Source organism: Trichosurus vulpecula, chromosome 8 (genome assembly GCF_011100635.1).
Source record: "Trichosurus vulpecula isolate mTriVul1 chromosome 8, mTriVul1.pri, whole genome shotgun sequence".
NCBI classification, from domain to species: Eukaryota; Metazoa; Chordata; class Mammalia; order Diprotodontia; family Phalangeridae; genus Trichosurus; species Trichosurus vulpecula.
Genome location: NC_050580.1, coordinates 248,575,651 through 248,719,829, shown reverse-complemented (window position 1 = coordinate 248,719,829; position 144,179 = coordinate 248,575,651). Strand labels below are relative to the sequence as shown.

At 39.1% G+C, this 144,179-nt stretch overlaps 2 protein-coding genes across 3 annotated transcripts; one reads left to right on the top strand and one right to left on the bottom strand.

The window, feature by feature from the left end:
- Window positions 1–23,374: 23,374 nt before the first annotated feature.
- Window positions 23,375–24,442, bottom strand: GPR65 (G protein-coupled receptor 65). The gene has a single exon (XM_036734283.1). It carries the CDS (start codon window positions 24,395–24,397, stop codon window positions 23,387–23,389), a length of 1,011 nt encoding a protein of 336 aa, XP_036590178.1. The 5' UTR covers window positions 24,398–24,442; the 3' UTR covers window positions 23,375–23,386.
- Window positions 24,443–54,790: 30,348 nt separating this feature from the next.
- Window positions 54,791–126,462, top strand: GALC (galactosylceramidase). Of its 2 annotated transcripts, XM_036736341.1 has the most exons (17): window positions 54,791–55,101; window positions 62,275–62,343; window positions 62,591–62,654; window positions 66,295–66,408; window positions 68,961–69,100; window positions 69,918–69,956; window positions 74,646–74,776; window positions 88,736–88,891; window positions 92,272–92,396; window positions 95,446–95,573; window positions 99,900–99,989; window positions 101,272–101,364; window positions 102,735–102,879; window positions 106,087–106,267; window positions 114,341–114,504; window positions 117,736–117,812; window positions 125,122–126,462. In XM_036736341.1, the coding sequence occupies exons 1-17, from the start codon at window positions 54,874–54,876 to the stop codon at window positions 125,266–125,268; spliced, it is 2,091 nt and encodes a 696-aa protein (XP_036592236.1). In that variant the 5' UTR covers window positions 54,791–54,873; the 3' UTR covers window positions 125,269–126,462. The 2 variants fall into 2 exon arrangements, with proteins under 2 accessions (XP_036592236.1, XP_036592238.1); XM_036736343.1 differs by lacking the exons at window positions 117,736–117,812; window positions 125,122–126,462 and having other exon boundaries at window positions 54,841–55,101; window positions 114,345–114,420.
- Window positions 126,463–144,179: the final 17,717 nt, after the last annotated feature.

Genomic DNA, 144,179 nt, shown 5'->3' with positions numbered 1-144,179 from the left:
CTGTGATAAAATCCAAGTTTCTTTGGTTTTTTTTTGTAAATCATGTATAGCCCAGGTGTAGATTGTGCTTGGTGAGTATTCCAAACAATATTTAAGGTATGCAATAGCAATAACAGAGCTCATCATCTCTCTTTTGCATTCTATAACCTATAGACAGAATGGCACTTTCCCAAACAGGAAGGGAGTATAGTTTGTATTTTGCCCACCAGAGGGCATTCTACCTCATCAGCCCAGTGGTCCTGTAAAGGTCTCTTTGACACTTGCATGAAGGATTCATTCTTTCTGCACATGTACAGTCAACCCAATACCAACAACTTATGGGTCACAGTGAACCAGGCAAATAGTAACCCTTACTGACCAATTTTGAATTTATAATGAAAGATGAAAAGGAAAATATTGCCCTAAAACAGGGGTGTTCAACCTTAGATTTTTATTGAAACAATAGACAATATATTTTCATTTGCATTTTAGTGAGAGCTCTGTGGTAGCTTGGCATTGGCTTCGTTTACTAGAGCATTTGTATAAATTTCTATGCTTGTAGGCAGGCCGCATAAATGTGGCCCACAGACCTCATTTTGGACAGCCCTGCCTTAAAATATTGACCATAGACTCTACAGCTCAGCATTTCCATATTCCACCTTCCCGAAACTGGAATCCTAGCTCAATTTCAACCACTTATACACAGGCAATCAATTTTATGTAGCCACATCTTTATATCAAAGATATTTAATCAGCAAATGTTGCAAAGCTTCCCTCACAGAGCACTTTGCACAACCATTTCTCCCCAAAAACAACTTCTGTAAACTTCTTCCATTGTTTCCCCTTCGCATGTCGAAGGGAAGATTTCAACGTACTCACCTTCCCTCCCCCAATCTTCACGAGAAAGAGCAAGGGAAAGGTTTATCCATCTAGAACCCACCAGGGTCATCTCTGCAAGCAAGGGAGAAACAATACCAAGGGGTAGGAGTGGTAATTTTTTTACAATCTTACAAAGATGTTTTAAGAAAGTGCCTTTGGAAAATTGGGGGGCCAAGATGGGAGCTGGAAAGCAGGACTAGCGTGAGCTCCCCGCGGAGCCCCTCCAAAAACCTATAAAAATGGCTCTGAACTAATTCTAGAACTGCAGAACCCACAAAATAGCAGAGGGAAGCAGGGCTTCAGCCCAGGACAGCCTGGATGGTCTCTGGGTGAGGTCTATCCTGCACGGAGCTGGGAGTGGAGCGGAGCAGAGCAGAGCCCAGAGTGGGCGGCACGGACCAACCAGACCAGGAGCCGGCGGAGCGGACCCTAGTGCCCTGAATCAGTGAGCTGCAGCAGTTACCAGACTTCTCAACCCACAAACACGAAAGACAACAGAGAAGGTTAGTGGGAAAAGCTGCTGGGGACAGAGTTTAAAAAGGAGTCTGCAGTTCAGCCACCTTACCGGGGGCAGCGGAGGTGGGTCAGCAACAGAACTACAGCTGCAGTTGCTTCCAGCCCCAGGCCCACCTGGTGGGAGGAATTAAGTGGCAGATCAGAGCAGGAGTGCAGAGCCTGCTAAAGATCTAAGTCCAGTCCGGGTTGGGGGTTCTTGGGGAAGGAGGAGTGCTGGTGTGTCAGAGCTGGCGCATCCCCCCAGGCTTGGAACATAGTTCTCTTAACTCTACAAGCAGTCATATCCAGCTGAAAAACTCAAGGGTCAAGTTATTTGGCTGGGAACATGGCCAGGCAGTGAAAACACACCCAGATTCAGTCTCAGACTCTAGAATCTTTCTTTGGTGACAAAGAAGATCAAAATATACAGCCAGAAGAAGTCAACAAAGTCAAAGAGCCTACAACAAAAGCCTCCAAGAAAAACATGAACTGGTCTCAGGCCATGGAAGAGCTCAAAAAAGGATTTGGAAAAGCAAGTTAGAGAAGTAGAGGAAAAATTGGGAAAAGAAATGAGAAGGATGCAAGAAAACCATGGAAAACAAGTCAATGACTTGCTAAAGGAGACCCAAGAAAATACTGAAAAATATACTGAAGAAAACAACACCTTAAAAAACAGACTAACTCAAATGGCAAAAGAGCTCCAAAAAGCCAATGAAGAGAAGAATGCCTTGAAAGGCAGAATTAGCCAAATGGAAGAGGAGGTCCAAAAGACCACTGAAGAAAATACTACCTTAAAAATGAGATTGGAGCAAGTGGAAGCTAGTGACTTTATGAGAAATCAAGATATTATAAAACAGAACCAAAGGAATGAAAAAATGGAAGACAATGTGAAATATCTCATTGGAAAAACCACTGACCTGGAAAAATGATCCAGGAGAGATAATTAAAAAATTATTGGACTACCTGAAAGCCATGATCAAAAAAAGAGCCTAGATATCATCTTTCAAGAAATAATCAAGGAAAACTGCCCTGATATTCTAGAGCCACAGGGCAAAATAGAAATTGAAAGAATCCATCGATCGCCTCCTCAAATAGATCCCAAAAAGAAAACTCCTAGGAATATTGTCGCCAAATTTCAGAACTCCCAGATCAAGGAGAAAATACTGCAAGCAGCCAGAAAGAAACAATTTGAGTATTGTGGAAACCCAATCAGAATAACCCAAGATCTGGCAGCCTCTACATTAAGAGATCGAAGGGCTTGGAATACGATATTCTGGAGGTCAATGGAGCTAGGATTAAAACCAAGAATCACCTACCCAGCAAAACTGAGTATCATGCTCCAAGGCAAAATATGGACTTTTAATTGTGCTGATACAAATTTGAATGTCTTCTGCTGGTATTTACATCATTGTGGTCATTGTGTACATTTTGTTCTTAGTTCTACTTAGTTTGCTCTGTATCAATACATGTTTCAAATTATCTCATTTCCCCAAATTCATTTTTTCTTAGACTATAATACTATAATATTCTACAGCATTCATATTCAACAGTTTCTTCATTTATTCCCTAATCACCCAATATGCATTAAGTGTGTACTGTAAACTAGTCACTGTGCTAAGTTGTTGCTGTTGTTCATCTATTTCAATCATGTCTGACTCTTCATGACCCCATTTGGGGTTTTCTTAGCAAAGATACTGGAGTGATTTGCCATTTCCTTCTCCAGCTCATTTTACAGATGGGGAAACTGAGGCAAACAGGGTTAAGTAATTTGACCATGTCACACAATTATTAAAGTGTCTGAGGCTGGATTTGAACTCAGGTCTTCCTGACTCCAGGCCCGAAGACTTATCCACTGGGCCACATATCTGCCACTGGGGATACAAAGACAAAAATAACATATTCCTTGCCTTCAAGGAACTTAAAGTGTACTGAGAAGATACAATACATCTGTATACAAGCATGTAGAAAATTTAATTTTTTTGCTTAGAAAAGACTTAGAAAAGATAATAAAATTAATTTGGAAAAACAAAAAGTCAAGAATATCAGAGGAGATAATTTAAAAAAAATGTAAAGGAAGGCAGTTTGGCTGTACCAGATCTTACACTATATTATAAGGCTGTAACTATCAAAACTATCTGGTACTGGCTAAGAAATAGGTCAATGGAATAGAGTAGATATACAATTTACAGCAGCAAATAAACATAATAACCTTATATTTGACGAGTGTAAAGATTTAAGATTTTGGGATAAGAATTCATTATTTGGCAAAAATAAAATAAAGTAAAATTGTTGGGAAAACTGGAAAGCAGTATGGCATAAACTAGACATAGATGAATATCTTACACCATTTACCAAGATGAGGTTAAAATGGATACAGGACATAGATATAAAGAGAGATTTTACAAGAAAATTAGAACACAGAATATATTACTTATCAGACTTATGGATAAGTAAATAATTTATGAATAAACAAGAGACAGCAAAGTTTGGCGTAAAATGAATAATTTGGATTACATTAAATTTAAAAGGTTTTGTACAAATAAAATAAATGTAACCGAGATCAGCGGGAAAGCAGAAAATTGGGGGAAAATTTTATAGACAGTGAATGAGATAAAGGCCTCATATCTAAAATATATAAAGAACTTTATCGCATCAAAGGATATGAACAGGCAGTTTTCCAATGAAGAAATCAAAACAATTTATAGTCATATGAAAAAAATGCTCTAAATCATTATTTATTAGAAAAATGCAAATTAAAATAACCTTGAGATATCATTTTTACACCTACCAGACTGGCTAAGATGATAGAAGGGGAAAGTTACAACTTTTGGAGGGAATATGGAAAAATTGGGACACTAATTCATTGTTGATGGAATTGTGAACTGATCCAACCATTCTGGAGAGTAATCTGGAATTATGTCCAAAGAGTCATTAGACTACTTATGCCCTTTGACCCAGCAATAATACTCCTTGGTCTATTTCCAAAGATAATTAGGGAAAGAGGAAAAAAAAACCTATGTGTTCTAAAATGTTTATAGTAGCTCTCTTTGTGGTGGCAAATAACCTGAAATTGCAAGGATGCCCATTAACTGGAGAACGGCTGAACAAGTTGCGGTGTATGATTGTGGTGGAATGCTACTGTGCTATAAGAAATGATGAGACTTGCACAAAATAATGAAGAGCGAAATGAGCAGAACCAAGAGAACACTGTATACAGTAACAGCAATGTTGTTTTAAGAACCACTTTGAACAAGCAAGTTATTTTGACTATTATAAATACCCAAATTAAATACTCCAATAAAAGACATATGAAGAAAAATGCTGTCTGCATTTAGAGAAAGAACTGATAAAGAGAAGTTTGTACAGAATAATTTTACACATATATACCTATTTGTGTCTAATGGTAGCTATCTCTAGGATGCTGCGGGGGGGGGGGGAAGAGGGAAGAAAAAAAGAAAATTTACATGATAATTTTGTTGTATATTTAAAAGTAATAAGTTGTGCATAGTAGATTTTCAGTTTCATGTGGAATTTTTTTATTGACTATGTTATAGAAATGCTTTCTTCCACAAATTAAAAATAAAACTTAGTAAAAAAAATTAAATAAAAGGTGATTTTGAGCAAGAAGGGGCTGGCAGCCAGGTGGGAGGGGGAAGAAGATCGGGAAAGGCTTCACTTAGAAGATGGCTCTTCAACTGAGCTTCAAAGCAAAGTAGACATTCTAAAAAAAAAAACCTACTGGATGTTCACTCTACTCCGAGTATCTTCCTTGAAATTCTTCTATCTTTCTGGACAATTGTTTTAAAAAAGTTTAGTAAACTTAAATATTTATTAAAGGTGTGGCTCAGAAGCCCTCTTCCCGCCCCCCCCCCAACCACATTTGTGCTAAAAAAACCAAACAGACAAATTGCGTTTGCGAAACCTCAATAATTTAAATCTCCTTCCTGTCCTTTCTTCATCAGTAACAAAAATAGGTCCTTCTAAAACACACTTGTACGCGTCTCCTCACTCACTTTTCAAAGAATTCTTTTTATAAGGTTTCTTTACAGCATGTCACTTATGACAAATAAATAACATTTTTCTTGATACTTCTAACACTTCAACAATTTGTTAGATCCCCTGGTGAAGGTTGTTACCCACTTACGCCTTGCCTCATCTTCCTGCTCCTGTGCCGCCCCCCCCCCCCCCACCTTTTGGACCCCCTACTCTAATAAGTGTCCCTACCTGGGACGATAATTTAAGGAACTGACTTGGCCACCTGGACTCATTTCTCACCCAAATCCACTCCTGACTCTCCAAATTTTTCCACCCCGCCCTGTACAGAAGGGGCAGGGGGAGCGGGGCTGGTCCCACTTTTGCAGCTCCTTTTTATGTGATGCTTTCCTCCATTAATACGGAAGCTCCCTGAGGACAGGGATCGTCTTTTTATTCATTGTATTTGCATTTCCAGCACTTAACACTGAGGGCCTGGTACATAGAAAGCACTAAATAAATGCTTCATTTATCCGTCTGTTTATTATTCATGATTTTCTTTAAATCTTCCTTTATGAGTTGCTTCCCCCAATAATTATGAGTTCCTAGAGAACAGAGATAGTCTCACTTTTCTGTATCTGTATCTCATTTGTATCCGTAGCACATAGCACGGTGCTTGGCACATATTAGGCGCTTAATAAATATTTTCTGTTCTATCCCATTCCCCTCAGGCTGTCCATCTGTTATCTCTTCTTTTCTCTACATAATTAATTCACTTTGTTTTCTGGCCATACATATCCTCAGTGACGGTTTTATACAATTTGCTGTTCTCCAGTCATCATTGTTAATATCTACCACTTGCTTATATTTACTTTATGATAAATATCGAGAATGCCCCATGTACATTTGTGTTTCTAAATCCATATGCTAATGCCATGAAAGCAAAGTACAATTGGCACTGCTATACGAAGGTACATCTTGAGCGATAATGTTAAAGAAAATCATGTTAAATAAAATAATCATATTTAAAACCCATCATAGCTATTTCCCTTGCTAGAAATAAATGCAAAAACATAAACACCAAGGCCATAGACAATTTCTCATAACTGGACAGCTAGGTAGTACAGTGGATAGAGCGCTGGGTTTGGAATCAAGAAGACCTGTGTGACCCTGCTTCAGTATCTCTTCCAAGAAAACCCCAAATAGGGTCACAAAGAGTTGCACGTGACTGAAACGACTGAGTAACATTTTTTTTTCATAACTATGCCTCTTTAAATGATAAGATCTCTGAAAACAGCCCTTCTCTATCTAGAGTCTAACCTTACCGTTACGATAGGAGAGAGTGCTAATATTGTCTCCTCTGTTTCCTCAATCTTCCTTCTTTCACAGGAGATCTATCTTGTCGATTCTTCCTCCATAACATATCTAGCATCTCTTCTCTTATCTCCACTTCCATGACCACTATACTATACGAAGTCCTCATTAACTCTTACCTAAAATGTTGCTGTAGCCTACATTAGTAGGTGGGTTTCTAGCCTTTAGGTCAGCTCTATCTCCAAACCATCTTCCATAGAGTTGCCAAAATTGTATTCTTAAAGCACACGTCTCATCATATCATCCTTTTATGCAAGATCTTTCCATTTCTCTTTATCACTTCTGGAAAACAATTACAATCAACAAATACCAATAAACAATAACACCTCATCTTGGCATTTAAGTCCTTTCCCAATCTAGCTCTAGCCTACCTATTTCACAGCTAGGTGACCACAGTGGAGAGGGTACTTGGCCTGGAGTCAGGAAGATGAGTTCAAATCCAGCCTTAGACACTTATTGGCTGTGAGCCTCTGGGAAAGTCATTTAACCTCTGTCTATCTCAATTTTCTCAACTATAAAGAGAGGATAATTACAGCACCTACCTTCCATGGAGTGATCATGGTGATCAAATGAGATTATATTCCCAAAGTGTTTAGCACAATGCCTGGTACAGAGTAGGTGCTTAATAAATGCTTATTTTCCTCATTGGTCACCACACTCTCCATGTATCAGCCAAACCAGTCTATTTGCTATTCCTTGAACTTGATATTCCATTTTTGGGTCTGTGTCTTTGTATAGAATGTCCCACATCCCTAGAATTCACTTCTTTCTCACTTTTGTCTCTTAGAATCCTTGGTTCCCTTCAAAGCTCAGCTCATTTGCCATTTCCTCTTTTCTGAGCCCCCTGGATGTTAATGTTCTTTCTGTCCTCAAATAGTAATATGGATAATTATCTTATTATATCTTGTACCATTTGAATAAGTAAAACTCCTTGGGTACAGGGATTGTTGTTCATTTTTTCGTTGCATTCCCAGGACATTTCACAATGCATTGCACTTAGGAGACTCTGAACAAATGCTATAATTTGGATGTCAAAGTGGTGTATAGTTTCCTAATCATGTTGCAGAAGATAGCTAGATGGCTCAGTAGATAGAGCCCTGGGCCTAGAGTCAGGAAAACCTGAGTTCAAATCCAGCCTCAGACACTTACTAGCTGTGTAACCCTGGGCAAGTAAGTCACTTAACCCTGTTTGCCTCAGTTTCTTCATCTGTAAAATGAATTGGAGAAGGAAATGGCAAACTGCTTCAGTATCTTTGCCGAGAAAATCCCAAATGGGGTCAAGAAGCGGCAGACGTGACTGAGCAACAACTACTGGCTCAGATTCCAGGGCACTATCCCTTGCACTATCACCTCAGCTATGAATGAGGGGAAGGCTAGCCTCATTTCCCTTTGTTAGACTTTCTCTTTTTCTCTCTTCTACCTCTTCTCCCCCCACCTCTAGCCCCTGCCAACTCCACTACTACATGAAGAAGAGCCTCTTGTGGTCACTGAGCGCACACAGGAAACAACAAATACATCCTGTTCAACAGTGGTTTCTACAAGGAAAGACAGGAGCTGAGTGTGCTTATACATTCTGCTTGAATATTCTTGGAAGATTTCATTTTCCCCAGTTATGTTTGTACATCAAGTACATAGTGTAATTTTCAGGATGCCTTTCTTTTCTCATGAAACTAAATAAAATCAAATCATGTCTTTATTGATCTCCTAATCTATATGCTAAGCCTGAGGATCTAAGTATTTTCCTCATGGGTGTACTATTCATGGAAACTCTACTATATTCGTTTTCTCTAATGTCTAAAGGAGAATTAAATCAACCTTAAAATTACAAGTATGGAAAATATTTGCAGAAGGTATCATCACCATCATCATCTTCACCATTACCCATTATTCTTTGAACATTTTCTAGGTACATAGCCTTGTATCTGGGCTTTTCATAATATATTCTATTCTTCTATTATTTGTGAGAGGACATTTAATGAAAAAGCACGCTTCAATGTTACCTAAACAGATCATATCTTGATAGCCACTTGGGATGTGATTCTTACATCTAGCTTTAAGTTCTCAGAAATCTGGTTCATGGTGCCGTGTAATGGAGAGCTGGAAGAAACAGAAGTCATCTGGTACCACCTCCAGTTGTAAGATGAGTTTTTAATCTGGACAGCTCTCAATCTAATTCACCCCAACTTTGCCACCAGGCTATCAAAAAGAACATGAGGGTCATTAGACAGTCTAAAGCATTTATTAAGTGTCTTCTATGTGCCAAGCGCTGTATTCGGCTCAGGGGATACAAGGAGAGGCAAAAGGCGGTTTCTACTCTGAAGGAGTTTACATTCTGATGGGGGAAACAGCATACAAACAAGTATGTATAAACAAGATATGGAGGTAATCACAAAGGAAAGGCACTAAGATTAAGGAGGCCTGGGAGCGGATTCTTGCAGAAGGTGGGACTTTAGCTAAGGCTTGGAGGAAGTCTGGGAAGCTAGGAGGCCGAGATGAGGAGAGAAGGACAGTCGGTGAATGAGGAAGGTGACTATAGCTATGTAATGTTTTAGATAGAGAGATATACATGTATACACTTATATGCGTATATAATGTTTTATATATAACTATAATGTGAAAAAAATAATCTTTAATAATCATTATCTTGAAGATTCAGAGTTTCCCCCAGCCCTTCTTTCAAAGTCCTGACTTTAAGTTCAGTTTTTCTTCAGGACATTTCTAATAATGACATTACATTGACTCTCCTTATTCTGGTCAAACCTCAGTCCAAGCTCACAGATAATTGAATCTAAGGTACGGAAGTCCCACTGTGTTCTGCTCAGGCTTGGGTGGAGACAGAGTCTTCTGTCTAGATAGCTCAAATCCTGGGGGTAGTCTCATAGAAGAAGTATCTCCTCTGTCCAGAGATGAATTGATGATGAAATGATATCAGCTCCTTTTGGAAGAGTTTAAAAAATGTGCACCGTAAGTCCAAAGGGAGCGCTCAGTTCTGAACTGTTAGTTCCCATGCGTGCGTATCCAGCTTTGACAAAAATAAAATGATTGACACAACCTAATCATGTTTGCCTTTCTTAGGCCAAACTCTGAGGTTGACAACACATATATACATAAATCCACATATACATATATACATATATGCATATATGTGCGTATACACACACACACACACACACACGAAACACACACATACATACATGGAAGGAATAAACTTGTTTGCAACTGGCCTGAGAGAAGACTGTTCCTGAAACCTAACCTTTTGTTTAAAGGGGAAAATGGAAGGATAAACTTAAGTTCCCTACAAAACGAGACAAAGCCAGGATATGATTGATCCCTGGGTGTAGGGCACGGCTTGAATTGTGCCTCTCTTGTGATATCTAGGGGCATGAAAGGTTCCACTCGCATAGGGTTGATGCTCTTCCAAGTTGGTAGGTGCTAGAAAGCCATTTAAGTCACCACATCCTACCCTATGAACAGACACGTTTCCACAAGGAGATGAGAAACACCATGTCTGTTCAAAGGTAAGTTCGTTGCATAGCCTTACTATGTTATAGCTAAGCAAACCTCTTTTTGTTAACTGTTTAGTAACTTAAGAGTGCCTTATACCCAACATCAAGCCTGAACTAACAGGGTACCAATGTCCACCCCTCCATTTACACAGCTTCAAATAGTGCTTTCAAAATTAATAGAGGCCTTCACCCTGATGTCTGCAGGTTTCAATTTTAAGAGGTCTATTATAATTCAACTTTTTTGTTTGTTTGCTTTTTTTCTTTTTTGGCCTCATTTTAAATATTAATTGGAAAAAAAAACACCTTTGTTGGGTATATACTTTAATTTGAATGTATTTTGCTACACTGGCTAGGTTTTTAAGTGGCAGGGGTTTTGTTTGTTTTTTAAAGAATGACTTTGAAAGAAAGTTCTGTCATTCTGGTTTTAAAGTGACAGCATTCCCTCCCCCCACCTGCCTTGTTAAAGGTATTTGGCTCTTCATTTTATTTTCAGATAGCTTTACCATAAATGTAATTTGGCACAATGATTCCTGGAATTATTCTCCCAGTGATTATTCCAGGAAAGCTCTACTTATTTTCAATATTTTTCTTTTATAATTCTTTTTAAAATATACAGATTTAGTAGTATCTCAATCAAGTTACCAGAAAGATATTTTTTAGAGCTAGACAAAATAATAACAAAATTCATTGGGAGGAAAAAATGGTCTAGAATCTCTATGGAAATAATGACATATAAAACTTAGGAATGAAGACAGAACGGCATGTCTAGACCTCAAATTATAGTATAAAGTAGTGATCATCAAAGCCATTTAAAAAAAAAAAAGAAAAGTAGATGAATATAACAGACTAGATAAGGAAGAACCAGAAACAATTGAACTTATAACCCAGTATTTGATGAATTGGACAGCCAGTTTAGAGATAGTTTGAATGTTTGAAGAGTATTAACCATTTGAAGAACTATCCATTTTGATAAAAAGTTTTGGAAAAGTGGCAAAACAGTTACAAATTAAGTTTAGATCCAAAGATTATACCACACACCACAATAAGCTCAAAATTCAAAGAGGACCTGAATGTTAAAAGGTCAAACCACAAAAAAAATTAAAAGACAACAAGATGAGGTACCTTTAGCACCTATCGTTAGAGTTCTTAACCAAACATAGGTGAGAAATGATCACAAAAAACAAAATTATCATTTTTATTACAAAAAATGAAAAATCTTTTGGATGAATAGAATCAATGCAACCAGTGCTAGAAGGTGGGCTATTTGGGGGAAATCTTTGCATCATTTAATTCTGAAAAGGGCATGATATCCAACATATGTGAGGAATTAACAGAAACATATCAGATCAAGAATCATTTCATTAGAATGTAAGCTTCTTGAGCATAGGGATTACTTCATTCTTTGTAATTGTGTCCCCTCCATCTAGCACAGGGCCTGGCATACAGTTGATACATAATGCTTATTGACTGATTAAATTCTTTATAGCTAAGTGATCAAACACCAAATAGAAGTATTGTGAATATTAACAATAATGTTGCTCTGGATTGATATAATAAGAAAGGTACATATCAAAACAATTCTGAGGTTTCGCTTCATAACCAGTAAATGGGCATAGATGATAAAAGATATGGAATTTTTAATATTGCAGGACCTGTACAAAAACAGGCTATTGGTAGACCTGTAAATTAGTTCAACTATACTGGAAAACAATTTGGAATTATCCAAAAAAGTGACCAAAAAGTCTACACCATTTAACCCTGAGATCTCACTATTAGGCATATACCCCAAGGAGGCATGGGGAAATAAAAGTCCCATATACACAAAAATATTCATTGTAGCACTATTTTTAGTAGAATACGAACCCGGGGGAAAAAGTAAATGTCCATCGATTGAGAAATGGCTAAACAAATTGTGGAACATGAAGTTAATAAAATATTATTGTGCCATGTGCCACTGCATATGAAGAATTCAGAAAGGCATGGCAAGATTTATATGAACAGATGCATAACAAAGATCTCAGAAGCAATAAAAAAATATACACAATGACTACAAAATGTAAATTCATAGAACAAAAAATAGAAACAGAAGACCATGAAATTATTAGTGACCAAACTTGGCCCCAAAGATGAGATGTGAAAATCTTCCTAGGTGATGAGCTGAGTGATTTATGCTTCTGTATTTTTTCATGGGCTCTTGTGTGTCGTCATGCTTCTGTATGGTAAAATACAGCTGTTCCAAGTCCAATACCCATATTGCACATTGAAGGCCAGTGTACACTTTGGAGACACTGTTACACATTTCTTCATTTTATTTTCAGATAGCTTTGCTACAGATTTAATTTGGCACAATGACTCCTGGAATTATTCTCCCTCTGATTATTCTGGGAAAACTGCTTATTTTCAATATTTTTCTCTTATAATTCTTTTATTTCTAGAGATGTAAAATTTACAGACTTAGTAGTATCTTAATCAAGTTACCAGAGAGATATTTTTTAGAGTTAGACAAAATAATAACAAAATTCATTGGCGAAAAATGTGCTGGAATCTCTATGGAAATAATCTATACTTAAGCTTTATTTTAGATTTTTTCTAAATTATCTAAGTGGGACAAAGAGACAAAGAGAGAAACTAACCACCTGGCCATATGGAATTTATACAAATAATATGAACAAACATAAATAAGCATTATGTCAGTCAATAAACATTTAATCAGCTCCTTTCTCTTAAATAGAAAACTAAAATATATAGCCCCAGTTCATATGCATTTTTAATTCTTAAAAAAGCCAAAGTCAGTACTTATCATGTACTTTACTCAAGTTGCATGCCACCTATGTCTGTGTCACTTATCAAGTGGTGTTTGTTGTTTAATTCTTCTTTATTGCAATCTTTTAACTGGAGAACCTCCATCTGATAAAAAAGGAAACTCAGGACCAGAAAAGTTGAGTGACTTTTTTTGTCTGTGGATTTTTAGGAAAGTGATAACATATCAATAGCTTGGAACCGAAACTATGATTAACTGTCAAACTACTTATCTATTTGTATGTCTTTCATGACAATTTTGGGAAAGGACTATTTCAAAAGAATGTTTGTAAACTATGATTTAGTATAATATAACAATATTACTAAACTTGTCAGTTACTGTCAATAACTCAGAGTATCTGTCATGTTACTGACAAGTCAAATCATTGCAGAAAAACCTTTTCTCTAACATACCAACATCTCACACTGCTTACCAAGATACGGTCAAAATTGATATTGATATAAAATACAATAATAAGGCACATGATTTACAGGAAAAGGGTGATATCATAAACAAATTAGGAGGGCATGGAATAGTTTGCTTGTCAGATTTATGGATAAGGGAAGAATTCAAGCCCAAATAAGACATAGAGAGCATTACAAAATGTAAAATAGATCATTTTGACTATGTAAAATTAAAAAGAGTTTTCACACACACAACCAATGCAACCAAAATTAGAAGGAAAGCAAAAAACTAGGAAAAAAAATTTTATAGCAAGTATCTTGAAAAAACCCTCATTTCTTAAATATATAGGGAACTGAGTCAAATTTATAACAGTACAAGTCATTTCTCAATTGATAAATGGTCAAAGGATATGAACAGGCAGTTTTCAGATGAAGAAATCAAAGCTATGTATAGTCATGTGAAAAAATGCTCTAATTCACTATTAATTAGAGAAATGTAAGTTAAAACAACTCTGAAGTGCCACCTCACACCAGTCAGATTGGCTAATATGACAAAAAAGAAAAATGATAAATGTTGGAGGGGACATGGGAAAAGTGGGATACTAATACATTGTTGGTAGGGTTGTGAAATGATCCAACCATTCTGGAGAGCAATTTGAAACTATGCCCAAAGGTCTATAAAACTATGCATATCTTTTGATCCAACAATACCCCTACTAGGTCTGTATCTCAACAACATTTTTAAAAAATAGGGAAAAGAACTTCCTTGTACAAAAATATATATCATATTTCCCCATGTATAAGACGCACCTTAATTTTGGGGCCCAAAGTATGAAAAAAAATGTATTACATAAAGTTATTGAAGTCAAGTTTTATTCATTTGCTCATAGCTTTCAGGCATCTTTTGGGCAAGTGTGGTGCCTGTACACATGCTTAGTCCATTCCATTTCATGAACCTGAAGCACCAATTGTGTCCTCCTTTGAAATCAGTAACTTCTTTTTCATCAGCAAAAACAAGTGCGAAAAAGCGGGAAATTCAAGTAAAAAAAAATCTACAACCACTGTATAAGACGCACACACTTTTTAGACCCCAAATTTATTGAAAAGGGGTATGTCCTATACATGGGGAAATATAATATAGCATCTCTTTTTGTGGTGGCTAAGAATTGGACATTGAGGGGATGCCCATCAACTGGGGAATGGCTGAACAAGTTGTGGTATAAGATTGTAATGGAATATTATTGTGCTATAAGAAATGACCAACAGGATGCTTTCAGAAAAACCTAGTAAGACTTACATAAACTGATATAAAGCAAAGTAAGCAGAATGAGGAGAACATTGTACACAGTAACAGCAATATTATACAATGATAAATTGTGAATGATTTAGCTATTCTTGGCAATACAATGATCCAAGAGAATGCCAAAGGACTTATTTTGAAAAAATGCTATCTACATCAAGAGAAAGAACTGATGTTGTGTGGATACAGACTGAACCATGCTATTTTTCTTTTTCTGTCTTCATTCCTTCCTTCCTTCCTTCCTTCCTTCCTTCCTTCCTTCCTTTCTTCCTTCCTTCCTTCCTTCCTTCCTTCCTTCCTTCCTTCCTTCCTTCCTTCCTTCCTTCTTTCTTTTCAAGTCTTCTTGAACAAAATGACTAATATGGAAATGTTTTACAGATTGCATATGTATAACCTATATCAGATTGCTTACCATCTCAAAGAGGGAGAGGAGGACTGAAGGAGGTATAGAATTTGGAATTTAAAATAAAAAATATGTCAAAATTGTTTTTACATATAAGTGAGGGAAAATAAAATATTATTCAAAACTATAGCAGAAGGAAAATCAAATGTGGTCCATTATATTAGCTTCAATGATATGTAAATATTATTACATTATAACATAACTGCATTATTGTGATGGGGGAGGAAATAGTTGGAAATGAACAGAGGCAAATGTTTTAAAAGGGCTAAAATTTGAGAACAATTAAATAGAGAATAAACATTAGAAATAAATTGGAGAACATCTGGATTTTAATGGGTGAGTTTTACAACACTAGACAATAAGCATGACCATTTAGCTTAAGTATTAGATTGAATTTATTCATTCGGCAAATATTTATGGATCACTCATATGCAGAGGAGATAGCAAGATGCACGTTGTGCGGGAAGCATTGGGTCATGTAGATTGCTGGACACAGAGTCCAAAAGAAATGGATTCAAATCTTTCTAATTTGAACTTGCTCTCCAACAGGGATGAATCATTTAATCTTTCTGAGCCTCAGGCTGCTACCTAATACTAAAATATAGACTGGCTGCATCTAGGTAGAAGTAGTTTCCACACTGATGAAACCACAGGTCTTGAACATACCAACATACTTGAGAGATATACTTGGGATATTGCTGTGTAATTCCTACTAAAAATTGCTGGAATATGACATCCAGAACTTTATATGAAATGTTTTCTACACTCACCTTCTTCACATTACGATAAGATATGGCTTAAGTCTCTCATCAATGTTCTTACAATTTTTGCTTCCAATGCTTTTTGTTATTTTCCAGGTAAATATTGCTCATAACTTCCATCATCATCCTCTGTAACACATGAATTTGTATTCTAGATCAGCATTTCTCTTGGCTACCATATGCTTCTGCTTGGTATGAAGATCATCCTCTTGGAGCAGGGATGTAGACAAGGACAGGCCAATCATGGGAAGAACTGCCCCCATTCTTCTTGGTATCTTGCCCCCCTCCCCGTTACTTCCATCTCTTATCTTGAGTCTTCCAGTTGAAATATCCAATAAATGATTTCTACTTAAGCCGTTTCCATTTACATACTTCTCTGTGGATTTAAGAAATGAGAAGGAAGTTGAACTTCCTTTAAAATTATCTACCAAATATATAGTCTACCAGAAGTTCTTTCTAATACATAAATCTGATAAATCTGAGTTAATGTTATACTTATAGAAAGGGACTGGGCAACTAGATGGTGCAATGGATAGAGCGCCGGCCCCAGAACTGAGTTCAAATCTGGCCTAGAGACTTATTAGCTTTGTGACCCTGGGAAAGTCACTTAACCCTCTTTGCCTCAGTTTCTTCATCTGTAAAATGAGCTGGAGAAGGAAATGCCAAACCATTTCAGTGTCCAGTAGAGTTGAGCTGGTTCACCAAGAGGTAAAAATGAGAAAAGGAGAGTGTGACTACTACAGAGGTGATGGTCTGGGAGAGAACAGAGGGGATAAGGGATTAGAAGTCATAGTGCAGATGAAGAGCAGAGTTTGGTATAGGAAATAAAGGGAAAAAATAAAATTTTAGAGCTTGACTATGCCGATGAATATAAAATTAAAAATTAATCTTTCTCAAAGAAGACTTTAGTATATAATCTCTATTATAATATTACTGTTCTTGAAATATTTCAGTACAATAATAGGATTATTCACCAAATGTTCCCCCATGCCCCTCTAACAAGCTTCTTGTGCCCTCTGGAGGCACTCATACCGCAGACTGGGAATCTAACGTAGGCGACCAGGAGCCTTAGAAACAACTGGAGCCTCAGCCCCTTGGACCAGTCAAGTATGGAACCTATTTCCTTGCCTTTGGGGGGGGGGGGAACCTAGCTTAACCTACACGGGAGCTGGGGAGCCTAGCACAAATGCGTAGGACTGGTAGATAGATTTTTGGAAGTGCTTAAACTAGCCACAGTTTAGTGTCCTGAGCCAGGCTGAGCTGTTTGCAGGCAGAAATTCAAACTCGAGTAATCCTTAGGTATTTCTAAATTTAGCATCCTTGAGAAGTACCTTTGGTGGGGGCCAGTTTTAGTGTCTCATAGTCTCCACTGCAGTACTTAGCATAGGGAAGGCTATGTAATATCAAATACATATCACAGATACTTAAAATTAAATGAATGGTCAAGAGCATTTTTGTTGGTGTTAAATAACTTTAAGTTTTTCAAGGCACATTATACCAATTTTCCCATTGGATATGAAATATATGCAAAGTGATTTATGGTTGGGGATACAGAGTACGAACTGAGGAAAGAGGCTCCATCTGGAACCTTTTGCAGGACGTAGAAAAACAAACGTACAAACCAATCTAATCTCTTTTGCCATACTTCACAGAGTGATGTATGCAGTATTTTTTGTTCTCTTGGGACAAAAACATGATCCCAAACATGTCTATTTAGTAACAAGAAACCAGCGCAGACTTGTAATTGCAAGAGAATTTGTCCTAAGGTAGGTGGAACAGTATCAGCACCTAGTGGCTATGGGAATTACATGTGCTTGCTAGCTACAAGTGACAGAGAAAGAAAGAAAACAACTCTGTTCAAAGGATTATATATTTTTTCCCTTGGGGAATGTGGCAGGTAGTAGGGAGTGGTTTTGGGGAATAAGTGAGGGATTTGTAAGAAAGGGAGGAGCTAATGAAAGTTGCAAAAATAAAAAGGAGAAAGGAAATCAAATGATTAGACATCTTTTAAAATATATGAAGGAAGTTAAAAGGGAAACAACAAATAGGACAGCTTTGAAAGTAATATGTTGAATTTATTATATAATAATATTGTAGCTAATCAATACAATGCAATAATATTGTTATAAATTCAACTTATGGAATTTACAACTTTTTAAAAAGCAGGGTTTATGTCCTAGAGATTCATGGTTTCATATATAAATTTCTGTTTTACTTTACATCTAGAAATGTGCTTTTTTGGAATGTTCCTTAACTCAGAGTTTTAAAAAACTTTGCAGGCTGGAGAAAAGAGAAATATGAAAATATTTGTAGTAGGGTTTAGAGCTTGCTTCCAATAGGCCTCTATCAGTCATCTCAGAGGACATGTGCTGGGGCTTCCCCAGAAAATTCTAGAAGCTCAGGGATGGCAGTATTTTAGCCAATACTGGTTGAGGACCCAAGGATGGATCTCTGGTCTCCTAGAATCAGGCAACAACCACAACAACAAAAAAACCCACAGCAGAAGAGGGCCAACCTCAAGCCCACCTAGCTGACCCATATGTCCTTTGTAGCACTTTTATTTTACCCCATATAAAGGTTAAAAAAAATCAATCACTATGCTAGGGGCCAGGGACAGCTTTTTTTAAAAAAAAATCTTTAGCACCTAGCATAATGCTTACATATAAGAGGTGTTTAGGAAAGTTATTTGGCAGGGGTGATAAAAGTTCACTGTCCCTTCCCCAGTGCCTCTTATGGTAGGCTGGGCTGATCTGCAGCTGAAGAGAAAAAAAATTAACTAACTAAGGCCTAGTCATTCTATTGTGAAGAACAGCTGAACGTCTGATACTTCATGCTCACTGGCCAATGAGTGGATTGCTTAGTCACATCAAAGTGGTGGCTGTTCAGGGCTGAGGCAAACGTGTCCCTAAACTGTCTACACATCTACATCTCATGGATGGCTCCCAGCAGGTTGATTCTCATGCATGCTTCAACACCCAAGACAAACTTGTAGTATTTCCTCTGAGCTAGACAAAATTTTATTATGGCCTTCTTGTAGAGAAAAAGGTCATTTGGCTCGTTTATGTGCTTTCATATTTTAAACTGAAATAACAAAGATTATGAAATGATAAAAGGGGAAATGAGCTATCTTAATTCCTTCAATTGAAATTGCATAAGGTATTTATACTAACCTAATTTTCCCCCCAAAATGCCTCTTATCAGTCTTCTTTTGAAATATTATTGATTTCCCTCTGAAGGTTTGACCTGTTTAGAAATATGTATCTATCAAGAAGAAATCAGAAAGTAAGCTTCTTGAGGGCAGGGGCCATTTTGTTTTTCTCTCTAACTCCAATGACTAGCAACACAATAGGTATTAATAAATATTTTGTCAAATATAATTGACTTGAAAGAAGGGGATTAAACAAAGATTTTTGATTGGAATTAGTTACATTCTGCCCAGGAATGACAGCCACCTGTTTCCCATAGCTTCCTTGGCATCCAGTTCATTGTCTGGGAGAAAAGAAATTAAAATTATACATCTTCCTGTAGATTTACAAAGATGTGAAAACATGCAGGTCTTTCAATTCTCATGGAGCTATTCTTCCCCTTCCATTGGTAATAGAGTTCCCAAAAGAGAAAACATTTTATAATTGTCAAATAGATGGCATATGGGATTTGCTAAAGGAACCCAGCTTCTTGGTGCATACATGAGTTAGTTGATGGCTAAGCACGTGTGTTTTGGTGTGCTTTCTGTTGGAAGAACAATCTTCTAATTCCATGCAAAAGTCAGATGTTGTACCTAGGCAAAAGATAATTCTATTATTACAGAGTCCTGCACAATGGAGTGTGTTACAATATCACTTGTGTTTCTATAGCAACCCCTGGACAGTTTTAGTGAAAGTAAAAATAAAAGCTAAATGCATGGAAAGCAGATTGGTGAAGATAACAGGGGGAGAAGGTACCCTGGCACATATGGTAAGATAAAAGCTCTATAAAGAACATATGGCTTATATATGATAACATATATTCTATTTTTAAAACCCAGACTGTATAATTTAAAATAAACACCAACAGGTGAGAGAAGAAAGAAAGGGTAGCTTGTTCCAAATTTGGTTTTTTATTGTTGTTTCTCTTGTTGAAAAATAAGAGCCTAATGGCATGGGGAAATTTTCTAGCTTTGAGGCCAGAGTTAAATTGAAAAAAGAAGGTAAGGAACAAAATAGGTCAATTACTGTTATGAGACTTTTAGGGAATCATTGCTCAAAGACAGAAGTTATCACCTCATATAGGAAGTCTTCCTAAACAAAATGGGTGAGAGGAGCTTCCTATACCCCACAACCCTTTCTCTAGCAAAAGATGTTCAATTTGTGCTTCTAAATCATAAATATCCTGGGGAAAAACCTTCAGGAACTATGAAATAAAAACTGAAAATGACATTTTAAACAGTGATATCCTTATATTAGTGATCAATTTGCAGATATGTGATTGGAGGACTGGAGGGTAGTATACTAAATTCCTCCCAAAGCCTTCCTTTATGGAAGGCAAAGATACTACTTTGGAGAGCAACACATGGTCAGTTGTAGCCTACACTTTTAATTCAGCAAAATGGTATAAAAAAGTATCACCATGAGCCAGAAGGATGTAAACACCTTGAGGTCAGGGACAATTTGTCCTTTTTTTTTGGATAAATCTTTAGCACCTAGCATAATGTTTTACACATAAGCAGTATCTAGTAAATGTTTGTCAATAAAATAGGATTATCAGTAGTTTCCTCCTCCACCCTCATAGAATGTGCTGGGCAACAAAATTTTATGTATGTATGTACATATATATGTATATATGTATACATACATACATACGTATACGCACATGCATATATAATACTTATAGAATTTATATTTGTGTGTATGTGTGTATATATACACACATATACAAAAGAAAGAGTGTCATAGGGCAACATGGAATTAAAACATATTTTTGTTATTACTTTGTCAAAGTTAATATGCATATTTATAACAAATGACAAAAAATTGAGTTTGTTTTTGCATACTTTTATTTTGTTTATTTGAGTGTGCTTGGCATTTACTAAGTTTATTTAAAAAAATAACAGAAAACAACAAAACACATGCTGGGCTCCATTTTTGGACTAGGATATTTATAGCATCTAGCCACTCCATATAGTTATAGATTTTTAGCTGGAAGGGACTCTAGAAATTTAGTCCAATCTTGTCAGCTTACCTATTAGAAAGTAAGCCCTTTAAAGTAGGGACTGTCTTGCTTTTTATATTTGTCTAGCTCTGTGCCTGGCACATGGTAAGTACATAGTAAATGCTTTTTCAATCATTCAAGTAAGTTCATGGCTCTCAAAGGGAGAGACATCTTGCTTTCGTTAATGATAATTTTGCAGAGTAGGATCGCATCTTGTAGAACTCAAGGAGATCTCAGAGGTCATCTAGTTAAACCCTCCCATTTTGACAATGAGACTCAGAAAATTTGAGTGACTTATCCAAAGTCACCCAGCTAGTAAATAATGGACTTGGGACCCCAAATAAGGCCCTCTGTAATTCAAGTCCACGAAGCCATGCTACAAGTAAGACTTGACGGGACAGGTGGAAGTATGTGTGTCTGTATATGTGTGTCTTAGTGGTGGTATGGCGGGGGCAGTTTGGGGAAGTTAACCACAGGGAGGTGAATATAGGAAGCTTGGGTAGAGGGGGCCAATATGAAGGGTGAAAGGAGAAACTACTTCAAAGTACTGGAATTTTAACTCAGCTGGGGATGGGCAGGGAAGAAGAGCATACACCAAACCTTCACTGGGTACACATGAAGGTAGGACAGTATGATAACAGTGACCTTCAGAGATTTCAAACTATTAAACAATTTCAAACAGAGTAATTGTTCTTTGATTTAAACTTGGCAGTACAAAAACATACATATAAGCATAGTAAACTTATCTAGAAGTTGGTTTTCTGGCAAATTTAGCATTCTAGGTTATGGTTGTGAACCTGAACTATAATTGGGACTCTGAAAGGCCAAAAGGTCCCCTGGATAGGTGAAGCTACTGTCCTAGAGTCCATGAGCTAAATTTCATTCACATTATTGTATGAAAGGGGCCTTGTTATTCTTATTTATTTCTATTTAAAGCACAAGAACAATACACTTAGTTGCTGGATTTCTAGCTCCATACATAGGGCAAGATTAGAGAGGTCCAGGGGGATGTGAAGGGGAGGCAACGAAAGCTAGAAGGGACACTTGACAATAGATAGCGAGAGAAGAGGGAGAAAACTTACAAAAAGCGGACACAAGAACTAAAAGTATAGTCTGAGTTTGTTCCCGGAGGGCAAACGACCCTACATTCTTTGCCTCATGTACTACAGCTAGATACAATAATTGTTGCTACTGATTACAGTAAGATCATCAAGAAAAAAAATATGGTTCCATTTAATTTATGTATATAAACACTCCCTTCAAAAATTATTTAAATATCAAATTTTAGTTAAATATTTTAAAAGTATTTGTATTTTAAAAAATATTAAATTAAAATTAAAATCTAGAAGACCAACAAAGCATGACCAAGTCTCTCAAACCATCCTAAGAGACTTCCAGTCCCATCTAGTGAGATATCTAGGTCTTACTCATACCTAGCTCCCACTTCTTGGTGATTAATTAAATTAGATGTATTATATTAAATAATTAATTCCTGACAATGCTAGTTAAATTCTGTGTTATTCTAACAGATTATTTAATCATCACAACTCCTATATTTACCTTGATGGCTTGAAAAACACTCTACATTGTTGTGAACTGGTCCAACTATTCTGGAGAACAATTTGGAACTAAGCACAAAGAGATGTAAAACTGTGCATTCCCTTTAACCCAGAAATACTACAACTAGGTCTATGTGCCAAAGAGAACAAAGGAAAAGGTAAAAAACAAAACAAACAAAAACCAAACCTATATGTACAAAAATACTTTCAGCAACTCCTTTTTTGTGGTAGCACAGAATGGGAAATTGAGGGGTTGCCTATCAAGTGAGGAATGGCTGAACAAGTTGTGTGATGGAATATTATTGTGAAACGACAAGCAAGATGGTTTCAGAAAAACCTGGGAAGACTTATATGAACTGATGCAAAGTGAAGTGAGCAGAAGCAGGAGAACATTATGCATAGTAACAATAATGTTGTAATGAATTTAGCTACTCTGATCAAGACAACAATCCAAGACAGTTTTGAAGGACTCATGGTGAAAAATGCTATCCATTTCCAGAGAGAGAATTGATGAAGTCTGAGTGCAGATTGAAATATAGTTTTTTTTTAACTTTCTTTTTCTTGCTTTTTTGCAACATGGCTAAGATGGAAATATGTTTTGCATGACTTCACATCTCTAACTTAATAACAATGCTTGCCTTCTCAATGGGTGGGGGAGGGACTGGAGTGAGGGAGAAAATTCAGAACTCAACATTTAAAAAAAATGTTAAAAAAATATAAAATTCTCCATGGAAAGGGGTGGGAAAGGGAAAGAAAAACATTCTGCTTTATTCTGCTATGTCTAACTCCACACTGTATTTTGTAGACACAGAGACCGTCATTTTTCTTTGAGACTTACTTGTCAGATGACAGAATTTGAACATGTCCCATATATCTGATCTTCCTGTCTCACTTACAAAACAGTACAAAATTGGATCTGCCACACAATTTAAACTCGTGAGGGCAACAGTGATTCTATAAAGTTTAAATATCTGCTTGCCGATGTTTGTGCTGGGTGTTCCAATACTTAGAATCAGCAACATAGTATGGAAAGGGGTAAAGCACAAGAAAAACGTGAGCGTGATACTTAAAAGCAACTTGATGATCCTCTTCTTTTCACGGTTCTCTGTGGCTTGATTATGCTTTACTGCTTGATAGACTTTTTGGTTGCAAAATACAATTATAACCAAGGGGATCACATAACCGGTGCATGTCCGAAAGATATTGAAGTTAACTTGCCATTTTTCCAGGGGGTATTTGTCAAAACACAAATGATAAGACTTGTTGGTGCCACAGCGTTCAACAGATATTTCATCTTTCCAGATAATGATGGCATTGAACAATATTTCTATGATCCAGATGGATAGGCTGATGGAAAAGGCGATCCTTCTTGTTCTTAGATAGGGAAATTTCAAAGGATAGACCACCGCCAAGAATCTATCGAGAGAGATGCAAGAGAGGAAGGCAGTGCTACTGTAGAAATTCACATACATCAGGAAAGCACTCACTTTGCACAGGGTGGCAGAGAATTTCCAGTCGTCTTCATTCCAAGTGTAATGTATCCAAAGGGGTAATGTTGATGAGTAAAGGAGATCAGAGAGCGATAGACCAAAGAGGTAAACTCCTAATTCATTTTTCTTCTTCACTTGCACACATGAGACACACAGAGACCCCACATTGGCAGGAATGCTGACGACCATTACAAAGATATAAATGATGGGGAACAAATAGTGATCTACATGGTGCTGTTCTTCAATACACTCAGTTTTATTCATGATTCGTTCTTGTTGCAATAGCATTAGTTCTGCTGGGTGGTGCTCCTGACCTGGAGTCAGGAAGGCCTAAGGTCAAATCTAGCCTCAGATCCTTACTGGCTGTGTGATCCTAGGCAAGTCACTGAATCTCTGTCTGACTCAGTTTTCTCATCTGTAAAATGAGGGGTAAGACTATGATCCAACTTCCAGGGCTGTCGTAAAAATAAAACGAGATAGTATTTGTAAAGCACTTCACAAACCTTGAAGTGTTATGTGAATGCTAACTATTATTGGTGTTCTCTGAAAGCCTTTGAAAAAGTGGAACTGTATTCATTATTAGCTTTTTCTTAGCAGTTCACACACAAAGATCTCAACAGTTAGTCTTATTTTACAATGTCATTGAATACTTGGGGCCTGAGATTTTTCCAGAGACTTTTCCACAAATGCCTGTGGATTGGTGTCTGGCCATTAACTGAGACTGGCAGCTGGACTGAAGAAACTTGATATTATGTAATCATAGTTCCAGAAAAATGACAAAAGAGATCAACCAGTTCATTACATGGCCTTGAGGTAGGACCACACATTGTTTGTCATTTCCATAAAACTCCAGTTAGCTTGGTCCCAATAGGAATAACCAGTATTTTGCCTTAGAAAAGGTTGAAGTTTCTTCTTAAATGCCTTTGATTCTGTAAGGAAAGAGAAAACAGTTACGACTTATTTTATACTCAGGCTCTAGATTAAAAAATATTCCTTGATTGTTTTGTGGTTTTGGAAATACCTTTTTCACTAAATCTCCTGCAGATCTTAAAAATGCCTTGATATATAATTCTGAAGTTTTTAAAAAGCAAATACTAAATCACGGATTTTAGAAGGCAAAGAAAATAACTAGGCAGTTGTGTCTATCATAGAGGAATATATAGAAAAGAAGTTAGGTTTGTAATAATCATTTTCCACAAGCAGGATACATTGCAGGACTTCTCCCACCTGAAGGTTTATAAAATTATTAGAAAAGTGCTTCTCCTGCATGTGTACACACACATACATACACACATAAACGCACACAGAGAAGCAGTAATAAAATCATGTCCATTTATTGCACTTGACAGGACAGGAGAAACTCCTAGACCTGTGTTCTTTTCTGTTTGCTCTTATATTGCCAAATAGGAACCTCCTGCCTTTTCAATCTGACCTAGGCAAATGACTCTAACGACAGGAATTTCAGGAGGGAGAGGAAAGGAATCCATAGTCACAGGTCATCAGAGGCCAGTGGAAGAAAGAAGAGAGGATGTTTAGGGAAGAAAATGCTTCTTACATCACATTCTTTAAGAGGCTTCTTATGTTGCTTATGTAGCTTTCTGGGCTGGGGGGCATCTTCAATTGTCCTGATCTCTATCTTGCCACTGGACCCAGATGGCTCCGGAGGAGAGAGTGAGGCTGGTGACTTTGAACAGCCCTCCCTCACTTTCATGTCATGGCATCACCTCCCTGATGTCATGGTCTTCCTCGAGAACGAAGGACAAACAACAATCAGGACAGGAGAGAACGTGGGGTCATAAGATTTCAAATGTGTAGTTTGTACAATATCCTAATCTATATATTGTCCAAGTAAAAACTGTCATCAGCACTGCTGAAAGGTCTGTAATCCAAAAAGCAAACCGACCCCAGGTGCTGTGTGACCCCGAGTTGGCCAATACCTTCCGTAAGATGAGAAGGGGCCTGCCTCAATGACCCCCTGCGATGGAGCGAGCCAGGCCTGGGGTGGGTCTGGAGCTGGAGCTGCAGCTGGTGCAGAATCTGGCTGGTCGGGCCCAGGCCTCGCCCCAACAGAGAGAGCAGAGAGGCAGGAGGGTGTGAGCAGCTGTGACTGGACCCTGGACCCTCCCCACCAATCTTTCTGCTGAACACACACCAGTGGAGGTCAAAGACAGAAGAAAGGCTTCATATATACAAAAAAAAATGTTAATAAGAGCACTTTTAGTGATAGTAAAGAATGGTACCCATCCGTTGGGGACTGACTGAACAAACTCTGGTTTATTAACATAAAGAAATATTACTGTGCAATGTGAAATGACAAACATATTCAGGGCACCATAGAAAGATTTATATGAACTCCTGCAGAAGGAAAAGTAGCAAGAGAACATACAGATTGATCCAACAATAGTCCAAGAGAACAGATTGAACCCGACAACGTAAATAGAAAACTAAAACACAGCTGAATTCTAAGTAGTTGTTTAAACAAATCTTGGTCTCTGAAAAGATAATGAAGCAGCAGAGAGGGAGCTGACCATGGATTCAGAGATTTGCAGACATTGCTAGACACTGTAACTGTGTTGTCCTATGTTTCTTAACTTCCTATATTTGTTTCAAAAAGAAGGCTTAATTCTCAGGTTGAAGGAAGCAGAGCAGAGGAATATCCAGAAGTAGCAGTTATATAAAAACCAAAAGGATAAATAAAACTTATTTTTTAAAAAATTCTTAGATATTCTACTTTTACCTGTGTATTTGCCACATTTCTCCCAATTTATTTTTATTTCTATTTTATTGTTTTTCTGTGTAGAGGTTTTTCATCTTTTAAGCAAACTAATATACGTACCTATAATTACTTCTATTTGTTTAATAACTAAATTTGTATCTCCTCTGTACAGTTTAGAGAAAATCATTATTCTGTCATTCCCTATGTATTATAATATTTTTTTCTGCCTATACTTCATCCTGAATTTAATATGGTGTCTATTGTGAGGTTTGGATCTAAATTTTAAATAAAAAAATACTTTATCCCTTTTTCAATTTTCCATAGGTATTTTACCAACTCTTTTATATGTATTTAGTTTCATGTCATGTTTCTCTTTGTTTTTTGTTTTGACCAGTACCAATTACTTTTGATTAAAACTTCTTTGTAATAATTAAAAAAAACCACCCCAACCAAAAATCTTAACAGTGTACTGAATGATTTCAATTATGTGAATTAAACACGTGATATGTCAGTCTCTTCAGCATAACATCAGTCTTCTTGTTTTGCTAGTAAAATCACCTTTTCATATACACATCACACATCACACATCACACACACACACACACACACACACACGGAAATAGCATTGATCAGAATACCACCACAAAAGCTGGGTTTGTTGTTAGCAGATAAACATAGTAAAGGCAGGATTGTATACCAGAAGTTTTACTGATGAAAGTATTGCCCTTTTCACTTAGTTTTTTCCTTGCCTATCCTTTGCATATCAATCAGCTTCGTGGGGGTAGCCCTCTCCAAGAGCTTCTGAAATAGGTTTTGGAGACACAGAATCCCAATCACAGATGTAGCTGAATTTAAAACAAGTTTCTTAACCCTAAGTCAGATAGTTATCTGGATCACTGACTTCAAATTGGCCCAGATATTGAAGACAAAAAACAAACAAACTAGAATTAATCTCAACCTGGGGCTGTCCTTTGTCAGTTCTTCCTGTCTGGCCACACATGTTGTTTCACAAAGAACCCTGATGCCCTATCTCTTGCTGAACATTTCTTCTGGCCTCTGAGTAACTGAGTTTATTCTCTGATACTATCTCTTGGCTTCAGCAATCTGCTCCTATCTACAGCCAGTTCTGCCAAAACTGGACAAACACAATCGTAAAAATCATCATGCAATGCAAAATTGTGCAATAAAAGTGACAAGGTTTGTGGGAAAAATGGAGTTTGGAACATGATGCTAAAAAAAATTCTGTCAGTGAAACATTTACAAAAAAAGTAGGAATTTAATAAAAATGAAAGCATATTTTTATACATATTAAATGGTTAGGAAATACATAAATGATACAATAAATAGCAGGACATCCATAGTCTGCAGTTGCTTTTCATCCTGCTTCCAGATTCCCATATGGCCTGGGCTGGCAAAATAGATGGCATAGAGGAAAGAGTTGCCTTAGTGGGTACAACCAGAGAAGTAGGGTAGAGAGGGGCCATGACCATGGTTGAAGGAGAGGATAGAGTGTGTGAATGTGGACCAGTACTCCTGTGTCCATAACTACTACTGCATTTCAGGAGGGAGAGGAAAGGAATCCATAATTACAGGTCATCAGAGGCCAGTGGAAGAAAGAAGAGAGGATGTTTAGGGAAGAAAATGCTTCTTACATCACATCTTCTGATGAAGATATATAGTGATTATGGCACTTTACTTTGAAGAAGACCTGGAAATGGATGTCAGAAGGGTAACAGCTTAGGAGTTATTATGAAATGGTGGTTTTCTTCATGCTTGCTGTTTCAGAAGAAATTAACCATTAGCAAACTCCAAATTTTTATTATGATCTAATTGTTCCCTAACATATCAATAGCTCAATATAGTTAGACTAAATTTGTGTCTTCAAAACAAGCATTACAGCAGAAACAATTTTACTACATTGTGGTGGCTATAAAATTTCTCCTTGACAGGGACAGGCTGACAACTCTTGCTAACTAGATGTCCTGGCTCAGAGGGTATTAGTTATCAAGATTAAAAAAAAAATTAGCTGTTCTAAAACGGAAAACAGGACATTGTTATTTATAAAAAGGATCTTTTGTTGTGTTGTTCTACTGTTTCATAGTATTAAAGAAAATATGCCTAATTTTTAACCTTGTTCAGTTGTTAAAGTCTGGGATGTATTTTACTAGTTCATTCTCTACGACAGCCTTAATAGCAAGTATATGAATATATACCCATATGATAACCTTAGTGGGAATTTCACTAGCTGTCCTCAAGTTTATGGAGAAAGGCATACAGCATATCCATATATACATACATACATATGTAGGATTTTTAAAGATAAGATGACAAAGAATACTTTTGGCAAGATTTATAAAGTTCTGGTGGTGACAGATCTCACTATTCTCTGGCATGGACTACAGGGAAACATAAGCTTGCTAAGAGAAAGTAGGATTTTGACCAAAGCTAGATAGAAATCTCCACTGATTTTTGGGGGGCCCACACAGTTGTGGTCCATGTACTCCTACTGCTTATATTCTTTAGTAGGGGGAGGGAATGTTTCAATGAGTCATCTCCCCACAGCCTGGAAAAAAACCTTAAGCAATAATAATGAGTGTAAATGCATAATAGAAGTTGGCTTCTTTCCTAGTAAACTATTAGAGACAATAGTTGTTATGAGAATGCTCTACAATATATACTTCTCATAATTTATGTATCTTTTCAGATAATTTCGGAGTACTTTTAACTGACTTTTGGGGAATTTTTTTTAAAAAAACAGTATTGAATTAACTTTTAAAAAATTTCTACTTTACTTCCTTTTTACTAAAGTTAAATGAGAATCTGAATCTGAATGAGAATCTGAAAAAATGATAATCTGAATGTGAGTTAATCTGAGAATCTGAAATATGGGTTAGAATCTGAAAATGATGAGAATCTGAAAGTGAGATAAAGAAATATGATTTTTTTCAAAGCAAAAAACACAAGAATCAGATCATAACCAATTTTAAAATGAATATGTGAAGGAACTGTATTTCCCCAGGGAGAGAATTCACACAGTGGGAATGACTTAGTAGATAAATTCTAGGTCCCTAAAGGTTAAATGATTTGCTCAGGGTTACACAGTTATTATGAACTTCTTAGTAAAGGAGACTTAGTTGACAATGTGATCAAAATACAGGATATTTTCACGAAACATCACAGTAGTACTTGGTTCAAGTTTCTTTTTTCTAAAGGATACTCCTCAACAGTTACACACCTTCTAATCTTCTAAATTCTTAGGCAAGGTGTATGAAAAAGAATCGTTACACCATTTTGTGGTTGAACAAAGAGTAAAAGTTGTTTTAAGAGCCAGAAATATCTCTAGATCGCTAATCTAGTATGCTTTCTTCTAGACCACATCTTAAACATGAACAATAATTTGCCAAAAAATTACTTTAAAAAGAAAGTAAATGCAATACATCAGGAAAAATACTTTTTTTTTGATCTGGAGATTTCTTTCCTCACTACTTCTAAGTTGGAATTTTGATATCTGCTCATCACTGCACAGGGTAGAGAAAACTCCTACTCTTCTTCATTTGTGCCTTGATGTAACAGTGACTTATTAGATTATGTGAGTATATAAACAACACTAAATTCTCTTTCTAAATGTTAGTCTCTTTTATACAGTCATATTAACAGAAACAGTTTTAATTATAATATATTATTAAAATTGTCTTCTCTCTACTTACCCAGATGTCTCAGGGGTAGTATCTCTTTCTGCTGAGATCCTTGATAAATCTGCTCACTTTAAAGAAGGGGGAAAAAAGCAGTACTGTCTACAGAGACAGGAAATTGCAGACATTTCACAACAAACCAATGAGGAAGCAGCATCTTGATATGAAAAAAATGATCATAACTTGTTTAGGGGACAAAATACTCTCCCAGATAGTTTATAGTCTGATTTTATTTATCATTCTGAAGTAAATTAAATTCTTTTCATTCTATCTCAAGAATTATTGCATGAAATAAAGTTAACTATGTTTTACTTCTATTGAGTACTTATAACAAGAAGACCCACAGCTTTGAGTTGATCAAAACTGGACCCTACAAAATTGAATTGGACCCTGATTTCATTAAGTATCATGATCTGAACAAATAAACCAACTGTTTCAGATGAAAACTAGAAAATACAGTGAGGCAGGAAAAAATGAATTTGAGAAAGACATTGACCATTAATATGATGGCAGTCCAAAGAGTCAGTCAATCAATAAACTGATTAATCACCTCATGTGCAAGGCATCGTGCTAAGTGTTATAGACACCAAGAAAGGCAAAAGACAAACCCTGACCTCAAGGCATTCACAATCTATGAAAACAACTTTGTACAAATTACACACACAAATCACACACACATGTGTGTATGTGTGTGTGTATATATATATATATGTGTATATATATATATGTATACATATATATATATATGATGAATTGAAAATAATCAACAGAGGAAGACAATAGACAAGGTTTCTTGTGGGATTTTAGCTGAGTCTTGAAGGAAGCCATGGAAGCCTGAAAGTAAAATAAGGAAGGAGAGAATTCTGGGCATCGGAGACTTTACAGAGAATTTTTACTGTTACAAAATTCTACAGCTGAGTGGAGATTAGAAAAGAGGTAAATCAGTTGTAAGAACTTTTGAAAAAAGATGTTTAAGTCAGTAAAGTTGCTTTCAATCTAATTTTTAACTCTCATATGTGGCTCCTATCTGAATTGATTCACCAGTAAGGAAGAAAACATAATTCATTTGAGGAATGGAATTCCCTTGGATGGTTTTTATTTCAAAGATTCAATTCAATTAGCATTTATTAAACAATTAGAAATAATCACAACAATCATTAAACAAGTTCAAGGTACTGTACAAGGTGCTAGGATGCAAAGATGAAAAAATAACAGTCTCATTTCTCCAGAAGTTCATGGCCTATCATGGGAGATAATAGATATGCAAAAATAAGTATTATACAAGGAAGAATGTGATAAGGACAACCCAAGGATTATAATAATTATGAACAAGCAGTACTGCTCAGAGAAGCTTGAGTTTCTCTTCTGTGAAAGGGCATTGAATATTTTTAAAACCAAATGAGGAAGTATTGGCCTTGCAATCTATCCAAGACTTTTCACCTTAATTGTGTTATTAGTAGGGAGATATCAGGCGAAGGGAAACTTTGCTAAATCGTGGGAGCTGACCTGTATTTTAACAACTATGGCATGTAGGATCATAGAACTAGAGCTACATCCATCTAGTGCAACGCTCATTTTCATAATTGTGGAAGAGAATCCCAGAGAGGTCAGATGACTTACCCCAGGTCACCAAGGTAGCATGTTTTGTAATTGAGGCATAAATCAGCACCTCTAACTCAAAATGGAGTGTTTTGTCCTTTGCACCGGAATGCCTTCCAAGAGTTTACCTCTTTAATAGCATAAATGGTTAGGCCTACACATTATTAACATACCCCATCCACCACAAAGTATCAGTAGGATGAAAGCAATCATTTACTTGCACATGATTCTCTTCTAAGAAATTTATTTTCACTGTTTGGACATCCTCTTTTTTCTCTGTGGTTTCAAACAAGGGTTTTTTCATGATGACAACTCACAATCTCTTACATTAATTAGACAGATTATACTTCTGCTTTTGAGGAGAAGAAAATTTTGCATTCACCTCAGATATTTACGCACTCTGTTCTAAAAAATAAGGATGTAGGTGGCATTCTGTCAAAACTCAAGAATCACACATTTCCTTTATTCAACAGGAGAAAAACAAAATGAAGATAACCTAGCTAAAAGCTTACCAGTTTTTTAGAACATATGACATATTAGTGTAATGTGGGACAAGTCAACTGGGGCCCAGTCCTTTGAGAATGTGGAATCTGCTTCACTTGGTGCCAACTAAGAAGGTGCTTCTTGGAAATTCATGAGGGATAGTGTAATGTTTATTTTTATTTGTTTTTTGAGACAATCTTGCTCACAGAAGCCTGGCTTGCCATGGAAGCTTGGCTCCCCTCTTTAGGCAGCCTTGTGGCCCCACAATCCCGTGGGCTCACTGCAGTGGTGCCTGACTTAGTGTGGATACCCAATTGACTTTTGGCATACTGTAGCTAAGAACTCTTGAACTCAAAGGATCCACAAGGCTCAGCCTCCCCTGGGAGCAGGACTCACAGGTGTTAGCTGCCATGTGCAGAATGATGGTGTGAAATGGTGGTCATGCCCTCCCCTTTGAAGTACGAAGAGGTATGCTGTTACTATCTCTTGCTTCTTTCCTATGGGGTGAGGAAAAGCTTTTTAATTGGCTTCTGAACTGGAAGTGAGAGTGCATAGAAAATTACAGTGGAGGAATTAGACCTTTGTCTTGCTGGAAAATACTGTGGGTCTCTGCAAGAGAGAGAGGAGTCTTCAACTCTCTCTTACCCGGTATCATGGAGCCATAAATGCATGCTACTATTGTTTTCCTGTCTCTGATGTGGTTCCTTGTTTTCTCTTAGAAGAATGGGTGTCAGAGAAGGGAAGCACTAGGTTCAAACATCAGCTTCAAAAGGTTGAAAGAGGCACAAGAGATCTGGAAATTGCAATCTATACCAGAGTTGGCTGGAAACCTAAGCTAGTGAGGAAAAATCTGCTTGATCCACTGCCCAGCAGTGGACTAACTTGGAAGCTGAGACACCACATCCTTGAGAGCAAGGGAGTGGCTTATCTTTCTACTCTGTCACACTCAGAAGTAAACTTGGTGAGAGCAAAGATTTGCATAGGTACAACTTCCATTTCGAGCCCATTCTCTCTAGGTATCAAGGTCTAGAGTGTAGAGTATATCAGTTTAGAGGTAAGAGGTATTTTGTACTTTGTCTCTTACAGTATCATTTGTGGTTAAAAAAAATCTTTTGAAAAAGCTAATTGATGTTAACTGGCTATCAGTGATTGAGGCCATGTTAATGGATAAATTGATATTTGGGGGGGATACACCTGATGGAGGTTTAAAAGTAAGATTATTAGAGAAAAAATACCCTGCCCCCTTGGAGTTACTGCTAGATCCACTAGGGGCATAGGAGCCTTTCTCTGGGTACCCCAACTGCTCGTGAGAGCTGTTATCATTGTTCCTTCCTTCTTGAAGAGGACCAGTGACGTCAGAGGGTGATATCTAGACTGGTTGCATGAATTGGATCCAAGTGAGGCAGAGCTGAGCAAAGTCTTCAGCCTCACTCTTTCCTCTAGAGTCATCAAAGTCCAGCGGCAAGACAGGGGTCAAGATGACTGGTGATGGCGTGGGTTGGAACAGCATTTCTCACAGCTCATAAGTGCTGGGTTAACTTTTAACAATGCTGCTTTCTTTTTCTTTATCTTGAATATACCACATGAATGCGGCAGCATGTTTTCACCAAGACAAACCACTACTAGCATTTTGAGCACTGTCTTTCCTCAGACTCTGATGGAAACAGCCCAAGACTATAAAGCTAAGGGGCCTTTGGGACATCGGTGATTCCATCTCATAGCCCACAGCCATCATCCTGGAAAGCAACTTCTGTGGTAACACAGTCTGGCAGCTTGTGCTGCAGGGGCTACAGCCACAGCTACAAAAGGTCCAGAAAACAACCTTATTGTCACCAAAGTACTTAGCGCTGGAAAATGGTTCAATATCAGAAACTGCTATGATTTTATCAGTGGAAATAATATCAAAGAGGAGGCTTTACCACTTGCTTTGTCAATACACCGTAAGGACCATGAGATCTTTTCTGTCTGACTTGAGGCTAAAACTTTTCACATGTGTTGTGTGTTCCTTGAGAAGAGGGACTGTCTTTTCTATTTGTATTCTCAGTGCTTAGAATAGTGTTTTATTCATTCACCGACGTGTTATTTCAGTGGTTTCTGGTGATATAAGAATATTAAACACACAAGACACTGAAATGATAGGAAATGGGGGAAAAGTCAAACCACAGGTGTCCTGTGTCAGCTCACCTGGCCAGAGGGCCGCACTAAGTGAACTTAGGTCTAAGGTCAAACTATCCTGCTAGGCCAGTTATTTACAATCATTTTCATGTCATAGACTGTACCATTCACACTAGAACTGTCCTATGAATAAATGTGCTTGGTCATAAAAGGGAAAAGGCAAAGGAGTAAGGGAATAAACCCATTATCTTTATTGTAAAAACAGCTTCAAATTGTAATTCTATTATTGGTAAATTAGTTTATAAGAGCTACCTGAACAGTAGAAGAGCGCCCCCTGTGTGTGTTGGTTAGCATTGGCTAGAGCACAGCACTAATAGGGTCCATCAGGGATTTGATCCCAGCTGTGTGAAGAGTACCAGGCAGGACCTCTGATTGAAAATAGCTCCCTCCTGTCACGATGCATGAAATTCCCTATTAGAAATTTATTCCTTTGAGTTGAGTAGGATTCTTGGCAAGGGTCATATCATTTACTATCTTAGGGGACATGAGTCAATAACCAGCTGTGAATAAGACCAGGATAGGGGATGGGGGTGGGGGTGGGAGAGGAAGAGGCCACCTCCACATATACATGGACACACCAATCAGGAAGCAGAAGAGGTTGTTGCAAACATGAACTTGGGCTGTTGGACATTTATGTCCAGAGGTGGCCCTAGCCAGTACTGTTACCTTTTTAATAGAAGAAAAGCACCAAAATTGTGGTGGCGTGGCGAGGCAGTCATGGTGAGGCGGTCATGGTGAGGTGGGCAGGTCGCTGCTGTGGTTTGCTGCTGTGGTTGCTGTTTGTCCTTCATTCTTGAAGAGGACCGTGACATCAGGGAGGTGATGCCATGACATGCAAGTGAATTGGATTTAAGTGAAGGAGGACTGTGGAAAGTCATCAGCCTCACCTCCTCCTTTGGAGCCATCTGGGTCCAGGGACCAGGTAGGATCAGGACAACTGGAGATGGTCCAGGGTGCAGTGGGGGACCTTGGCCTTTTCAAGCTAAGGTCTTTAATAGGTCTCGGTTTGACTGAGGCAATGCCTGTTCTGTGATTAAGGCTAGGTAAGAAATGAGGCAAAGAATGGCCTCTTTATAAAAAGAAAGAAAGAAAGAAAGAAAGAAAGAAAGGAAGAAAGAAAGAAAGAAAAATAAAATTAGATATGGGACAGGAAGACCCTCAGAGTTTCTGGCCCAAACAGAAACAATTGTTATTTATATTCATTCTGAGCTGATCGGGGCCCAAACAGTGATCAAGTAGGGTTTGGTCAGGGACCTGGGTGATTTGTGGTTAAGGCTGATCTTTATGGGAAAAGACCAAAACAAAAAATCTTCCAGAGATTAAAATTTACATTCCCTTTGGGCAGAGCACAGTCACGTAAGGGTGTGATATTCTATGTGGAGAAAGAAAAAAGAAAAGAAGGAAGGAAGGAAGGAAGGAAGGAAGGAAGGAAGGAAGGAAGGAAGGAAGGGGAATGAGTGAAGATCTCTCACAAAAAGGACAAATTAAATAAATAGGAATAAGCAAGACAGTAAGGCCTCTCATTAAATCTAAACTTCAGCTTTCTACTTAAATTTTTCTGTAAGACAAGTTAGTGACCATGGGAAGACAAGTTAGTAACTGTAGGATCCCCCCAGAATAAAAATAGGACACATCCTGTGTCTTTACCTAAGGGCAAGAGGCCCGAAGGAAAGAAGGGTAGAGGTGAATAAGTCAGCAACCATAAAATCCTCTGAGAATAAGGATAGGACACAGGATGCTCATCTCCTGTGTACTGACCCCAGGATATGGGACCCTTGGCTCAGAAGAAGGATGGATGAAAAGCCAGAAAGCCAGGTGCAGTGTAGACATGCAAGACCAGTTAAGTATAAGAATGATGGGAGACAAAATGTAAGGGTGCTGGGGGATATCTGTCACAGATGTAAGGGTGATGGGAGGCAGAAGCAAGGGTGGTAGGAAAGCCTAGTTTGCCACAGATGTGAAGATGAGGTAACCAAGAACTGGCTTCTGCTTGTCACAGATAACCAAACCATTTGTTCATTGTCATTGTCACTGAGGCAGATTTATCACTTAAGATGTAAGAATGGTGTGTCACCTGCTTGCCAAAAATAACCATACCATTTGTTCTTTGCCATTGTCACCGGGGTCCAGATTGTACCCTCAAGGCTTGCATCTTCAAGCCGAAAGGAAGGAGGTTGGGAGGGGGAACTGTGGTTAGGGATCTATATAAACACCCAAATTTTCTGTGTCTAGTGTGCTCTGACACTGAGAGGACCCTTTGCTCTTGGTGCCTGAGTTGCCCTTTCCCGCGGGATCATAATAAAATTTCCTTTCTACTTTCACCTTGAGATGCCTCTGCTTTAACTTTTTAATTTGTAAATCTGTGCCACACAAAAGGAAGGAAGGAAGGAAGGAAGGAAGGAAGGAAGGAAGGAAGGAAGGAAGGAAGGGGCAGAAAAAGAGAAAGAAACAAAGAAGAGAAAGAAAGCCATGTTGCCCAACTGGAAGTTTGGTCCCTAGTGGGTAGCTCCTCTACTCACAGAGGTTGCTTTTTGAAGGAGAAACAGCAACCTCTGTGAGTAGGTCAGGCAGCATTGTATAGTGGAAGATCTATTGAACTTGTAGTGAGGAGAAATTCTGCTTGATAGTTATTAGCTATGGAACTATGGACAAGCCATTTCACCTCTCTCTGAGCCTTACCTGTAAAATAAGGATAATAATATATAACATGAGCCTTTCCTGTTGTGAGGAGATGACAGCAGTAGTTGCTGGCTTTGTCTCTCCTCTGACTATAGAGTTTCTAGTACTTTTTCATGGTGTCTGAAAACCTTACAGTCAGTAGCATGATCTGGTGACTTTGTGGAGGTGAGTTGACAGCAGGGGTGACAGGAATGAGGAAAATGAATAGAGTGTATTTTTCCTAGATTAAAAAAAAACCCTAAAAGCAAAAACTCATTGGGTAATTGCTGATCTTGACAGTGTGACATATTGCTTAACTACAGAGTCTGGGAAAAGGTGAATAGAATTCAGTTAGCCTACAGTTAGAAAGGCAAGATATTAGTTGAGATAGGTAAGTTGAGTCATCTTCACAGCTACAAGAAGGACCTTTTTGTGTGTCTGCTTGGGCAGGGCCAGAAGCCTAATGAAAACAAAAAAGGTGGAAACATGTTAATCCCAGGTCATGTTGGTCCAGACTATCTTATTGCAAGGGCCGTAACAATTTCCTGAGGAAGGAGAAACAGATGGCAGCAGCAGTGATGGAAACTGGTGTTGGCAGGACAATAGAGTGATGGAGCCTCTAAGACTCAACAGAAGCAGGATAATGGGGGTAAGTACTGAGTCATACACTATCTGATAACAGAGTACAAACAAACACCACATGAACCTGGAGACAGTGGTGGCCAAAAGGCAGTGTTGAAAGTAATAGAAGGATTATCATGGCAGAAGAACCCAACCCATGAACTGGATGAAAGGTGAGAACTCTGAAGCATAGGTATGGAATCATGATGTGAAGGAGCAAACCTAGACCTAGACCCATGACCTTAACTGGTACTATCAGCAATGTAGACTCTCAGGTCCTAGAGAAAGAAGTGGGGGTTGCCTCTCTAGTAACAAGTGATTTTCTTGCTTCTTGTTGAGCCATTTCAGTTGTGTCTGACTCCTCATGACCCCATTTGGGGTTTTCTTGGTGAAGATACTGGAGTGGTTTGCCATTTCCTTCCCCAGCTCATTTTACAGATGAGGAAACTGAGGCAAACAGGGTGAAGCAACTTGCCCAGGGTTACACAGCCAGTAAGTGCCTGAGGCAGATTTGAACTCAGGAGGATGAGTCTTGCTGACTTCAGGTCCAGCACTGTATCCACTGGGCCATCTAGCTGCTCTTGCTTGAGATGGGCCTTAATCCCTGGGTGGAACTTTAGAGTAACTGTATAAATCCTTACATAAGATGGGTCTAATCAAAGAGATTTCTTGCTTGACCCCTTTGATTCTTTCCCCACTTATGATGGGGTGGGGAAGGCTCAGCCCTAGGTAGTGATAAAAGCTCGAGAGTGACCATTTAGATCCCTGGGCAAGGGGAGATTCACCAGAGAAGAAATTATTCTTGACCTTTGTTGGTCAGGCCTGAATTAAGCAAGTCCTATAGTTTAGGCTCAGGATTGGAATGAAATGAGTCTGGAGGATTAGAATCTTTTTTTTTGTAGGTGACTAGAAAGTAGTGTTAATGTTTTGAGCCCTAGTATCTTAAAGTAGTCCAATCTTAGGAACATCTTTGCTGACTTTTAAGGCAAAATCTAGTCTGGCCCATGGGGCAGGAACCCAACTGGATGTGACAAGGTCTGGGATTGCTGGGAACCCTGAAAATGTCAGGGTACAAGGCAGAGTTGCCTAGAATGAATTCACACACTCAAACCATCTTCCAGTCAAGTGGCAAAGTTTATTTAGGGAACCTGCAAACTAATGAGGATGAGGATGATGCTTATATACAAAAGGGACAAGAAAGGATCTGGGTGGGAAGTGGTAAGTGTGTAAGGAGTGGTGAGTAGTTTGGGGTGAAAGGAATGTCAAGTAAGCTAATTAGGTTATCTAGGTGGAATTAAAGAATGGTAGGTGTATATAAGTAGTCTGCGGTAGGCCAGATGCCTTGGGCAGGTCAGTGATCAGGACTGCTGGGATGTATTATATGTTACCATATGACTGTCTACGGGCTTGATTAAGGGTGCTTTATACTTTGTTATGTATAAGAAAGTTATTCTATGTTCTGCTCTAGTTTAATGCTTGCAAAAGAAGTGAAGATCCCTGGGGACAGCAAGAAAAACAAATTCCGATGTTTCCAGGAACTGCGTCCTAGATGGCAGCAAACACAAGTCATGTAGATGATTAAAATACTCCAAGGCGGAGCCTGCATTTTTGTGAACAAAACATTATATAAATTAGAGCTAATGTTAGAATACCATATTCTTACTCAGTGATTGCTTCCTATTCTGCCTGATTAAACCATTGTTCCCTGCTTCCTTTCCTATAATTTTTTTGTACCTAGCAATAATTTACTTGAGTTAATCTTACAATATTAAGAATCTCAATCTCCAAAGTTAATTAGAAAATGTCTAAGTTTGATGGGACAGAAAAATAGTGACTAGCTTATATCAAAACAACATCCAAGTCTTGATTCCTCCAAGATATTTTTTCAAAGAATCCCAAATATGTTTGCAAAACCCATGAACTACCTCAGAATGTTTTATAATAGACATTTTCTTAGCTAAATGATCCAAAGGTTTAAAAGGATGAAGTTGGGGCAGCTGGGTGGTGCAGTGAGTAGAGCACTGGCCCTGGAGTCAGGAGGACCTGAGTTCAAATCCAGCCTCAGACACTTGACACACTAGCTGCGTGACCTTGGGCAAGTCACTTAACCCCAATTGCCCTGCCTTCCCCCCTCCAAAAAACAACAACGACATAAAAAATAAAAGGCATGAAGTTGCTTAAAATCAGATACAGACCTATTTAATAATTACACTAAAATTTACTGTGGGGTAGGCCTGTGGCTACCTCATTTGGTTAGAGCACTGTGCCAAGATATTTTTGATGAGGTGAGGCAGACAGGGAGTGCTGGAGGCAGAGGGAACAAGCTGGGTGCAGTATTTGAGGTATGAGATAAATTGCAGAAAAGTGATCAAAGAAGACTATGCATTGAAGCTTCCCATCTTGGACTTACCTGTGTGCTTTCCCAAAGCACCCCCAATTACCTGACATTCCAGAACAACTCTCTTCCTCCCCCTTTACTGTTAACTTTGCTTATCTGTATGGATTACATGACATCCTGGAGCAGTCCTCCCCTTCCTCTTTCCTGTTCTCCTTGCTTATCTGTACCCCTCCAGAGTACCTGGCATTCCAGAGCAAGGCTCCTCCCTTCTCCTGCTCCCTTTCCTGGTATCCCATCTAGCTGTATATAGACCAGACCCCTAACCTAATCGCTCTGTCTCTCCCACGTGGAAGCAGGCCTGCTGGATGCATTACTCCAATAAATGTCTTTCTTTAACTTGGAGGCTGTCTGAGTGAATGTGAATTCTTTCAGGACAGTAGGACCCATTTGGCTATTCTTCATCAATTTCTATGTGGGCTTTGCTGTATTTGATATCTACATACTATAGTCTTATAATTATAATACTTATCCAGTATTCTGCAGTTTATAAAACACTGTCACATACATTATGTCATTAGATTGTTGAAAGGAAAATTCTTCATTTGGGCTTTCACCCTGATTAACAAGGCAAAACTTAGGACAAAGAGAAGTAAAATGATTTTATTACGAGTATGTCAAAAATAGCAATACTTTGACAGGCTTATCACTGCCAACCAAGATGAGCAATGGCTTCCAGGTGGGGACAGCTTTTATAGGTATTGTGGAACATTTAATACCATTTTATATCATTTTTTGCAATTTCAATAAGACCCAGAGCCTGAATTAATGATCATCTAGAAGAGCCTGAACCTGGGCTTCTTTGTTCTCTGAACTTTGCTCAGAGAATATCTTTCCTCTCTCAACAAGGCCAGATCCGGCTTCCTAAGAACATCCTTTCCCCTGTTAACCATGAAGGGATGAGACTCTAATGCTGTTATCTTACTGTATTTACAAACCTATTCCATTAAGGAAAATATTTGTCTTGTGGTTAAACATACACGGGGATCATAAAATTGAGTAACATGCTGAATTGTGATTGTTCTAAAAAATATAAAACCTGTTCATGTTTCTGTACAAGTCAGTCAGACTCTGTCTGGCTCAATCCATGATCATGTCTGTCCGTTATGCTTGAAGGAAATGAATGAATGAATAAATAACATGAATTTTTCTATCACCTAGCTCTGTTTGCCTCCTTTAACCAACTCTCAGGTTTAACAGTATCTTTAAGATAATCCAGATAGATCTGCCTTAGCAGAAGGGGTTGGGCCTTTGCATCTCAGTGTCTTCCCAAGCTAGCAAGGAGACAATTTGTGAGTAGGGGTATGTAACAAAGAACAGGTACCACAAAAAGCTATAAACTTAGTGTCTCCTTCCCCACCAGAACCTCTCCCAACACTGATTGATAAGCCAGGCTTGGAACCACTGGAAACTGAGCCACCCTAACTTTCAGTGAGATCCTCACTTCTAACTTAGAGTCCCTAGCTTCCTTTAAGGCTTAGTTTAAAGACCATTTCCTAAATAAGGAGTTTCCTGTTTCCCCTATTTGTTGGTGATTCTCTCCTGTCCCTCCAAATTACTTTTTATTTATTTCAAATAAAGCATTTTCCATTTACTTAAGTTTTGTTCATGCCCCTTTCCCTCCCTCAACCCCAACCTATAGAATGTAAACTTCTCGAGGGCAAGGATTATTTCCTTTTTGTCTTTGTGTTACAAGTACCTAGCTTAGTGCCTGATATATATTTGATATTTACGTGTGCTGTGGGAAGAGTTCCGTATTTGGAGTCAGAGAATCTGGGTTCAATTCCCATCTCTTTCACTTACTCGCTGTGACCCAGGCCAACTCAATTAACTTCTCTGGAAATCAATTTCTACAAAACGGAGGGGTTGGATTTGATGACTTCCAAGGTTATTTTAGCTATAAATTTATGCTCTTATGGATGAATGCTTATTTAGGGAATGAATGAATGTAAATCACTCCGCCTACTATGTTTTAAATGAAGCTACTCGACTTTACCTTAAAACCCAAATCACCCTGGCTTTCACTGAATGGTTTGTAATAGCTTTGACCGAAGCCTCCTCCATGGCTCACTGTTTAGGTTTTGAAGGCTTAGAAAGAGTGTAAAGAGTAATAGTTTTCTGTTTGGACCAGAAACTCTGAGGGACTTCCCCTCCTAGACTGTTATCTTTGTGATGATAAATTGAGCCACCTTTTTGCCTCAACTCTTACTCAAACTTAAATAATTGAATAGACACGGCCTCAGACAAATTAAGACCTCAGACAGACCTTAATTTAGAAAGGCCAAGGTCACCCACTGCATCCTGGGCCATAGCCAGTTATCTTGACCTTTTCTTGCCACTGGATTTCAATGACTCTGGAGGACAGAGTGAGGCTGGACTTTGTGTATATCCAATTCATGCACAAGTCAAGACATCACCCTAATAATGTCATTGGTCCTCTTCAAGAAGGAAGGACAAATAACAGCAACAGCTTGGTGAGGGGGATATGAAGATGAAAAACAGTCCTTGCTTTGAAGGACCTTCCATTCTACTCTCAGAAAGTGGGAGATAACTGAAGCAAGGGGAAAATGCCAATAACTAGGAAGAACGGGGAGATGGGAGGTGGCACCTGAGCTAACCCTTGAAGGAAGCAAATGATTCTAGAAATTGGGACGACCAGCATAGGCAGAACTGTTAAGAGTGTGAAGGGTGAAATTTTTCTTTAGGGCCATACATTTAATATGATTATCCCTTTGCTGATATCATATGATTACAAGTCATGGAACACTATTGCTTCCAAAGAACTGAAGTTAAGGATAACCCAAGGGCAGTGGAGAAGTACATTATGAGTGTGAATAAGTTGTACACACAAACAAGGAATTAGGAAGAGGTAGTGTAAAGAACATCATCAAACAAATATGTGGTCAAAAATTAAAATGGGTCAGTCAGATAGTGAGAATGAAGGATGAGTGATAGGCAACTCCATGTTCTCCCTTGGTATCATGGTGGTGTCATGAGAACATAAGAAAGGCCTCTACTACATTAGGTGGAACTCATTCGGTAAGCTGTGAGCACCAGAGTTCAGTCTAAAACAGATGAACAGAATCAGGTTGTCTGTGTGTCTCATTTCTCTCAGGCTGGCAGCATGCGTGTGGAGCTGTACTCGGAACTGAGCTCGCTTTGTGGGTTAGGCTGCACAGATTATAAAGAGAAAAAAAACTGCAAAGCACGGTGGGAATGGCCATGTCATGGCCCAATCAGGTATTGTCACCATGGGTTTGATTTTCCTTGCCATCTGTGGCCCAATCAGTGGCCATTGTCCCTTAGGTTCGGTTTCCCTTTCTCAGGAAGGGGCCATTTCACAGAGACCTTGAAATACCTACACAGAACAAGGAAGAGGGTCAAGCTGAAAAGTCCCCAGGCTCCTAGAACTAGGATGCTTGTATTAGTTCTGTCCAGTAGAGCTGGCATGAACCCACTGAAGTTAGTTCTGTGATTGCTAGCACAGCAGAGGGAGTTCTGGGTTCATCAAGGAACACTGCAGAGGATCTCTGGTATGTCAAGCTCAAGAAATGCTCAGTCTGCCTCCTGACTGGCTAATTCTGATTCCCAGGTCAGTCCAGCCTCCTCTGGATAGTAATGGAGCTCAAGCAAATCCAGGTGGTTAGTAAAGTCAGTGACCATTCCATTTCCACAAAACTGATAGGACAGCATAGATAAGAATTGTACTGGCATGGATGGACTGCTATCTGTGTGAACTGGGTAAAGGCAGGATCTCAGATGCCTTGCCTCAAACAAGGTTCTATTTCCTGTCATGGACTTATGGACCTGTTTGGTGGCTTCCATGGCATAAGACTAATTTCCTCCAAATTTATGATCCAGCGGAGTTCTACAATAGGACGCTGCTATCCCAGGAACTAACAAGGCAAGACTGCTCTTTGCTGAGGTAGACTGTATCCTCAGGGCTCACAAACTTGAAAGAAGGGATTGATCTAGGACTGTCCTGGTAAGTGTTTAACAAGGAGTATGAGCGGAGTGAGGGTGGGGATGTATACACACATACACACACACACACACACACTTTTAAATTTAATCTGTTTCATCAACAGGTTCTTAAATCTAGACAATTAAACCAATCAATCAAGTCCTGATTTGTAGTAATTGTGCATTTCTGAGGTGTAAATACACACACTGAAAATTTACTAATGGAGGTCTTAGAGCCCACTCTAGCAAACTCCTAGACGGATCACCTACAACTGCCATGGTACTATCCTTCTCGTGATCTAGCCCTGCCAAATAGAACTTCTGCATAAAAATTCGGAACAATTACAGTGCACTGAATGACCTCCATGAGCTTAGGAAACCAGGTCCACGGAAGGAATAATCAACAATGCTATAGATGCACATAATCCAAGGTTGACACCCCTCTCTCACATGGTGAGGTGGCCTTACTCCTTACCAAGGCTAACCCCTCCACTGGCTAAAGTGGTCCCATTCCTTCAGGTCTCCTCCAACAGACTGCCTCCTCTATCGTTCCCACTCTCACTTATTTTCAGTCTCTCTCTTGTCTGTTGGCTCATTTCCTACTACCTATAAACTTGCTTATCCACGTCTCTCCTGTCCTTAAAAAACCCTTATCTGAACCTTCTATCCCTGCTAACTATCCTGCTATATTTTTGCCCTTTGTAGCTAACCTCCTTAAAAAGATTGTATACAATAGGTGACTCTTCTTTATATTCTGGTTTTTGACCTTATTATTCCACTGAAACTGTTCTCTCTAAGGTTAACAGAGATCTCTTACCTGCCAGATGAAATGATCTTTTCTTAATCCTACTTCTCTTCGACCCCTCTGCAAGCGTTCACACTATTGATCATTCTCTCTTCCTTGATATTCTCTTCTCTCTAGATTTTCAACATAGCACTGTCTCCTAGTTCTCTTCCTACCTATCTGACCACTTTTCTATCTCTTTTGCTGGATCCTCCTTCAGATAACATCCTTTAACCATAAATGTCCCTCAGGGTTCTGTCCTGGGCTTTCTTCTCTCCTCCCTCTAAACTACTTCACTTAGTAATCTCATCAGCTTCCATGGATTTAATAACCATCTCTATGCTCATGATTCTCAGATCTACCTATCCTGCCCTGATTTCTCTGCTGACCTCCAATCTCATGTTTCCAACTGCCTCAAAGTCATCTCAAACTGGATTTCCAGCAGATATCTTAAATTTCTCATATCTAAAACTCATTGTCTTTCCCCCTAAACACTTCCTTGCCCCAATTTCCCCATTTTGTTGAGGGCAACATTATCTTCCCAGTCTTTGATGCTCACAACCTATAATGACAAGTTAAGTGGGACTTGTTATTGTCTTTTGTTTGCAGTGCTTCTCAGCATTAAGGCAATCAAGTGCCTTTGAGTCTTGCCTTTGTTTCAATCAAGAGTCTTTGATTGAATTGGGAACCTTTGATGACCTGCTTAAGGGTCAGGTCTGCTTAAGGCTCACAACATGGGAAGGCCCAGATCAAATGGGTTTGAGTCACATGGTTGTGATACCCTCTGACCCTGAAGAAGTGTGTGTGTATATATACATATATATATATGTATACACATACACACACACATATATATACATATATATACACACACATATGTATATGTATATATATATGTATACATATGTGTGTATATGTATATATATGTATGTATATATGTGTGTGTGTGTGTATGTGTGTGTATGTGTGTGTGTGTGTGTGTGTGTGTGTGTGTGTGTGTGTATACTCTGAGGTTAGCATTTTGTTTGGGGCTCACTTACTGGAAGAGTGTCATATGATCTGACCACACCAGACTGTGGGTAGCTGTTAAGGAGCCCCCTGGCTTTGAAAAACCCAGATGTTGGTGCTTTTCTCTCTGGTAACTATGTATATAATGTCTTGGGTAGATAGCTAGAAGCCTATCTGTTGATTTGTGTTATTTTGCTCTGTTCATATAATTTCTGCTTGTAATTTCTGTTTGTGTTTTCTCTGAAGTTCAGGGTGCTAACTTTTCCCCTTGAACTAAGTGAATGACATATGTATGTTTAGTTAAAGTGAGATTGTAAACCCCTTAAAGTTGCTTTCCTTAGGAAAGCAGATCAAAGAACTTGTGCTAGCAGCCCTCCTGTGTGCTGGTGTTATTGGCCTTACACAGCCACAGTGGTGGCAAGTAGCACTGTTGTTATACAACCTAGGAGTCATCCTGGATTATTCATTATATCTCACCATCCCCTCTCCTCCCCTCTGCACCTGCCTTCTCCCTCCCTGGTCCCCACCCATCCAAGCTCTTGTCAAGATCTGTTGATTTCACCTTGGCGACATTTCCAGAATATGCCCTCCTTTCTCCTCTGACACTGCCACCACTCTACTGCAGGCCCTTATCCCTTCATGCCTGGACTATTGCAATAGCCTGCTAGGGAGTCTGACTACTTCAAGCCTCTACTCATGTTGAAAGGAAAAAGCCTTCATTTGGGCTTTCAACCCTGATTAAAGGGAATTAAAAGGATTTAATTATAAGTATGTCAAGGTAGCAACACTGATGATCAGCATTGGCTTCAAGTTGGAGACAGCTTTTCTAGGTAACTCTAAGACAATTCACACAGGTCTACTTCAGCAAAAGGAGGCTGGGCCCTTGCATCTCAGTTCCTCCCCAAGGTAGCAAGAAAGAGACTACTTGCAGGTAGGGGTGTCTGACAAAGAGCAGGTGATACAGAAAGCTGCAGACTTGGTGCTCCTTTTCCCACCAGTGCCTCACCCAACACTGGCTGATAAGAAGGGCAGGGAATAATGAGTCAATATAACTTTAAACACTCACTCCAATCTGTCCTCCAAAGCACAGGTCTGACCTTGTCACGCCCTACTCAATAAACTCTGTCTCCTCCAGGATCAAATGCAAAATTCTCCTTTTAGTGTTCAAAGCCTTTATGACCTATCTCCCTCCTACCTTCCCAGTCTTTTTACACCTTATTCTCCAACATGTACTATTTGATCCAGTGACATGGACCTTGTTCCACAAACAAGTCACTGCCATCTTTCTGGGCTTTTTTTCTGGCTATCACCCATGCCTGGAATGCTCTGCTCCTCAACTCTACCTATTGATTCCCCAAGATTCTTTTAAGTCTTAACTAAAATTCCATCTTTTACAGGAAGCCTTTCCCAGGCCCTTTTAATTTTTGTGCATTCCTTCTGTTAATTATTTTCTATTTATTCTGTATATAGCATGCTTGTATATATTTGTTTACACGCTGTCTCCTCTATTAGATTGTGAGCTTGGGGACAGGAAGTGTCTTTTGCCTTTTTTTGCATCCCTAGTGCTTAGTACAGTGGCTGGCATGCAGTAGGCTCTTAATAAATGTTTACTGACTGACTAGTTCAACAAAAGTAAACAACAGGTTTAATATATGTTTACTGAATGATCGATTAAGTTGATGATGATGAGGGCTGCTAGTGGGAAATCAACTCCAATGATGGTGATAAAGGGCAACTAACAGGCCCACAGAGGAAGATTATACCTAGGTAGGGAAGTGCTATTGTCAAAACTGTGACCTGAAAGAATAACCAGAATGCTGTATTAGGGTCAAAACAGGAATCGCCTGGTGTCACCAGAGCCAGAGGAATAAGCAAGAATTGTGCAGTCAGTGTAGGGAAATAAACACTGGATTTAAATTGGAAAACCTAGGCTTTAATTCCAGTCATCTGTGACGGAGAAAATCAATTCACCTCCCAAGACCTCAGTTCTCACCTATAAAAAGAAGGCGTTGGACTAGGTCAGAGGTCAAACTCAAGTTCCCAGCTACATTCAGTTCTCAACACTCCCAAGGACATGCTGAGCCAGATTAAAATGGAATTGGGAAATACTTAACAAAATACAATAAAACACAGATAACGTTATCATATGGTTTCCCAAGTCAATATGTGGCCATTGGGGGATCTTTATGAGTAGTTTAGTGGTCCAGTTTCTATTTGTTTGACATCACTTGATTAGATGATCTCTTCAGTTCCCTTCACTACTATGTGTACTATGTTCTTATCACACTGGAAGAAGACAGCATATTTAAAATGAAGCTGGAAAGGGGAAGTGGGGTGGTAGGTGGCAGGAAGTAAAGGTAGAGAAAGCCAGGAGTACAACTAGAAAAGGACTAGAGATATGGTTGTCTTGGGCATCCTACACAAATGGAAAGGAATCAGGCAGAGTGCAGGGTCTAAAGTAGGGACCAAACATTATGGGTAAACGCTGTGGGGTAAAACAGCAAAAGGGTACTTTGTCATACTGTTTTATGGCAGTCATATAGTAATCATGGTCTGCCACACTTGAATCTTGCACCACAATGGGCTTAAGTATCAATAGTGTTAGGAGCTCTTGAGATAAAGGGAATTTAGAGGAACCTGGAAGATGAGGTCCAGTCATGCCTGGCCAGGTTTAAAAATTGTGGCAAACTGTAATTGTCATTGTCTAGCCCAACATCCTATCGCTTACTTGACGCTGAACCCTTGATTCATGAATCATGTATCTAGGTTCTCACTAATTCAGTGGGACTTTATGAGGCAGCTGAGGGGCTACGGTTGTTAGAGCACTGGATTTGGAGTCGAGAAGATCTGAATTCAAATCCTGCCTCAGATATTTATTGTCTACGTGATCTTGGATAAATATAACCCCTCTTGGCCTCAGAGCTTTGTTTCAGAGCTTATGCTTCACGGGTATAGTCTTTGAGACTCTAGTCTTTCTCACAATTCAGGAATCAATGGAGAATGTTGAAGCAGGTTTTGTCAGCAGGAGTTTCAAAACAAACATTATTCTTCTTTAGCTTTCCTGATTCCCTTTAAGACTTATCTGGAATCCCACATTCTACAGGAGGCTTTCCTTCCTTCTGAGAGGCAATTTACTCTGCATATAGCTTATATGTGCATGGCTGTTTGCATGTTGTTTGTCCTGTTATAAAGGGAGCTCAGTGAGGCCAGGAAACATATTTTTGCCTAACTTTTTCAATCCCAGAGCTCAGCACAGCACCTGGTACATAGTGAGTGTTTAAAAAATATTTGTTGAGTGACTGATAACTTGAGGATGTTTGTAATGCCAAAAAAATCGTTGGAATGAGAACATGCTTGACCTTAAGGAAAATTTCCCCTATTCTGACTCATTTTGATTTTGAGAACTGCAAAGCTCAACTCATCACTGAATCTTACTTTTTCTGTTAGAGACTGACATCTCCTGAAGCTGCAAAAGGAAGAATGATAGGCGATCAGAATATTTTTGTCTTTTATACATTTTCTCATTTGGGGGCAATGGGAATGCCTACTACCATTTTTGCCACTTTCTCAGCATTTCTTTGACTATCAGCACTTGACAGTAATCTCATCTGGTCTGGTGTTCTAAAATACTTTGAATGCTCAAGAAATGTTCAGAATATAGATTGAAAGTTTGTAATAATAATAGAACTATTTTTTTTGTCTTATCACATCTAAACAATTACCATTTAAATCAACTATGAAGGTATTAGTAGTAGCTTTAGGAAAGAATTTATCTTTTTTTGCCCAAGATGCCATGTTTGTTTAATCTTGCAATTTCAGCAACATGCTCCATTTTAAGCACGCTGATTGCTCCTTCATTCATTCATTCACCCAACAAAAATATACATTGAGTGTTTAATTATGTACATGAGTCAGATGAAGTGTCAGACGGTGACACACTGCTAAGAAGCTTTGGATATTTGGTTTCAACTTCCTTATTTCTTGTTTGTTGCGGAGTACTGTTCCTTTTCTCTTTATCGTCTTCCTTCATCACTCCAACCACATTATCTTATGATTTGTCATGTACTGTGTGAAGTTCTTGAAAATGATTTTTTATAAGAGAAATAGAAGATAATGAAAAGTTACTTAGACTGGGAAAGGGAATAAAGACCAGTAAACTCCATGTTTATATTATTTTGTTGTTGTTCAGTTATTTTCAGTCTTCATGACCCCATTTTGGGGTTTTCTTGACAGAGATCCTCGAGTGATTTGCCATTTCCTTCTCCAGCCCATCTGACAGATGAGGAAATTGAGGCAAAAAGGGTTAAGTAACTTCCCTAGGTTCACACAGCTAGTAAGTATCTGAGGCCAGATTTAAACTATAGAAGGTGAGTCTTCCTCACTATAGGCCCAGCATTGTATCCACTGTGCCACCTAGCTGAGCTAGGTTTATAACATAGGGGGAAATAAAACTAGGGAAGGAGACTAAGACCCCAGTAGATATTCTTAGAAAGTTGGAAATGGAAAGAAATTTAGGAATAGGATAAGTGCATAGATGTAGTTACTCTTACACTGATAAGGACTCATGGATTTCCTAGGGTGACCCAGAGTAAAGGCATGTCTGGGTTTACTCAGCTAGAGGTAGGTCCTCCTCAATTGGGAACCTAGAATCCAAGCTTATGGCATTAGGCAAATAATCAAAATAGGACACACAGAATCAAGAAAGATTCAAAATAGAATAGTATAGACAAATGATAATGTAAAGACAACGTAGTGATGATATCTGAACCTGTGGGAGCTAATGAAGTCAGCAAGTGGGAGAATATATAGAGAAAAGATAAGAAGGCTCAGGCAGCCTTGGGTTACACGTAGTTAGGGGATGTGCACTGGTAAAAATTCTGAAAAGAAGACTGGGAAGAAGCATTCAGATGGGCAGAAGGAAAACCAAGAGAGAGTACTGTCTCAAGAGCCCAGAGAAGAAAGAGTATCTAGGAGAAGAGAATGGTCAATAGTCTCAACGCTTCAGGAATGTCAAAGATTGAGAAAAAGTTGTTAGATTTGGCAATTAAAAGATAATTAGTAACTATGACAGTTTCAGTTGAATGATCTGGTCAGAAGATAAATTACTAAGAACATAAAATATTTTAAAACATCTTGCCAAATCCAAGATACTTTGGAACTTAAGTCAATGGGAGCCTTCTTCTAGAAGGGGAAGCACAAGATGACATCCTAAATTTAGAATAAGAAGGGACCTTACAGAGTAGATAGCCTTACCTCACATTTCTCAGACTAGGAAAGAGGCTCAAAGAGGCAAACTGACCCAAAGTTACACTTAAGGTCAAGCCAATAAGCAGAAGTGGATTCAAACCCATGTCACCTGACTTGTCCTGCTTGTTGTTTTTTGTTTTTCCTCACTACAATATTCTGACACTTCTTTTCTCTTCATTTCTCCTGATGGAGCCTAGACTCACTTCAAATGCTTCATTCTGGATACAGCTTCTTATTTCATCATCTCTATTCAAATCCACTGTATCTATTCAGCCTCATTCTGTCTCCTAAGCTCAGTTCCGTTTTATGAACTGCCTACTGGACATTTTGAACTATATATGCTGCAGACATCTCAGATTCAATATGTTTAAAACAAATCATTATCTCCCTTTTGAAATTCACTCTTATTTTGAATTTTCCCAGTTATGTTGAGGGTACTACCATCCGTCTAGTCGTCCAGGTTTATAATCTTGACCCCTTACTCTCCTATACCCCCACATATCCAGTTAGTTGTTAAATCTTGCTGTTTCTAACTCTACAACATCTTTTTCATCCATCCTCTTCTCTTTACTTGCACAGTTTCAACCTCAGTTTGGGTCTTCATCATATCTTACCTACCTATATTCTTGTAATAGTTTACTAACTGATCTTATAAAACTGCCAAAGTGATTTTTCCTAAAGCACAGGTCTGACCATATCATCTGCTTCCCCCAAAACCCACCCTTACACCCAACTCAAGAAACTCTAGTGGCTCTCTATCACCTCCAGGACCAAATATAAACTACTCTGCTTGGCATTTAAAGCTCTCTTCTCCTTTCTAGCCTTGTTATACATTACTCCCCTCTTGCCACACACTCTAAGGTCCAGCCATATTGACCTTGCTGTTCCTTAAACACAACATTCCATCTCTATCTTTATGCCTTTACATTGGCTGTCTCTCATTCCTAGAATGATCTCTTTCCTCATATCCTCCTCTTGGAATCCCTGACTTCCTTCTAGATTCAGTTCAAATGTCACCTTCTGTACAAGGTCTTACTTGGTTCTTAGCTGCTAGGGCTTTCCCCTCTAAGGTCACTTTGTATTTGCTTTGTATATACCCATGTGTGTCTATAACAAGGCATGAGCAGAACTGCCCTTCCTGTTTCTGAGCAACTACTTACTTGTGCTAGCTCAGCGCTTGGATTCTTTGGAGGTGACAAAGCCTCTGGCTGATTTTGGCTGTATAACTCAGTGCCAAACACTCTAGGGCTTTGGAAAGGCTGACAAGCAATCCCCATACCAGCCACCGAAAAGGAAGCCTCAATGACAGAGGATCCTCAAAAAGGGAGTGATACCACCCCTTCTTTCTTCAAAGCTCCAGGTGGCAAGGAGTGCTCCTATCAGGAATGGGGGGAATGACTGTCCTTCCTCTCAACCCAGCTGCATTGAAACTAATCTCATGAGGTAGTTAGAGCAGGGGTACAGTATATAAATTGAGTTTGGTGCTTGGGAACCTTGGCTGTTTTTTCTTCTTTGTTTTTCCTTTCCTGAGTATAGGTTACTAAACAACAACCGTAAGATGGATGTATCCAGTCACGGAAGTGTCAGGATCCCCATGCTAAGACCACTCCTCTCTCTCTCTTTTTTAAGGAGATATATTCTTTTTTAAATTATTAATTTATTTTGAACTTACTCTCTCTTTTTTTACTATTAGGAGACACCTCATTTTACAGAGCTATGCCCTGAACTTGGCATTAACAACAATCCTTTGCATTCACCCTCTGGATGAACTCTGCTGCAGCTAAAGCACAGAATTGGCTCAAATCAGGCCCAGGTGGTTCTTGAACTCTCAACAAGCACCTGCAGTAACCACATTCTGATCATGAAGCCCTGCTTTGAACAGACTTTTTGTCACTAGGCAAACTTGCCTCGTTGTTTCTTTTATCTCACTGCTGTGGTTATACTTCACTGCTTGATTCTTTGTCTAGCCACAACTATATGAATCAAGTCTTGCCCTCAATACCTTGGGTCTAGAGCATACCCTGGCACGTGTGTCTAATTTCCCTCTAACAGAATAAAAAAAAGCTTTTTCTTATAACCTCTGTGAGCTCTTTGGTATTTTATTTAATTTTATCTTTTCAGAGCTAACACTTATGTATAACCTCTGTGAGCTACTTAGTATTTTCAGTCCTAACAGTTGGTGTATAACCCCTGTGGCTCTTTGGTCATTTATTTTTCAGAGTTAATAGGAGAAACCTTAGACACTGTTAACACAGGAAAAAGCTCATCTTGGCTTGGCTTACCAGAAGACATAGACTTAGAGGGAACTGTTCGGACAGTATAGAGCTGAAGTGAGATATAATAGTACCTATTCAACAGTCCTGCAAACTGCTCCATGTTCTGATGCTTAAGTCCCAATCTCCTGTCATAACTGTAGTTACAACTTTCTGTCAGTGGGAGCTTGGGAGAACTTTTTGTGTTTATCATTTCTTTTGTGTGAATCAAATAAATTATGTGTTTTGTATCTGATTCCTGCTGAATATTGGGTAGTTTTCTACAGATCCCTTTGGGGACACTGAGCATGAGCCAAACCTAAGCTTTAAGTAACTTATTCCTGTGGCTGGAGTGGGAGTATAAAGGCCAAAGAATGTAGGAAAAAGGAGTCTGATTCTTCTTGGTGAGTAGGTTCCCTCATGACAAAAACCCAGTCTGGGACAGTGTGTTTGGATCCTCTCCTAGTGCAGAGGGAAAATGCCCCCTTGGGCCCAGCAACCCATAATCGTTAATGTTTGATTTCCTCCACATTTGAATGTAAGCTCCTCCAGGGCTGGGAGTTGTACTTTTGTCCTTGTAGCCCTAGTGCATAGCACAGAATCTGGCCCATAATAAACATTTGTTAATTAAGTTTTTAATTCCTGCTTCAATCCTGCAAGTGTCAAGTCAGTCGACTGACATTTATTAATCAACTACTCTGTGCCAGACACTGTACTAAGTCCTGGGGATCCAAAGAAAGGCAAAACAAAACAAAAAGTTAAAAAAAAGTGCCTCAAAAGTCCAGCTACCTCTGTCATAGCTTGTCCTCTCAGCTTTGCTGTACAATTGATTTAAAGCTCTGTCTGGATATCTATGTATCAGGATATCTATCTATCTATCAGGATATCTATCTATCCATCAGGATGTCTATCAGGATATCTATCAGGATATCCATCCATCTATGTCTATCCATCTCTTTCCATCCTTAAGGCGTAGGGCTGCGCATCTCCTGCCTCTTTCCATGACTGCCCTCTACCAAGATGGCGTCAGCGTCGTCAGGCGACTCCCTAGCTTCTAGTTTCTCTCTACCGCCTTCTTCTGGTCAGGTGATCGTGGAGGCGGAGTCATGTGACTAACATAATGGCCTGGATCTAACCTGCTCCGTTATTGCCGGCTTTATCCCGGAGAGAGATGGTGGCGTGCAAGGTTTGGACCGGCCTCGGAGGGGCGGAGGGGCGGTTGCTTCTGCTGCTGCTGGGGCTGCTTCCGCAGCCCCAGAGCCTCGCGTGGGCGTCCGGCTTCCGAGTCCTTCACCAACGCGTGCAGCGCCGGGACCCCAGCGCTTCTCACTACGTCCTGGATGACGTCCCTGGGCTCGGCCGGGTGTTTGACGGCATCGGCGGGCTGAGCGGCGGCGGGGTAAGCGCCCCCGGGGACTGCCGAGGCAAAGCTGAGCTCCCTCGCCGCGGGCTCGTCCAGCAGCAGTGGGAGGAGGAGTCCGCGCGGGGGTGAGGGGGGCGGGGGGCGACGCGCGATTGTCTTTCCCCGTGCCCCCCGCCTCTCTCCGGTCTCGGTCGACGTCGAGGTCTCTCTGCAGGGCGGCTGCCGGGGATGGAGGCGGGCACATCCTTCGCCGCTGTCCCAGGGGAGAGGAGGACTCGGGTCCCAAACCGATCTGCCTCCCCGCGGTGCACGCGGGACGATTAGACTTGGGAACCTCCCTGACCTTGCATTCCCTCAATCTGTAAATTAGGGTAATCATAGCCCCCGCCACCCAGGGAGGTGCTGTGTGAGGAGACGAGGTAGCAGGTGTAAAGCACTTTTGCATACTTTAAAAGCAGTATAAATTTGACCTCAGATAAGCCTTTATTCGTCCCTATGTGCGAGGCGCTTCGGGGATACAAAGAGAGGCTCTATATACAGTCCCTCCCGGAGGAGCTCGCTGACTTAAAGGGGGATGGCGAGTGCATGGGTCTACAATCTTTAAAGGCGTTAAACCAAGTGCGAGGATACAAAGAAAGGCTTTATCTAAAGCCCGAGGGGAGGGAGAAGACAATATTCCAATAACTAAGTGCCAACCAGCTATATACAGAATTAATTGGAGCTAACCCAGGAGGGAAGGTCCTCTTATTACGGGACATAGGAAAAGACTTCCTGGGAATTGAAGAAAACCAGAGAAGCCGAGAGGCAAAGATGAGGAAGCGAATTTCAGGCATGGGGGGCAGGCAGTGAAAATGCCGGGATGGGGGGGGGGGGGATCCCAATGGTACCTTTTTTTTTTGGCCTTTCTTTGGATCCCCAGTACGTTGCCTGGCACAGTGTAATTGATTAAGAAATGTCAGGAAACTGACTCGACACTTCCAGGATTGGAGCAGAAATCGAGCAATTAATTAAAAAAAAAAAACATTTATTATGTGCCACACAGTATGCTGTGCTCTAGGGCTACTAGGAGAAAAGTACCACCCTCCGCCCTCAAGGACCTAACATTCAAATGTGGAGGCAGTCAGCATGTACTTCTAACTATATGGGCTGGTGGGACCAACGTGCCATTTTCCCTCTCTTCTAAAGAAACATTAAAACATTGTCCAGATTCCAAGAACAATAATGTGGTGGGCTATAAGATCTAGGAATATTTCAAAGTGGTATGGGAGGGTGGGGTGGAAAGGTCAAGTTCTGAAAGGTGTTTTAAACAGAGGAAGGAGCTGCTTGTCTTCTGAGTAATAATATGAATTTATAAGTGATGTCAGGTAACAAGTTCAAACAATAATTATCAGAAGATACTCGTTGCACATACTCATTGCTAGTGCCTAGACTGAACCAAAATAATTTTAGAAACAATACCACCTACTTTTCTTTTTCAGCATCATACAAATCAAACTACAGGAGAATTACTTGATAGAGCTAGAAAATATAATCATGAAATTCATCTGGAGTAACAAAAGGTCAGGAACCTTTAGGGAAATGATGAAAAAAAGTGGGAGGACTTCAAAACAGTCACAATCAAGAAGATGTGGTAAAGACATAGAGGGATTGATCAGTGGAATAAACAATATGGAAGCAAAGTAACAAAGTAGCCTTGTTTTTTGATAACCCTAAAGATCTAGTTCCTGAGGCTACAATTCACTATATGACAAAAAACTATCCGGAAAGCCTGAAAGCAGTCCGGCAGAAGGTAAGGTACAGCCTAACATCTCATACGGTGTACCAAGATAAGCTCCAATTAGATATGGAGGGTGACATTGTAAACAAAGAAAGAAAGAAGTTACTCATCAGATTTATGATAATAGTAACAGTAGCGGAAGTATATAGTGTCTGCTGAAGAATGGGGATACAAATACAGGCGAAAAGAAATGTACTTCTGCCTTCAAATAGCTTGCATTCCAATGGAGAAAGATAAATAAGTGGCATGCTGAGGAATACTGATGTGATTACTAAGAAATCTGCTTACTATTTATTTTATACAATTGTAGTGATTCATGTGGGCATAAATTATACTTCTGGAAATGTTAAATACCTCAAAGTCTTGGGTGAGAACTAGTTGAATTCATTCCCAAGCTGTGTTTTCCTTTGAGGCTTTGCTTATAGATGTTTTGCAGTCCTTTCCTTCTTCTCCGGTTGTGTTTTGACCATTCTTGTCACCATAATCCTTCCTAATGGTCCAGTGCTTTTTTTGGTTTGCTCATTTCTTCTAGCCTTTCTCCCTGACTTTGGACTTTGCGTTGGGAGCAGATTCTGTACACGTTTATTTATTTATTTTTTGGGGGCCGTGGGGGAAGGCAGGGCAGTTGGGGTTAAGTGGCTTGCCCGAGGTCACACAGCTAGTAAGTGTGTTAAGTGTATAAGGTTGCATTTGAACTCAGGTCCTCCTAACTCCAGGGCTGGTGCTCTACTCACTGCACCACCTCGCTGCCCGACTCTGCACACTTCTGGTGGAACTATCTAGGCTATGCTTGGTCCTATTTTGTGTCTTCTTGGGTCCTGCTTCTGCTTCCTCAGGGCACTGAGTATTGTGTTATTTTAGGATCTCAGGGACAGTTCAGGTTGGGGCCTTGTAAACTTCCACTGTGCCCAAATTACTCTTTTTTATAAACTGAGTACTGCTTTCCTTGTCTGAGCTGTGCAAGTTCCTCACCTGTGTCTGAGTTTGAGCAACAGAACTATAGGCTTACTGTTGGAATCAACCACTTTTAGCCATCTGGAAAGCTTAGCAGTGCACAGGGACAGAACTGAAAGCTCTTCGTTAGTCTGGGCTCCTGCCCTAGTTTCTAGGGAAAACAATCCCTACTCCCCAAAAGATGCTATTTTCTCATTTCTCTGTCTTATTTTATAATATGCCATAATATAATATTTTAATAAAAACTTTTACTTAGCTTTTATCATAGCCATTAATAACTTCATATGATAGCTGTTAACTATTATTATTCTAATCCAAGCTTCAGACCACTCTTGAAACTGGAACCAAGACCTTGTTCCATTTCTGGGATCAGAGCACCCAGCTCTTGCTCCCTTCTGTACTTGTTCTTTGCTCAAGACACAGTTTTAGGACCTGTGACCACTCCTTGCCCTTGACCTCCACACCATGTACAGTCTCATACCCTTTGGGACAGGTTTCCTCTTTAATCCTCATTGGATTGAGATGTGAGTGACAGAGCTGCTATTTGTCACTATTCTTGCATCCTGCACAACGTCAAGCCCTCTCAGATGAATTTGGATCTCAGATCTTACCCTGGTCCACAGACTCGGGCAGATCCTCATTTAGTCCATGTGCTGGAATGTCCAACATAGCATATTCCTTATTAGAGCTTGTCCCCATGTCCATACACTCCTCCCTTTCTCTTTGTCTTCCTATGCTGCTCTGCGCTGAAAAGATGTATTTCCTGATCAGTAAGATCTTGTGTATGATTTGGGTCTTTGTGGAGTAGTTGTGAGAGAGAGAGCTCCTCTGTATTGCTTCCTCCTTTTCTGTCATCTTGGCTGGTCTCTGTCATCTTCATTTCTACTTTGTATCATGATACATAGATATATTTTCATGCTTTTCTATATTTTCCCTATTCATTGTTTTAGAGCAAAGTAGTATCTACTACATTCATGAACTACAATGTTTAGCCAATCCACAGTAGATCTATGTTTACTTTGTTAACAGTTCTTTGCTTCCACATAAAGTGCTTTTATGAATATTTTGGTATATTTGGGTCTTTTATTTCTTTCACTGACCTCCTTGGGGCCTAGCAGTGACATCTCTGGGTTGAAGGGTGTAGCAGGAACACTACTCTAACTCTTCTCCCATGCAAGTCAGGCTAATTTTTCCTTAAAGTATATTGAGGCTGTCCTCCTGTCTTCCTTGACTGGGAGCTAATGAGATAGACTTTGGCTGTCATTTGTTGGTTGCTTTAGTTCAAAGTAGCTTCGAGGATCTCTAGGTTCTCTCTGGAGATTGGGATGTGTAATTCAGGCAAGGGACCTTTACTCAACTGAATCAACTCAGGATGTTCCTAATCCCTATCTTTGTTGAATATTCTTTGGTTGCTTTGGTTAAATGAACAACTCTTTTTTTATTAACTCTTCAAAGACCTATGAGTATTTTATTTGGTTGCAGTATTGAACCTTAATTACCAGGGGACTGGTCTGAGGCAGGCCCAGCTTAAAACAAAGTACTTTGACATTTTAGTCACTGTCTTTGAATAATTCCAAATTGCTTTTCAGAATCATTGGACACTCTATACCTCTCCCAATAATCAGTGTGCATATCTTTGCATGGCCTCCCTCTAACACTGGGTATTCTCGTCTTTTCTTGTCTTTGTTTACATGCTTGATATGAGGTAAAACTTCAGAGTTGTTTTGATTTGTGTTTCTCTTATTATTAGTGCTTTGGAGATATCTTTCACATGGTTGTTTTTTTAAAATAAATTTTTATTAATGTATTTTTCTAAAAATTGCCTCAATTTCCCCTTTTATCCTTTCTTCCCTTTCCAAAGAGCTATCACATATAAAAAAGCATATTTTTTTAAATGAAAAAGAGCAGAAAGGTCAGCAAAGCCAATCAGTTCATTGAAAAAAAATCTGAAAATTTTTGTCATGTTCCACACCTGTACACTTTCTCCCTCCAGAAAGGAGTGTCTTCTCATATCTCTTCTTTGAGACCATGCTTCGACTTTGCCATTTTTGCAAATTCACTTTTAGTTGCTTTGTGGTGGTTTTTTCCATTTACATTGTTGTGGTCATTCTGTGTATCGTTTCTTGGCACTGCTTATTTCACTCTGCTTCAGTTCATTTAAGTTTCCACGCTTCTCTGTTTTCATTATGTTTGGGTTTTTGTTACAGCACAATAATATTCCATTAAATTCATGTACTACTATTTGTTCAGTCTTTCCCCATCCAATGGACATCTATTCTGTTTTCTGTTCTTTCTGTAACACAAAAACTGCTGCTATGAGTGGAGACTTTTTTTTTTTAATTCAGTTACCTCCTTGGAGTATATGCCTAGTAATAGAATCTGTGTCAAAGTGTATGGATATTTTATTTTCCTCACTTTGCATAATTCCAAATTGCTTTTCAAAATGTTTCTACTAATTCGTAGCCCCACCAACGATGAATTAGTGTTCGTCTCCTTAAAACCACTGCAACATTGACTACTATTTTTTGTCATCTTAGCCAATTTGCTGAGAGTGAAGGTATAACCTCAGACTTGTTTCAATGTGCACTATGCTGTTCTTTCATGTGGTTGTTAATAGTTTTCAATTCTTCTTTTTGAGAATTTTTATTTATATTCTTTGACCGCTAGTCATGTTGAGAGTAGCATTGCATTTTAAATAGATATACTTGTGTGGGGAAATCTAGGAACTTGAGTGGGGAGAATGGTGGCGAATGTTTGGAGTAAGCATCACAAAAATAAGCACTGTCATCATTGATGTGGTACAGAGTAGCTGGACAGAAAGATCTTTGGTAAACAAATCATAAGCCCGGAACACAGACATAATGTGTTAGTGAAGGAAGACTTCACTTATCTAGGCACCTGCTAGAGTTCTCGATATCCAAATATAGCAGCTAATAATTTGTTTTTACTCGCCTTAATGAGATAAACATCATTTAACAGCAAAGGGACCAGCTAAGGGGACTTTTATCTTAGAGATGAATCTTACTAACTTGAAGGTTTTGGTTGTTGAAGGGAACCTTGAGCAGAAGGTACCACTCCATCCTAGAATTTGAGAAGAGGAGAGGAGAGGAAAGGTAGTGAATGTTTGCCATGCCATACATACACCCTCTTTTTGACAGTGATGATTTCAAAAGATTCAAAGAAAAGATCTTCTGGCCTACACTTCTACAAGGGGTGTCAGTCTAGAAGGGACAGAGCAAGGACATGTAAAGAAGGACAGAAGTACCTGGATTTGTCTTGGGATGTCTTCAAGTTAAGTGTAGAATATCTGATATCAGTTGAACTAGATGAAACAGTCAACATGGTTAAGTATTGGCTCTGTGGGTGGTATCTGGTATCATGTAATGAAATCTTGGCTGTGACTTACAAAATTTACAGCTTGGAACTTAGGGCCTACTTTTATTCAGCTGTTCTCCTTTGATCTTTGTTGCTTTTGCAACCTAATTTTCCTCTACCCTTTATGACCTCACTGCATTTCTGACTTCTAACTGTCTACGACCATTTGTTTAGGCATTGGACAGCATGTAGACTGTGACCTGGCAACTTTACATTTTAAAAGGAGTGAATAGTTCTTTAATCTGATGGTCTCAAGTCCTAAAGCTGAAGTAATGAACATTTTATAAACTAGGAACACAGCTCTTTAAAACTCAGGTATTAAAAATTAAAACTAGAAGACACATACTCAAAAATAGGACTATTTTAAAATTTTTTACCCTTGTTAATAACATTACCTTTTATCAGTATAGTCTTTATAATTTTTTGGAGAGTTTTCATATTATCTCATTTTGTTTTTACAACAGATTGAAGTAAGAAGGGTGTTTTGTTAGTACATTTTTCAGATGAGAAATAGGCCTGGCCCAGGGAGGTTATACAAGGCTCATTAATACACAAATATTGCTCCTAAAATTTTACTGGCAAATAGCACAAGACATTGTTGATGTGGTGTGGTCAAATCATGGTTGAGTGTAACTCAATGCTGATGTTTTTCATTGGTGTAGATGAGACTCTCCAGGCACATTGCTTCTTTCTTTTGTAGTTGAAACTATAGTGATTCGTCCTGATGTGCCCCTTGATAATGCTTATAATTTCCTAAAAAGATTTGAGAAAATAATATATTACACCACCAATTTTCCAGGAAAGTTCATCTGCTAAAACAATAACTTTCTCATTGATATTTCTTTTTATTTAGTTTTTTTTAAAGCCTGGACTAAAGTTGATTTGACTTCAGTTTCTAACTGAATAGTATACACATCTCTGAACTCTTCCTCTTTGCTCCCCCAAATTCCAATGTGGCCAATATATCACTACTTTAAACTGAATCCACTTCTACTTCTAATGTAGGGTTAAATATGGGCAAGTTGGCTGTCTGATGAGGTGACTTGAAATGTTTTTTAAAGTTTTAAATGTTTAGGTTTTTTTCTTTGAAATCTCTTTTTTAGGCAACCTCTCGACTTCTGGTCAATTACCCGGAGCCCTATCGTTCTGAAATATTGGATTATTTATTTAAGGTAATATTAAAAGAGACATTTAATGGTTGTGTTAAGAGCTGTTTGGGAACCTTAAATTTTGAAAGTGAGCCTTTTTTTGCCACTTGGAATTGACTGTCATAAAAGTGGGTATAAATTTAAATTCTGCCTTGCTTTAAATTTTGTCTTGTTTGTCTTACCTATAAAACTTAGGCAATAACTTTTCTTAAAGTACTTTGAGAATGATACAATAAAGGACATTATTAATACTGTGAATTCCTTTCCCCAGCCAAACTTTGGTGCCTCCTTGCATATTCTCAAAGTGGAAATAGGTGGTGATGGACAGACAACAGGTAAGAGTTCTGGGGAAATGGGACTTTTTTCAGCAGTACAGTGTGTGCTTGACTTTAAAGTGCATTGTATTGGAACATAGATTGTAGAGGGCCAGCTCTGAGAAAGTCCATTCTGGGATAAGATATAGGCCAGAGGCCTGTTCTTGCCCTTGGGCTGATAACTCAGCAGGTGGGCTCTCCATCCCTCCCTCAGCAGGCATGTGCTGCTCAGGATGAAGGCTCTTCATGCCTCCTCTGTATACACAGCACAGGGGCTGAATACCACCTGTGGGCTATTAACATAATATTGTTTAAGGCAAAAGGAGAACAAAAGCAGGAGGAAGTCATGCATTATGCAAATGCCTCGCAGGTGGATTTGTTGATTCTGCTTGCCTGAAAGGTATATAAGCCCTGTCCCTCAGTTAAATAAATGGAGCTGTTCTTTACTCTTCTGCCTGGCCTTGTTCCATGTTTTTCTTTTCACTCTCCATGGCTTTCGGCCATCTCCAGCCATTTTGGCACCACAGCCGCTGGCAGCAATAGACCGAGATCTCTACTTTTTGTCTTGGGGCAGCTAGGCGGTACAGTGGTTTTCGTGCCAGGTTTGGAGTCAGGAAGGACCTGAGTCCAACTTTGGTTGCAGACACTAGCTGTGTTACCCTGGGCAAGTCACTTCACCCTATTGGCCTCAGTCTCCTCATCTACAAAATAATCTGGAGAAGGAAATGGCAAAGCACCCCAGTATTTTTGCCAAGGAAACCCCAGGTGGAGTCAGGAAGGTTCAGACATGACTGAATAGCAACAAAACTTTTTGTCTTGGTTGGGAAACCTTTATACCTTTACTTAATTTTGATGCCCATTTTTCCATCTTAAGAACATACATTGATCTTAGGTTAACTGAAGTTAAATAATTAATGGGAAAGGACCTAAGGGGCTTTAGAGATGATAGATGAAAGTGTAAAGTTTGAAATTTCACTGAGAAATGCAGAAAAGGGGCAAGTATGATAGAAAAATGCCAAGAAAGGAATCACTTAAAATCACATTTCTGATAAAAACAAGTGATTCTGCGTTTTAGAAAAAAATAAAATAGCTGTAAATGAACTATACAAAATTTAAAACACCATATACTTCTAGTATTATTGTTTTGATTAAACATGCATGGCACATAGTACTAGTTTAATAATTTTGGGATCTCAAGCTTCAAATTAAAAAAAAATGTAGGGAACATTTTTACAGGCTGGATTCCATCATAATAAGATCTGTGGGAAATTCATTTTTGTTGCATGGAAATTCAGTTTTATAAGCTTAAGATAAGTAGATCCTTGGTGGAGGCTTATAATTTTTTTGATGCACATAATTTATTTTTGTATTTGAGAAGAGTAATAAAGTGCCAAAAAACTAATTGAACTATAAATCTCCCAAAAGGCATCAAAAGGAGGTTGTATGTATATTTTCCAGCCAAAGCTTAAAGCATAAATAGAACCAATCTAGATTGAGAGCTAGAGTGAACCTTAGAAGTCATCTAGTCGAATCCCCTCATTTTACAGATTTAGAACTGAGGCCTAATGGTGTAAAGTGGCACGTGCAAGGTAGAGCTAGGACCTAAACCCCAGTCTTTGTACTACACCACAGTGGCACTGAGGCAGGAACAGCACCTCTTTCAGAACCCCTCCTCCTGGCAAAGCTTGATTTAGGGACGCCAAAAATTCGTCTAGATTGGGATCCAGGACAGTGGGATCCAGGACAATGGTAGCTAAAATAGTTGGCCCAGTCAAGATGTAGCAACCTGTTTCCTCATAATAGGAGAGGGCAAGTGGATGAAAGCCATCTCCTATTCGATGGAGATTAAACATTAAATCCCTGAAGTGAGGAGAGAGAAAAGAGACCAGTTTTAACTGTTAAAAACTGAAATGGTGTGCATATGCCAAGAAATTCAAAGGTCACATTGTCTCTTCCCTTAGCAACCATAATATGACCATTTAGGATGCAATAGTTGTCATTGCCAAACTGAAAGCAATCCATATTGTATACGTGAATACGAAGTGACCCACATGCCTGCTGCCCACTCTTGAAGCGATTAGGGAGACATAAGGCTTTTTATACTCGGGTCACAAACCTAGTCAAAACTACAGACTCCTTCCCCAAACTGAAATCTGCTCCTTATGGGAACAAAAAGTCTACACTGAAACAGAAAAAGAGGCGGATAGATTAAGCCACTGCTTCTACCCATTTCCCACCTGTCATCAAGCCTGATACTAGCCATGTGGCCAAAAGCCAAAACCACTATGGCAGCAGACAATCCTTAGGGTCTCTGGTGGTCATTAAACATTTACTTATCAAAAGGAAATGAGCAGTGCACAGCATGCATAACCCAATTCCAAAATTCATTCCTTCCTTTTCAGTTAACAATGAAAGGTTTATAGAATGAGAGCAAACACAGAAAGATAAGGTCTTAAAGGGCTGACTGAAGTCCAATAGAAGCACTATATGCTTGCTACCTTTTGGTTTATTTTTTCTTTGTATTCTTCTAGTCTTCCTCAAACAATCACAGCCTGCAAGACCATTAGGGACTCTGAACTTCAGCCCATGTAGGATGAAGAAGTTTTTTTTTTTTTTTACCACAAGCTGACCATTGAAACTGAAAGCTGAGGAAAGTCAAAATTCATACGAAGAGAATGAAAATGGGATTAGGATTAAATTTGTAACTTTTGCCTTTTTCATGATCATAATACCATGTTAATATTCATACCCACACATCCACACCCATACACAAACACCCAGACAGAAGGACACTCACATTTCATCCCCATCCCCACCCCCAACCCCAATTACACACACACACACACACACACACACACACACACATACATACATACATACATATGTATCTCATTCTGTTCCCTAAATCCTTACCTTTTCTATAATGGATAACATTAGAGGTGTCAAAAACGTGGCCTATGGGCCAGTGCAGTCTGCAACACCCCCCAGTGCTTCAGGAACCAGATTAAAATGTAACTGGGAAATATTTAACAAAAAAAATACAGTAGAACATAGATAGTCTTAACATGTGGTTTTGTGAGTCAATATCTAGCCCACATGGTTCCATCATTGGTCCTTTGTAATCATGAGTGGTCATTGGGTTTATCATAGTTCTTAAAGCTTTTAAAGATGTTTGGTGTCATGGTGGCATTGTTATTGTATAAATTATCTTCCAGTAATGCTCATTTCCTTCTTCATCAGCTTGTAAGTACCCTTAGAATTGTTCATTTTTATAATATTGGTGTTCTAAAAGTCCGGATTGGGATCCACTGGGAATAGAAAAAAGGTAGAGAACATTCCAAGCAGAGCAAACTTTGTGAGCACAGATGTGGAAGTAGGAGAGTGTAGAGAAGATTCAAAGGACAACAGGCTTTAAATACTTTGCATGCAGATTTAATTTCAAGGAAAAGATATTACATTTAATATTTAATTAATATTAATAAATTTAATTAAATTTGATAATGCTTTGAGCATTAAAGAATCCTTCTATAAAGTTATTCTCTAATTTCAGGTTTGAACCTGGAATGCTGTTCTTAGAAGTGTGTATTTAGATGAATGTAGCATAGTTTGAAGTGCTATGAACTACAAACTCCCCTCCCTTTTTCCCCTTTGTCTTTTTTAGATGGCACTGAGCCCTCTCTTATGCACTATGCAAATGACAAGAACTATTTCCGGGGCTATGAGTGGTGGCTAATGAAGGAAGCTAAGAAGAGGAATCCCAATATTAAACTTGTTGGTAAGAATTTTAAGTTTTGATTCTCTTTCCGAGCCTGTCTATGACCCAGATGAAAAAAGATCTTATTGCTTTGTAATGGCATTATTCTTTATTCTTTGAAGATGAGTTTGATTTTGGAAGTCAAATGTCACTTGGAATCGTGTCTGGTATTAGCTTAACTCACTTGTTCACTTGAGATGGCCTCAGAGGAGTTGCATGATTCCTGAAATGAAGTTTCTCAGAGCATGAACATTACTATGAGTTTTTTCTTCTAGATAAGGGTGTGATTATAAGGTCACCAGGCATTTTTTTTTAGAGTGCATTTCATAAACTCAGAGTAGTTGTGGAAAAGGACTTCCAACAGTGCCGTGAACAATTACAGCTCAGAAAGCTCTACCTCAGGTGGGGCACAAAGAGTCCACATGAACTTTTGGAGTGGAGATGTCTCTAAATTTGCTCATCTCATGTTTCTTTTGAGCTATTGCAATTCTGCTTTGCTCACAGAGCACAGTGCCTTCTTTGATGTGGGCACATCACGCTGATAAGTTCTTTGCCAGCATCTCCAGTGTCATGAAGTCGATTCCAGAGTTCTTCAGAGAGACCTTGAGAGTGCCCTTGTATCACTTCCTCTGACCACCATGTGAGCGCTTTCCTTGTATGGGTTTTCCATAGAATAGTCTTTTAGGCAAACATAAGTTTGGCATTTGAACAACATTGGCAAGTCCAGTGAAGAAAGGACTTCAGTGTCTGGTACCTTTTCCTGCCAGGCAAACTTTAGAATCTTCCTAAGACAATTCAGATGGAAGTGATTCAGTTTCCAGACGTGGTACCAGTAGACTGCCTAGGTTTCACAGTGAGGTCAACACAACATTGTTCTGTAGACATCAGTTTGGTAGGTGGTCTTCTTTCCCATACTTTCCTTTGGAGCCTCCCAAACACTGAGCTAGCTCTGGCAATGCATGTGTCAGTCTCATCATCTATGTATACATCCCTGGAAAGTATACTGCCAAGGTAGGTGAAATTATCCGCAGTATTCAGAATTTTTCCATTTCCTATATTCAATGGTTCCATGTAAGGATGATGTGGGGCTGGTTATTGGAGAACCTGTGTTTTCTTGGTGTTAATTATTAGGCCAAAATTAGCACAAGCAGCAGAGAATGGATCCATACTTTGTTGCATCTCAGCTTCAGAGGCTGCATTGAGTACACAATCATCTGTGAACAAAAAATCATGCACCAACTCTCCCCCTACTTTAGTCTTGGCTTGTAGCCTTTTCAGGTTAAATAATTTACTATCAGTGTGGTAGCTGACTTTGATGCCATGTTCTTCCTTGTTGAAGGCATCTGACAATGTTGCTGAAAACATCATGCTAAAAAGCATGGGAGCAAGCACACAGCCTTGCTTCATTATATTGGAATGGAATTGTTGCTTGTGAGAGAACGTTGTTCATTATCCAGAACCTGGGCAATTGTGCCACAAATGCCATTGTGAAATTAATGGGCAATACTGATAAACTTCTCTGGGAACCATGTTTTGCCATAATTTTCCATAACTCATAACTGATGATATCAAAGACCTTGGTCAGACTGATAAATGTTGTGTATAGACCTCTGTTGTACTCCTGGCATTTCTCCTGAAGTTGTTGTGCAGCAGACACTGTATCAAATGTTACTTGAGCCTCTCTGAAGCCACACTGACTCTCAGGTAGATGACCATCTTCCAGGTGAAGGATCAGCTTATTAAGGAGAACTCTGGCAAGAATCTTGCCAGCAAGTAGTAGTAGTAGTAGTAGTAGTAGTAATATATATATATATATATATATATATATAGACACACACATATGTATGTATTTGTATATATATATATATATGTATATAGATATATAATATATCAATCCCTCTATATAGTAGTATAGCAATCATTTAATGATCTGTTGGTAAGTTTATACCAATTTATTACCAACATTCAACTTGGGGTTTAGAACTAGATGTATCTGACCAAACTCTTAAAATATTCTCTTCCCCTTTGAAGTAGTAGGCACATTTTCTAAATGTGTTTTTTTTCCCCAATAAATTCAAATCAGTCAACATTTATTAAGTGCCTTCTGTATACCGGACACTGTGCTAAAATCACTGGGGATACAAATAAGAAAAAGAAATGCAGTTCCTGCCCTTAAAGAGTTTACAATCTACTGGGGGTGAGAGAAAGTACACAAAAGGAAGCTGAAAACCAAGCAGAGCCATTGATGGAAAATGGAGATTTACGTGGAAGGTTCTGAGCTTGCTGTGAAGGAAGCTTTAGGAGGAGTTTAGTGCCTCGCCTTCCTGACTCCAGTCAGAGAGGGATTGGGGAGGTGCTGGGTATCAAAAAAAGTTTTGTTCTCCACTTGGAAAAAGACTTAGCTCTCAGGATTATTATTGGAAAAGAATATGGATGCCAATTCCATCTATTACATTCACCAAATGAGAATATATTCTCTGATTGTGTGTGTGTGTGTAACTAAGCATTACTTTTGATGTTTTTAACTTATCTATTAACTTGGGCTTTTATACTTTCATTTTCTCTTTCTTTAGGGTTGCCATGGTCATTTCCAGGTTGGATTGGTCAGGGTCAAAACTGGCCCTATGTTGCACCCCAAATTACTGCTTCATATGTTGTGACTTGGATATTGGGTGCTAAACAACATCATGATTTGGATATCGATTATATTGGGGTTAGTAATATTTAAAGTACCTTTGTTTTGGTTTTGTTTAAACCTTGCATCTTTAGTTAACCTTTAAATTTAGACACTATTTACATTCTATTTTCTAACTGGTCCTTCTTGTCATAAAGCTAATTTTTTCCTTTGGTAGTTGATAGTGATAAAAAATTGCCTTTGGTTTTTTTTGGAAATGCTGTCCAGTTTCCTCTCTGCTTTCACATATCAGTCCGTCAGACATGGGATTGGGAGACTGAAGAGCCATGCAAAATTCCCATTCTTGCCGCTAAGAAGCTGTGAGACTTTAGGCAAGTTGCTTAATCTCTGGGCCTTGATTCCCTCATCTGTAAAAGAGGGAGCATGTGTTTGTTTGCTAGGGTACCTTTAAAATTCTGTGACTCTAATTGTTATGGATTTTGTTCATATTCCCTGTTCCTATCCCTCCTGTGGCTGCTGTTTGATGTTTCTATTTGGCTCATTAATACATTTTTTTTGGTAACATTTAGCAGGTTGCTATACAGTTTACTGACTAATTCTGACCTGGCCTCCAGAATGTCAGCGTGGGTTTAATTTTCTTGATCTGGTGTCTTGAAAATTTTCTTTTGATTTTTTTCCTGTAAATTATGCAATAAATGTTTAATTCCTTTAAAACAAAGGTTTTTTTAAGGGCACCCCCCCGGTGCCTTATAAACCATAAGTGTATGAATTCTGTAGGGAGGGCAAGTAAGAAAAGTAGTGGTTACGTAATCTGAAACATGGGAAGAGGATGGCATTTATTATGGCTTTTGTTTTACAGTCAATCTTACTTAAAAATATGTGTTTTGTTTTGTAGATTTGGAATGAGAGAGCTTTTGACAGTCGATATATAAAGGTTTGTAGCACCCTGAAAGGCTTTGTTTCTATATCGTTGTTGACAGAAAAACATTTTCATGATCCCACTGAAATTAAAGCTGTGGCAACACCAAAATACTTATTTTGTTGCTTGTAACATTATTGCATAAAATCTCCTGTCATCTTAGTGTTTTAGCATTTGTTTCATGCCATAATAACAAATTAACTCCAAAGATGACAAAATAATTTTTCAGCCATTTTATATCATTCCTGGTTCAGGAAAGAATTTTTTTTAAAGTAGGAATAATTTTTTTGGGAGGAAGCAGGGATAGGAAATAGGTACGGTCTAGACTTAAGATTTCTTTAGTGTAGTGAGCTTCCTGTGAGGAAACTTTCTCTATCCATGCAAATTGGCTCCTGCTCTGCAACTTTGGGTCTTAGAAAGCTGCCTAGGGACACTGCGAGGTTTAGTGCCTTGTCCTGGGTCACGTAGCAGGAAGGAACTCAGGTCTTTCTGACTCTCAGGTCAGCTGTCACCACCCCTTTCCCAGAGGAATTATTTCCATTTGTAAAACCATCCTCAGTGTTGAGTTTTTGGACACTTGTAAATTTTGGTTTATAGGAAATGTGTCACTTTAAAAGTAATTCTTAATTATAACAAAAGACTAAAATATAGTAGGTAAGCTGCCCTGCCACAACACGAAGATGAAAACAGATTCAGAATCTAATCTAACTTTGAAATAATAAAGTAAAAAACTGCATGAACTGGACGACTATAAAGATATTTCTCTTTCCCAAAATTTAAGTTAAACACTTTATAAGTTACTACCCAAGAGACAGTAGCTTATTTTTTGCCGTGTAGCTTTTTGTTTACTAGCTAGGTTTGTAAAGATGTGACTGAATTATTACATTTTCCATTTTGACTTGGGGAAAGAGAAACTTGGTTTTAAAATTCTGGTTTAGAACTAATAATAGAACTGTTATGAAATTAGGAAACCTTGAAAAAAATATTGTGAAACATCTCTACTGAGCACGAGACTTAAAACTTGGATTTTTTTTCCTCCTATCCAGCATTTCAGACTCCACTTTGTTTTCCTTTGCAGTGTTCAGCATGTTTGTTCTTGTGTTATAGTTCTTTTTGTGATCACTTCCTGGGATACTAATATCTTTTATAGATACTAATGTCATTTTCACAATTGGTGGAAAATATATAGTGGTTTACAATTTAGGATGAAGTCTGCTATGGTTATTTTTATTATGTGTCCCTCTCATTTCTGAGGAAATCTAGTTCATTGAATTCTAGAATTTCTTAATTAAAAATAATAATAGAGATGATAAAAAACTAGCATTTACATAGTGCTCTGAGGTTTGCAAAGTACTTCACAAATATTTCCTCATTTTATCCTAAAAGAAAGCTTGGGAGGAAGGTGTTAGTATTATCTCCGTTTTACAGATGAGGAAACTGAGGCATAGAGTGGTTAAGTGACTATCCTGGGATCATGCAGCTAGAAAGTGTTGAGGTGGAATTCGAATTTGGGTCTTCCTCATTTCAGGCCTAGTGCTCTATTTATTGCCATATAAGGGAAGAAGTACATCCTCTCTCGAGGACTTAGAGAAGGTCATGGGCCAGAATTGCCCAGTATGATAAGGCATGGATTAAACTGGTATGCACTGGTTGTGGGGAGTACTCATACCAATGAGATCATGAGTCTATTGGAATTACTGAAGTCATTGATTTTATCTTAAAAACTTCAATAGTTTTTTTTCTTTCATGCTAGCTTAATAATAGTAATCCAAATAAATTGTTTTTGTGTTATGATAGAATTTCAATTATTTTTTTTAAATGTATGAGGCGTAGTATAGTCAATAGAACTCTGGACAGGAAGACAGGAAGACCTGAGTTCTAATCTCTCTTCAGACATTTAGTAGTTGTATGACTCTGGACAAGTTCACCTAACTTCTCTGGGGCCTGGGTTAATGATCCCGTAAAATGAATGAGATGATCTCTAAGGTCTTCCATGTCTAAATCTATGATCCTAGTGCCAGATGAAAGGCAGAGTGGCATGGTGGATAGAGAACTGGCCTCAACTCTGTTCAAATCTTGATTCTGATACATCCTGGCTGTGTGATCCTGGGAAAATCATTCAATGCTTCAGTGCTCTAGGAAACTCTTTAAGAGTAAATTGCAGAGTAGGTCCCATGATCCTGCCTCTGGTTCTTTGGTACTTGATCTCTTTCTGTCTAGTTGCAGTATTTTTTCTTTGACTTTAGAAGCTGAAACATTCTAGGTATCTTCATTTTGGGGTTTCTTTTAGGAGGTAGTGGGTAGATTCTTTCTAGTTGCTGTCTGGTTTTTAATAGATCTGAGCAATTTTCTGTTATGTTTTCCTAAAATATGGTGTCAAAAAATTTTTTTTGGCCATGGTTTTCAGAGATTCTGATGATTCTTAAATTAACTTTTCCAGGTCAGTTTCATTTTCTTCTATTTTTTCCAGTCTTGACTTTGTTCTAGTATTTCTTGTCTTATGCAATCGTTGAATTCTTTTTTTTCATTTTATTTTTCAGGGTGTCTACTACTTGAGTAAAGTTTTTTTAAAACTTCTTTTCTAAGCTAATTTCCTTTCAGTTTTTTCTTGAGATACTCATTTCATTTCTAATTTCATTTTTTTTTTAAAAAATCTAGTTTCCTTTCTACTAGCCATCCTTGTAGTCTGTGTGGCTTTGCCTTTTTTTTTTTCTCCAAGACATTATTTATAGTTGTTGTGGAGTTGCTTTCTTTTTCTGGATTGACCTTTTGATCTTCTGACAGTACTTCTCCCTTGTTTTGCACATTTTCTTCTGTTTGCTGGTGTTATTTTCAGCCTCAGCTCTTGGTTTGGGATTTTGTTCATAGGTTAGTCCATCCCATAGGTTGGCAAATCCAGACAGGCCTGTTCATTTTAGGCTTTAGTTGGTAGCTGCTTTCTGTCTTCTGTGGCTTCCAGTGCTTTGAGGAGTGCACAGGTAGGTTGTAACTTCCTGAGTAACGGTCTCTAGAGGGTGTTTTTTTCCTTATTTGTTCTGATAGATCAGGATCTGGCTGAAGACCCTTAATTATTGCAGCTGGTGATGCTTGCGTTTCTCAAGACTTCAGGCTGGCTGGCTTCAGGTGCATTTGTGGGAGCCCATGCTGCCTTCCCCAGTGCAGTTCCTCTCCTACCCCCACAGATGCTTTTACTTGTGTTCCCATTGGCTTCCCTGTCATGGGTCCACTTTTTGGATCTTGAGATTTCTAGCTAGTTTACCTGAGTTGGTACTGGCTTCCCTGGTAAAACTTATCTCTGCCAACTTTTTTTAAGACAGTTTTGGACTGGATAGAAGAGATTACTTCTATCTCTCTTTGGTTTTCTTTAACATTCATCTTTCTTTGATTTTAGATATTTGCTGGGGTTCATATGGGAGAGCTGGGCTTCTCTGCTATCACCATCTTTAACTAGAAGTATTAGTGGAATTCTTACCTAAAGTCCTTAAATATCTTATTTAAATCCTAGCCATCCTTCAAGTTGTACTTCATAAAGGTTTCAGTAGCTACTTTATGCAGATTTCTATTTTGAATTATTATAAAACATAGCCATATTTAGCATATTACACAATTTATCTGTATATATGTTTTTTTCACTTTGAGTTCCTAATTGTCTCCCTCCCTCTCCTACCCTCCTCATTGAGGAGGCATAATTTGGTACAGGTTATACCTGTCTAGTATGATTCTTGATTGCCAGGATAATTTCATTTGCCATTAATACCTGTTACTGCCCTGAGCTACAAATAGATGTTATGCTTTGTCTTTTTGTGGTAATAATAAGAAAAGCATTTTTACCTTCAGTATGATACAAAATGATTTTTCTCTTAAGAACATTCATGTTTTTAAACCAGTCTTTTTCATCTTTGAACTTTTTTGTTACGTTGTATAGGTTAATTTTAAAATAATTACATTAGTTACCTTTTAAGGTAATGTTGCATTGAGGCTTAAAATTAAAATTTCCTGTACAAGTCTGTATAAGTCCTATCCCTTAGCTATGCCTTGAACCATCTCTTATAATTAAAAAAAATAACAGGGAAAAGAAGCAGTTCAGCATAACTGCTTGTCACAACAACTAAATTTGACAATTCATGCAATATCTCACATCTGTAGTCCCCCACTTTTATAGTGAAGGGAAAAAGTTAGAGGTTCCCCAACTTTCCCTTGGAGTCAAGCCTGGAAATTAGAATTGCACAATATTCAGTTGTGATTTTGTTTTTACCCCTTTGTTGTAAAAACTGTATAATGTTCGACTGGTTTTTCTTTGTTCTTCATTCATATGTGTCTTCCCATGACTTCTTTGTATTCATTATTTCTTACGATGTAGCAGTATTCCATTATATTCATGTACTACAACTTGTTTAGCCATTCCCTGGTCAATGAACACCTGGTTTTTTTTAAGTTCTTTGCTACCATAAGAAGTGATGTTCTGAAAAGTTTTGTATCTATGGGACCTTTTTTCCTGTCTTTGACCTCCTTGGGGTGTATTGCCTAATGGTAGGATCTCCAAACTGAGAGTTTTGGACCTTTTAGATATACTAGGCTGTTTCTCTTTTTTTAAAAAAAAATTAAATCATTAGCTATTTCTGAGAGTCATTTAACAAAATTGAAAATCCGTTCACTGTTTTTGCTTGTTGTTTTGTCGTATGTGTGGTTTTTTCCTCTCTAAAGGTGTTAAGAAAAATGCTTTATCAATATGGCCTGGATAGAGTGAAGATCATAGCCAGCGATAACCTCTGGCAGCCCATTTCCTCTGCTATGCTAAATGATCATGAACTCATGGAAGCCATCGATGTTATCGGGTAGGAAATGCCTGAGACTAGTTATTTTCTGTGTTTGCCCTATATATTTTGAGTTTATTTGTCTTTTCCACATTAGACTGCATCTTTACAGATCTTACCGGTTTCCTTTATGTAAGTATACTTTTGATAAGACAGATGCAAAAGCACCAGGGAGATTGGTGCTTTTGCTTTTGAACATTGAAGTATTATTTTTTAGTTCTTTTTATCATAGCACAAGTACAAGTAAGAAGTTGTTGAGAATTTGCAAATCCATGAAAAGATCTGAGTCTGGTAGAAAGAAGTCTAGTTCATTAATGTAGAAACAAATCTGTATTAAGGTGTATGACAGGAGACTACTCTTAGATACTATAAAGTTGTTGTTAGGTGAAATTGCCTTCCCTTGATAGGCATACATCAAGGCTGTCCGGATTCACAGTCTTGCCTCTATTTAACTTCTGGTTATTGTTTGTTTTGTTTTACCCCCCGCCCTTATTCACTGCTCCTTTCTATTTTCCTTGTTATTTAGCTCCCTCATCCCATTTTTAAGTCTTAGGGTTTTCAAGCTAAAAGGGACCCTTAGTCTAGCCCAGCCATCTCGTTTTGTAAATGTCAGCACAGTGCCTAGCGCCCAGTAAGCAGTTAATGACTGTTGACTGACAAACAGGAGAACTTAAACATTTATTAAATGCCTACTCTGTATAGGAAACAGTGCTAGTTTCTGGGGGAGATATGAAAATTGAAGAAAAGATACTTGGTCTCCACCCTTATCAATCTTCATTAATTAACAAGACTTTTTAAATGATTGCTATGTCCTGGGTATCCAAAGACAGAAATGAAATAATCTCTGCCCTGAAGGAGCCTTTATCCTATCAGGAGGGACAGCAAATTTACATAAATAAATACAAACCAAATGCAAGCTAAGAGGTCTTTTTGGGGGGCCCAGGGGGTGCTAACAGCCAGATGGGGCATTAGGAAAAGCTTTAATATGAAAGAAATTATTTTTCTATTATATTTATAACTGATTATTAAGTTAAGAGCCAGGCTCTTTTTCCTTTATTTCCTCATTTAAGGCCCAGCCCCTGTAAAAAGTCAGCCTCTGAAGGACATGACTGATGAGATCTGTCTTAGCCCTCAAGCCACAGGGTCTTCAGTCTTGGGCTGGACCCCATTTTACTACTTCTGTTTAGAATGTAAACAAAGTCCAGTCTGGACTAGTTCTTACCCTGAGGGATAGAGTCCCAGTCCTTGTAGACCTCTGCTAGAATTTAGGATGACCCAGCCATGAAGGAGAAAACCAACCAGGGTTGTCTGGATGGAGATGGATTCCCTTGTCTCCAGATTCCTAGAGGTGGCTGAGTCTCACAATCAAGCCGCATTTTCAGCAGGAAGGATTGAAGACTTCTAGCTCACCTCCTCATTAAATGCCCACCAATCAGGGTTGATTTTCAGTTGTCAAGGGAATTCCCTTTCAAGGATTATTTAAAGCTTTCAGCCTTTCCGTGTCTTTTGTCTTTGATTACTGAGAGAAACCACTGACCATCAGTACGTTGATTATTAGCCAGCCTGATAAATAAAATTATTATTAATTACCAAGAAACTCTGTTTTGTGGAGTTTTTTCATTTGTCGCAAATAGAAGGTGCAGGAACAGAAAACAGAAGATTCTGAGAGGAGAAGTGATGTGGGAGAGAATTCTAGGCTTGGAGGAGAGCCCAATACAAAGGTGCAAAGATTGGAGATGGAGTATTGTGTGTGAAGGACAGCAAAAAGATGAGTTTGGCTGGGCTGTATGGTGTGTGGAGGGGAATAAGCTAAGCAGAAGAGTTTATATTTGATCCTAGAGTTAATAGGGAGACACTGGAGTTTATTGAGAAAGGGATTGACATGGTTAGAGCTGGATTGTTGGAGTATCACTTTGGAAGGTGTCTAGGGCAGAGGTGTCAAACTCAAAATCCAATGCAATATAGATAATGTTGATTTGTGTATGTTTTTTTTTTCCAGTCAGCATTCAGTTCAGGATCTGTTTCTATTTGAATTTGACACCACTGCTCTAGAGGGTGGATAGGAGAGAGAGGCTTGAGGCAGGGATGTCAGTTGTGATGCTTTTGCAATAATCCAGGTGGGAAGTGATGAAGGCCTAACTAGGGTGGTGTACGGGTAAGTAGAGAGAAAGGAATGGCTACAGGAGATGTTGTGACAGTAGAAATGACATGGATTGGCAACTGATGAGATGTGTGAGATGGAGGTGGAGTGATGTTATAAACCTTGGAGACTGAAAAAATGGTAGTGCTCTTGACAGAAGGAGGAAAGATAATGAGTTCTGTTTTAGTCATGTTGAGTTTGATATGGTCAGACTACATCCACGTAGAAATCTCTGAGAGGCGATTGGAGATGTGTGACTGGAGATCAGGAGAGAGGACAGAGATGCATAGAGGTGGTACCATGGCAGCTGATGAGGTCACCCAAGTAAATGCATAAAAAGAAAGCATAGAAGAGAGCCCAGGACCCAGCCTTGCTGTACATTACAGTTCAGGAGGTGATAAGGATGAAGAACTAGCAAAAGAGACTGAGAAGCAGTCAGATAGGTAGAAGGAGAACTAAGGGGAATCAGTGTCACAAAAACCCAGAGAGGAGAGATTGTGCAGGAGAAGAAGGTAGTCAGTAGTGCCGTGCTAAAGAGAAATCATGAAAGAAAGAAATGAAAGAAAATCATGAATTGATAAAAAAGCCATTAGATTTGACAGTAAAAAGATCATTAGTAACTTTGGAGAGAGAAGTTTCAGTGGAGTCTTGGAAGCCACATTATAGAAGGTTGAGGAAGTAGAAGCAATGAGCATAGAGAGCAACTTGATGGATAGTTTGGCTGAGAAGGGGAATAGAGATACAGATAGTTTAAAGGGATGGTGGGTCAAGTGAGGGTTTTTTTAGGATGAGATCCTTGGATATCTTTGTAGGCAGCAGGGAAGGGATTTGTTGATAAAGTCCAGTTGAAGATTAGAGAAAGGAAGAGATGATGATTTTATGGGCTGTAGGCTGGGGAGCCTGCAGTGGGGATGGGATCAAGGGCACACATAGAGGGTTGGCTTTTATGAGGGCAAGAATCACCTCTTCCTCACACTACGGTAAAGGAGGATAGAGTGAGACATGAAGTCAAAAGCATCGTGAGATACAGAGAAGGGGAGAAAAGGGAGCTCGTGGCAAACGGTCTCTATTTTCTCAGTCGTGGAAGGGAGGCTTGAGAGAAGAGGTGATTGAAAACAGTCTCTGTGTAGCGTGGGATGGAAAATAAATCAGGAAAGAATAAAAGGATTGTCTTGCTGTAGTGCATGCCCCACTGAGAGCAAGTCATCTATACTAGACAGAATTAATTTGGTTGCATGATTTCCTCGAGCTTGTGAACTTGTTCAGTAGCTTGTGAGTAGGAGCAGAAGACTAAGAACTGGCGCTTGAACTGAGTTTTGAAGAAAGAAGATAATTTTATGAAGGCGAAGAGAAGAAGAGCATTCCAGCTATGGGACACAGGCAGTGCAAAGACACAAGGCATGGGAGGTGAAGTACTGAGTGTGACTGTAGAGTTTGTGACAGGAGTGGGGACCAGTCTGGAATGAGGCTGGAAAGGGGAGGTGGAGCAAGGTTGTAAAGGGCTTTAAAAAACCAAACTGAGTTTATATTCAATCCTAAATGTAACATTGATACCACTGGAATTTGAATAGAGAAATAATATGGTCAGATCCGCTCTTAAGATCTCTCCTGTGTAGCGGAAGGATGGGGCAGAGTATGAGACCGAAGTCGGGTAAGACTGTTAGGCCATTGCAATAGTTCAGGCTGGAGGCGATGAAGGCCTGAACTAAAATGGTGGCACCATGAGTAGAAGAGGACAGATGAAGAGATGCCGTGGAAGTAGAAATGGCAGGTAGCAAAATAAAGGGATGCACTAGCATAATTTGTTCTGGGTCATAAGTATCAAGAGCTCACAGTGAGCAGCTTAGAAATGGAGAAATTGAATATGGAGATGATATTATTTGCTAAAGGTAGTATGAGATAGTTCTTGATTAATTGGAATGAGAAGTCATCTTCTCACTCTTTCCGGTTAAATCTTTTGCATTCACATAAGATGCTAAAAATAATTTCAGGCCTGAGAATGTGACCTACTTTCTGTGTTATCTCTGATGCTTGGGTGTGTCTTATTACCTCAATTAAAATAGATTGCTACAACTAAATAAAAGGAAAGACCTGCATAAACTGATACTATCTCTGGGACCTTGGACAGGTCATTAAGTCTCCAGAGGCTTAGTTTTCTCACCTGTAAAAGATCCACTCTCTATCTTCCTCAGAGGGTTTTTGTGAAGTATGTGCTTTGTTAACCTTAAAGCATGAAAGAAATGATTATTATTATTATTATTATTATTGGTTTTAGACAAGCTTTGATGTACTTTCCCAGGATGAGAACTTTCAATATGGCTACAGTTTAATAGGAAGATAACTCCTTTGTCCTAGTCAGGACATTTAGTACCTGTCCCTTGTACTGCTATTTGTGGAAAAAAAAATTATCTGTGTATGATTTTGAGTCCTATAATGAGGGTGGTAATGGATTTTCCCTACCTTATAGGTATTAGTAATAATGGTGTTCGTAATACCATTACTGGTAGGTATTTATTAAGCAACCTCAGGAATTGACATTGTATTAAAAATGAGTAAAGAGTCTGTAACATATTTTAAAATCTATTTTCATTTTAGATTACTTGATTTCTTAGAAGGCTGTTGAACTGATAAATACTGTTCTGTTTGCATAGAGTTATAGAATCCTTTATTTTGATTTAGAGCTAGAAGGGCCTTTACATATCTAATCCCTTCATTTTCCTGAGGGATAGGTAAAAATCTACATTTATCTCGCTCATGAAACTTTATTTTTTATTTTATTTTTATTCTAAACTTTATAATTGTCAAATAAAATCAGCATTTCATGAAACATTGTTACTTAGCATATATTTTTTTTAATCCAATGCAATAATATTATATCTCACAGTGCATTCTGGGTGTTCCTTTTAAAAAATTCAAATTAATTTTTATCTGTCTGTTCATCTAGTTATTTATTTGAGACTGAATCTCCCTACCTCATTCAGGCTAGAAGTACAGGAGTCACTTACAGGTTGTTTCCCTGATCCTGCTGACGATTGGCAGGGAAGCTTTGAGCATTTCCTACCTTCTGGGCTAGTTCATCTCTCCTTAGGCAGTCTGGTTCCCCCACCCACCATATTAGTGTGGGACTCTGTGCAGACACCCTATATTTCCTTTGCCCTACTGTTGGTCATAACTCTCAAGCTCAACTTATCTACCAGTCTCAGCCACCCTGGCAGAAAGGACCCAGCTAGGTATCCTGAGTTAGAGGTGCATCTCCTGTATCTCACTTCATACACTTTTTAATAACTAAGCATTGAAAAGGATGCTAACTTTTGAATGATCAGAGCTTTCTTTTTTTCTTCCAACTGTTTAACTTTATTTGTTTTTATTTTTAAATTAATTTATTTTTAGTTTACAACTTTCATTTCCACAAGCTCTCGAGTTCCAAATTCCCAACCCCACCAAGATGGCATACAATCCAGTATAGATTCTACATATACCTTCACATTAAACATATTTTGACATTAGTCACATTATAAAGAAGAATTATAACCAGTGGAATGAACCATGAGAAAGAAGAAACAAAACAAAAAAGAGGGAGAAAATAGTCTGCTTTAATCTGCATTCAGACTCTGTAATTCTCTGGATATGGATAGTTTTTTCCCATCATTAGTCTTTTGGAGTTGTCTTAGAACCTAGCATTGCTGAGAAGAGCCAAGTCTATCAAAGTTAGTCATCGCACCATGTGTCTGTAATTGTGTGCACTATTCTCTGATCAGAGCTTTCTTGTAGAGTTCTAGATCATTGCCTTTAGGCTTTGCTTTCCATTTGCTTTGTCATGTTGCCCCTTGAGTATATCTGTAATAGGTTCTTATTACTGTTAGTTGATAGGCAAAGGAAGGATGGTATGATGGAAAGAAAAATAAATCTAGAGCCAAAAAGATCTGGGTTTAAATGCCTGCTCTGGTCCTTATGGCCTAAATAACTTCAGGTAATCTCTGATTCTCACTGGGTTTCAGTTTCCTCATCTGTAAACTGAGGGGGTTGGTCTAGATGACCTCTAGCCTTAAGTAGAATCCTGTGACGCTCGACTCTATGATTCATTCGTTCTGTTCTCTCTCACTTTCACAAAGGTAATAGGATATGGAGTATGGTAGGGTGGAAAGGGGAAGTAGACCGAGAGTAGACCCAGAATTGAGTCTTGGCTCTTCTACTAATTTACAAAGTAGTCTCTGGGGGAAGTCATTTTTTTTCTTTAGGTTTAGTTCCCTTATCTCTAAAATATGGGGGTGGCACTAGAATGTCCCTAAGGTTCCTTCCAGCCCTTACATTTCTATTGTTTTTTGTTCAGTTACTTTCAGTTGTGGCTCACTCTTTTCATATGACCTTATTTGGGGTTTTCTTGGCAAAGAAACTGGAGTGGTTTGCCATTTCCTTCTCCAGCTAATTTTACAGATGAGGAAACTGAGGCAAACAAAGGTAAGTGACCTGCCTAGGGTCACAGAGCTAGTAAGTGTCTGAGGCCAGATTTGAACTCAGGAAGATGAGTTGAGTCTTCCTAACTCCAGGCCTGGCACTCCATCCACTGCACCACCTAGCGTAATGGCAAGTAAAGTAGGACTTTTTAATTGTCTTTTGTTTTGGAGTGCTTCTCAGCACTTAGGCAATCAAGTGCCTTTGAGTCTTGCCTTTGTTTGAATCAAGAATCATTGATTGGCAACAATATAGATGATGTGGTGCTAGTGATTAAAGATCTTTCCCATACCCTTTTGCTAAGTAGATGCTAAGCCTCAGGCTTCCACCCCTTTTGCTAAGTAGGCGCTAAGCCCCAGGGCCCTAAACAAGGTATATGTGCTCTGAGGTTGGCATTTTGCTTTGGGCGCTTACTCATGGGAAGAGTGTCCATGTGATTTGGCCAGAGGAGACTCTGGGTAGCCCTTGGAGCCCCCCACCCCCCCACCCCCTTGAAAACCCAGACGTTAGTGCTTCTCTCTCTGGTAACTGTGTAATGTCATGGTCAGACAGAAGCCTGTCTGTTGACTGGTGTTCATTTTGCTCTGTTCATAATTTCTGCTTGTAATTTCTGTTTGTATTCTCTCTGAAGTCCAGGGTGCTGGCTTTTCGCCCCAACTAAGTGAATGTATATGTATGTTTAATTAAAGTAAAATTGTTAACCCCTTAAAGTGGCTTTCCTTAGAAAAGCAGGTCAAAGAAATCTGTGCTAGCAGCCCTCCTGTATGCTTTATTGGTCTTATTATTATTGGTCTTACACCCCCACAGAAATTGCTGGCAACATTGTTGTTACACCTAGCTACCCATTTTTCTCTGATTAGCAATAAGCTTCTGTTCTGTTCTGATCGTGCCTGTGTTGACACATCTGTTTGCACCCTAAGCCTTGAGTTGATTCTTTTTCTCTTCATTAGGGAATGTTAGCTCATTAAAGTAGAGCTTAAGCCTGACAATGTGATAAACTCTGCTTGTTTACTCCTTTCTGGGGCTAATTTTCAAAATACTTTTCACCATCCGAGAGCCTCTAATGAGGATATTTAAGGAAAACAAAACATTTGCATGAGAAGAGAAATGTCAACATAGATTTTATTTAAAATTGTTCAGACAGTTGCTAGCTGATGAACTTTAGCCATGATATACATAAGGACTTCCATACACAGACAGACTCTTAGCCTGTGAACAGGATTCATGACTTTAAAAAGGTAACAGAAATGCTACAGGAAGCACTTGAGCAGAGGACATCTTCATAGGGGAAGGAAGGTATAGACTGGAGGGGTAGAATGTGAAGTTTTTTGTGGTTTCAAGGAAAGAGCTTCATTTCCAAATAAAACAGCTCTCATTTTCTTCTAATTTGAAGCTGGAATAAAGAAAGTAACATCAGCAAATTTTAAGGCTTACTCATTTCCTGTTTCGGTTTAAGGTATTAATAGGATTAATAGAAAATATCTGAAATGGCTGATCTAGGTCTTTATTTTTTTAGGAGGCTTTTGACCGTTGTCTCTCGTGTAAGATGAGGATGATATTCCAAGTGAACTTAGGGTTGTGTATAGCGGAGGGCAGCTGGGTGGCACAGTGGACACAGTGCCAGGCCTGGAGTCAGGAAGATTCCCCTTCCTGAGTTCAAACTGGCCTCAGACACTTAGTAGCTATGTGACCCTTGACAAGTCACTTCACCCTGTTTGCCTCAGATTCCTCATCTGTAAAATGAACCAGAGAAGGAAATGGCAAACCAGCCTTAGCCAAGAAAACCCCAAATGGGGTCATGAAACTGACTGAACAACAGCAGAGAGCAAAGAGAAAGAGCATTGTTTACTTACTTGAGTTCATTGCAACACATTTATTAAGCATCTCCTTGGCACAAGACTAAGGACTAGATCATAAGAGTACAAAAATAAGATAGTGCCTTTAAGGAGATTAGATTGTTTTAGGAGACTATAATTTGTACTGTAAATACAGGAAAATAGAGCCTTAATAATTGGGAGGCTCAGGAAAGGCTTTATATAGGTCATGGTACCTGAGCTGAGCCTTGAAGGAACCTACAGATTCTAAGTGGCAGAGATGAAGAAAGAATACTTATTCAGACATGCAGTCTAACTTGTGCCAAAGTCTGGAGATGGGAGATAGGATGTCAGATTTAGAGAACAGCTGGCAGGCTAGTTTAACTAAGACATAAGGCATGTGAAGGTAAGGTGTGTGAAGTCACATTGATTTGGAAAAGAAGATGGCAACCAATTTGTGGGGGACATTAAGTGCTAGCTTGAGGAGTTTTGATTTTTTCCTAGAGGTAGTAGGGAGTCACTGCTAGTTCTTAGCAGGGGAATAACATAGTCAGACTTGTGTCTTTGGGAATATTAGTTTAGAAGTTTGTGGATGATGGTTTGATGAAGGGAAAAACCAGAAGCAGAGGTCAGAGCAATAAGGGGGCTGTTGTAATAGTTGAGGTGAGAGGGGATGAAGGTGTGAACAACATAGATTTTATTAAAATTGTTTGAACAGTAGCTAGCTGATGTTATACATAAGAACTTCCATACACATACAGACTCTTTAAAGATCTTTCCCACACCCTTTTGCTAAGTAGGCGCTAAGCCTCAGGGCCCTAAACAGGGTATGTACACGCTCTGAGGTTGGCATTTTGCTTCGGGGGCTTACTTATGGGAAGAGTGTCCATGTGATTTGGCCAGAGGAGACTCTGGGGAGCCGTTGGGGTAATGGTCTTGTGAAAAGAGAGAAGGGTCTAGATGAGAGATGAAGAGAGAGAAGAAGACAAAATTTGGTGACTGATAGGATATATTTATGTGGATGGGGAGGGAGAGGATTTCTGGGATGAGCAGTTGTTGACAGTGTCAGAGCTAAAGTAATCAAGTAGTGTAAGGACTGAGAAGAGGCCATTAGATTTAGCCCTTAAGAGATCTATGCCAGTCTGACAGAGGATAGCTCAGTCTATTAGTAGAGCCTGAAGGCAGAATGCAAGAGATTTGGAATTGAGTAGGTAGTGATGAACAAATAGAGGCCAAGAGTAACATAAACAGATTATACTAGATGGCTTAGATTTCTTAACTTTTTTTTTTTTTGGTGTAAGACCCCTTTGGCAGTCTGTTGAAGGCTTTGGCCTCTTTCTCAGATTAATGTCATATTGCCTACATTCACAATTTCGGGAAATGCCAAATTTTATTTAGAGGTTAATGAAAATAAAGCAGTTTTTTTTGTTTTTTTTTTTTGCCATCCAAGTTTGTAGACTCCTTGAAATTTATCCTTGAGTCCTTTCACCCCATGAAGAACTCCTGCCCTAGAGCTATGATTCTTTGAGTTTTATTATGCCGAAAGAAAGATAAGGCAATAACAGGAGATGTGGCCAAGTCAAATGGATGCTTTTTAAAGATGAGAGGTACTTGAAGTTAGCAAGAAAGGGGCTAGTGGATTAAGAAAGATTAAAGGGGGGGGGGGGAGAGAGAGAACGCAATGAAATGAAATAAGAGCTTTAACTCTGAAAAAATAGGTGAGCCCAGAGAAGAGACTAGGGGTGGTGTAATGAGATTCTGGGATGTGATATAAGAGAGAGGAGGGAACTCATAACAGAAAGCCTTCCGTCTTAGTTAAGTAGGAGGTGAGATTTACTGCTGAGAAGAGGATGGGTCCAGAAAAGGTAGGGGTCATTAGAGGAGCTTAACAAGAGAAGAGAAGGTTTTGGATGATGTAAGAAAAGAATAAAAAGTCTTGCCATGCAAGGGCTGGTTGAGGTAAGATAGTGTCTGTTTTTTATTGGACCTGGTAGGCATTATTACGTGGCTTCGCAGCAGCACTTGAAAGAAAAACTCAGAAGGCAGGTGATATGAGTAACCCATAGTTGGGGTTGGTATAGCATGGATAGCAATAGGATGAGGGGACAAGGATTTCAAGGATAGTGGAATTGGTCTGACTGTGAAGGAAGAAAAGTGAGGCTAGAGAGAGGTTGAAGGACCAGGAGAATGGAAAGGAGTGGAGGGCCTGCAGGTCACAATGAAAATAAGAATATCCATTTAGAAGAAATGTTGTAGATAGAGAATTGAAAGAATGGGAAGTTCTAGTTAGAGATAAGGAGAAGAGTTGTAACTATTTAGCTAGAACATTTATTGTTGTTGTTATGTTTGTCCTTCATTCTCAAAGAGGACCATCACCACAGGGAAATGATGACATGACTTGCAGTTGACTTGGATTTGAGTGAGAGAGGCTGTGCAGGGTCACCAGCCTCACTTTCTCCTCCAGAGCCACCTGGATCCAGTGACCAGATATTCATCAGGACGACTGGCGATGGCCCAGCAGAGCATTTGAGCACTGTGGATATAAGAGGGCAAGGAAGCAGTCCCTGTCATCAGGCATCTTAGGTTTTAATGAGGAAAGATAAAAATAAAGGATACTGTAAATCAGGAGGATTGAGGAAGGATAATTGAGCCAAGGTATACAGTAAGGACATGGACAAGAAGCGGCATGCCGAGCCCCAGCAAGATGAGGTAAAAACTGACCTCTCAGAGGTGAGAGAGACTTAGGAGTGGAGTCTAGACTACCAGTAGAGGGAGGGGATGGAGGTGATGGTCTGAGTAGATGAAGCTTGGCTAGCACAGGCCAGGGTGTTCTAGGGAATGGGGAGATCTAAGAAGTAACTATCCTTGTGTAATGGTAGACAAGTTGCAGTGGAAGTTGAGGGTGCTGATGAACTGAAAGTCCAGGGTGTTTAAGAAGACATCCATTGGTGTATATGTATTTAAGTCCTTAAGTGTGAAGGCCAAGTTTAGGATGGAAACAACCCTGAGCAAAGTAGTGAACTCCTTGAGACAGGAGTAAGGATGACCCAAAAGTCAGAAGATAACTGTGACAATGTTCTGGGTGGGTTAATATAGACTTATGGGGTATTCATTGAGAGAGGGTCTAGAAGTGGTAGTAAGGAATAAGGTGTATAGTCTGTGTAGCCCAGTGTGTTAGGGAGCCTGAGAAAAGGTGGCGCAGAATGAAGTGTCTTCTGGAGGGAGCCAGCTTTCTTAGAGAACCAGAAGATGAAAAGATTTGGGGGAGATCTAAGAAGAAGGGGAGCTTGTTAATAATACAGCAGGAGTTCTGGAAGGCATGGGAAGGGCAGAAAATAAAGAATATGAAGAGGTAGGCTCACTGGGATATGGTGGGAGAAAGGATTTTTTTTTTAATACTGATTCAGTCACAGAGGTAAAGGGGGCAAGAAGAGTGCATTTTTGCCAGCCGTGAGTTCCAATTGATTGGAACCCCCATCTTCTGAGACCTTTTAATAACCGAGCACAATGTTGATCTGGGCAAGTGCTGTGAACAAATGGCTTGTTATTCCGAGCACTGCAAGAACTCACTTTCGTTGCCAGCCATGGATATCTTGAGTTCCAGAATGGGAGGTATCGAGAACATGGACATAACCATAGCTAGAAGACTCTGCAGCAAGTGAGCATTGTGCTTTCCAGTCCTTGAATCCTAGAAAGGACAGGGCCTCTGGTTCCGTAAAGCTTTGGATCTGATGGATACAGGTCTTGGTGGTAAAGGCCTGCAAGTGATTTGATTCATTTGAATCCTTCTCAGCAAATGAAACCTCACTGGTGTAGTCACTTTAGTCCATGGACTTGGAAAACTTCAGAGCCTAGGTGGTTAAAATTAGGATTTAAAAGTCTTTAAACTTTGCATGCATTATAATTAAAATGGAAATTTCTATAGCGCCCTTTTACCTGCTTGAAGACTTTTTAAAGTAGCTTGAATCTTGGGAAAAAAAAAGGTCATTCATGTTAATGATTAATACCGTTTAGCTAGAATTCATGTTAATGATTCATATGGTTTAGCTAGAAAAGTTAGTTAAATGGAAGTGGGAGTGTTGTTATAACTTCATCAGTAAATTACTTTGTCTTTCTAGGTATGATGTGAACCGGAGGCTAATTACTCCCGTCTTTGAAACATTGGAAATAGGACAAGAAACACAACCATTAACTCTTGAAGAATACTGTACTAGGTGCTGGGAAGGAGAACCCAGCTCATTTTTTTCTTTAAAAGAAATAATGGGCATTCACTTAATAATTACTTGTTTGGGATGGGCAGTGCAATGTCCTATATAATAGTGGAAGTACAGAGTTGGTGCCTGCACTCCAGGATTGCCCCAAATCACAAATACTTAACTTTTAAGTGAGCCATGTATAGCATCCCGCTCTGCCCCTTCAGTCTAGGGGATTTTAATGATTTTTGTGTCATGGACTCTTTTTTGGTCTGGTGAAGCCAAGGGGCCCCTTCTCAGAAGCTTGTTTTTAAATGCCTAAAAATAAAAGATTGGGTTGCAAAGGGAACCACATATATTGAAATAGCTATTAAAATATTGAAAATCACAAACCCATGAATCTGAGGTTAAGAACTTTTGCTGTAGACATTAGATAGCTCTGGACCACCAGCTGTTCCCTTATCTTATACCGCTGTCTCCTAACTCACCTGTCCCTAGTGCTTGAAGTTGACTCCTTTTTTATCTTTGCCCATTGAAAGCTTTTCTTCTAGACTCTGCTTAGGTGGCTCAGACTTCCTGAGGCTTTTTCTGATCTACTCCCCTCACCTTTCCCTTCTCAAATTTTTCTAGAGTATTTGATTTTAATTTGCCTTTTGCTTAGGTTGCATTGTGCTTGCATTATTCCTGTGTATGTGTACTCCTCCTCCTGGAGTGTGGCAGGGTCGGGGGCAAGGGTGAGGGGGCCTGGAGGAAGCTCCTTGAGGGCAGGGATTGTGTCATTTTTTTATCCTTGTATTACTGTGTTGGCCTCGCTCCTTACATACAATAAATTGATTGATACTTGTTGAAGTAAATTGGTTTCATAAAAGCACAGTATTAGAGGAAACAGAATTACAGGGGGAAATTAGATTCATAGACACACACAGTGGATTTCAAGTGATTATCCAAGCAACATTGCTTTTGGGTTTTGTGATTCGGTGGGGTTTAATAGTAGTCTATTAATGATGTTATTGTGAAAATATCTTGATTAGAGTTAAGGTATACCTGAAGTACATTTTTTACAAAGTTTTCACTAAAAGCAAAATAAAAGTTTGGACTTTTGTTGAAGGATTTGTTTTCCATTGTCAGGGGTATTTAGCTCTCCAGAACGACTCATTCCCCAAGGGTCCTGAGTATTTGAAATTTTAATGTTTTTTAGTTAATTCATATTTTATGTTTGTTAAGAGTTCCAGTGCAGTTCTCTGAATAAGCGTTTTTGTACTTATTTACGACTTTTTTTCCAACTTCTCACCGTTTGTTTTGAAATGGAAAACTAATGAATGAATAGCTTTGATACTTCTATCAAAGTCTTTGCTCATTTTCTCCCACCTCTTTGTCCTAGGGCTCATTATCCTGGAACTCGTAGTGTACCTGAAGCCCTGAAGACCAACAAAACACTCTGGTCTTCTGAAGATTATAGCACTTTCAATAATGAAGTGGGCGGAGGCTGCTGGGCCCGCATCTTGAATCAGAATTATGTGAATGGCAACATGACTGCGTGAGCACATTTTTTTTTAAATCATTATATATTTATTTAATATTTTTAGCTTTCGTCATTAATTTTCACGCGAGTTTGCAATACAAATTTTCTCCCCATTTCTACCCTCCCCCCCACTCCAAGATGGCATATATTCTGATTGCCCCATTCTCCAGTCAGCCCTTCCTTCTGCCACCCCCCTCCCCCCCATCCCCTTTTTCCCTTACTTTCTTGTAGGGCAAGATAGATGTTTATGCCCCATTGCCTATATATCTTATTTCGAAGCTGCATGCAAAAACTTTTTTTTTTGAACATCTTCTTTTAAAACTTTGAGTTCCAAATTCTCTCCCCTCTTCCCTCCTCACCCACCCTCCTTAAGAAGGCAAGCAATTCAACATAGGCCATGTGTGTATGGTTATGCAAAAGCCTCCCACAATACTCATGTTGTGAAAGAGTAACTGTATTTTGCTCCTTCCTATCCTATCCCCCATTATCCAGTTTTCTCCCTTGACCCTGTCCCTTTTCAAAAGTGTTTGCTTTTGATTACCTCCTCCCCCATCTGCCCTCTCTTCTATCGTTTCCCTTTTTTTATCTCCTTCTTCCTTCTTTCCTGTGGGGTAAGATACCCAATTGAGTGTGTATGTTATTCCCTCCTCAGGTCAAATCTGATGAGAGCAAGATTCACTCATTCCCCCTCACCTGCCCCCTCTTCCCTCCCAACAGAACTGCTATTTCTTGCCACTTTTATGCAGGATAATTTACTCCATTCTATCTCTCCCTTTCTCCCTCTCTCAATATATTCTTCTCTTATCCCTTAATTTGATTTTATTTTTTTAGATATCATCCCTTCATATCTAACTCACTCTGTGCCCTCTGTCTACATATACGTGTATGTATCTATATATCTATATATGTATGTATATTACCTTCAGCTACCCTAATACTGAGGTCTCATGAATCATACACATCATCTTTCCATGTAGAAATGTAAACAAAACAGTTCAACTTTAGTAAGGCCCTTATGAATTCTCTTTCTTATTTACATTTTCATGCTTCTCTTGATTCTTGTGTTTTCTATTTTCTATTAAGTTCTGGTCTTCTCACTGAGAAAGCTTGAAAGTCCTCTATTTTATTAAAAATCCATATCATGCCTTGGAGCATGATACTCAGTTTTGCTGGGTAGGTGATTCTTGGTTTTAATCCTAGCTCCATTGACCTCTGAAATATCATATTCCAAGCCCTTCTATCCCTTAATGTAGAAGCTGCTAGATCTTGTGTTATTCTGATTATGTTTCCAAAATACTCAAATTGTTTCTTTCTGGCTGCTTGCGGTATTTTCTCCTTTATCTGTGAGCTCTGGAATTTGGCGACAATATTCCTAGGAGTTTTCTTTTTGGGATTTTTTTCAGGAGGCGATTGGTGGATTCTTTCAATTTCTATTTTACCCTGTTGCTCTAGAATATCAGGGTAGTTCTCCTTGATAATTTCTTGAAAGATGATATCTAGGCTCTTTTTTTGATCATGGCTTTCAGGTAGTCCAATAATTTTTAAATTATCTCTCCTGGATCTATTTTCCAGGTCAGTGGTTTTTCCAATGAGATATTTCACATTGTCTTCCACTTTTTCATTCCTTTGGTTCTGTTTTATAATATCTTGATTTCTCATAAGGCCACTAGCTTCCACTTGCTCCAATCTCATTTTTAAGGTAATATTTTCTTCAGTGGTCTTTTGGACCTCCTTTTCCATTTGGCTAATTCTGCCTTTCAAGGCATTCTTCTCCTCATTGGCTTTTTGGAGCTCTTTATCCATTTGAGTTAGTCTGTTTTTTAAAGTGTTGTTTTCTTCAGTATCTTTTGGGTCTCCTTTAGCAAACCATTGACTTGTTTTTCATGGTTTTCTCTCATCATTCTCATTTCTCTTCCCAATATTTCCTCTACTTCTCTAACTTGCTTTTCCAAATGCTTTTTGAGCTCTTCCATGGCCTGAGACCAGTTCATGTTTTTTTTGGAGGATTTTGTTGTAGGCTCTTTGACTTTGTTGACTTCTTCTGGCTGTATGTTTTGGTCTTCTTTGTCGCCAAAGAAAGATTCCAAAGGGTGAGTCTGAATCTGAGTCCATTTTCGCTGCCTGGCCATGTTCCCAACCAACTTACTTGACCCTTGAGTTTTTTGTCGGGGTATGGCTGCTTGTAGAGAGTACTTTGTTACAAGCTTGAGGGGATGTGCTGTTGTTTTCAGAGCTGTTTCTACATGGCAAGCTCTGCCACACCAGCGCTCCTCCTCCCCTAAGAACCGGCAACCTGGACTGGACTCAGATCTTTAGCAGGCTCTGCACTCCTACTCTGATCTGCCATTTAATTCCGCCCACCAGGTGGGCCTCCGGCGAAAAGCAACTGCAGCTGTAGTTGCACCACCTCTGCTGCCCCCGGGGTGGTGGCCGAACCACAAACTCCTTCACTCCATCCCCGCAGCTTTTCCCACTAACCTTCTCTGTTGTCTTTAGTGTTTGTGGGTTGAGAAGTCTGGTAACTGCCACAGCTCACTGATTTAGGGTGCTAGGGCCTGTTCTGCCCAGCTCCTGGTCTGGTTGGTCCAGGTGCAGCCCACACTGGGCTCTGCTTTTTTCCACTCCGAGCTCCATGCGCGATAGACCTTACCCAGTGACCATTCAGGCTGTCCTGGGCTGGAGCCCTGCTACCCTCTGCTATTTTGTGGGTTCTGCAGTTCCAGAATTGGTTCAGAGCCATTTTTTATCGGTGTTTGGAGGGTCCTGGGGGAGAGCCCTGGGCAAGTCCCTGCTTTCTGTCTGCCATCTCGGCTCCACCCCCCAAATTTTTATAACAGACCATTTAAATAGCTCTATGGGGTGGTCTGGAACCAGCTCACATGACTCAGGAGAGTTGATTGTTAAATTTTCATTGTGAACATTTACACCTTGGAAATTGGCAAATGTTACAAATCAGGGCTTGATTTATTGTTCTGTGGACTGTCTAGACTTAAGAAAGTGATGGAGAAAATGTTAATAATGCAGATTAAACTTAAATGTGTTTTGTGCATACAATTTTTTTTCTGGAAAACTTGTTGTTAAACATTACCACCATGCTCTTGGGTATAAGTGATCTATAATTTGGTATAAATTAGTAGCTCAAGAGAAGAACATATAAAACAAAATATGAATTAACTCCTCTTCAGTGAAAAGTATCTGAATCAAAGGAAGAAGAATTTATTTAGTTACAGTTTTTGACAGTTCTCGACTTTACTTTTTTTTTTCCCTTTGAGAAGAAGGAAGTTTATCTAAGAGTTTTCAAAATCGTTGGGGTTGGGGAACTTTAAGCTTCTTCAGATTTAAATTGCATCATGAAGTAGTTTTGTTCTTTCTCATTTGCCAAACCAATTTTTCAGCACAATCGCTTGGAACTTGGTGGCTAGTTACTATCAGCAGCTACCTTTTGGGAGAGATGGATTGATGACCGCTCAGGAGCCGTGGAGTGGGCATTATGTTGTAGAGAGTCCTATCTGGATTTCAGGTAAGCGTCAGATTCCTCCCTTTAATCCTCTTTCAAAGAGATAAAATACAACGTATTTAGGACAAACCTATGACACTTTAACCAAAAATATAGCTTTTATTGCAAGGATTTTGTGTAGTGTTACATTCAATTAAAATAGTCCTTTGGGAGGCTGTAGCATAGGCTTGCAGTCTTATTGGTTTTGTCAGTTTCACTCTCTGTACTGGTGTGGATCTCAACCTTTCTATCCCTTCTTATCTTTTTGCTTCTATTTCCTGTCATTCTTCCAGTAGAGAATCCAGCCAGCTCCCCCAGGTTGACTAGATGTAGGTCACAAGCACCAAGCGTGGTTACTGTTACTATCATTTTGTTTGAATCATTTTTTTTCTGAGCAGTTAGAAATTTTATCTTAGTTTCATAACTGTGTTCTTTTTAATTGACTTCTTCAGAGTTTATGTGTTAATTCAAAGTGGCTTGCCTTTTGTTAAGGAGGAAAAACTTAATAAAGTAGCAATATTGACTTTTAAAATGGAGAAATCTCATTAAATAGTTTAATGACTTGAAATTTTGTTAAGATATGGGACAACAGGATTTGAGCTTTAAGTTACAGATTAGATTAGGGTCTATGAATAATTAGTAGGTTAGTTATATCTTGTTCTCTGATTAGTTTGGTGGCCAGTTTATTGCTAGATTTTATATTTCAAATATCCTCTTTTTTGATGAATAGAACTAGGTTTTTTTAAAAAATGAATCCAACACTCTACGAGTTATATCTTTTTGTAATTCATTATTCTCATATTAAATTGCTATTTTAGTTGTGAATTATGGTATGATAACTTTGTGGGGGAAAATCACTCAACAATTAAATTCAACAGACTTTCATTAAGTACCTAATGTGAGCCAAGAACAAATGAAAAGTAACCTTTTTACTGAAGAAGTTTATATTCCATATACAACCCTTAACACAGATAAATAAATGTAAGATAATTGTGGAGGAGAGTGTTGCCAACCATGGTGCTCAGTGAAGATTTTTCAGGGGGATAGCATCTGAGCTGAGCCTTGAAGAAAGCAGGAAATATAAGCAGCAGAATTAGAAGAAAGTATTTACCACGTGTAGGGAACAGTTTCTGCCGAGGTAAGGAGATGGGAGATAGAACTGAAAGTTCAGGGGACAGAAAGTAGGCACCGTTTGATCAATATATAGAATGGTTGAAAGAGTAAATTGAAATGTCTGGAAATGAGAGTGTTTGTTTGGGGCTAGACTATGAAGGGCTTTAAATGCTAAGCTAAGAAATTTCCTTTTTATTCAGGAGATTAATTAATAGGAAGCCAATGAAGCTTGCTGGGCATGTAAACTATACAGCCAAGACAGTGCTGTGGGAAGATTCTTTTAGTAGTTGTGTGGAAATGGATCAGAGAGGGGAGAGACTAGAACGTGGAAGACCAACTAAAAAAGTGTTGGAATAGTTTCAGAGAAGGTGATTATGGCTTGTAGTAGGTAGTGGCAGTGTGAGTGGAAATAAGGGGACATATGACACAATTATTATGGAGGTAGACTTGACAAGTCAGCACCTTATTGGATGGGAGAGGGGTGCTGTGTGAGGAGGGGAAAGAGCCTAGGATTACTCCAAGGATGTCAGCTTGGTTGCCTTGAATGATGTTGGGACCTTCAATAAAAATAGGAAAGTTTGGAGAGGGATTTGATTTAGGGAGAGAAATAATGAATTCCATTGTAAACATTTTGAATACATGATGCTTATGGGACTTGGCTGGAGATATCTAGAGTAATTAGGTCTGGGGAATTTATATAAATGTGTGTGTGTGTGTGTGTGTACACATAAATAAAAATTCTCTAGATCTAATTACTATTATATATAATTATATATGTATATATGTACACACATATACATATACACAGGTATGTATGTATGTATATATACATAGGTGTGTATACACACACATACACAGATACATACATATGTTCACATGCACACACACATATATAGCTATATATACATATACATACACACATACAGAGAGAGTCATCTGCCCAGATATCATTGATACTTTTTAAGAAGAAGGAAGCACTCACTGTCTTAGCCTTCATCAGAAGAGGCAAACAGCCCAATACATTTCATCTCTAGCCTCATCTATACTTTACTTTCTGTGCCATAGGTAGGTTCTTCCTTTCCTTAGAACCCCAGGTCTTCTCAATGCGGCAATATCAAAAATAATTTCTAGCTAGCTATCTTCTTTTAGATATACAGGTTTCACATTATTTGCACTTGGACATGTTCCAGCCATGGTTATCCTTTGCAGTATACCACACTACCTCTCACTCTGTACTAAATACATTTACCGTAATTGTCCCTACTCTACATTAGAGGCATAAACATACCAGCTAGGCGTAACTGAAATAGTGCAGAATTGAAGGCGTCAGAGTACCTGTGCTTCAGTCAGAATTCGCCCTAGTACAGTGATGATTGAATTTAGACTCAGAAGATACGTTCTGAATGTACCTCTATTACCGGATGAAGTTGGGCAAATCATTTAACTTTTTTTGGCCTTAATTTCCTTATCTTTAAAATGAGGGGGTTGGTTTAGCTGATCCTTTCTTGACTTAAATCAAATCCACTTAGTAGCAGTGGCCAAATTACTACTTTGGGTTTAATTTTCTTGTAATTAGAAAGAGAATAATTATACCTTTTTATTAAGCAGCTTCTCTGTAACTTTGTTAGGCAGTATGGATACAAAATGGACTTTGATCCCCTCTCCCTAAGCCCCTGCAGTAGGTGTGTGTCTGGGGTGCAGTGCAGTGGCTTACTAGGGGCAACTCCAGTCAGTTGATTGTGTATTAGGAGTTCAGGGATAGCAAAATTTAACTGAAATAAATTGCTGATCGTTTTTGTTTAGTAAGTTAAATAAGATTTCTGATAGATGATTTCTATACAAATGGAAAACTAATTAAATCAGAACGAAAAAATATAGTTAACACAGAATGATGCTCATCTCTTTTCTGAAACTAACCTCTTGAGCTCTTGTTTTTTCATTTCTTTCTGCCTTTCTACAGCTCATACCACCCAGTTTGCTCAACCAGGATGGCGATACCTGCGAACAGTTGGGCACTTAAATAAAGGTGGAAGCTATGTAGCTCTTACTGATGGTTTAGGTAACCTCACTATTATCATTGAAACCATGGTAAGATGTTTAAAACTGATTTCATTAACCGGTTGCTGTAGAGAGGATTAGTATTTACTAAAATAAAGTATTTTTCTTATGTAATTTTGTTTCCCACAGCAGCTGAAGCACTTCTAGAATGGTTTTCTTTATTTGTTCTTCCTGTCTTAGGCCTTTCCTTCAGCTAAATTGATCTCACAGGTGCGCTCTAAATATACACTTCCCTGCCCCATACTTTGTTCAACGTCCTTCCTCTCCACTAACTTAAATTCTACCTCTCCTTTTAATAACCAGCTTAAATCTTGCCTGTTAGACAAAGTGTTCTGTGACTCCTCCCACTGTGCTTCAGTCCTTTTCTTATAGAATTTCCTGTGTATATAATAGACTCATGAGATGGAATGTCTTGTATGAGGAACAGCAAAGAGACCGGTGTTGCTGGATCTCAAGAGTATGTCATGGAAGGGAGTGCAAGAAGATGGGAAATGTAGGGAGCGGCAGGTTGTGAAGGGCTTTGAATGCCAAACAGAGGACTTAATATTTGATGCTGGGAGTGATAGGAGGCCACTGAAGTTTACTGAGTAGGAGGGTAGATTAGTCAGACCTGAGGTTTAGGAAAATCACTTTGACAGCTGAGTGGTGGATGGACTAGAGTGGGGAGGGACATGAGTCAGGGAAACCAACCAGTAGGCTATTGCAGTAGTTCAGGTTGAGGTTATGAGGGCAGTGTCAGAAGAGAGAAGGGAGTGTGTGGGAGAGATGTTTCAAAGGTAAAATTGATAGGCCTTGGATTGGATGTGAGGGGGTGTGGGGAATGAGAGAGAACCTTGATCGTATATTTCATGGTGCTGCTCTCAGAGGTGGGAGGAATCTCAGAGGGGGTATATATGAAACAACACTCAATGCCTAACCAAGCATCCTTTATTAAATGGCGTGATGGTTCATCATCCAGTCTTTGTTTGAAAACTTCCATTGAGGGAGAACTTACTGCTTCTTGAGGGAGCCCATTCCTCTTTAATTGTTAGGAAGTTTTCCCCTATACCAAGCTTAAATTTGCTTCTCTGCCTTGCCCCTTGGGGCAGAGTAGGACAGGTGATGTGACAATACATTTGTTCTATTTGACAAGCCTTCGGACCCTTGGAGGCACCTTTTGTATTTCTCCAGGCCAAACATTCTCAGTTTTGTTGTTTTTTTCATTTCAGTCCTGTATGACATGGCTTTTAGTACCTTCACCATTCTCTTTGCCTTTCTTTGTACCCTCTAATTTGTTAATGTCCTTACTAGAATGTGGCATTGAGAAGTGAACATAACATTCCTGGACATAGCCCCCTTTTAATGCCAGTTAGGGGAGCTGTTGCTTCATGCTACTGATTTAATTTTGGGCTCATACTGAGAGGTTTAGTGAGTATCAGTTGCATACTAACCAATCCCCCCCCTTCTCCCCCTTCCATATTTCCCAGATGAACTCTGGTCTAGTTACATCTTTCCTATCATATAATTATGTACTTGATTTTTTTGGAATCCAGGTGTAGAATTTTATCTCTAATCAATATCATCATATTATGTTTTGCTAATTGTTTTGCGCAGTTATCTTTTTTGGATCCTGCTTCAGTTTATTCAGTTTTTTAGCTTTCCATCCCTGCTTCGTATCATCTGGAAGTGTGCCATCTATGATAACATCCAGCTTACTGGTAAAAATGTTGAATGACACATTAGTAACATGTTGTAGCCTGCTTATAGTCTCGGCCCTTCTTTCAGTTTACCCTTTAGGTTGTTGTTGTAATTCTTTTGAAATGTGTTGTTCTGTAATTCTTGACTACGTGGTATCCCCAAGAGAATGCTAGTATTGAGAAAGGCTCTCTTTAGGGGTATGCTTTGGGTGGGTGGGGGAGACCACAGAATTGGCCAATTTTCCCAATACAGTCTAACCTGTTAGTGCAGTATTCTGGAAAACAGTTTTCAGTTATGCAAGAAAAACTAGTTAATTGTTCATATCCTTTGACCAGAAGTTCCACTACTAGTATCTTATATGGAGAAAGACATAGACACCAAGAACAATACTTACATATAGCATTATTTTTGATAACAAAAATCTAGAAGAAGTATATGTTCTCATTGACTGGGAAGTAGATGAATAAATTGCTATATATGAATTATATATAATGAATTATTCCTGTGCCGTATGAAAAATTTAGAAAAATTTGAGGAGACTCGTGTGAAGTGTCGCAGAGAGAAGAAAGCAGAGCCAAAAGAACAGTATACTTTATAGAGGAAATTGAGGCCATTTGCTGTGAGCTTCCCCTCTTTCCTACTCTGTATCTCAAAATACCTTGATGCTATTTCTCATTCTCTCTGTCTTGACTAAAGTCTCTAATGAAAAGGATCAAAGAAAAAGAAGGAAAAGCAAGTAGAGATCTTCCTCTGACCCAGAGCCTTCAATCTCTTGTTGTGTGTCTTCTGAGGGAAGGAGGGAAGAGGGCAAGAAATACCTTCCAGTTGGGTCAACACAAGGCAGCTTCTGCCTGTTCCTGCCAGCCTTCTCTCCTGGGGGGATGTGGAGCACTTCCATGCAAAGGGGAGTAGCCTTCCCTTTGGCCTCAGGGCTGCTGCTGCCCTGTTTCTGGAGGGCAGAGGAAGAAGAAAGTCAGGGGAAGGGCAGGCCTTCTGTCTCCTGCTAAGTAGTTTCTTACCTAATCTTCAGCCTTCTGAAGGAAGAGGAAGGCTTCTCTGCAGCCTTTGACACTGCTGCTCACCCTCTCCTCCTCTCTAATCTCTTCTCTCTAGGTTTTTGGGACCCTGCCCTCTGCCCTCTCTTGATTCTTCTTCTTACTCACTGCTCCTCTGTCTCCGTTGCTGGATCCTCCTCCAGATCACAACCTCCAACTATAGATACACCTCAGGGCTCTGTCCTGGACGCTCTTCTATGCTGCTTCGCATGGTGATCTCATCAGCTGGATTTAATTACTGTCCCATGACTGATGATTTTCAAATCTACCTGACCTCTGTGATGACCTCCAGTCTCTCATTTCCAACTGTCTTTCAGACGTCTCACACTGGATTTCCATTAGACATCTTAAACTCAATATGTCTAAAACAGAACTCATTATCTTTCCTCCTAAATCCTCCTTCCCACCCCCGCCCCCATCTTACTTTCCTTATTACTGTAGAGGGCAATACCATCCTCCTAGTCCCTCAGGCTCTCCACCTAGGAGTCATCCTGGATTCTTCATTATCTCTGTTCCTGCTGTTGTCAAGACTTGTTGATTTCACCTTGGCAGCATCTCCAGACTTGGCCCCCACTCTAGCGTAGGCCCTCATTACCTCACACTTGGATTATTGCAATGGTCTGATGCTGGGTCTGCCTGCCTCAGGTTTCTCCCCACTCCAGTCTATCCTCCATTCAGCCACTAAAGCGATTTCCCTAAAACTCAGATCTGATCACGTCACTCCTCCACTTAGCAAAGTCAATTAGTGGCTCTCCATTGCCACCAGGAGCAAATACAGAATCCTCTGTTTGGCATTCAAAGCCCTTTGTAACATAGGTCCCTCCTTCCTTTCCAGTCTTCTTACACCTTACTGTCCTCCATGAACTCTTCAGTCCAGTGACACTGGCCTTCTGGCTATTTCACAAACAAAATACGTGGGGAGAGAGGGGAGAAAAGCAGTTCCACAGAACTAACCAACACATCAGCCAAGGCTGACAGTTGGTACAATTTACTTGATGCCCATGAGTGATTTACTCTGTTGGATAGCATTGTGGCCATATACCTAACTGAAACGAATAAGTTGGTGTCTGTTAAAAATGAAAATTCATCTATATTTCATATGTATATGAAATTTGGAATTAAAAGGTTTTTTCATTTTTCCATAAAATTGAGCTTTATTCTAAAGAAGTAGACATAACTCAATGGGAGATTAATGAAATATGTTTTTCAAGTGAATTTATTTTGGACAGCTAATTTTGTGACATCCTAAGATTTGGAGCAATTAATATTTAAATATTTCTCCCCACTCCTTTTTCTTTTTAAAGTATAGCAGTAAAGACAGTTTGGTGTAGTAGAAATAGGGCTAGAATTGTAGTCGAGTAATCTATATTTGACATTGACTAATTGTGGGACCATAGGCAAGCCATTTAGCTCCTAAGCCACAGTTTTCTCATCTGTAAAATGGAATTACTACTAGTTATAGTGCCTCACTTGCATAATGTTGTAAAGATCAAGTGGAATAAAGTATGTAAAACATAAGCCTTAAAGTGCTACACAAATGTCAGTACTGTTCTTTTTTTTTTTTTAAACAAGGGACATGTAGCTAATTTAGATCTTATTTGGGATTGTTTGTTTTTCTTTCCAGACTCATGACCATTCAAAATGCATAAGGCCACCTCTTCCTTTATTCATAGTATCTGAACAAGCAGCAAGTTTCTCTTTTAAGGGCTCCTTTGTAAGTATATATATATATATATATATGTGTGTGTGTGTGTGTGTGTGTGTGTGTATGTATACATGTAGTAACAGGACAAATATACCAGAGATTATTCATTATCTAACATTAATAATATTAGCCATCTTGCAGAGAAGCTTAGTGAAGACAGACTTGTCTTTTTTGTAATTCCAGAAGAACTACAAGGTCATGTGCTTTGAAGTTTTTTGTAATAGTCATTAGTTGCTTAGTATGAACCCATTCATAAAGGTTATCCTGAGAACTTTGTACATAAGAAGAGACAGGATTACTGCAGGTTCTACACAATGAAGAAACCAGTGTTTCTCAGATTCTGACTTTTTCTACAGGAGCTTCAGTGAAGCACATATAACACCTTAGAACTGAGATTTTTTACATGGGCATTGTAACAAGGTACTAAATATTCTATTCTAGGTTTTTTGCCCCCTAATCTAACCTGTTTTTTCTAAATTAATATATATGTGTTGCTATTAAAATGGAGAAGTATGAAGCAGGAGGTTAGAAAGGGAAGAGGACTAACTACGTCATTGGATTTCATAAACACACACCTTTGCATAACTAGCTTGCATGGCTGCTGGCATCAGCAAACCCTTGGTTAATCAGAATTTAAAAGCCTGCTTGTACTAAATAGAACTATGCATGAAACTTCTATGAATGAAATGCTTTTAACCTTGATCTTGACTTTTTCAGAGATAGCTAGAATTTCATATTGTTTCTATAGAAAATGAAATAACCCGGACTCCTTATAAGCAGCAACATTCAAATAATAGAGTTGTACCTTATCCCTCCCCACGTTTCTTTCTGGCTTAAAGATAGAAAAAAAATTACTTATGTGCTACGGTCACAGATTCAAACTGAGTTAAATGAACTCTTCCATACTCACTGTTGTCAAAACATGTTGCTTTATTTGCAGAAGCCCTCTGAGACAGACATTGAAATCTTAGCACCCCAAACAAAGTCTAGCATTTCAGTGAATCTCAACTGTCTGTATAATACTGATGAAAAGTGGTTACATCAAATCGTACCTTTTACAGCCACTGCTTTGACTCTGCCTTTAGGGGATCAGCGTTGTCTTTTCAGAAGTTGGGAAGGAATCCAGTGGAGAAAAGAAAACCTTATATTTTCCTCTCATAGTTGAAGGGGGTTGGTAAATTTAGCATGTTTTGGCATTGTCTACCTTTTGTTGTTGCTGGTTTTGGAAATTCTAAGGCTGGCGTAGCCTAAGAAAAACTGTTACCTTTTTTTTATGCTTTTCTCTTCCCAGAAAAAATTAAGAACACTACAGGTATGGTATACCAAACTCAGGAGCAAAGCTGGGAATAGCTCTGTCTTATTCAAACAACTACCTCCTTTAAAGGTAGGAATTAGACACATTTTATAGAGAGCAAAACTCTTTTCAAGGCAAAACAGGCCTTTGAGTCAATAGCTTTGTGTTCTGTCCATTCCAAGCAAAAGACCATTTTGTCTTTTTGAATCTCATCTGCTTTCTCTGTTGATGAAATTTGATTCTGTTAGTTATTAGTCTTAATAATGCATGTAAAATGTCGTGTGTAACGTCTTCACTTTGACATAGCGTATGCCTGGAAACAAGCTTGTAAAGTGAATTGTCATAAAATAGATTGTTTTTCCATGGTAGCAATGTCTTAATCAGGGTTTGTGTTCTAAACCAGGGATTTGGCATGAAATTATAGCTATGACTAATAATTTATTATAAAAGCCAAGCTAGGAAAACTGTAAACCTCTCTACTTTAAAACAGTAAAATTTTGCTCCAGGTCCTATAAAATGGACATAAATTATTTTTGTGCATTTATTTTAAAAAGAGACCCAATGTACTCCAATGTACATATAACATATAAAAACACAACTATCATAAATCTGACCTAAAACTTATGTACTATGATAAGTATGAAATATTTAAGTTAACAAATTCTGAGTAAACAATAGCATTTTATGTTCTTTTCCACCTTAGTGGAGTCATAAACATAGATATGGTTATAAAATAAGTAGAAGGGGAAGGGGGAAGGAGAAGGGCGGCGAAGGAGAGAGAAGGATAGGAAGAGAGGAGGAGAGAAGGGAGATGAAACAAGGCAAGGAGAGGCAGAACCTACAGAGAGAGTGAGAGGAAGGAGGAACAGAAAACATACAAAGTAGGAGGGAGAAGAGGAAGGGAGAGGGAAGGCGGGGCAGGGAGGGAAAGAAGGCAGGAGGGACAGAGAACATCTATACACACATTCACAGACACACATAGATACACACGCACACAACACTGAGAATATTCTACAGAAAAAAGAACACCAGACTTGGTGTCAGAAGATTGTGATTTCACCTTGGCCAAGTCATTTCCCCCTTACGAGTTTCACTTTCTTTCTTAATTGTCAAATCAGGTGAATATTTTTTTACTACCATCTCCTTACAGAGTGGCTGTGAATAGAGTGCTTTGTGATTTATTATTTTCATTGAGTCACAGCCACTTTCTTCTACTTCCTTGAGGCAGGATTCTCTTTTGTCTGCTCTGAAAAATAACTGTCTGATGGTTTTCTGTGCTCTTCCCAGATCTTCTTAGGAAAAGAAGCGCTACAGTTTCCTATGGTAACATGTTTGATTCTTCGAGCCACTTAGGAAGTTCTTGCTAAAGTTCTCCGAGAGACCCCTGAAGCCTTTTCTGATTTCAACCTGTCGGCATAAGTCCCTTTGGACTTAATCATTGTTTTCCCTTTTCCTTTCAGATTACTAATGGCACAGTCACATTAAAATTGGGTGTAGATGAAGTATATACTTTAACAACCATCACTACAGGTCAGAAAGGCAGTTATCCTATTCCTCCAGAATCACAGCCATTTCCATCTAGCTATAAAGATGATTTCAATATTCGTAAGTCTTTTTTTCAAAAAAATCTTAATATAGTATTTATTTTTAGAATTAAATCAGATGCTGTGCACCAGTTTGTTTTCATCATGAAATCAATGTAAAATCTCAATCATAAATGGGTTAATCCTCTAGGTTTTTTTCTTTTAATCTCTTTACAAGAGTAAAGTTGACTTTAAGCCTTTATTGAAGACTTCCAACCTTCTTAGCTTTGAATACGTTTGACTAGATGAGACATGGATTTTATGGTCAGGGGATCTCATGGACTTGCCTACCGTCACTGGCAATAAATCAGTCGAAAAGTATTTATTCATGTGCCAGGCATGGTGCTCAATGTGCCGAGGACGCAGTGAAAGATTAAAAACAATCTCTGCCCTCATGGAGCTCACGCTGTAATGGGGAGACATTGTGTACGAGATCTCTAAAGAGTAGTTCATCTCAGAGGGGAGAGCACTCCCACACTGGAAGGACTAGGAAGATTTTCTATCCTAGGCGGGATGTAACGGAGTGAAAGCCAGGGAAACTAAGAGTCAGAGCTAAGAAAGGAGAACACTGCAGGTGCAAGGAAATGGCTAATTTAGAAACACAGGTAGAAGGGACATGGAGTACTGAATGGGAAGAAAATAGCTAAGAGGCCAGTGTAGCTGGAGTGTAGAACGTGAGAAGGGGAGTGAAGTCTAAGAAAGTGAAAGGGAGAAAAGGTCCAGGTTACACAAAGATTTAGATGCTAAATGAAGGATTTTATATTTGATGCTGGAGTTAATAGGGAGCCACTGGAGTGTATTAAGTAGGGATGAGACATGGTCAGTTCTACACTTTAGGAAGATCACTCGGGCATCTGAGTTGATGGTGGATTGCAGGAAGAGGGACAGAAGGTGGGGAGACCAATTAGAAGACAGTTGTAATATTCCAGGCTAGAGGAGGTGAGGGCTGCAACCCAAGGACATTGGCCAGGTGAACAGAGAGAAAGGATGCGTGGGAGAGTACTGTGAAAGTAGAAAGGCTAGACAGTATAAGGTGGGAATATTGCTGTGGTGTAGGAATTGATGAGCTGGTGGGCTTAGAAAAGTACGGGAAGACTTGGACTTATCAAGGAAGAGGGTATCCACCCTCAGAGAAACAGAGGACAGTAAGTATAGTATAGTCTTACATAGACGCATATGAATGGATATGTCTGTATATGAGTATGATTGTAAATATCTAAGTATATGTATATGTATATACACACATGTTTGTGTGTATAGGTCTAGTGTGTGTGGGAGTGTGTGGGTGTGTGTGGGTGTGTGTGTTTGTGTGTGTATCTGCACTTAACTGTAGCCTTCTTAGGGGAGGCAGGGTAGGAAGGGGGGAAAAAGAACAAAGTAAAAAGTGCATAACAGAGAACAAAAGAAAACTTACAAGGAAGCAAAGGAAAGATACACAGCTCTGAACACAGTGTATAATATTTATTATATTCTTTCTTGAAATGGAAATTTATTGCTGTGTATTTTGAATCCTCTCTTACATTCTGCTGTGCATGTGGCAATACTTTTTTTCTTATCTTATTTTGTATTTAAGTTTATATGTTTCTTTTCCTTTTCTTATTGTGTATTTAAGTCTAAAATAAATTAATGAAAGAAAGAAAAACAAACAAAGTACAAAGGACAAGATTTGGATATATGGGGTGAGTGAGAATGAAGAGGCCAGACAGTACTGAAGTTATATACCTGAGTGCTGTTGTGAGGCCATCAGGAGAAATTCTGTACCCTTTGGACTCTTTGTCCAGGATGCCCTTAGTTCTAAAATGGTTTACATCAAGATGGAAGCCCAGCTGTGATGTCCACAAATGCTCAGGGAAGCCTGGTGGTTGCTGTTGAACAATTCCCTCAGAAGCAGCCTGATTAGATTAACATTCTAAAAGTGGCTTTTAATCTCTTTGGAAGAATCCATTAACCCAGATTTTTTATGCAGAAATTTAACTTGTCGTAAAAGTTCTGCTGTGCCAGAAGCCGTTTTTACTCTCACCTCTGAAGCCATGAGGTTATTCTGAGACATCAGCTCTAGAACTGATATATTATTTTTTTAAATATATTTTTTATTTTTAGTTTACAGCACTCATTTCCACAAGTTTTTGAGTTCCAAATTGTCTCCCCCTCCCTCTCCTTCCCCCGTCCCCTCCCCCCCCAACAGCATGCAATCTGATATAGGTTCTGTATATACCTTCACATTAAACTTATTTTCACAATAGTCAGGTTGTAAAGAAGAATTATAACCAGTGGAATGAATCATGAGAAAGAAGAAACAAAACCAAAAAAGAAGGAAAAAAAGAGAGCGAATAGTTTGCCTCAATCTGCATTCAGACTCCATAGTTCTTTCTCTGGATTTGGACAGCTCTTTCCATCATGAGTCCTTTGGAGCTTTCTTAGAACTTTGCTTGCTGAGAGGAGCCAAGTGTACCGAAGTTAGTCATCATAGATACTGTGTGTCTGTAAAGTGATGCTGTCATTAATTAGCTATTAAAGCTATGAAAGTTAGAAATCATAAGTAATCCCCGAAACCATCTTATAGTATTGGCTATGAGACTCAAATAAAGTCATGAATGTGAAGACTGACAAATAAAAATTTCCACATAAATCAGTGTGAGATATTGTTGTTAGAACTAGCTTTCAGCAAGTATGAGAGGCTCTTATTTAACAATAAAGATGATACTGTGGATATGGATGGACCTTGAGACAAAAACTAAATTATATTTGTTTTCAGGAATACCAGATACCAAAGTTCCAGCTGTTTTGGTTTCTTTATGGTCCTTCTGTACATCATATAATGAAACCTAAAATTTTTGCGAGGAAAAGAACTATGAGAAGTACGTTCAAAGGACATTAGAAACAAGTTGCAGTGATGGTCTCCTAGCAAAGGAAAAGAATGGGCGATTTCCCAAAATAGGCTAAAATTGTTATACAATGTTTAATATGTTTAATTCATTATATAGAAGATAATAATTGCTATTTCTTTGTTGACACGGAATATTAAGCCCTGGCCAATTTGTGTGTGTAGACATACGTGCGTGCACACACGTAGACATGTACATGTATATATTTGTCCAAGTGTATATATGCATGATTTGTTTATTTTAGCTGAAAATTTTTTTAAAAGCTGCTCCATGAATGACTAGAATTATAAATCCAAAGTATTTAATATTGTAAACAAAACGACGATTTCTTATTTTCAAAACAGGTAATCCACCTTTTAGTGAAGCTCCAAATTTTGCTGATCAGACAGGAGTATTTGAGTACTTCACCAATGCCCAATGCTCAGCGGACCATGCCTTCACCTTACGCCAAGTGGTCACTCAGCGACCTGTCACTTGGGCCTTTGATGCATATCAGACAATCAGTATTATAGGAGATTATAACTGGTAAGTAAATTGGGCTACAGGAACTGGTTTGTTATCTCTGTGGTCCATTCTGTGGCAATTCCAACAGTCAGTCTTGTGGTACTATGTAGTGGTTGCTAAATATCTGTTTCATAGATTTGTATTCTCATCACTTTTGGCAAACTACATTTCCTTCTCTGGACATCAGTTACCTCATTTATGAAATGAGGAAGTTCAATTAGAGAGTCTTTAGGATCTCTGAGTTCTCCCCTCCTTTCATTCTCTGATGACAAAATTGCAAATCCCTCCTTTTTTGAGGAGGGAGAGGATACTGTCGTGCCTACTCATCCTTCAGTTCGACGAGATAGGAGCATTTAACTTGAATGTGAAAATGAACAAATCCTAGAATGAAATGTAACTTCTGATTCACTTGACAATGAGCTTTTAGGTGCTCACAAGTTACACGTTTTAGATTCTGTAAATCACTTTTTGTAGCTGTTGGTCTTAGATTGCCACCTGCTGGATGAATTTTAGGATTGTATTGATAATTCCTGTTGTGAAATTTAAGGTGAAATACTGTCCTTGTCCAGTAGGTGGCATTAGTAAGAGGCAAAAACAGCTTTTATAGTTGGCTAGGTATTACAACTCAGTTTTACCCATCCCATCGAGTCAAGTGTTGTCTTTTCTACCTATTACAATATCAGATCAGAGAGATGTAGTGTAAAAAGTGAGGAAGTATAGGTTAAAACTTGACACCAGCGTTTACTCCTCTGCGGTCGCCGGTGTTTCCACATGAAAGGGATAGGATGGTTCTGCCTTGGATTTTGATACGCACACGTCCATGTCTCAGCCCTCCTGGCACTTTAAGCTCTTCGAGGGAGAGGAGGGTCTGATCTTTCACCTTCGTGTGCCTAGGGCCAAGCCCTGTGCCATACACCAATAACAAGTCCGTCAGCCAGCCAGCCAGCAAGCATTTTTTAAGTACTTATTTGTGCCAAGGACCAAGCTAGGTGCCGGGAGTAGCTAGGCAGTTGAAGTAAGTTAAGAGTTATGCCAAAAAAAAATTGAGATTGTTTATCTAAAATAGTACAAACTTCTAAAACAGTGAATTAAAAGCTATTGTTTCCAGGTTGGGAAAAGAATCCAATTTGAGGTGACTGATTTGATCCAAAGACTCAGCCTTTTTTTAAATAAAGAGCTTATTACATAGTCCTACACTTGTTTCTTCTCTTCAGATGAAAACTATTAAGTGCCTACTATTTGGAATAATAACGTCATAACTGAGAGGAACCTTCCATTTAATAACCATTTATTAAACAGCAGCTTTGTGTAGTTGCTAGGTGGTGCAATGGATTGAGGGCTGACCCTGGAGTCAGGAAAACCAGCTAGCTGTGCTGGTTGCCAGTCCTTGACAATAAGGGCACCCACCTCAAAGGGTTATTGGGGGGTCAAAAGAGATAGTAAAGCTGAAGAAGCTTTCAAATTGCATTCTGGCTTTTGGAACACTGGATATGTACAGTGTTTTGCCATGTAAGTGCTGACTGTAGCTGATGGATGGTCTAATCAACTAGGCTAATCCTTGGATGACATACAGTTTATCACTGTACTTGAAGCTCTCCCAGCTAGAGTAGAAGCTTCTGGAACTCGAGGTCCAGCTGCCATAGCTTTTGGGAGTCTAGGAGAGGAGTGGAGAACTTGCACCCTCGAGGCCACATGTGGCCGTCTCGGTCCTCAAGTACGACCCTTTGACTGAATTCAAACTTCATAGAACAAATCCCCTTAACAAAAAGATTTGTTCTGTGAAGTTTGGATTCAGTCAAAGGCCCACACCTGAGGACTGAGAGGTTCACGTGTGGCCTTGAGGCCACAGATCCTCCACCGCTGTAGGTTCACCTCTGCGTCACAACAGAGCACCAGAGTAGGATTTCAGCGCTATTGAAAGGACTGCATCTTTGTGTTAAAATGATTGCACATGAAATGTGCTGTTTCAGGCATTGTGGGAGTGTATTTTAGCCATGGATTTATACTGCACAAATACACAGAGGCAGAAGGGGGCAGAACAAGATAAGGAAATTTGGTTTCTGTGTAGAGTACATAAAGGGAAGTAACGGGAAGTCAGGCTGGAAGGGTGGGTTGGAGCCAAATGGTTGGATTAAATGGCAGGCTAAGAAGCTTGTGACCTTCTTCGCAGTATGGCACTGCTGAAGATTTGTGACCACAGGAATTACATGGTCAGCTGCAGCTTAGAGAATCTGCAAAGGATGAATCAGAAAGGGAGACTGAGGACATTAAGACCAGTGAAGAGGTTATTATAGTAGTCCAGGCAAGAGATGGGGCGTTAGGGCACATCTAAGCCAGCTTTCTTCCTCTTTTATATGAGGGAGTTAAGGCCCAGAGAGGCTAGCTAAACTGTTGAAGACCTCTAGCTAAATTGTCAGGGCTGGAACTAGAATCCCAGATTTCTTTACCTTGGTCAGGGGTTATTTCTTTTGTACCAGCATGATTCCTGACAACTAGGAGTTGCTTATCCTAAATGTATTTAAACCTGTGATGATATAATCATAGTATTGGAAGAGATCTTAGAGACCTACAGGGGTGGGGAACCTACAACCTCACGGCCATGTGGCCTCGAGGCTGCAGGTTCCCCACCCCTGATTCTAGTCCATCATCCCAACCTGTGCACCCCTCTATGATAGTTTTGAAAGTGATCATCAGTCCACTTCTAGTATTAAATGGAGAACTCAGGATCTTACAGCAGCCAATTCTGGTTTTTTCACACCTCTACTTTATTAGTTGTAGTCCACAACATTTATAAAATATGTAGGAACATTTAGCCATTACTTTACACAGTAGCTTTTCAAAGTAGAAATAATAGTTTGCTTATCTGAATGATAAAGAGGCTGAATTGTCAGATCCCTTCCCACATTCCATGATCTATGTCCTAATATCTCTACACACAGAGGAACCTGAAAGCATAGATTACATTTTAATGCTCCAAAATAGCCTTCGTGCCTTGAGCTGCTTCTACCTCCAGTTGTTGTCATATTGTTCTCTCTAAAATATTACTTTCATCATATCGCTTTCCTGCCCAGGAGCGTACAGTGACTCTTCATCGCCAACCATATCAACTCTTAAGTTCCTGTTCTTGGACTTCAAGACTGTCACTGAGATGGGCCCTTGCCAGATTTCCCCCAGCTTCCCTGCTCTCCTCGAGTCACACGGTTCTACCTCCTGCATAGGCCATTATTCATTTATGGGTCTGTGCTTTTTTCCTGCCATTGTCCTTGCTTTGAATACCATTATCATTTCTCTCCCATTACGTAAATGGTTTTCTTGTCAAGGTGTGGGTTACATCCCACCTCTCCCGTGAAGCCTTTTCCAAACTCAATCCCACACTGATTTCCTCCCAGCTTAGCCCTCTGTCCGATAATCATTTCAGGCGGCAAACTCGCTGAGGGAGGGCTGAGGCACTGTGTTATATTTATGTCTATCTCATTTGCACCCAGCAGAGCAAATAGGAGGTTCTCAGTAAGTAATTATTGATTTGATTTAGGTAGGTTACAGTTTACTGCAGGCCAGACAACATATTTATGCCATCCAAATGTCACCCATTCAGTATCCTGAATACCTTCAGAAGGCCCTCCAAAGTGCCACATGCCTGTGATGTGTAAGAATTTCTACAGAGGCTGGCATGTGCTATTGCATACCTTTAATGTCTTCTACTAGGGAGACAAAGGCCAATGGAGCTCTCAAGCTTGGGAATTCTGAGTTGTAGTGGGCTAAAGCCAATTGGGGTGTATATACTAAGTCCAGGACCAATGCGGTAAGCCTCTAGGAGGTGGGGCCATCAGGCTGCCGAAGGAGGTTGGAAATGGAGTAGGTCAAAGCTCCTCTGCTAAATAGAGTAAATTGGGGCCTGTACCCCCTCCACTACTAGCCTGGTCAAGGTAGGGGACTCAGGCTTTCTTTAAAGGAAAAAAAAAATTTTCTACAAGACAATTAGGAAGGACTGTTGATTTTATTGCTTACTTGCTAAGGATGGCCTAGGCTGGTAAAGAAAAAAAGACTAATTTTAAAAATTGTTGGATGGAGAAGGAAGTTTAGGGTGCTTATTTGCGGTTCTTCTTAAGTAGATCAGACCTCATTTTCTAGAAAAGTACAGAAATAGTGCCACCAGTTGTAAAGTGCTTCATTTTGCCTCAGACTGTCGCCCTCTCTTGTTTAGCTTTCATGGAGTACCAACAGAGTAATTTTAGCCCTCCAAGTAACTTTAACTGAAGCCATATAAAACTTTCCATCTTGTTAGCAGTCATTGACTGTAATCAGATTGGCAACCAATCTGATTGCCTTTCCTTGCATGTATCTGAACTCAGCAGCCTGAGTATCAAATTTACTTAGTTTATTGGCTGATATATATTTTTTTCTTTTGCTTTCGTCAGCACTACAGAGGAATTATGGCTGTGGAAGAGTGAACTGCACTCTCTTCTATTTCATCCATTATCTATAAAATTTCCTGATAAGTGCTGAATCCAGAATCACTTATTATGGGTTGTGATATGTGAGGCAGAAAAAATTTGTAAGGTCTCTCTCCATTTAAATAGAAAAATGAGTTTATTGTGCTGCCTATGTTACTTGTGGTCCTTTAAAACATTATCTGAGTAGCAGGAATGACGTAGGGAGTATGGAGTGCATAGTTGAGTAAATATGGTTTCTTCCCAGTAGGTTTACAGGTTACATAGCAAAGAGAAATTTTTTATCCTTGTGAATATACTTGTAATTGTGAAAACTAAGATTGTTTTTGTCGCAGAGTTGTAGAAAGCCTTAGAGCTGAAATAGAGCTAAAAGGAACCCTAGAGTTTATCTAGTCTAGTCTCCTTATTCTGTGAATGTAGATGTGGGCCATTGGCTTTTCTGTAAAGCGCTCTCTTCCTCTGATCATTTATTGTAATGTTGAGGTGATGTTCTTGCAATTTCAGTTTCAAGATGCCGCCTTAGTTTTATTTTCCTTTAAATAGAATAGTCATTTCCAAAGCATGAATGATAGCAGTGCCAGCCCCCACCTACCTGGGATATGATGGGAGCTTAATAAATATTTCTCTGTTAATCTGAGATCATCAGTAAAGAGAGATTCTGAGAGCTAAAGAAACTCCTACTTAATTCTAGTTCCCCACTTTCATTCTTGTCCAGCTTACTCAGGATTTTATTACAAAAATGTCACCTGCCTGCCCTCCACCTCACAATTTGGAGGGATTGTTAGTCACTGAATAGTGTATGAATTAATTTCAGACATAATATAATTCGGTTTTTGGTTATTCCTCACACAGAATTGAATAAAGCAAATTGCAACCATGTCGTTGCCCCTGGACGGTATAAAATAAACCCAGGGAGAGTTCATTGTGAAAGCTATAGTTATTCCAGATTGGTTAAAAATTTATTATCTTTTTAGGGATAAGTTTCATTGAGGTCTTCTTTTTAGTATCATTTGACAACATTTCTTACCCCCTTCTCTGATTCCCTCTGCCCCGCCTCCCACCTCAAAATTGAACCCTTCTTTGTAAAGGAGAAAAACAATGAAGCAAAAGTACCCCAAACAGTGATCATGTCTGACAGCATAACCAGTATTTAGCCCAGTCGTCCCCCCAACTCTCTGCTCAGAGGTAGAGGCTATATTTCATCATCTGATTTCCAGGGCCAATATTGTTTTTTTTTTTTATAAAACTACCTTGAATTTGGCTTCCTTTTGATTTTTATCATTTAAAAAAACATATATTCTTGGGGGCAGCTAGGTGGCATCGTGAGTACAGCACCGGCCCTGGAATCAGGATCAAATCCAGCCTCAGACACCTGACACACTTACTAGCTGTGTGACTTTGGGCAAGTTGATTAACTCCAATTGCCCTGCCTTCCCCCCTCCAAACAACAACAACAAAAAAAAAACAAGAAAAAAACACATCATGTTCAAAATGACAATATCTTCACCATAAAACCCACTAAGCTAGGTGGTGCAGTGAGTAGGGTACCGGCCCTGGAGTCAGGAGGACCGGAGTTCAAATGCGGCCTCAGACACGTGACACGCTTACTAGCTGTGTGACCTTGGGCAAGTCACTTAACCCCAATTGCCCTGCCTTACCCCCTCCAAAATATATATATATATATATATATATATATATATATATATATATATATGTAGACACACACACATATACATATATATATTCTTGGAGAATTAGTGACTAGATTTATGTTTATATTGTTTATAAGGATGAAGGGGATAGGAAGTTAATGCGCATTTATATAGTGTCCACTGTGTGCCAGGCCTTATGCTTTATGATTATTATCTCATTTGATCCTCAGAACAACCCTGCAAAGTAGGTGTTGTTATTATCCCCATTTTAGAGTTGAGGAAACTGAGGCAAACAAGCTAAGTGACCTGCCAAGAGTCTCACAGATGGTGAGTGTTTGAGGCTGGATTTGAACTCTGGTCTCCTGCCTCCAGGCCCAGCGCTGCATCAGCTGTGCTCCCTGACTGTTCATTTAGGATGTGAGAGCACGTTAGCTGCTGTTTCATGGAATGCCCTAGCCCAGACCTGCACAACTTGGCAGTAGGCAGAGGCCAAAATCAAAACAGGCCGAACTTCTTCAGGCCACAGATAGGTTTTTAGCGGCTCACTTTCCATGTAAATGTATAATTAATGATTAAACTATTTTACAAATAAACTCTGTTTTAAAAAGGAAATTTCAATTAATATCAGTTAATTACACTTATTACTTAAGATTTGTATTTATCATGAAATCGCTCCTCCCAGACTAGAGACAGACTGAGGATGGTTGGTTGCTGCAGGTCACTTCACAAACAGGAGAGAATGAGCAGTGAAAATCCCCCCGCCAAGTTACATGTTGGGAGCACTAGTGACTAGTGGAACAATGGGGTAAGCAGGGCATGGACGATGCACTCGTTACATCTTTACTTTCTTTAGCACCCTCTGCATTTTGTGCGGGCTGCCTGAAAACCTTTGGTGGGCCGCAGGCAGACCGTGGGCTGTGCGTTGTGCAGGCCTGCCCTATCTTTACCCGCCGTCAGTCTCCTCTTTGTGATTCTATCCAGAGCAGACTGAGCTCTTTACTTCGGACCTTTGTACTTTTAACCTTTCCAGAATGTTAAGACTTACTAGAGCTGGAATCACAGTGTGGCTTCAGAGTGGGGTTCATGGAGGAGTTGCAAAGCTGTCTTCTACTAGTTTGTACTTTCCTTCTGGACTCTTTAAGTCTGGTTAAGTTTAAAGGCAAATATTTCTCTCTAGAGAGCTATTAACAGAGACGATAAATTTGTTTGATTTAGTTCATATGGGAAATTGTAAAAACTGAAAGAGCAGAGGAGTCCTGGTGCCTAGCCTTCTTGAGGCATTTAGGTAGTGCAGTGGCTAGAATGTTAGACATTAAGTCAGGAAGACCTGAGGTCAGCTCCTGCTTCAGACGTTTATTTTGCTCTGTGACCTTGGACAAATCACTTAACTTCTGCTGCCTCGGTTTTCTCATCAGTAAAGTGAGAGTAATAAAAGAACCTGTCTCACAGGGTTGTCAGGGTGAAATGAGGTCATCATACATGTGTAAAGCATTTTGCTGATCTTAAGGTGCTATATTAATATAGTTATCCTTTCTGTATTGTGGGACCTGTAAAATCCATGCAAAATTTTTTGGCCTTCGCTTTGTACCAGAGAAGACTGAATTTTTTCTTTTTCTTTTATGGGGTGTTTACGTTACCTTACTGTAGAATTTGGGTTAAGTATTTGGTCATAGGCTCTGTATAGTCTACTGTCCTTCACATGTAATCTGAGGCTTCTGCAAAACTCCCCTCAGATTCCCATTTAATTTCTTATTCTGACCTGCCATATATTGAAACCATGATAGGGAAAGTCACGATGTGGAAGGAATAACTGTATGTGTTAACTATTACTGTTAGTAGGACAATTAACTGCTAGGTGGCATTAACTCTTAGAAAAATGCCACTTCTCCTACTCAATATAAATAGAGGAGCAAATGCTTATGTAATACATTTAATTTCTGCTTAGAAAAATATAATTTTGGTGTGAAGTAATAGACAATTTTATTCCCTAGGAAGAATCTTATAATAAGTTGTGATGTCTACATAGAGACACCAGCTACAGGTGGTGTGTTCATTGCTGGACGAGTAAATAAGGGCGGGGTATTCATTCAGAGCGCCATGGGAATTTTCTTCTGGGTTTTTGCAAATGGGACTTACCAGGTTACAAGAGATCTTGGTAAGTAAATATTTATATGTCACTTGATAAACAACTGTTTATTGACTGTTGCTGCTGAGTTGTTTCAGTCGCCTCTGACTCTCTGTGACCCCTTTGGGGTTATCTTGGCAAAGATGCTGGAGTGGTTTGCTTTTTTCCTTCTCCAGCTCATTTTACAGATGAGGAAACTGAGCCAAACAGGGTTAGTGACTTGCTTTGTCACCCAGCTAGTGATGTCTGAGGATGGATTTGAACTCAGATCTTTCTGATTCCAGGCTGAACTTAACATAGTGTCTGGAACATGGTAGGTGTTTAATAAATGTTTGCTCCACCCTATTTTTTTGGTAATACTTATGCTCCCCTTCAAGAACTTCATAATCTAGACAAACTGACCTTGCAATTCCTCCCTGATAGTGCCCATTAATTCTCCCATCTCTTTGCCTTTGTAGTGACTGTTCTCAGGGTCTAGAATGTACTCCCGGCCTCCTCTGCCCTTGAAAGCACTAGTTCCCTTCAAAGCTGGGCTTTTAGAGAGAGTGAGGGATAAAAACAGAAGGTCAGCCCCAGTGCTGTGCTGGTACCCTGTCTACCACTACTAACTATTCTTAGCATTCCTAATAATAACTGATAGTACTGAGAGATCTGATTGAAGACCCCCCCCCCCCCCGCCCCGCCCTTGAAGAAGACTTACAGCATATGGACATATATTGCATAGTCACCAAGTCAGACAATCAGTAAGGATTTTTTTTAAGCATCTATTAGGTTCTTGGTATTTTGCTGGGCCCGTAGGTTGAAAAGGTGTGTTAAATTGTTATTAGCACTATGAGAGGAAAATACTCACCTAATTAACTTCATTAATCAAGCATCCTTTGAAATGTTTAAGTAAAAGGTCAACTTGATAAAGTTCCTATCTAGTCAAAAGCTACAGTCCACACTCCCTTCCTGCTCCCTCCTTCCCCAACCCCCAGTGTCCGGTTCCTAGGCTGAATAATGGCCAGGGATGGCCTTGTGACCCTTGTGGCTATTTAAGCATTGACTATTTGTGTTGGTAAGCAAAATGGGCTCCTTAGCACTTAGTTCAACAAGTGCCCTTGAAGAGTTTGGCTTTTGTTTGCTTTGAGTAATTCAGTGTATTTCATTGAGTCTTACTAAGTACTAAGCCCCAGGCCCAAACCCCTATTAGGTGTAAAACCTGTGTGGGTGTGGATTGGCAACTAAGGTGGGGCCCAAGGTGGGGCTAACTCCAGGGAGGGCCTAGTTTACATGTCTGGGACAGCAGAGGCTTTTAGACCGCATGGGTTTAAGTTGCCTCTTTGTGATGAATCTAAGTCATGTGGGTGAGTCGCATGTGTAACTCACCCCTGACGCTGAAAAAGATATAAAACCAGGGGTTGGCCTCCTCTTCCTTGGAGCTCATTCCCACAGCAGTGGTGGCCCGCTTGTGGAAACAGGCGTCACAAAGGGTGGGATTTACTGGGGCAGACCAATATGGCTAACCCTTAATAAACTTTGTCTTTTCCCTTGGCTGAGAAGGCTTGAGTCGAATTCTTTCGGCAGGACCTGGTGTGTCGGTATTTTGGGGTCTCGAGCACCCCTAGAAACCTATGGTTCCCTACCATATTCATTTTGATTAAACCTCTTCATGTTTGACTCTGGGCCAGCCTTTGTTCTGAGCTCCTGGGCTGAACCTAGATGTTGGTAACTATGAATTGTATTGGGTCTGTCTGTTAATGTTTGGCATTTGTTCGTATTTGCTCTGAAGTTCAGGGTGCTGGCTTTTTCCCCTGAACTAAGTGAATGATATTTGTATGCTGAATTAAAGTAAGCTTGTCAACCCCTTCACGTAGCTTTCCTTAGTTAAGCAGATCAAAAGAACCTGTGCTTTGGCAGTGTGCTGGTAGCGTTCTTGTTGTTGGGGTTGTGTTGGTCTTTCACCCTCACAGCAGCTGCTAGCCAGATTGTTGAAACACTATTGGAGTTAACTCCGTCATTAAAACCCCAAGGGAATGCCTGCTCCTTGAGCAGATTGAAGCCTGTAAGTCAGACCGACTCAAATGAAGATATCAAAGTAATAAGCGCAGAAATCTTCAAGTCTAACTAAATAATTAAGACTTTCAAACAAGACATTTTTCATTCTTTTCAGAAAATAGATTCTCTAAAAAAGAGAAAGCAGAATTAGAATGCAGGGCTAGAGAGACAGAAGAAAAAGTAATGGAAGAAAAATATTTTAAAACACTAAATAATATTAGAAGGACATATGAACTTGAATACCCAACTTGAATATTGGATATGAAGAGAGAATCTAAGAAATATGGATCTTCCAGGAAGAAAAAGAATCAAGTAAAAGAAAACCCAGATACCATACCAAAAGAATAATGGCCAAATACAGATTAAGAATTTTCATAAAGGACCCCTCGTATTTAACTGACAAAACATCCTAGTAAAACTTCAGAACTACCAAAATGATAATTTATAAACCTAGATAAAATGATAACAGTGTTCATTTGGAGGAACAGGAAAGATCTAGGCAAGGGAAAAAATGGATAGAAGGTAGAAACGAAGGGGCATTAGCACTTCTCAGCCATATATTATCATACAGTAGCCAACAAAATATCTCTGGTTAAAAGAGCCTCGATAAATGGGACAGACCAGACAAGGGAGAACCAGATTAACAAAATCAATAAATTAGCTAACCTGATGAAGAAAAGTAGAGTGGAAAATCAAATTAGCCAACTTGAATTGACAATGAGTAGAGAGGAAATAAAGTGTAATATACACAGTTATACCCAGAAGACTGAGAGTTCAAACGAAATTGATAAATATCTACAAAAATATAGGAGACGTATTAATTGTGTTTTCAATATATATCAGGCCCATCCACATCACTTCTAAAACAGTAAACAAGTGGAAGCCTAAGACTTTGTTAAATAAGGGGCTTTGCTTATTCATCTTGCGTACCTAACACAATGCTTAATATTGAGTTGGTTCTCAGTAGCTATTTCTTGAGTAGTAGGTCAGTTTGATTTTTCTCCCAGCCAGATTGTCAGTTACTTGAAGGCATTTGAAGTATCTGTTAATATTTCTGTATTAAGCTATAAATCTGTAAATTAAGCTAGTTAATCATTTCATGAAGACTCATCCCTAAAGGCAAGGATTAAATGTTGTATTGAGATCCCGTCCTGTCTCTTGTTTCTGTGATTTAAGTCAGAAAAAAAAAAATAATCCATCCAAATGCTCTATTTTCTTTTGCAGCTGGACTGTGGAAAGTGAAGGAAGGACTTGCCAATGTCAGATCTGGGAAATGGTACACCCTCACTCTGGATATTAAAGTAAGTAATGCTGTTCAGAGAGCTCACAGCTAAAGAATCTTTTTGTGACAATAATAATAATAGCTAACATTTATATACCACCTGTTATATGCCAGGCAGTTTTACTAAGTACTTTTATTTGCTCCTCACAGCAACCCTGGGAGGTAAGTGCTATCATCCCCATTTTACAGACAAGAAAACTTATGCAGAGATTAAATGACTTGGCCAGGGTCACACACCTGGATTTGAACTCGGGTCTTCCTGATTCCAGTACTTTATCCACTGCACTCCCTAGCTCTCAATATCATCTCTTTATTACTTTGATTCATTACTTATTTTTACCAGCAAAGAGTAACATTGGTACAAATAACAGGAAACTGGATAAGTTACCTAGTTGGATTGGTACCAAATGGCTGCTGTACATTAGTAAACTCTGTCCCCAGGATGTCAGGGAATAGCTTTGGGCCCATATGTGCATAATTATTTTTTTTTTTGCAGGGGTGAAGGCAGGGCAATTGGGGTTGAATGACTTGCCCAAGGTCACACAGCTAGTAAGTGTGTCAGGGGTCTGAGGCCGAATTTGAACTCAGGTCCTCCTGACTCCAGGGCAGGTGCTCTACTCACGGCGCCCCCTAGCTACCCCTATGTGAATAATTTTACAGTTCATGCTATTTTTAATAGAAATTTTGTCTTTTTTATATTAAAAAAAAACTCCTTGTTGACTAGAAGTAACTGGGGTTTATTTTTCCAATGTGTACTAATTATAGCAGTGAACTTCTGAATCCTTAGTTTCTAAAATAGAGGCAGCAGACATCTTGTGTTAGAACGGGTTTAGTCTTGCCAGGAGGCGTGGAGAGGAATTTAGAATAGGGGATATGCTACTACAACTTGAACAGTGACTCCTCTTCTTCCTGCTGCTACAGTAACGTAGCACTTACTGTGTGCCCCAGGTGTAGTTCTAAGCACTTTATAATTATTTTATTTGATCCTTACAACAACCCTAGGAGGTAGGTGCTATTAGTATCCCCATTTCATAGAGGAAGAAACTGAGGCAAAGAGAGGTTAAGTGACCTTCCCAGGGTCATCTAGCTAGTAAGTGTTTGAGGCTGGATTTGAACTGGGTCTGAGGAGGCTTTTTACCGGTTGGCTAGCCCAGTGATGATTTTTTGGCTGTGGCAACCCATGAGGCAAAAAAAGGAAACTACAAAGTGGCTCCCGGTCTTATGGTTTAACAATAAGATTGTGTTCACTTTAAAAGCAATTTTGTTTTTTTGGCCTGTTGTATATACTGAAAGTCTAAGAAAATTATTTCTTGTGATAATGGTGAAAGTGGCAGAAAAGGGAGCACGGGGTCCTGAGAATTACGGGTTTTAGATTCACTAAAATCTTACTTTTCTGTTGGTACTCTAAATGTGAGATCTTTGCTCATTTACTGGCAAGTGGAGGGAATCTTATCAATCTTGACATTCTCGCTAGGAAATCTGGATGAAAGAAGGCAGTGACATAGCTAAAAAGAAGTGTGGCTCATAGGTTCTCCTTAGAGAAGTTTTTAAAAAATTGGTGAAGTTTGGTTTTATTATATCTGCAGGGGCAATAAGAAAAGTCATTCTGTGGGCATGCGGTCATCTTCTATTGTAGTGTTCATGATAAGTATTTACAAAAATGCTGCTGTGAAAATAATTGTAGCTTATATACCATAATAATCGTAATCATAGTCATAATGTAATAGTCGGCATTCATACGGCATTGAAAGGTTTTTGTAAATATTATGTCACTTAATCCTCACGACAACCCTGGGAGGTGGGCGCCGTTTTTACCCTCATTTTACATATGAAGAGACTGAGTCACACAGAAGTTAAGAGAGTTTGCTCAGGATCACACAGCGAGTACATGTCATAGGCAGTCTTTGAACTGGAGTCTTTTTGATTCCAGGCCCAGCACCATCCACTGTGCTATCTGCCTCCTGTTGCCTGTGCTGAAGGGGTTGAGAAAATTGTATAAATTGAATTAAATCAAGATATATCTGAGAATAGGTGAAGATGGTAAGAAATCTATTGGAAAATAGGCGTCAGGAATAATGAATGAGAGAGGCTGAGACATGTAGGCTATCCAGAAGCTTCTTGATTTCATATATTGTGATATCAGGAACACTTTCTTTAAGAAAGAAATCAGTAGGCACTTGACTTAGTGAGCATCCTTCTTTTTTTGTGGAGGAGACGAGGTTTATGATTTTATGGTATAGGGAACTAGGGAGCAACCGTAATAGCATTTGTGCTACAACTCGCAGTCTTAGGAAGCTGCTTAGGCTGCTGAAAGGTTAAGTGGTTTGCCCAGGATCACACAGCTGGTATACATCAGCAGTGGTCATGAACCTAGATCTTCTTGCCTGCAAGGCCACTTTTCTGTCCAATATCCTATGGCTGCTCCCAAAAACTAGAATAACATCGCAAAAGTAAAATTATTTATATTTTAAATGGGGGGAACCAACTTTTTATTGATGTGGGAGACATTCCAGAGTCAGCTGTTTGTGTATAGTAGGGCCTTTGACTTGTTAGAGATGAAAAATGATACAGATGTAGCATGCAATTCAAACAGGTCAATCCTGACCTATCGGAATAAGTTATTGATAATGAAAAATTTGTTATAGTATAACGCACATGTACATAGCATAATAATTTCACACAGAATTTTAACAATTTCCACAAATAGAAATATCTGGATAAGCTCATGATCCGCAGGGAATCTTTCTTTAATTAGGTCTCTGAGCTCATTGTACTTGATATACTGGCAGACAGCTTTGGTGAGCATATGTCTCTTTGTCTTACGCCTCGTTTAATGTTTGCGATCGAGATCAAAAGAGCCTACAAAGTGCCTTCGTCAGGAAAGATTTGACTTGCCCAGTGGAGAAAGATGGTAGACAGAACCACACTATTCTAGAAAACAAACTCTTATAGAGAAAAATGACAGGCGATTATGAGTAATATCACCTCATAAAACAAATTGTGTTTAGTAAAACCAAGGCAAAGAAAGTTGGAAAGAGATGCAAACAGAATAATCCTGAGAGCATTTAAAGATTAGATGGAAAGAAGAAAATAGAACAGTGCAAAAGATTTTTTTTTAATAGCAAACTTTTTTCACTATAAAGGTCAACCTAGACATTACACTAACATCACATTCTCAGATGTCCTTAAAGAGGAAGCAAATGAACAAAGACAGGAAAAGCAGCCAGAATTACTAGATCAGTTGTACCTAGAGAAGATCCATGCTCTACACAGTTGTGAAGATGTGGAGGGATTGATTCACAAAGTATCTGAAGGAGAAGATAGAATCTAGCTATAGGAAAAAAAAAACCTCATCTGTCATTAATACTGAAAAAGGTCAGACAGCTGATCAGAAAGAGATTGTAGGGGACCCTTTGCTGGCACTGGGTGCAGCTGGCACTGATTGGAACTCAGTTGCCCATAAGCAGTTCTTGGTTGCAGTTCTAGGGCAGCGAGGAACGCTTGTGATGGGTCACAAGGGAGCAGGGCACCTGGTCACAGTTCCAGGGCCAAGAGGAGCACTAGCACTTGCAGGTGCAGGGCATCAGGTACCCTTTCTGGGTAAAAACCAAAGTGCAGACCAGGAATGCAGTGACCACATCTCTCCCCAGATAATACTACCTTGGAAGCATAGAAAACTTGTAGACCCCCTTAGAACTAGCTCTGAAAACAGCAGCACAAAAAAGCCTGAAGCTTGCCATCGTGCTTCTCCATCCACAGGTGAGTAGACACCAGCTTTAACATAAAGTTCAAAGTGAAAAAATGGTTGAAAAATGAGAAAACACCAAAAAAAGAACTTGACCATAAAAAGCTATAACAGTGCCAGGGAAGACTAAGACATAATAATTTGAAATAATTTGAAAAGAGCTAACAAACAAAGCATTAAAGAAAAATGCTAATTGGACTCAAAGCAAGTAAGAATTCCTGGAAGAGTTAATGAAAAAAATAAGAGCAGTAGAGGAAAAATTGGGAAAAGAAATGAGAGTGATGCAAGAAAATTATGTAATTATGTAAATTGGTAAAAGGCACCAAGAAATGCTGGAGAAAATAACACCTTAAAAAACAGAATTGGCTTAAATGATAAGGGTGGTATAAAAATTCATTGAAGAAAAAAACTCCATAAAAACCAGAATTGGCCAAATGGAAAAAGAAGTATAAAAACTCATTGAAGAAAATAATTCCTTAAAAATTAGAATTGGGCAAATGGAAGCTAATGACTCCATGAGACTCCAAGAAACAAAAACAAAGCCAAAAGAATGAAAAAAATAGAAGAAAATGTGAGGTGTTTCATTGGAAAAACAACTGACCTGGAAAACAGATCAAGGAGAGACAATTTAAGAATTTTTGGGCCACCTGAAAGATGTGATCAAAGAAAGCCTGGACATTATCTTTCAAGAAATTATAAAGGAAAACTGCACCAGTATCTTAGATCAGAGGGTAAAATAGAAATTGAAAGAATCCACCAATTGCCACTTGAAAAACATCCCAAAATTTAAACTCCCAACAATATTATAGTGAAATTCCAGCACCCCTAGGTCAAGAAGAAAATATTGCAGCCAGAAAGAAACAATTCATATATCATGGAGCCATAGTCAGGATTACATAAGATTTAAAGGCTTCCACATTAACGGAACAGAGGGCTTGGAATATGATATTCTGGAAAGCAAAGGAGCTAGGATTACAATCAAGAATAACCTATCAGGCAAAACTGAGTGTAATTCTTCCAGGGAAAAATGGGTATTTAGTGAAAGAGAAGACTTTGAAGTATTCCTGATGAAGACCAGAGCTGAACAGAAAATTTGACTTTAAAATAGAAGCTTCAAGAGAAGTAGAAAAAGGTAAAAAATGAAAGCGTAATCATAAGGGACTCAATAATGTTAAACTATTTACATTCCTATGTGGGAAGATGATACATGTAACTCCTAAAACTTTATATTAGAAGGAGACAGAAGTCATGGGTATGAGGCAATTATGCTGGGATAATCTCCACCCCCAAAAATGTAAGGATGAAAAAAAGAATGCACTGGGAGAAGGAGGAAGAGAGAGAGAGAATGGAGAAAAATTTTCTCATATAAAAGAAGTGTGTAAGGAGCTTTTATGGTGGAAAGAAAAATAGGGTGGGGGTGCTGTGCAGTGCTTGAACCTCATTCCCATCAGAATTGGTTCAAAGAGGGAAGAATATATACACGCTCAGTTTTGTATAGAAATCTATCTTAGCCAATAGGGAAATAGATAGGAAAGGGGATAAGAGATATGGGGTGGGTGTAGGGATTAAGGGAGGCAGTGGTTAGAAGCAAAACAGACTTTCGAGGATCGGACAGGATAAAAAGAGGGAGAAGAATAAACAGAAGAGAATAGGATGGAAGGAAATATACAGTTAGTAATCATAACTGTGATTGTGAATGGGATGCACTAACCCATAAAATGGAAGCAGATAGCAGAATGGATTAGAAACCAGAATTCAGCAAGATGTTGTATACAGGAAACACATTTGAAACAAAAAAGACATACACAGAGTTAAAATGAGGGGCTTCAGCAAAATTTATTATGCCTTAGATGAAGTTAAAAAGTCAGGGCTAGCAATCATGATCTCAGACAAAGCAAAAGCAAAAACAGACCAAATTAAAAGAGATAATCAGGAAACTACATTTTGTTAAAAGGTACCATAGACAATGAAGTAATATAAAATTTTTTTACAGCAAGTTCCTCTGATAAATATAAGGTGGACTGAGTCAAGTTTATAAAAATAAGAGCCATTCTCCAGTTGATAAATGGTCAAAGGATATGAATGGGTAGTTTTCAGAAGAATATATAAAAGCTATCTATAGTCATATGGAAGAAAATGCTCAAAATCATTATTGATTAGAGAAAGGAAAATTAAAACAACTCTGAGGTATCACCTCAGCCCTATCAGAAATGACAAATGCTGGTGGGGATGTGGGGAAAATAGGTACATTGGTGAATTATTGATGGAGTTGTGAACTAGTCCAAATGGACTATGGGCTATGGAGAAAAATCTAGAACTATACCCAGAAGACTATAACACTGTGCATGCATACCCTTTGACCCAGCAATGCCACCACTAGGTCTGTACCCCAAAGAAATCAAAGAAAAAGGAAAAGGACCTATATATACAAAAATATTTATAGCAGCTCTTTTTCTGTTGCAAAGAATTGGAAATTGAGAGGATGCCATTAATAGGGGAATAGCTGAAGAAGTTGTGGTATATGATTGTGATGGATTATTATTGTACTATAAGAAATGACGGTAGGAATGGTTTCAGAAAAACATGGGAAGACCTGTGTGAACTGATGCAAAGTGAAGTGAGAAGAATTGTGAAGTTGTTGTGCACAGTAACAGCAATGTTGTAATGATGATCAGCAGTGTTGGATGGTGATCAGCTTGGCTGCTCTGGTCAATACAGTAATCCAAGACAATTCCGAAAGATTCATGATGAAAACATGCTGTTCGCCTCCAGAGAATTAAACTCTTGCTTTCTTTTGGAGGGGGGGGTTGTATGTGTTCGTGTGTGATATGTCGAATATGGAAATGTTTTACATGACTTCACATGTATAATTGATACATTCTTTGTTTTCTCAGTGGGTGGGGGAGGATTGGGAGGGAGGGAGGGAACCTTGAACTCAGAATTTTACAAGAATGTTAAAAATAAATAACTTAAAAAGATATTCAGTTCAAGACATGAAAGTATTGATTGACTATATGCTGTTTGCTGAAATTCAAGAGGAGATGATGTAAGCTTTCATGCTAAGATGGATTCCATAGTGGTTTATATATATTGGCATTGCAGCCTCACGACAACCCCTTGTGGGGAGTGTTATGACCTATTAGAATGTGAGCCTCTTCAGGGCAGAGGCTTCGGCAGGCTGCGCCCCCCGCCTTGCCCCGCCTTGTCCCAACTACTTAGCACATTGTGAGTATTCAGTAAATGCTTTTTCATAAAAAAAGCATGCTGTTCAGAATGTGAGAGTTGGTAATTCTTCTGTGTTCTCTGGTCTGATCAGACCTTATCTGGAATATTATATTCAGGCCTGGGTGCCACATTTGAGAAAGAATATTACTATTTTTGAATACATCCAGAGGAGTGTTACTAAAATGGTAAAGTCTTAAAACCATTATCTGAAATCCTTTTTTAATTTTGGCCTTTGACCTACATTTTGTTATTACAACTAGCTAGGTTACCTACTAATAATATTACATTTTTACATAGCATTAAGGAGAAAAAAAATTTATGAATATATATGGTAACTTTTTCTTTTTTTTTTGAACAGGACTCTTATGTTGGTGTCTTACTAGATAATACGCTTCTCTGGAAAGGTGGGCAGATCTCACAACCCCAGAATGGTTGGGCAGCGATTGGAACACATACCTTTGAGTTTGCACAGTTTGACAACTTTCATATAGAAGCTACAAATTAGAGTTCTTGAAACTCTCAGATAATGACTCCTCTCTCCTCCACACCTCTTTTGGAATCAAAGTCAATTCTTTAGGGCTTTTTGAGACTGGAAACATTGAAGGAATTTGTTTTTCATACTTGATACAACTGTATGTTTGGAGTACTTTTTTCTTATAGTTCTAATTTTTTAACATCACTTCATAGATTATATGTTGCTTCATTTTCTTAACGATTTTGCCATTGAGATCTCACAATGATTATATTCTGATATTGAGGGAATTGGACTCATGTGTAACACTAATAAATATAACTTGAACGGCTTGTTTATTATTGTTTGACATACTTCAACGTGTTACATGTCATGATGAATGAAATACTTTCTTAATTTCCAAGGATCTTTTGTCTCTACCAAATAGTCTCATGCAATGCCCAGGGGAGCTTCAAGGGCAGTGTTTTATGGATTACCATGGTGTTTCATCCTTACATTCTAGAAGGACTTTTAAAAAATGGTGATGGAAGCAAATACAGGACCATTTCTAAAATGCCTTATTAGTAAACTACCTCCTAAGCTTTCTCTAGTCAGTAATAGAGAAATGAATAGATAATTTGGGACCTTGATTGTATAATATTGCTCTTAATTACCTGTTTTAAAGTTATTCTCCTCACTGTTGGTGCAGTCAGTATTTTTGTTTGTAGAAAGAAGAGGGGAATTGTGCCTTGGCTTATCACACAAAATGAAATTGTTGAATGACTTTTTGAATTTTCTCACCAGCTGCAATTTAACAAACTCTTTAATACATGAATCAGTTTATATTTGAAGAGTGTTCCATATGCTTTTTATATGATATAATTTGCTTCTAAAATTGCTTTATTAGTAAACTACCTCCTAAACTTTCTTCAGTCAGTAATAGAGAAATGAATATATAATTTGGGACCTTGGTTATATAATATTGGTCTTAATTACCTTTTGTTTAAGTCATTTTGCTCACTGTTGGTAATGTTTTTCTAGTGGTCTTCATTATCTACTGACAACTTTCAAGGCTTACTGATATTAAAAGTTAAAAATTGATGTCAACACTGTATTGTAGTTCAAAGGCATCTGAAATAGGCTGTCTGACAGGTTACTTTGTTCTAAATACGTAGCCTGTTTAAGAGGAAGTACCCTACATGTCTATTATTTGTGTAATGTACATTTTATAATACATTTAATAACTGTTAATAAGTGGTGGTGTTACTGAGTCGTTTTTCAGTCACATCTGACTCTTTGTGACTGCATTTAGGTGTTTCTTGGCAAAGATACTGGAGTGGTTTGCCATTTCCTTCTCCAGCTCAGAGAACACAACTCTGATGGGCTGGCCATGTTGTTGGAATGCAAAATGTATACTTGTCAAAAAGACTATTTAATGGAGAACTCACACAGGGCTGGCGTTCACATGAGGGTCAGAAGAAGAGATACAAGGACACTCTCAACATATCTCTTAAAAACTTTGGAATGGATTGTGTGACATGGGAATCACTGGCATAGGACCGACCAGCATGGCATGCCCACATAAGAGAAGGTGCTGTGCTCTATGAGCAAAGCAGAATTGAAATAGCTCAAATGAAATGCAAGATGTGCAAATTTAGAAAATCCACCTGTAGTATCAATTAAGTTGGGACTTTCTTACTGTTTTAAAATGATTAAGTGTCTTTGATCGAGTCTTACTAGGTGCTAAGCCCCAGACCCAAATCCCTATCTATTAGGTGCTAAGCCTATGTGGTTGTGAATTTTAACTAAGGTGGGCCTCCAGGTGGGGCCAGTGAAGGGAGGTGCTAACACCAGAGCCAATCATAGGAGCCTAAGTTCTGGTCACTCAGATGAGGTTTGATGACGTCTGAAACTGTATAAAAAGGGAAAACAGAGCTATTTGCTTAAGGCTGTCCCTCCTGGAGGTGTGGGACTCTGGGCAGCCACTCTAAGGGCCTTCCGGCTGAACTCAGATGTTGATGGTTTTCTTGGTAACTATGAATTGTATTTGGTCTGTTTGTAATTTGTTTGTATTTGCTCTGAAGCTCAGGGTGCTGACTTTTTCCCCTGAACTGAGTGAATGATATTTGTAAGCTGGATTACATTGAGATTGCTAACCCTTTACCATAGCTTTCCTCAGTAAAGCAGATCAAGAGACAGGGCTTGCAGCATTCTGTGAGCTGGTTGTTGTTGGTTTTACACCCCCATGACAGCTGCTAGCCGGATTGTTGAAACACCACCCCAAGTGTTCACATGGGCTATTTGTGCCTGACCTGTGGTAGAACCTTTCGAGCTTGTATTGATCTGATCAGCCACAGTTGGACACACTGAAATTTGACTCTAGCACAGTGATGTCATTTTGGTCCTCTTCGAGAACAAAGGCCAACAACCAGCCAACCAACAGATGAGGATACTGAGGCAGACAGGGTTAAGTGACTTGCTCAGGGTCTCACAGCTAGGAAGTGTCTAAGGCCAGATTTGAACCCAGGAAGATGAGTCTTCCTGACTCCAGGCCTGGCATGCTATCTATTGTACCACTGACACTGCTAAAGACAGAATGAAGGCCTAACATGAATGTTGTCAAATACCGTAATAGCTGCTTTTTTGCTCATAGATCACTAAATTACACAAGAATACTTCCTCCTTAAATTTCACTAGAACGCTTTCATATGCTTTTAAAAATATTTCTCATACCCTTATCTTGTCTGTGGACCTCTTCCCCTATCCATGAGCCTCCTGTCTCCCAAAAGAATGTAAGTTGCTTGAGAGTCTTGTCAATTTTTTTTTGTATGTCCCGTGCCTAACATGATGCTTTGATACAGTAGTTCCTTAATAAATATTTGTCGAATTGAATTCCACATAGGCTGTTATGCCTATGTAGAAAACTTGAGGATTTATGTTGTTCCTAGTAACTATATTTTTCTCTAAAAGCAGCATTCATGCTTTAGGAACTTTAGCCTATGCAGAATTAGAAGAATTTCTTTGTCATTTCTTTCCCCCTCTCTTGAATAAAAGGACTGGTAAGCTTTGTTTACCCTTCGAAAATGCATATGTGCTGCCAATGGTGGGGAGGTCAGAGGAAATTTGGAGTGGTTTCTTGTTACTGTTATTTGTATTTTTCTAGAAATTCTGAAATTCACCTGGAAGAGGGGGGGAACCCACACTGAGGTGAATAATTAGATGCAGTTGATTGCTGAATTTGCCCATCCATCCCTTGTCCCTCTCCTGGGCTTCCCATCCAGCAAGCATTATCAATCACCCATCGAACATCTCCAACTCGATGTAGTAACGGCATCTTAAATCCGCCATACTGAAAATAGAATTCATTCTCTCCCCCCCCCCCATGTACCTCTCTTACTAACATTTTTATTTCTGTTGAGAGCAATAATTGTCCTTTCAGTCACAGTTTCTCACCTTGGAATCATCCTTGTTCCTGACCCCTGAGGTCCAGCTGGAAGCCAAGGCAGGCCAATTCTGACTTCCCATTCTGTGTTGCCTCCATCCCCTTCTTGCTAATCACACAGCTCTCATCTTAGTTCAGGCACTTAGCACCTCTTGCCTTGACTATTTTGATAACCTCCTAGTTGATCTCTCTGCCTCAGACCTCCTCTCTCCGATCCATCCTCCACACTTCTGCCGAACTCAATTCTTAAGACCACTCCCTTGCTAAAGAATCCCTGCTGAACTTTTAAAGCCCTTCACAGTTGGGCTCCAACCCTCATAGGCTTATTGTGCATTAATTTCCTTCATTCACATTGTGCTTTAGTGAAACACCTTTTTGCTGCCTCCCCATACATGACATTCCGTCTCTCATCTCTGTGTCTTTATACAATGTCTCTCGTGTCTGGAATGCACTTCTTCCTTTTTTGTGCCTCTTGGAATCCTTAGCTTCCAGTCATGTCCTATAGGAGTCCTATCTTGACTCTTCCAGCTGCTCATGCCACCCTTGCTGCCGCATCCCCCTAACATCACCCCGAAATAACATTTTGTATATTTTCTATTTAGGTTTCTATGTACATTTGTGTTTCCTTCCTAATATAAATTCTGAAGATGAATACTGACCTATTTTTGTCTTTCTGTCACCAGTGCCTGATGCAATACCTAAAATGTAGAAGGTATACAATAAATGCATATTGTTGATTATCCTAATTCATGAGGCACAAAGTTCCAAGCACAATTTATTAGTAAAGGGTGAATTTACCAGTAAATAGGATCTCAGCTTCCCCAGCAAAACTACGACCCTGAACGTGGGGAAAAGTTACATTTTATAGTTATGGAGAGTACAGAAAATAGAAGGGCTAGACAGAAATTGGGAATTAAGGCTAGCAACAACCACCTCCTTCCATCTGTGATTAAGAAATGTTCATTGTTTGAGTCCAGCTACATCTTCAAGGACAGAAATAGTCAACCATAATGTCTTTGGATAACACACCAGGCATCCTTGAAGGATATCTTGGTGGTGTAAAGATAGTAGACCAAACTCTCTGGTGTTTTCTACCTGTTTCTTTCAAGGATAACAAATTTCCTTGACGCAAAAATAAAACAGTGATTGACAAGACAACTTGATTCTTAAAATTACAAAACAGCTGAGTTTCTGAACTAAGTTGAGAGATAAAAAATTGTGTCTTAGGCAGTTATAGAACAAAAATCAATTAATGATAAAAGGGTCAATTTTAAAAAGACAAAATCAATCTGATTGTTTCACTAGACAGACAGTTCACTGATTTTTGCACTAGTGGAACGGGTTCTAAGTTTTTTATGTATTCAAAATGCTGTTAAAGATTTTAAATGAACCATTGTATTATAGTAAATAAGCTTATTATAAAATGATGTTATTCAGCATCTGTACTTCCTTTTCAAGGATTTAGTAATATATTAGTTGATAAATAGCAGCCAAATTATTTAATAGAATGAGATAGGAATCATAACAAGGATTTCATATTTGCAAAAAAAAATGTTAAATGCATTTATTAGTGTACTCTTGTGGAAATGCATCTCAGTGTTCTTGAGCAAAAGTATGACCTTTTACTTAGTGTCTTTGTGTGTGTGTGTATGTATGTGTGTGAAATGAATTGTCATTGGGATGACTGATGGATTCAGGGATGTGAAGGGTATAAAAGCTGTTCTTAAATATCTAAAGAAAATGCCTGGGGACTTGCCATATTTATGGTGGTACTTAGGTAGAACTTGTTTTTAAATAAATGTTTACTTTTGAAAGTTCCTCTTTTGTACATTTCAATAGTATTTTACTTGAAATAACTTTTCTTTTTTTTTTTTAAAAAAAACTAGAATCTGAGGATGCAACTTTTGCTTCCCTGTGGCTGCCAATATGTAAGTGCATCTCTGCCTTATGCTTAAAATGAACCAGAAAAGGCATCTAGAAATTTCATAGAGGTGCAGTTCGGTAGGCCATAAGTGAAAAGATTATCTTGCTTTAAGAGTGGCTGCTTTATTAAAAATATTATTTAAAGCCTATCCCAGGGAAAAATCACTTGGATAGATCCTGAAAAAAGAGAGTGAACTAGGCCCTGAATTGAATAGGAGGAAAAGAGTATTGAGTAATTTTCTTTAAGATTCCTGCTTTCTTCTTTTAAAAAACAAAAACATCTTTTTAACACAGACATTCTTCTGGTGGTTCTAGAAAATTGTGGATCATGGTATACCAAAGTCTCTTGAGAATTAAAGTTGTTCATGACTAATGTGAAAATATGTTTAATGGGAATGTAAATGAAGAGCCTATATCAGATTGCTTGCCATCTTGGGAGAAGGGAAAGGAGGTGGAGAAAATTTGGAACTCAAAAGCTTGTGGAACTGAATGTTCTAAATTAAAAACAAATATTTTTAAAAAAGAGAATTAAAATTGTTGATCCCCTGAAGTTCAGTATAAAGACCAGTGATGTAGGTGAATAGGCTTCAACATATTAAGAACAAAGAATTATATAACAACATTGGTGTCTGACATTATGAAAGAGATATATAATTATTAGGTGAGTCTGGCCTGAGCCTGGTAAGAGCAGGTGGTAGAGGCAGCATGCTTCATTGTTACTCGTGTGATGTCAAGGTCTGAAGGAAAATCCCCAGCATATTGGGGGGACTCCTGCTAGAAGATTTGTACGGGATCATGGACAAAAGTCACAGAATGAGAAGGCGTAGATGAGCTATGCTCTGCATTGTTAACAGGATACCAACATTGAAGGGAACACATACTTAGGTATTAAAGCTTTGCAGTACTATTAGATTAAAGTGAAAATTGAGTTCAACAAACATGCCCACTATAGGTATTGCACTGCCATAGGGACAGAAACATGAAGAGTAAAATCCCTGCCATGAAAGAATGTATCATTTTGTAGGGGGAGGGAAGAATGAGGCCCATATTAAAATAGCTGTAGTACAAGGTAGAAAGTTGTATACAGGGAGGAGGTCGGAGTGACATAAGAGATATTAAGGTGAGGGGGAGCAGAAAATCTTTATAGGACTTTAGGGCTGAAGTAGAGGATTTCAGTAGGTATAGGGGTTATTGAATACTTCTGGCCTATGTAAATGCACAGAAGCAGGATAGATTTGAAGAAATCATAAAAGAAAATTATCCAGACATACCAAGAACAAAGGATAGATTGAAAGAATCCATACATTATGGCTGGGGGAAAATCCCAGATACAACAGTCTTAGAAATGTGATTGCCAAGCTTCAGAGCCTGCAGGAAGAAGAAGAAGATGATGATGATGATGATGATGATGATTGTTAAGTGACTAGGAAAAGACATCACATGCTTTGGAACCCCAGTCACTTTTCAAGACTGCTTCAACTACAGGAAAGGGAAGAAAATGTTGGAATATGATACAGTGAAGGAAAATTATTTTCTACTGAGAATAAGGTTCTTAAAAGTTGAATATAACCCCACAGGGAAAAATAAAGCAGACTTTTTACAAAATGGACCACTTCTAAACATTCTTATTGAGGAAACCAGAACTTTGAGGGACTTTGAAGGGAAAAAAACACATATAAAGCAAACTTTGTTTGTTTTTTGTTTTGTTTTTGGAGGGGGGAAGCCAGGGCAATTGGGTTTAAGTGACTTGCCCAAGGTCACCCAGCTAGTAAGTGTGTCAAGTGTCTGGGGCCAGATTTGAACTCAGGTCCTCCTGACTCCAGGACCAGTGTTCTACTCACTGCACCACCTAGCTGCCCCAACTTCATCCTTTTAAACCTTTGGATCATTTAGTTAAGAAAATGTCTTATAAAGTGACTTGCCCAAGGTCACACAGCAAGTGTCCAAGGCTGGATTTGAACTCAGATCCTCCTGACTCCAGGACTAGTGCTCTACTCACTGTACCACCTAGCTGCCACTCTGAAGCAAATTTGAAGAAAGAGACAAGTTAACTCGAAAAAGCTAATTGTTATGTACTTGCATTCTGAAAAGAGAAGAGAAACCATTGTCCTTTTGGAATCACATCTCATAATTAAAAAGAGCAAGATGAAGCAAACTATGGACTTCGATATATTATTTAAAGGGAGCTCTAGAAAGATCTGAAGGGAGCAGAAAGGAACTTAGTATTTCTTATTATTGAAGTACTATAAGAGATTAGTCAAATATTAGAGGAGTGTTAAACTCATGAATCTCATTCTCTTCTGAATCAAGCAAGGAAAGGTTAAAATTTTAAAATAACATGATAGATAATAGTGAAGCAAACGAGATGGACTGACATGGAGAACTAGGGTGAAGTTAGGAAAGGGAAAACCTTAATGAGATGAAGGAAAAGAAGTAATTTAAAAGAAACTGAGGGAGGGGTTGGAAACCAACCATAACTGGGAATGGGATGACCTCACCTATAAAACAAGAAGAGGCAGAATGGATTTGAAAACAAAGCGCAATAATTTTTTAAAAAAAGAAACACAAAATAAATCATATTGAGCTAAAATGAGGAGTTGGATTAGAATTTCTTATACGTTAGCAGAATCAAAAAACAGAAGGCATTCTTGGCAGGACAGATGACAGGAAAAGTATATTTGGCCAATCACTTAAAAGGGAAAAGTAGCAAAGGTTGTCTTCAAAATCATTCTTTCAGATTTAGACAGATCTAGCAGAAAAATTATAAAGGAAGAAATGAAGGATTTAATTATTAGAGAAAGTAGGTTTGTGCTGTTTGTCGGGGGAAAGCTGCCAATGGAGTCAAGAAGACTTGGGTTTAAATTCTGCCTCTGAGGGTCATGCTGTTTTACCCTGGATGAGTCACGTGACCTCTTGATGCTCCAGGCAACTCTCCCAAACTCTATCTAGAGTCCCAAGAATAGGTTTTTTATCTTCATCTGGTTGCTTCCTTAGTGGTTGCTTCCTCATTGAGAGTTCTCTACACAAATAAATCATAGGTTTGGGGCAAGGTGAAGTATATATACTAGGAAGTGCATATATGCTAAGTTGATGATTACTGAATGAGAATCTTAAGGAATACAACTTTTCCAGTATCGCACATCATTTTTGCAAAAATTGGCCACAGGCTAGGTCATAAAGGTCTCAAACTGAGAAAAGAAGAAACATTAAATAAAGCCTTTATAGACCATAATGCACTAAATATATTCAAGGGAAATATTAACAAAGGGCTCAGACTTAAATGCAGACTAAATAGTAATCTGAAATAATGATAATGCCAAAGAATGAATGATAGGAATGACAATTACATTAAAAAAATTTTTTTACAATGAGATAGACCAAAATTCTTAGAATGTAATGAAAACAGTCCTTAGGGGAAGAATTTTTATCTCTAAACACCTGTCAACAAAAGAAAGAAAAAAATAAATCATGCATGCAACTAAAAATAAAAAATGACAAACTAGCCCTCAACAAACTCAAAAGTAGAAATCATGAATACAAGATATTGGAAATATAAAAGTAACACATGCACTTTTGGTAGAGTTGTGAATTGATCCAACTGTTATGGAAAAAAATATTAGAATTATGTGAGAAGTTAGTAAACTATAACCTTGGTTCAAGAATCCAACTCTTAGCCATATTCTCCAAAGAAGTCAATGACAGAAAGAAGGGTTCTTCATATAATAAAATATCCATACCAGCACTCTTTCTATTGGGCAAAAACTGGAAATAAAGTGGGTGTCCATAGTTTGGAGACTGGCTGAACACCTTGCAGTCTATGATTTTCATGGGATGTTGCGCTATAAAAAACAAATATGAGGAATTCATAGAAGTATGATGAAACATGAAATGATCCTGAGTACAGAAAGCAGCACAAGAGAATACCCTAATATAAATGAATTTATTAAAGGACAGCTGAACTCATTAATCACAAAGAACTATCTTGGTTCCAGAGTCCTCCTCTTCATAGAGAGGAGGTGGACTATGGGAAAATAGAATACAATTATGGGTAACATTAATGTTTGCAAAACATTACAAATGATCTCATTTGATCCTCACAATAACCCTGGGAAGGTTATTATCCCCATTTAATATGTGAAGAAACTAAGGATCGTAAAGCTGCTAAGTCTGAGCCTGGATTTGGACTCAGTCTTTCTTACTCCAGTTTTCAGGGCTCTATCTACTGCACTATACATAAGCTGTCAGATGTAACTGTTTTGGCAGAGAAGCAAAAAACAATGATGACTCAGAAGGCACTGAACCAGAGTTGAGATCACATCAAAATTGTTCATATGCCCCGCTCTTGGTCCCTTTCATTTTTCCCTTCCTGGTGTCAAGGTGGGCAGAATTGCTTATTCCAGGTAATGGAGTGACAAGATGTATTTTTCCACCTAGTTGTCAAAGTGTCCATGAACATGTTTCACCTCTGTTTCCTTTTTATTTATTTATTTTTTGATCTTAGTTGAGCAAATATACTAAGAGAGGAGTGTCTAGGTGACCAGTGAATTTAGGAGGCCCATCGAAGCTATCAGAAGCTCCATTGGCCACTAGAGTTAGTAGTCTCAGGAGCTGGTAGCAGCAGCAACTAAGGAATTAGCTTGTCCTATTCAGGAATAGATCGACACTCATTAGCTGAGACTCCTCACCCTGCTGTGAGATAACTCAGCTGAGGAAGGAAGTAACCGCTCATCCCTTTCTTATGCCATGTCCGTATGTGAATTTAGTAGAGGTTCTTTGAGTGAGAAAAAAAAACAAACTCTAGAACCAGACGTTTTGAGGTAATCCTAGGCCCCATGTGTTTTCTATGTATGGACTTTATTACATTTGTAGTTTAAGTGTGAGCCCATTCTCAGGGTTACTGTGTGTGCAAGGAGGGGGATAGTTTATCCCCTGTTTGCGGGGAGAGGATATTTTATACCATCTGCTTTAATTTTGAGCACACTCTCCACGGGGACCACTCTGATTTGGGAAATGTTCTTGTAACTGTTGTCCTTGTTATTCCTTCTCAGTAAATATTCTTTTTATAAAAGCTAATTGACATCAACTGGTTGATTGATATTGGGGAGGAGACCTCACAAGGATTTATGAGACATAGTACTAGAGGCCACAGCCCCTTCACTGTCAAGAACCTGGAGGGAAGAATTAATCAGCTACCATATGAAAACCCAACCTACCACTACTAGTGGAGAATGAGCCCAGAGGGGGTGCTACAAAATAAATTCTTGAGAGAGACCTTGAGAGTGTCCTTGTATCCCTTCTTCTGACCACCATGTGAACGCTTGCCCTGAGGGCTCCATAAAATAGTCTTTTTTGGCAAGTGGACATTTTGCATTTGAATGGCATGACCAGCCCATCAGAGTTGTGCTCTCTGAAGCAGAGTTTGAATGCTGGGCAGTTTAGTTCGAGGAAGGACCTCAGTGTCTGGTACCTTGTCCTGACAGGTGATCTTCAGAATCTTCCTAAGACAATCCAAATGGACGCGATTAGGTTTCTAGTATGCTGTCTAGGTTTCACAGGCATACAACAATGAGGTCAGCACCACAGCTCTGTAGACCTTCAGTTTGGTAACCGGTCTAATACCTCTTCTCTGCCATACTTTTCTTCGGAGACTCCCAAACACTGAGCTAGCTCTGGCAATTGGTGCGTCAACCTCATTATCAATGTGTACATCCCTGGAAAGTACACTACCAAGGTAAGTGATCTTATCCACAGCATTCAAAACTTCATTTGCTGTAACTGATGGTTCCACGTATGGATGGTGTGGTGGTGGCTGATGGAGCACCTGTGTTTTCTTGGTGTTAATTGTTAGGCCAAAATTAGCACAAGCGAGAGAACTGATCCATGCTTTGTTGCATCTCAGCTTCAGAGGCTGCATTGAGAGCACAATCATCTGCAAACAGAAAATCATGCACCAACATTCCCTCCACTGTGGTCTTGGCTTGTAGCCTTTTCAATTTGAAGAATTTACCAACATTGTGGTAGTTGATCTTGATGCCGTGTTCATCCCCATTGAAAGCGTTTGACCACATGGCTAAAAAGCCTTGTTTCGCTCCATTGGTGACTGGGAAGGCACGAGAGCGTCGTCCATTATTTTAGAACCCCAGAAAGCCTGCTGTCATGAAATGGACATATCATGTTGATGAATTTCTCCAGAAGACACTGGCACAGGACCACTCAGTATGGTGTGCCCACATCAGAGAAGGTGATGTGCTCTATGAGCAAAGCTGAATTGAAAGAGCTTGAAGGAAATGCAGGATGTGCAAGTTTGGAGTATCTATTCCCCCCAAATGTTCACACAGACTATTTGTGCCCGACCTGTGGTAGAGCATTCCAAGCTTGTATTGGTCTGATCAGCCGTAGTCGGACGCACTGATTCTTGACTCAAGCACAGTGATCTCATTTTGGTCCTCTTCGAGAACGAAGGACACCAACCACCACAACCACCAACATAAATACTTTTTCTAGGAATTTGACATTAAGAAGGAGGAGACATGTAAGACCTTGAGGGAATGGCAGGACCAAACACAACTGATTTTTTGTCATTTTGTTTATTGTTGGGGGGGGGTTGGTCTGGACATGTTTGTAGCCAACAAGGAAGATACTTGTAGAAAAAAATGAGGTGGAAGATTAGAGGGGGATGGGGGAATGATTAACAGGGCATACTGTTTCCCCTTTCGGTATAATAACAACGATAAACATGAAAATAACTGAAATTTATCTAGTGGTTTAAAGCTTGTCAAATATATATGTATATACACATACGCATGGCATAGCTCACAGTTTCATTGATTTTTGCAAGCCCTTCTGCCATGACAAGGCACTGATGGAGGGGGAGGGGATTTGTCACAGCTGCTTCATTAGTACTGGAGCCTACTTGAACTTGTCCTCTGCTCTTCCCCAGTAGTGTGTTGGACACCTTCTGACCTGAGGGGTTCACCTTCTAATGTCATACCTTTTCTCATTTTGCTACTGTCTGTGGGGTTTTCTTGGCAAAGATTCTGGAGTGCTTTGTCATTTCCTTCTCCAACGTATAACCTTTTGTCAGAATTCCCCACTATGGAAGAACATAGGGAAAACCATTAGACCACATAGGTATTACCTAAATAACATCACTTAGGAATATGACATGGCAGTGATGAATAGATTTAAGAGATTAGATCTGGTAGACAGAATACCTGAAGAACTATGGACAGTGGTTTGCAGTATTGTATAGGAGGTAGCAACAAAAAACATTCTAAACTAAAAAGAAGAGCAAGAAAGCAAAATGACTATCTGATGAGACTATAAATAGCTGAAGGAAGAAGGAAAGTGAAAAGTAAAAGAGAAGGATATACACCACTGAATACAGAATTCCAAAGAATAGCACGGAGAGAGAAGGTTTTCTTAAATGAGCAATGCAAAGAAATGGAAGAAAACAATTGAATGAGAAAGATGAGATCTCTTATAGAAAATTAGAGATGTCAAAGTAATGTTTCATGCAAAAATGGGCATGGTAAAAGACAAAAAATGGTAGGGACTTAACAGAAGCAGAAGAGATTCAGAAGGGGTGGCAAGAATACACAAAAGAACTATACAAGAAAGATCTTAACATCACCAATAACCACAACAGTGCGGTTGCTGATTTAGAGCCAGACATCATGGAGAATGAAGTCAAGCGGGCCTTAGGAAGCGTTGCTAACAATAAGGCCAGTGGAGGTGACAGAATTCCGGCTGAGCTATTTAAAATCCTAAAAGCTGTTAAAGTGCTGTACTCAATATGGCAGCAAATTTGGAAAACACAACGGTGGCCACTGCCTTGGAAAAGATCAGTCTACATCCCAGTCCTAAAGAAGGGTGATGCCAAAGAATGTTTAAATTACTGAACAATCATGCTCATTTCACAGGCCAGCGAGGTTGTGCTTAAGATTCTGCAAGCTAGGCTTCAGCAACATGCGAAATGAGAATTACCAAAAGAGCAGATTGGTTTTCAGAGGCAGAGGAACTAGAGACCAAATTTCCAACATTCACTGGATTATGGAGAAGGCAAAGGAGTTCTGGAAAAAACATCTACTTATGCTTCATTGACTACACTAAAGCCTTTGACTGTGTGGATCACAACAAAATGTGGCAGGTCCTCAAAGAGATGGAAGTGCCAGATCATCTTCCTCGTCTCCCTGAGGAAATTGTATGTGGGTCAAGAAGCAACAGTTAGAACTGAACATGTTACAACTGATTAGTTTAAATTTGGAAAAGGAGTGCGACAAGACTGTATATTGTCACCTTATTTAGCATATTCAGAGTACATCATGTGAAATGTCAGGCTGGATGAGTGGAAAGATGGAATTAAGGTTGCTGGGAGAATTATCAGCAGTCTCAGATATGGAGATGATTAAGAACCTCTTGAGGTAAAAGAGGAGAGTGGAAGAGCTGGCTTGAAGCTTTACATAGAAAAAGGAAAAAAGGAAAATCTTGGCAACTTGTCCCACCACTTCCTGGCAAATAGAGAGAAAAGAAATGGAAGCAGTATCATATTTTATATTCTTGGACACATAATGAGAAGATAGGTCTCGTTGGAAAAGACCCTGATATTGGGAAAGGTAGAAGGTAAGAAGACAAGGGGACAGCAGAGGATGAGGTGGATAGCTAGTATGGGAACAATGAACATGAACTTGAACAGACTTTGTGAGATGGTGGAGGATAGAAAGGCCTGGCGTGCTATGGTTCATGGGGTCATGAAGAGTCGGACACAACTGAACGACTAAACAGCAAAAACAATATACGTGTGTGTGTGTGTGTGTGTGTGTGTGTGTGTGTGTGTGTATAGGGATACACATACATCATCTCGTTTGTTCTTCACAGCAGTTTTGTGTTAAGCACTATATTTTTCCTTGTTTTACAGATGAGGAAACTGAGGCTTAGAGAGTCCTTATGGAGAGAAGTATGGTTTTTATATCCCCAGTGTCTAGCATGTTGCCTGGCACATAGAAGACATAGGAACAGGGTCCTAGACCTGTGCTTTCACTGATGGAGGGAGCTCCTGATCAAAGAAGCACTTTAGCAATGCAGGTTGGTGACCTATAGGACTAGACAACCAGTGAGGGCACTAACAAGTTAAGTAACTTAACCAGGGTAACACGGCCATCAGAGTAAGATTTGGCCAGGTCTTCCTGGCTTTGAAGCCATCTCTGTACTACACCATCATGCTCTCTTCTAGTATGTATTTGAGAAACACTGTTGAGTGGAATGGAATTATCAGACTATTTAGAGTCTAGACTGACACCCCTTCCTGACCCTACCAACGAGGACCTTTCTTCATTGTTTTTCCTTGTTTATCTCCTTTGTCACTCATTCACGCAGAGCAGCAAAGCAGTGGGTAGCAGTGAAGCAAATACCTGTGACGATGTTGCTTGTATCTGATGGCTTTTTTCTTAAGAGTCAGCACAGATGTCTCTGTGTTCAATGAGGGAGTGCCTATGTGACAAGCATGAAATCAAAGTCAGTATTTAGAACTGACAATAATGAAAAAAACTTATACATTTTCCTTGGAGGTCAAGCATTCCTCCTTCCTTCATAAAGCAAAGGTCAGGGCTTTCTTTCCCTTTTCTCTGTTTTGACAAAACATAAATACTAGGCAAGATCAGAAGGTTCTTTAAAAGGAAGCAGAGTATACTCTACCACATCTTGTTATACAAGGTCTGGTGAGTCAAGCGCCCTCAAAGATTGCCATGGCAACAGCAGCAGAGAGCCAACCTACCGTTGAGGAACGTGCCTGTCCTTCACAGGGAATTACAGAAACATGAGACTCTTCTGTTGACCTTCCTGCCTCTGATGGTCTTTCCCAAAGCAAAAAGCAAAGTGTGAGGGGGCCAGCCAGAAGATTGACTGCAAGAAGTTCTACTTTCTTGAACCCTAGGTTCAGAAAAGGGAATGGTTTAATGTTAATGACGTTCAGGCTTGTAAACAGGCTCTGGAAATAATTACCAAAGAGTTTCCAAGATGTTTCGATTAATGACCCAAAATGATCATCTCCATCTGGATGTCTTATTAACATCTCAGATGTGACATATCCAAAATGGAGCTCATCTTCTCCCTTGTTAAATCCTCCAAACCTCCAAACATCATTTTTTTTCTGATAAGGGGATCACCATCTTCCCAGGGATAATCTTAGAGTCATCCTGGACTCTTTTCTTTTCTTTCTTCCCTCCCCTGCCCCCAGTCTTGTTTCCGATCCTGTTAATTCTTCTGTTAATTCTTAATTCAGGCCCTGTTAATTCTTCCTTGACATTTTTTCCAATCATTCTCTTCTCTCTACTCTCATGGCTGCCACCCTAGGGCAGGTCCTCATTACTGATCACCTAGGCTATCTCTACTTCCGATCTCTCACCCTTCACAAAACTACTGAATGAATTGTTCCAAGGTTCAGAACTGCCCATATTTTTTCCTCTGCTCAAAAAAAAAATAGTAACTCCCTAGTGTAGAATAAAATACGAGTTCCTAAGATTGGTCTTTAAGACTGGCTCCGCCCTACTTTACAGCTTAATTTGATATTTCCCCCATTCTAGCACTGATATTCTCCACTAAGATGGACTACTTGTCATTCCCCAAACTCAATGCTGCCTTTTCTGGCTCCATACATTTGCTCAGTTTGCCTTCCTCCGCACCTCCATGCCTGAAGTTTCCTCTCTTCCTCTCTGCTTCTCCCATAATCCTCCCCTCACAGCTTCTTGATGCTCACTCCCTCCTCAAATTACTTTGTAATTAGAACTCATCTTTGCTGGTGTCATCACCCAAGTAGAATATGAGCTCTTTGTTGTCTTCAGTACCTAGCCCAATGCCTTGCATACAGCAGACACTTAACAAATGGGATTTTTGGATTTAATCACTGAAAGAATTATATCCCTCTGAAGTGACTGCTCTAATGAATCCTATATCTTGTCTCTTTCTCAGCGCTGTCAAGAATGATATTGGCTAAATAGTAGGATAGGCTAGTTCATGTTCTCTCTCTGGGTCTCCTGTTCTGCCCAATTTGTGGTAGGATTGATTGAGGTTTGAAAAATCAAACTCCAGCTGTACCTATTATCCTCATTCCTATTACTTTATGTTTACAGAGTGGGGCAGCTAGGTAACTCAGTGGATAGAATGTCAGGTTTGCGGTTAGAAAGACCTGAGTTCAAATCCAGCTTCATATACTTGCTAAGCTGCGGCAACCTTGGGCAAGTATCTTAACCTGTTTGCCTCAGTTTCCTCATCTGTAAAATGGAGATATAGCACTTACCTTCCAGGTCGTTGTAAGGATCAAATGAGATAATATTTGTAAAGCGTTCAGCATCGTGCCTAGCACATAGTAGGTGCTATACAGATGTTAATTATGATTGTCATTTATCGTTCCCACTTGGCGGTGTTTTCCTTGGCTCTATGCTGAGCGGTGTGCCCACAAAGCCTATGCTTTTGACATGTGCTTGGCTTCTTCCTTCCATGGTCTCGGCTTTTTTAGATATTGGCCTTGGTGTGGTCAAGTGCACCTGTTTCAAACATTTCTTAAGCACTGATTGTGTTCTTACTGGGGCAGTTAGGTGGTTCAACGGATAGAGTGCTAGGCCTGGAGTCAGAAAGACCTGAGTTCAAATTTGGCCTCAGACCCTTACTAGCTATGTGACCCCAGGCAAGTCACTTAACCCTATTTGCCTCAGGTTCCTCATCTGTAAAATAGCTGAAGGAAGTGGCAAACCACTCTAGCATCTTTGCCAAGAAAACTTCAAATGGGGTCACGAGGAGTTGGACACAACTGAAGCAATTAATCAACACCAATGCTCATCCTATGTTTTCGGCCTTCTGACCCTAAATATAATTGGAAACCATAGAATTGATGGAACCTCCAGATAGTTTGGGTTCTCAGCGCCTAAGGATAGGTAAGTTTATGTTGGATGGTGGAACTGGAATCAAGAAATTGTGCTGTTAGATCTTACCTCTGACTCCTGTTGGCTGTGACCAAGGGAACGTGATTTAAATCATCCGTAAAATGGGAATAAAAAATACTTACAGTGACTACCTTGCAAGTTGTAAGGATTGAGATAGTATATGAAAGGGCTTTGAAAACTTTTAAGCACTATAGGAGTATCAATCATTATTATCAACTTAAAAAGAAAATAAATGATTTGTGAAAATCCAGCATTAGCAAACAGACTAACTGGTGGATTATACATATTTAAATACATATTTAAAGGAGATTTTGAAGGGCCCACGTTCCTGAGGTTGGCAGTGATTTAGGAAGGCAGTGGGTGGGAGAAAATATGATGGCTGTCTGCTTGAGAGCCTTGTTATGAGGCAGATGGGATGGGGAATAGAAGGTTCTTTGTATTCGTGTCAGTAATAATAACCTCATCTCCCATCGTCACCTAAGACTGGAATTTTGTGATTTTTTTTCCATCTTAATGTCTTCCCTTGATTTAATAGATGTAAGGCACTTTTCAAACCTTAATGTGTTAGATGAATACTGCACATTTGTTACTGTTATTTGCACTTGAACAAAAACATTGAACTGAACAAGGATGGTATATATAGAGTATATAATTTACTTTGGGTTCCATGCTTCCAGGCGTGGTCATGGCTGTAAGATTCCTCAAAGTAGAGAATCACTTAAAATTTAATTCACAATTAACTGATTTACACACAAGTTTCTGGGAATACCTCTCTCTATTGTATTAGAACAGCATTTAATCATATAGTTCTGAAGTGCGGAAGGATAAATACCTTTGCTGCTAAGAGGAAAATCTTGAACTACATTGTATACATTAATTAATCCTCCCTAAATTCTTGTATGATAAATAGATAAACATTTAGTTAGGTCCATTGGCCTCTTACTCTCTATTCACTCAGCCACTGCAGTAATTCAAGTCCTTATCACCCCGACCTGGAACACTCTGATAGCCTCCCTAAAGTGAAATTCATCAAGGACAAGTCTAATGCTATCTCTACCCTGTTCAAGAAGCTTCAATGGCTCCCTATTTCCCTTAGGATCAAGTAGGAACTTTTCTCTTTGGTTTTTAAAGCCCTTAATCATCATCATCTTCATTACTAGCACTTAAATAGCACTTTAAGGTTTGAAAAACCCCATGTTACCTTATTTATCCTCAAAACAGCCCTGGGAGGTATGGATTAATGAGGAAACTGAGGCAGATACAGGGTCATATAGCAAAGTAGGTATCTAAGGTAGGATTTGAACTCTAGGTCTTCCTTACCCCAGGTTCAAAACCCTATTCATTATGTCACCTAGTTGCCTCTAAATCCGATTCTACCCTATTTTTCCAGGTTGATTACATATTCTCCTTCATCGACTCTCCAATCCAGCCAAAATGGTCTACTTTCTCTTACCTGTTTAGGACTGCCCATCTTTAGCCACCGTACCTTTGCACAGGCTGTGTCTCTCATGGAGTACTCTCCCTCTTTACCTCTGCCTTTTGGTACCCTTGCTCTTTTCAAGGCTCAACTCAAGTTCTACCTCCTTCTAGAGGTACCCCAGTTGTTAATAATAACTAATAATGGGTACCATTTATATAGTGCTTCAAGATTTGCAAAGCACTTT

Bases quoted from the DNA above. Each gene is read 5' to 3' on its own strand.
- GALC (XM_036736341.1), top strand. From the start codon at position 54,874: ATGGTGGCGTGCAAGGTTTGGACCGGCCTCGGAGGGGCGGAGGGGCGG. The intron at 55,102-62,274 runs GTAAGCGCCCCC...TCTCTTTTTTAG, and splicing joins GCGGGCTGAGCGGCGGCGGG to GCAACCTCTCGACTTCTGGT. The intron at 99,990-101,271 runs GTAAGTATATAT...TTCTCTTCCCAG, and splicing joins TCTCTTTTAAGGGCTCCTTT to AAAAAATTAAGAACACTACA.
- GPR65 (XM_036734283.1), bottom strand. From the start codon at position 24,397: ATGCTATTGCAACAAGAACGAATCATGAATAAAACTGAGTGTATTGAA.